Raw genomic sequence first — 144,179 nt, 5'->3', positions numbered from 1 at the left:
AATATGCCCTGTGGGAAGCTAACTGTTAGGAGTTTTCTCCTGAGAGATGGTGCAATGTGATGGGTGTAAGCACAGGTGCTGGGTGGAGACTGCCTGGTCTCAGCCCCCAGCTGTGCCGCACTGCATGAACTTTGCTGAAATTCTTTATGCTCTCTGAACCTCACTTTCCTGATGTCCTCCATGGAAATGATGGTAGTTGTTCATGCCTTTCAGTTGATGGGAGAACTTAGTACGCTATCCATGGGTGTCTTCTGACAGCCAGCACTTGGCTTGTAATAAAAACTCAAAGGCATGTTCTTCTACAGCCAGGTTGAGAGCTCGTGCCCGCAAGCTGAAGGCAGCCTGCAGACTTGCTTGTTTCCTTTCAGGGGACATTGTTAGATTTTTTAAAAAGTTAGTTGTCAGCATTGTAAATCACTAGATTTTATATTTAAAAAATTTCCTATAGAAATCAGAAGATCTGGGCTTCCCTGGTGGCTCAGTGGTTAAGAATCCACCTGCCAGTGCAGGGGACATGGGTTCAAGCCCTGGTCCGGGAAGATACCACATGCCAGGGAGCAACTAAGCCCGTGCACCACAACTACTGAGCCTGCGCTCTAGAGCCCGCGAGCCACAACTACCGAGCCCACGTGCCACAAATACTGAAGCCTGTGCGCCTAGAGCCCGTGCTCCACAACAAGAGAAGCCACCGCAATGAGAAGCCTGCACACTGCAACGAAGAGTAGCCCCTGCTCGCCACAACCAAAGAAAGCCCACACGCAGCAATGAAGACTCAATGCAGCCAAAAAAAAAAAAAAAAAAAAAAAAAAATCAGAAGATCTGGAAACACTGCCTTTCCTAGTGGTAACATTTAGTCAAATCTGCAAACCAGCAGATCTCTTTAGATGGAATGAATTCCCTCCAGTTTACCCCAGACCATCAGGTTTTGCAAATAAAAATACAGGATTCCCAGTTACATTTGAATTTCAGATAACAAAATGCTGTTTTTTAGTATAAGTATGTCTTATGCATTGTTTGGGACATACTTATCCTAAAAAAACCCCTTATTTTATTTTATCTAAAATTATGGGCCATGCTTACACTAAAAACTCTTTGGTCCTTATGTGAGACTCAAATTTAATTGGGCATTGTGTATTTTATCTAGCAACCATCCTCCACCCCTCCCGCTCCCCTACACCTGTCAGCTCACTTGCCTATGATCCTTACTTGACCTCTGTAGACATCAGCATGAATGACCTCAGGATTTGAGATAAAATTCCAAACAGCACTTGGGTGTAGTCACTGAAGTGCAGTTTTCGCTTCATGTGAAAGTTCATGTTTAATGAAATTCGTCAAGTTTTGGAGCCCTCACATGCCTACATGCATAAAGCCCGTGCAAGGAGTAAAATCATTTAACACCCTCTCAGCACTGTAGACGGGTGTGTTCTCTGAGCAAGTGCTTCTGTGCACGAGCAAAGTTAGGTGAACCTAGAGCCCCCTGTGAGCATTTTGCTTTTTCTTGCTGCTGTTGGAGTGCTTTCAGATAGAGAATCAGGTCTGATAACATCCTGCGGAAACAGCAACCATTTTTTAGGGCCAGGACCTGAAGGATGGCGATGTTGTCCTCACAGCAGGTTGAGAGACCCTGCCAAGGAGGGCAGGAGTTTTTCAGGAGAGAGCTGCTTATGCCTCTGCTTGATGCATGGGAACAGTAGATACTTCTAACAAGATTGCTGTGTGCACACACCGAAGATTCTCCTTCTGGCTTCCGTCAATGGAAACGCGCGAGTTTTCGCAGGAGAGGCTGAGAGATCAGTTAGAACAGGGCTCCTCAACCTCAGCACTTGGGGTCAGATATGGCTTCGTAGAACAAGTCTGTCCTGTGCATTGTAGAATGTATAGCAGCATCCCTGACCTCCACCTACTAGAGATGCCAGTAGCATGTCCCTCCCGCCCACCCCAGCTGTGACACCAAAAACTTGTCCGCTCATTGCTGAATGCATCCTGAGAGGCAGATTCACCTCCAGTTGAGGACCACTGTACTGGAAACATCACCATGGAGATGAATTCGGGCACAGATTCCTTAGGGCCAGGCAGTAGCGCCCAGTGAGAGTGAGGTTTAAGGTCATGGCGGTGGAATGGGGGTGCTGGGAGGGACGCCTAGAGCTAGAGTTTAGGTCCCACCTAAGCTGCTCAAATTCAACCACAAAACTTGTCAGCCATATTAAACTCCTCTGTGGGCAAAATCGGGGTGAAGAGAATCCAGTTTGCAACTCTTGAAGTGGAAAAATTAGTTTAGTCATTATTTGGTTGATGGTGCTGGTGGGTATGTGTTTCACTTCTGTTCGTGCCCAACTACACTGAAAGGATCAAGGCATCTCCTGTGTTTTGGACACATCACTCCTTTTCTACTCATCCCCACTCCCTGACCCCCACAAGTGCCCCATAGGCCACTGCTTCTCAACCAGGGCGATTTTGCACTCCCCTCTCTAGGGCACACTTAGCGGTGTCTGGGGATGTTTTTTGGTTGTCACAGCTGGGGAGGGGTGCTACTGGCACCTTGTGGGTAGAAGCCAGGGATGCAGCTAAACACCCTACGATGTGCAGAACAGCTCCCCTCCACAAAGAATTTTCCAGGCCCCAAATGTTCACAGTGCTGAGGCCAAGAAAGCCGGCTACAGTAGGTATGAATGCGTAGCCTCACCTAAACAATCCAGGAGAGCTTTTCCTCCACAGCCCAGGCACCTGGGGGTTAATTGGACTCGTCTTGAATCGTAGCTGGGAAAGTGTCAGCGTAGCAACTCTATGGAGGGACATTGCCTGTTCTTTGCATTTTGCACTTGTGCCCAGAAATAGCAACACCAGCAATTCTGTAAGGGTATAGGTTCTTACGTAACTTTTCCTTTCTTTCTTTGGGGGTTTAGATATTTTACAGAAGTTCACCTGGGTCTCAGATTCCTACCTGATCCAAATCTCTGCTGAAACACACCATCAGATAAAGAGACTCTCCTAACATATTGAGGCCATAGAGTGAAGAAGCTGAGGTCTGGGGAGAAGAGATGAGGAGGGGTAGCACGGGGAGAAAAATAGAACAACTCAGTTTCGACATACAACCTTACATCACCTCAGCATCATTATCAAAACACCATTTCCACTATTTATTGTGGTTACAAATGTGGAACAGCCTTTTATAACCTATGTTTGAGTTAAGTCGCTGAGGCAACCCCTCCCAGCTCTTTTACCTTCTGTTCCCTTTGAAGGATTGTTTGGCTCCATTTTTCCTCCTGCTACTCTCCATCTCTCCTTCTCTTCTCGTGTGTGCATGTGACCACAATTGTAGTCTCAGTAAATAAAACGGCTGCTTGATAATGTGGAACGGCCCAGCGCTTAACTCTGCCCTTGGAGATCCTTTCCATCAAACCAGTGATCAAAAAGTGGTGCAGATAAAATTTGTCATCAGGGATTTCCTACAAAAGAATTACAGTGGAGAAATGGCCTGATCGATACTATGGATTTTCACTGCAGGGGCTGGTGGTCCAATTGCCATGAGACACTCATACAGATAAAAGGGCATGGCTGCCACTCCGTCACAGACTGCTGACTCAGCCAAAGCTTGTCAGGTATTTATAGGCCACAGTGATACAGAGTTATCACCTTGCAGCGCCCGGTGCGTGTTCCTTCTGAGATCGCCTCCTTTATGGGATTGCTAAACGCAGGTGAATGGAGAAAATGATGGCTAACAGCTGTCAAAATGCAACAGAATGAAGTACTTAAATCTTTTTTTATCCATTAAAAGGGTAACAACCGTACGTATATCACGGCACAGACATTGTAATGATATTTGGGGGCTGGTAAACGAGGGGGTAATAAACAATGTATGTTCTGATCAGAACGGTAGAGGAAATAGGCTTGGGGTGAAGGCAGGTCTTCCCTGAAGCCTTATAATTACTCTAATGGTTGAACATTAGCTAACAGAAGAAAAGCAAAGTTACAAAATCACAGTGGCATCCCAATATTTGGGAGACCTGCTTTCCCCTTATGTTGGCATTTTTGAAGGCATTGAACCATTCCCTAAAACACTTAACCAGGCTTGAGGCACCCTGGAATTACTGAAGTTTACGTATGCCAGGTTAAATAAAGTGCATGTAATAGTGCTACTTCATTTGTAAGATTCTCCGGCTTTAAGGTCTGTGGTCCAGTGAGAACTTTCTCTTGTGTAATTTCCAACCTCCACGCTCTAGCTGAATTTCACATGTGCTGTGGACAGACTTCAAAGGTGGAGGAGCAGGCGTACATTTTCCCTCACACAGAATGAGATTATTCCTGGCAGAGAAATACAATCAGCCAGTCATCCCAGCTCTAGAGTTCCTTAGCCATTACTTACAAAAAGTGAGTAATTACCCTGACTCCCAATTAATGTCTCCTTAAGGAATCCTTTTGGAAAAATCTTATCAATCTATCTAAACCATCCATACAATATTTGTCTTATTAAGTGAGGGTCGGCTTCCAGAACGATTTGAAATACCACTTAGGGTTGCTCTCTAGAATCTTGGCTTGTTTGAAAAGACACTGCATTGTTTCTTGTGCTTTCCCTTCCCTGATGCATGTTACGTAAATTTTCAGTGAACAGTTTTTGGGGAAGCTATTAAAAGAAGAATGTTTTTCTTATTCTCTTCAATATTTAAAAAAGTATTGCAAAGCAATGGGGAAATGAACAAAATATATAGACTATCATCAATAACAAGGCAGGTTGACATTAATGAATTCTCCATTTCTTGAACACCTGTGGTGAGATGGGCCTTGTGCGGGATGTTGAAGAAACACAGTGAGTGAAACAGGCTTTCAAGGAAGGAGTGTATGGAAAGGAGGGCCAGGGAGAGTGTTTATTGAAGAAATACTTTGTGCCAGGCAGCTGGCATATGTTGTAATGAAATAGCAAACAGTTACAAAACGTTTGGCAGATTCCTACGTGTTACACGGACTTATGTGATCCTCACAACAGCTCTGTGAGGTAGTTTTATTATCACCCGCACTTTACAGATGAAGAAACTGATGCAACCTGGAGGCTGGGTAATTTGCCCAAGGTCACTTGGTTAGGAAGGAGAGGAGCCGGGACACAACACAGACTGTCTGACTCAAGGTTCGGGTTCCTATCGGCGGAGTCACACAGCCTCTCACAGTTTGGAAACGTTCTCCTTTTAGCCTTAAAACTGTCCCACGAAGTAAGTGTTCCTATTGACCAAATAAGAAACTTGAAGTTCATAAAGATTGAAGACTTTGCCCAGCCAGTTTGTTGTACAGCTGAGATCTGAACCCAGGCATGCCTGCCTTCAAATTCCCCGTTAGTTTACTCTCTCATTTCCACTGGGCCTACCAAGCAAGCAAGGTTCTGCAGCTTCTAAATTCAGAAAACAAAATTCAGGAAGTGCAAGCCATAACGTGGAGTCCAGGGAAAAGAATTTAATTTCAGGAAGCATGCCACCGCCTGGAAGGAACATTAACAAGACTTTTGTACCCAGATCGTCCCTGACCAACATTGGGTTGGACTTGAGAATGTAACCCACACCTTCCGGAACTGTCCACGGGGAAATCATCTTTGTGCCTGTTTGAACTGCCTTACACTGGTAGAAATCATTGCTACTATCATCACAGGATTGTTGTATGGAAGTTTACTGTCACTGGCAATGAACATAGATGAAAGGAGGGGGGGAATAAGAAAACAAAAGGGAAAAATAGAAGCAAAAAACGCACCAAAGTGAAAAAAAAAATCCATAAACGAGTTGTTTTTTTGTCTCTCTAGTTGCTCTGATGTGCACAAAGGAAATAGACAGAATAAAATCACATCTCAGGAACCCCAACATAAATTCCCTCTTGCTTTGACAAGTACGTAATTTTCTTCAGAGATGCTCTTCATGTCTGGAGAGTTATGAGGCAATTTCATTCCCATCTGACAAATTTACAAAGAAACATTAGAGAAAAGGGATTAGGAAAGCAAGAAATCTTTATAGACTTTTTCCTCGGGCTGTATTTCCCTTCCCTCTTTTGGTCCTTCCTTGAGGATCATGCATGAGTGACTCACGCAGTATGGACCCCATAACTGAGATGCTTAAGAGAGAAGCAAAACGTGAAATGTGCTTTCAATCAACTAATTGTATTTACATTATTGAGAGGTGGGAGGTGGCACTGGGGGATGAAGGGAGAAGAGTCTTATTGGCAAACATTTAGAGGAAGTCTCCAAGGTATGGATGCAAAGTGGTATTTACAAAATTAGACTTTCTGAAAGAAATGCAGAGAGAGAGGGAGAGAGGGAGGGAGGGGGAAGGAAGGGAGCAGAGAAAGAAGAAGAGAAAGAGGAGAGTGGGAGAGAGACAGATGGAGAGAATGGAGTGGTCTAAGGGGGTTTATAACGGAGATAGGCATTCCAGGATGATGACAGTAAAAAATTAATAATAGCAAAGTATACATTGTTTTCTCCTTGTAGCCTCATTGAGTCTAAGAGGAACTTGCAGTTTGGACCTTTTAAAAAAATCTCCATGGATAATTTCATTGTGCAGCTTTTAGAGTGACCAGCTATCCAGTTTGCTTGGGACTGTCTTGGTTTCAGGACTAAGAATCTCACATCCTGGGAATCCTCCCATCCTGCATAAATTGGAATATTTGGTTACTTTACAACTGATGATTGTGATTCCCACATAAGTTACTTGAGTTTTTGGCAGTTGTTAATTCTCTTAAGTATTTGCAACCTTCAATTGTGCACTTTTTGGCTCTATTAACTTGCAAAGTTGGTGTGTATGCACACAGACGCACACATACATATATGTATGTATTTTGATCATTTCGAGATTCTGGTAAGAATCTTCAATTAGGGTCACCGTGAGGGCTTAGAATCTTGATGGAGAAATCATAATAATGCTCAGAAGTTCAAGAAACGTATTCCTTTCCTGGAGTGGAGATTAAACATAATATAATGCAGGTGCTGTCAGATACAGAGCCCAGATGACAAATGTTTTATAACTGGGACTTAGGGAATGAAGAAAAGTAAGAGATACATAGCTTCCAAGGCTTTTGTTGAGAGCCACAAAGCACTCATAATACTGTGTGTATAATTTGGCAGAAGAAAAGTGAGATATTTGTGTGCATATTAGTATTGTATATTTTTCAGAGTCCAACTGGATTTGTGACAGCCTTGTTTATGATTCACTGGCCTTATCAAAAGAGTGAAATGGAACCTCATTTGTGTAATTAATTTCAGATTTCTGTTCTTAAAGTTTTCCCACTGTGGTCACTATTCAAGTCATTGACATTGTAAAAAATTCTATTTTTGGCAACATGTATTATTTTTATTATTTATTTATTTGATTTTGGCCACACCGCGCGGCTTGTGGGATCTTAGTTCCCCGACCAGTGATTGAACCTGGGCTCCGGTAGTGAAAGTGCCGAGTCCTAACCACTGGACTGCCAGGGAATTCCCTTATTTTTCTTCTTTAAAGTCACAAGAAAATCTTTATGGTTTACCTTTGTAAGAAATGGTGATTCATATTGGAATGGGATGTTCCAAACCTTCAGTGTGGAATAGAGACCAACCATTTCTTTTGCCTGAAAAATTCACAGAAAAGTATTGCATTTGGGGGCTTAAGTTTAACATCCCAAACCCAAATGTTGAAGTTTAATGTGGATTTGAACTCTCCTGAAGCTCTTACAATCAAACTCTCCCTTTGGTCTGTCTGCTGAACATAAAAAATGGGGATTCTTTGAACTGCAAGTAATTCCTTTTGCCCAAACTTAGAGAGATAAACAATGATAAGGGATGTTCATATATATAAAGTCTTGTTTCAGAAGAATATGAAAGTTGTGAGGTATCTGAACTGTCTGACCTCTGTAAAACCTGCCCCATACTAGATGGGGCATAGTTTATCCTAATATGATCGATGGAAGGTGCAGATGGCTTTTGCTTACAAGCAAGCTTAAGTACAGTGTTGCCAAGAAATGAGATTGATCATGATGAGAGATATAAAAATTTTAAATATCCCCTGGTGGGGAAAATTTTTCCTTTTTATTTCTGCATTTGAATCTTTTAAATACTGTAACTTTGGGGGGAAAGTTATTGAGACATAAAAGGAATATTTGAACTGCTTTGGAGTTTATGATAACCACTGTATAATACATTATCTTGAAAGCCTTTATAGTATGCAGTTACAAACTTCCAGGAAATCTATTAAAATGCAGCATTAATTAACATAAACTTTTTATAGTGTTACTAATATTCTGCAAACAACGAAGAGTTTAAAAGCCCTTTTTTACAGGCATTTCTTGCTGCCTATATACCACAATCAGAGTGAATTATAGGAAACACTAAAGGGAAAGAAATGAATTGTCACTGATTGTCCTGGATGGGAAGTTGGCCTCAATATCTGCCTTTAAATGGAACAAGTATAAAGATGATATCCTTGTCAGTTTGCTTAGCATCTTCTTTGTAAGCTCATACAATTTACCAAAAGCAAAACACTGATGTTTCTATATGCATTCTTCCAGAGGAGGAGAAATAACATCTTTGAAATAACTTTAGAAATCACAGCAGCTTCCTTGAATTCTGTGAGATGGAGTTTGGCTGTGTCCTCTCACTAAATGTTTACCATCTCACCGGTGGGTTAGTCCATGCTGCAGATTACATTTAGACACTTACAGATGTGTCAAGCAGTTACAGAAATTGAAGCAGTATTTTAATTTTTTGATGTCTGGTTCCAGGTTGCACTGGCAAATCTCCCAAACTTGAGTCGTGACCTTTGTTAGAGGGATGTTTTTCATTTCTGTTTTGAATCCCAAAGGGGAGGAGGCATTTCAGTCTCTATGCCCAAAGGGCAAAACTGTCACCACTCAGCAGTGGAGTGAAGATGAGCTGGCCCTGAATTATCCAGTCATAATTACTTCCCAACTATTCACGTTTAAATGTGTCTGCTCAAACATGAATCAGGCAGGGGTTCTTAGCTTCCTCTTTGCAGTGCCTGTCCTCTGTTTGTAAATACTGGAATTTTGATTCTGGCCAAAGGTCCCTTGCTTTCCTAGGTCTTTGGTGTCATTTGGGTAAGACTGATGACTTTTCTATTTTAGTACCTAATTCAAACCATGCTCTCGCTTTACTCTGTCTTTTTAAAAATAAAATATTTTCCAGGCCTCTTGCCTTTGGATGCAGAATCCTTCAAAAATTTCTCATTGTTCTGTTCTTTCTTCTTCCTATGTCATCACCTGATTCTCAATCCATATGGGACTGAGATTCTCCCACAATGATCGTAAAAACATATTATTATGCATATACGTTTATTTTGCGTGTGCGTTTCCTCCCTTAAGCCTTTTGTTTATCTATTCAACAGATATTTGTTAAGTGTGTATTATGTGCCAGGTATTGCAGAAGTGCTGGTGGACATGTCAGATGAAATTTCTCCTCCTGGAGTTTATCTTCTAGTGGGAATAAGCAGAGGACAAGCAAACACATGAATAACAAGGTGATAAGTCTATGGAGGAGATAAACTGATGATGTGATGGAGTGTGACTGATGGGGTACTTGAGGCAGGGTGGCCAGGGATGCCTTCTGTGAGGAGGTCCCATCGTAGCTGCATCTTGAGTGATAAGAAGATGCAGAGAGCTGGGGCCCAGTGTTCCAGGCAAATGGCAGGTGTAAAGGTCATGTGCAAACTCTCTTGGTATGTTTTAGCAAGAGCGCTCAGGCCAATGTGGCTGGAGCAGGGTGAAGAAAGACATCAGAGAGCTGGGAGATAGACAGTATCTATGATAATAACAGCTATGTTTTATCCATGTGAGCACTGAAAATGCATTACCTCTATACCTTGCAAAAACTGTGAAGGGAGGAGATTAGTATCATATTTATCCGGTGGTTAAATAGAAGGTCAGAGAGGTCATGTAACCTGTCCAGGTCACAGCTAGTAAGTGTCAGAGCTGGAATTCAAATGTATGTAGATTTGTCTGATTCCAATATTTATTTGTTCAAGAAAGATATACTGAGTACTTACTATGTGCCTGGCACTTTGTAGGAACTGAGGATAAAGTGGTGAACGAAATAAAAATACTTATCCTCATGATACTTACCTCCAGTAGAGGGAATCAGAAAAGAACTAACTTCTTTTCTTTTCTTTTTTTTTTTTTTAATTGAAGTATAGTTGCTTTACAATGTTGTATAAGTTTTTGGTATACAGCAAAGTGATTTAGTTATATATATTCTTTTTCAAATTCTTTTTTATTATAGCTTATTACAAGATAATGAATATAGTTCCCTGTAGGACCTTGTTTTTTTTTTAATCTATTTTGTATATAGTAGTTTGTATCTACTAATCCCTTACTCTGAATTTATCCACCCCCCCCCTTCCCCTTTGGTAACCATAAGTTTGTTTTCTATGTCAGTGAGTGTAAAAACTAACTTCTTTATATATATAGTTTGCCAGATTGTGGGAAGTTCTGTGGAGAATGATGAACCAAGGTAAAGAGGATAGAAGGGAGGCACGGGGACTGGGCTCGCTCTTTTACATACAGGATATCCCTGCATTGATAAGCAGGGATGTCTGAGCACGGACCTGCCGGAAGTGAGAACAAGCCACTGGGCCCTCTCCGTGAAGAGCAAGCAGTCCAGGCAGAGGGGCAGCAAATGGAAAAACCCTGAAGTGAGCCCGTGTGCGCCACGTTGGAGGAACAGCAAAGATGTCAGTGTGCTGGGTTCAAGGGAACCAGGGAGAGAACAGGAGACCTGGTGGGCAGTTGTAAGAACTTGGCTTTTACTCTGAATAAGATGGGAGGCCTTGGAAACTGTTAAATAAAGGAGGACATGAAATAAATTTGGTTTTTAAAAAGATTCATCTGGAAACGGGGCAAAACGTAGGCTGCTGAAGGGGTAGGGCCAAGAGTAGGAAATCAGGAGGCCGTGGCAATAATTCAGGCCAGACATCCTGGCGGCTGGGATCAGGGTTGTGGCAGTGGATCTGGTGGGAAGGGGCAGGTCTGTGATCTGTCTCAACAGTAGAGCCAACAGAATTTGCTGTTGTGAGGTGTGAAAGAAAGAGAATGCAGTCAAGGTTGACTATAATGTTCTGAACGATGAGAAAGATGGAGTTACCATTTATTGAAATGGGCAAAATCAGTGCGGGTGGGCATATTTCGGGGGGAAGATAAGGAACTTGGTATTCGTCCTCTCATTTTATTCCATTTCTCTACTTACATTGTCATGGATACCTATTATTTCTTCTAAGTGGGTCAGCGGATAGGTGGATGTTTTTTGAACAGAAGAGTGTCAACATTTCTCCTGTTTAAAAAAAATCGTCAGTAAACTGTACTAGTGCATTAGTTAGCTTTGCTGCGTAAAAAACAACCCCCAAATCTCAGTGACAGTAACAGTAACAGACATGAATTTTTGTTAAACCAAAAATGTGGCTTGGTTGCAGCTCAGGTCGACTCTGCTCCATGTGCCTCTTTATTCTTGAACTTCAGCCTGGACACATCTGCTCACATCCCATTAGCCAAAGCTCATGGCCAAGCCCAACAATGATGAGGGAGGGGCCGTATACCTCCCACAAATAGCAGGGCCTTCACTAATTAAAACCTGGTTCTCATCCTGACCAGTCAAAAGCAAATAGGTCCAGGATAACCACGCAACAGCCTCCAAAAAGGATGGGAGGCCAGAGCCCCCTGAAATCCAAAGAGAAATTGTTTTTGCCTGTGTCCCTGGCACCCAAACATATCTACGCTGGAGCAGCTTAGAGTTGGCAGTGAGCCTGTTAGCTAATTTGTTTCTCCCCATGTGATCTAGAGCTCTCTGATGGCTAGCCACGTCTTTACTCACTGTTTTAACATCAGTGTTTGGTGCCGCCCTCCATATAGTAGGTCTATTTTCATATGATTGCTTCAGATGCATTGCATCTGACCTTAGAGTTTATTCTGAGGTTGGTTTCTTTTTAGAAGAGTAAGTAGAGGCGTGGAGCAAAGAAAAGGAATAAAGTTCCAAGGGAGCAAATTCACATACCTCCAGAGGCCAGGCAGATAACATACATGTGCCTCAGTCAGGTTTAAGGCATATGGGCCTGATGGGATATTTAAGCAGACTGGAGAGTGAGTACACGCCCCCAAATGGTAAAATTAAGAATATTAAAACAAAACCAAACCTGTGCTAGTCAAAAAAACCATTTCGAGGGCAGATTCTTCCTGAGCCTGGGCAGTTTGGTAATCTGGTAATAGAGCTTAGAAGATTTGGGTATATTGAAGGCAAGTTTGGTTTCTTTTTTTTTTTTTTTTTTTTGAGAACATATCTATCATATGTCAGATTTGTCTTCCGCCCTCCTTTACTAGGTAGTTCCTTGGTGAAAAAAAAATCTGTCCACTTGAACCTGGGGCAAGAACTAGCTAGAGAAAATACCTTTATGTCTTTTGCTAAAGATACATCTTGAGATTTTGTTTTTCTTTCTCTTCTATCTTCATGGACCCAAGTCTTCATACCCCAAACCATTTGCAACTTCTGGAAAGCAGACAGGGCACAACCTTCACACCGTTTGGGTTGTGGTAGGGGGTGGATAGAGAGGAGGAAAAGGAGAGACATTTATACAAAACCCAGAGTGAGTCCTGCTTCCACGTGTGAGGTGTGTGGAGGGAGCTCGCGCAAATGTCTCCAAGGCGAGTGTGGAAGCCCAGGCCTCGTGCCAGAGCGTGGTTCTTCCACGCCACCCGAGACACCCGAGGCCAGCGCTGCGGCGTCTCTGCTCAGCACAGCATTCCTGAAGGACCGGCCGTGGCCAGCCACTCTCTCACTAGTACCCACAATGGTGTCTGCTCTTGAATGGGACTCACCTCCGGGGCTCCCGTGGGGCTGAACAGCCAGAATGTTCTCCCGCCACGATGCTTGGGAGCTGGGAACAACTAGGACACAGGTTAAGATTTGTGGTCCCCAGTAAATTCAGCCTCAGATGTATTTTGTTTGGCCTGCACAGCAATGATAAAATTATGTACATTCAAAAAATTAATTACGTGTGCGTCAATATTTAAAACACGGGAGATTTTACTTGAAAATGAGAATTTCTGGCTTCTTCTGAACTTTGGAAGCTCTGTCCATATGGGGCCGCACCTTCCCGGCCACAGCTGGCTGAGAAACATCTGCCCATTTCATTAAGAGCCTGGTCTCTGTATTCCCTTCCCTCTCTACTCAACCCCCTCCACTCAATTATTTCACCCGTCTGGCTATTCTAGACAGTTTGGAGAGGACTCCTGACCTATATATTTACGTATAATATTGGTGGCTATAACATATATTGCTGTAAATGCCTCAGATATCATCTCTAATTTAAAGAGCAGCCTGCCCTTTAGATAATCAACTTCAGCTTTTTGAAACCAGAATTGTTAATTATCCTGGCAGTATTTTCTTTGCTTTAGACCTGATTAAGTCACTGTTAAGGCATGTGATTGTTTGGTGGGTTCATCTAGAAGGTATCCTTTCTCTCCTTTCCCCCCCCTTATGCTATTTTCTCTTTACCCCCACCCTGCCTGCCAACCAATCCAACATGCAAGAAACCCTTCAGGTGTTTAAAGGAGTTGGAAAATATTCCAGGAAATGCTGAAAGTTTGCCGCATTGTCAGAGGATAAAAGCACAGTGTTCAGTCCAAAAGCTTTGTGTAGCGTTTTGTTTTTTTTTTTCAGTGCAGGTTCCAAGTTAAATTTTTGGATGCTTATATACTCTACATTTTAATGAGAAGCTTTTGCTAAGGATTTTTTTTTAAAACAAAGGCACAAAAGTTTAAACCCTTTGCACAATAGCAGTGAGTACTGAAGCAACATGCTGTTTTTATAATTTGAAAAACACCAATGCTCAATCAGCAGGAGCAGGAATATTGGACAAGTAAATATGGACTGTTATGCTCACAAGTAGTAACTGTGTCTATTAAACATGCAAATCATGCAGCATCATATGGATTTTTTCATCACATCATTTTATAGGTATATGTGTGTGTAAGACTGGGTATATAGTAAACTTTTATGAGTTAAATCATTTTTTCCCATTAGTTTTTGTTGTAATTACCAAGATGTTTATTGTAATTTCTGATTGATTGTCAATTGGCAGTGCTTCATAACACTTGATCATGTAACTTCTCTGCCTGTAGGCCTCTTAGTTATGTAGTGAATGATTTATCTATAAACCTTCAACATAGTCAAGAGTTCAGTATTAAAGGGGACCCGTTTGTAAAGTGAAGAATGCTTCTATAAAGCAAATAACATTGTGGTCATTTTTGCGTTTAGGAAAATTAGTCACATTGACCCAGGGGAGAGGAATTTGTCCCCCTTCATAGCAATTCTACTATGTGTAGTTATATATTAATTTCTCAGTTTCTTTCATGTCTATCTTCCCACTAGGATGTCATTTCTATGAAAGCAGGCATCATGCCTTTGTGGGGTTTTTTTCTTTAGAAATTTTTTAAAAATTATGGTAAAATATCCGTAACATAAAGTTTACCATTTTAACCATTTTAAAACATTTAAAATATCTGTAACATAAAATTTACCATTTTAACCATTTTAACATAAAATTCACCATTTTAACAGTTCGGTGGCATCAAGTGCATTCACATTGTTGTGCAACCGTCACCACCATCCATCTCCAGAATGTCTATCATCTTCTGAGACTGAGACTCTATACCTATTAAACAGTAATTCTTCATCCCCCCTCCGCCAGCCACTGGCAGCCACCACTCTACTCTCTGTCTCTATGAATTTGACTAGTCTAGGGACCTCATATAAGTGGAATCTTACAGTATTTGTCCTTTTGTGACTGGCTTATTTCACTTGGCATGTCTTCAAGGTACATCCTCATTGTAGCCTGTGTCAGAATGTGCCTTTGATTTTTTAGAACCACACACCTGGACTCGAGCTCAGTGCCTGGATATAGTGAGTGATAGCAGACAATGATACGTATTTGTTGAATGAATACATGAAAGAATGAATCCATCTGCTATATTATATTCCTCAGAACCAGACACCCAGTAGGTCCTCAGTAACGCTTTGAGGAATAAAAGAACTACTTGCCTTCCTGACAGCTGAGGAGGATCCCAAGAACAATCTAGATATTTTTTGAAACATGAAAGATTTACCATTTCCCTTTGCGTGTGTTGATGAAATCCAATGTACAACAAGCAACTCTGTGGCACGTTTTCTTGGGCTTGTAATTTGGGTTGCTTTGTGCTGCTAATTAACCAGTTGGTGATGTGCTGTTTGTCTTTTCGTCTGCCTCTGAGCTTGTCAGGAGTCAGTGACAAGCCCAGCAAAACTGGGGAGCACTCTGATAATTAAGGTTTGGAGGGCTTCTTACCAACCCCATCATGTACCAATCGCTTTCTTGGCCTTGACTGATGGGTAGCTGACATCTGACAAAACAGTGGCCTTCTCTCATCTACACAAGCAGCAGGGCACTTTCCCACCTTTTAATGGCTGAGCAAATTTCATCCCAAGCAACTCTGACAAAATGAAAGTGTACTGTCAAAGTTGTTTGTGAAGTTGACTGTGTTTAGAAGAGAAGAAAAGTCTTGATACATTCAGAATTGCCAGACACAGACACACAGAGTCTGTATTCTTTGCATCTAAATAGTAAAGCATGTAAAAAGTAAACTGTACAAAAAAAAAAAAAGTAAACTGTACAAAGTTTTATTTGACTATGTCAATGGTGTGAGGAGAAATGGTTTGGTGTTCTCTGTTCTTGTCTTTGACAGTATTTACACTTATAGGGCAGTTGAACCTGTGTCTCATCCTTAAAGGAACAAGGGTGATAGCAGGACGTTGAAGGAGTTTCTCTGAAACTGGTAATATCTTAATGTGCGGGGTCTGAATCTGTAATGTAAACCCATCAGGTAATGTGAGTCGTGTGATGGTGGGCTCTGCGTTTCCCTGTTTATGTGTATCTTATGCTTCCTTGATCTTCTAAACCTAGGGTGGTGTGGCACCAGAAACACCCGAGACCTGCTGAATTAGCCTGCATTTTAATCTGAGCCCCATGTGACTCATATACCTGGAAAGTTTGAGAAGTCTTGGTGTAAGTTACCTAGCCCTTTGGTTCTCTGCTTGTACTTTATTCTCATTCAGTTGAATTTCACTGGGGCCCGGGCATGGCTAAAACAAACCAAAACACAAAAAAATTCCTAGATGGGTCTCATGAGTGATTAAGATTGAGAACCAGTGACCTTAGGCCAATAAATGCCATCAGCACCTTGAGGGCAGAGACCTTGTCTGTTTTGTCCTTGCCTAGGAAGGTGCTTGGAACACAGTGGGGGATTATTTATTTGCTGAATGGAGTGTTATACCAAACCCAAGGCTTAGATAATATAGTCATCATATATCCACATATTCATTCATTCATGTAATGCGCATCTCTACTGGTAAAGTTGGTGACACAGGTTGCAGATGTGGGTGCCGAGGTAGAGTTTAGTGTTTAAGATGGTTATTCGGAAGAGTGAGGGCGGAGTGAGGCGGCAAGACTGAGCAGAGACAGAAGAGAGGAGTTGTGATGCAGGCATATGAAGTCTTGGCCAACCCCAGAGTAATGGCTGGCATGTGTATTGCCCCTCTGAGCGTCCTGTGTTGGGCCCAAATGGCAGGACTTTATGCCCATGCCTTGCTTGGTCACCCCTGTAGGCTGCCCTGTGCAGGGCATGGCCTTGGGAAGGATTTCTGCATGTGTAGACCCTGCAGGAGCAGATATCTGGCTGTCAGCTGACCGTACATCCGAAGCTGAGCAGCAAATCCTTCCTTGAAGGGAGATCTGGTCGACACAGCTCTGTGTCCATCATTTATGTCAAGAGGCAAAAGGAGAAGAATGTTTAAAGATGTAGGCTCTGGAGTTTGACTTCCTAGCTTTGATTTCTGGACCAGCCACTCCCTGGCTGAGTGACTCTGGCCAGCTGTCTGTCCTCTCTGTGGGTCAGTCTTCTTATCCATAGTGTGGTGGTTACTTGACCTACCTGACAAGGTGGTTTGAGAATATGATGCAAAAATCGGATTGAGGGCACATAGTGGGCATTTAATAAAGGTTGGGTATTATCCTCCCTATTATAATAATATTTTATATAATATGTAATTAAAAGTATGGAGTCTTCTGTTGCTTATATGTAGGAGCACAGAGGGACGATAAAATCTTAGAGAAAGGGCAGTTCTATACATACTAATGATAATGTATATAAAATTTTTATTCCTCTGGGTTTGGGGACCATCTTTGCCCTCCTCACACACTAGGCAAGTACATTTGTTTGGGGCCTGTGTGTATTTTTCTTTCTTTTCAGAGCAGCAAGGATCTTGACTCTTGCTTTTAAATGAAATAAGTGGGGAGATAATAGGATGATCAGACTTGTAACGTGTCTCCTCTCTATTCCTGTGGGCTCTTGGGCTCCAGTCCAGCTGCAGCGGCTCCGTTTAAACTCAGAGACTTGGTGTCTTCTTTCAGATCTCAGAAGGGCTCAAGGAACACCACCCCCAAGTTTAGTAGTGAAGACGTAATGCCAAGATTAAGCAAGGCTGGTCCCATTAGTAAATGAAAAAGGCTCAAAGCTTTGTTTGATCAAGCTGATGCAATAGATCTTAGGTGGGATAGAACTCTAGCAGAACTGTGAAATGTCTATGAAAACAACTTCACACCAGTGACTGTTAAAGTTCTAGGATTAACAATGCTACTGTATGCCGACTGCAAAGGTCATCATTAGTTATTATCATTCCACTCTCCACGTGCGCTTGTGATGATAAAACTCAAACTCTGTATAAGTTAGGGTTAGGGTCTGCTTTGCACAGGGCCTCCCACAATGATGACTTAAAAACAGTAGGATTTTATTTCAGTCTCACAGAAACAAAAGTCCAATCTGATGGGACGATCCTGCTTTGAAAATCTGTTAGGAAGCCTGGGTCTTTCTATCCCATTGCTTTCTATTATTATGCCGCCTTTATTGTCCTCATGACCCACGATTTCTATCATTAGGGTTGCATTGCAGCTGCGGTTGGGAGAAAGGGGACAGCATCACCACCACCACCCCATTTTTTTAAGGGCAGAAGATACAAGTTGTATATCATTACTTCTGTTCGCACATCATTCAACCACGTGGCTACACCCAGCTGCAAGCAAGACTGGGGAATATGGACATCATGTGGCCATGTGTTCAGCTAGAAATTCTGTTGCTACATAAAGGAGGATGGAGCTTCTTTTTTTACAAACCCTATCAGCCTCCCTTTGAGGGAACCTCCTTCCGCCCTCTCTCAGAGTTTGTAGCCACATTTTTTTTTTTTTTTTTTTTTTTTTTTTTTTTTTTGCTGTACGCGGGCCTCTCACTGCCGTGGCCTCTCCGGTTGCGGAGCACAGGCTCGCGCAGGCTCAGCGGCCATGGCTCACGGGCCCAGCCGCTCCGCGGCACGTGGGATCCTCCCGGACCGGGGCACGAACCCGCGCCCCCTGCATCGGCAGGCGGACTCGCAACCACTGCGCCACCGGGGAAGCCCCTCTCTCAGAGTTTGTGATGGGCGTAGTGCTCCTCCCACTGCTGCTACCTTCATCCCTTTCTCTTCCTTTTAGACCCTTTCTTCTTGCGCTGAAACATTTGCATTCACCCTGCCTTTCTGTCTTCATCAAAGAGTGCCTGTATTATGAAGATCGAGAAACTTGAGATTCGTTGGATAATCATGCCAATTAGATATGAAAGAAGTCAATTCTTCTGATTTTTTTAAGATGACATCTCTATAATCACTTGACTATCTTATCTCCAGTGGGTTCTGCACCGCAAAGGCATGAATATCTTTATATTTTAACTTGCATTTACGCTTAAAATTTAGAAAAAGTAGTTCTTATCTCCTCCATGTTCGCCAAATGGCCTTCTGCTAATGATGCAATTAGTGAAACTGCAAGACAAAGGGGGAGATCTTTCAGTTTTACAAAGTCAATGAAGTGGCAAAATTTGCCACATTTGCTGTATGTGCAAAATATTTCGCAGAACTCTACTATAGTAATGTTTTTTGAGCAGCTACCGTAATTGCTGAAGCTAAATTATAATAATTTGATGGCTGCGTGCAAGATGTATTTACTGAAACGCTGCCTCCCCGATGGCTGTCAGATTTAGTTTCGGATGCGGAGAGGCTCTCTTTCACTTTTGGTCACACCCAGAATGTGTTCTGTGCTGGAGATTTCTTACCCAGCCTCCCTCTGATACCTTCTCTTCAGAATGCCCCCGGATGTTTTTTTTCTTCCAGAATTCTGATTCCTAGTAAACAAACTCTATGAAATCTTTATCAGCTTTAAAAAATGCTTGCTTTCTTTCTCATGTCAGTTGAATTCCTGAGGTCACCCCTTTAGTCAAGGGAAGGTGTTAATCTCTGCCTCCTCTGTGTCCTTCTGGGTTGGGAAGTTGGGTTGTGGGATCTCACTCACTGATGCATCTTTCAGATGACTTTTCCTACACCCTCGTGGAAAAATCTCTGTTCATTTGAGTTTCATACCTTTTGCCTGTGTCAACCTCTACCCATCCCAGTGGTTTGCTAGAGCTAGAACCTGTACTGGCTCTGAAGAGCTGGTTGAACACGTATCTTTCCACCATCTGTATTCAATGATATCGTGTTTGTAGCTTGACATTGGCCATGGTGAGAGTAGGTACACCATGGAGGTTGGCAGATGCTATGAATCAGAGCCAGTTATTACACACTTCAGCCCACCACTGAGCACCCCTTTGTGGTTACCTATCTTCCTCCCTCTTCATTTGTTGAAAACTTGCCTCATGGATCACAACCTTCTTCTTCCCTCCATGTCGGACAGCACTCTCAGGGATTACAATGTCTGTGTTGAATTAGTGAGTGAGGGCCAGAGTTGCTCAACATCCTGCCCTGTGAGGGAGAGTCCAGCACAGTGAAGAATTGTTCCACATCCTGCGTGACTTTCTCGTGTTGTGTCAGACAGTTGGGGAGTTGAAAAACCTGACTATAATTATCGGGACCTAGAACCAAATTCCATTTTATATATAGCATAAAGTATTCTTGTACAGTTTTAATACATGCTGAATAAACAGAAGGAGACTTGTACTCTGTTTTGTTTGAAAATTCACCAAGAGTTATTCACCATTTCAAAAATCATGTCCCTGTTGGCAATACCACCCTGGTATTTGAGTCTCCTATTCAACACACCTTATCAGTTTGTATTTGATTTACTTTTCACCAATTTACTTTTCTCCATAGCAGTTATAACCATCTGACATATTTACTGCCGCCATGAATGAGAAAAGAGCTTGCTTCGTTTTGGGTTTTTTTTGCTTTTTCAGTTCCAGTACTGGAATAGAATGGATCAGGGCCAAGTAGTAAATATTTTAGGCTTTGTGGGTCACATGGCTTTGTCTACTCTACTGACCTCTGACAGTGTAAATATGAAAATGGCCATGAACAACATGTAAACAAATGGGTGTGGTGGTGTTCCAATAAAACTTTATTTAGACACTGAAATTTGAAATTCATGTAAATTCACATGTCAGGATATATTATTGTTCTTTTGATTTAAAAAGTGTAAAAATATGAAAATGGCCATGAACAACAGTGTAAACATGACAGTGTAAATATGAAAATGGCCATGAACAACATGTAAACAAATGGGTGTGGTGGTGTTCCAATAAAACTTTATTTAGACACTGAAATTTGAAATTCATGTAAATTCACATGTCAGGATATATTATTGTTCTTTTGATTTAAAAAGTGTAAAAAACATTCATTCTTAGTTTATGGGCTATAAAAAACCAGGCAGAGGGCTAAATTGTGTCTGCAGACTATAGTTTGCCAACTCCTGTACTAGGTACTTAAAAATAATTGTTTCGGGCTTCCCTGGTGGTGCAGTGGTTGAGAGTCCGCCTGCCGATTCAGGGAACATGGGTTCATGCCCCGGTCCGGGAAGATCCCACGTGCTGCGGAGCGGCTAGGCCCATGAGCCATGGCCACTGAGCCTGTGCTCCGCAACCGGAGAGGCCACAACAGTGAGAGGCCTGCGTACCGCAAAAAAAAAAAAAAAAAAAAAAAAAAAAAAATTTGTTTTATGAATGAATGAATGATTCTGTAAGTCTATGTATATATTAATAAATATTTCAGGCACATATAATAACTTATTTTTAAGCCTACATATTTGAACAGATATAGAGCAGGATCAAAAGTACCTTTTGAATATACATGTCTTACTAATTTTAACATCATAACCATCCCTCAATAGACAGGAGGATTAATGTTGTGAAGTTCAGAAACAGGATCTGGTTTAGCAAATGTCTAATAACAGTAATGTAGCCCATAGACCACAACACGGATCGTCTCCAGTTTATTATATATATATTTTAATAAACAGAAGAGGGGTGGAAAGACCCTGTGCATTTTCAACTTGAATGGACGGACATCTGCTGCTTTCTCCTTGGATTTTTAGAGTTTATCTTAATTGCACTTTTAGCACTGCCATCATCTTTCTCCACAAACTGTTTGGAAAAATAGATCTTAAGACCAACCCCAGTAAGAACACTTAGACTCCTCAGAACAAATAACTTAAACATAACAAATTGAAGCTTACAGAAGTCGGAATTGTAAAACTAATAGGGCTGTGAAAATCAGCTTTCCTGAAAATTATGAATTGGTTGGCCTGTTTCTTATAATGGCAAATAGTGAATCTTGATCATTCATCAGTGCACGTGTCATAAATTAGGTGCTGAGAGAGGCTGCAAAATTCTTTATAGCATCACAGAAAGCTACTGTGCTGCCTTCGTATCACATTGTTAGATTCCGGTGGTGCCAGCACAGATCCGGCAATGAAAGTTTTAAAATTGTAACAAGTTGTCAAATGTTTATCAACAGGATTTTATGAAGGACTAAAAAGTTATGTACGATACTGCACAGGCCATTAAGGGAATAATAATAGTAATAAAGAGACTTTATTCTCATCAAGACTTATGTGGCAGCTAGTTTTTCTCCCCAAACTTGGTTAATGGACGTTGGGAGAAGCAAATAATTCAATGCTAGAAGGAGAACAGCTAGAAGCATTAGATGGAATATCTGTATTATGTGTTGAATAGAATATAATGGATATGTGGGGCTGTATCTTTATAGATATGTAGATCTCTCTGTATTTATGGAGAGAGATATTCAGGAAACACAGCCTTAACAAATGCCCTGTCAATTGTGTTTTATGGATTCTGGCACAGAGCAGAAAGAGGGTGGGCCCTGACATCAGGCTGAGCTGGGTTCAGTTCCTGCCTCTTCTCTTAATATCTCTGTGTCCTCTCTACACGGATGTTCCCTCTTGAATTAAAGGAGGAGTAGCAATCACACCTACCATATTAGGCTTCTTGTAAGGCTTTTAAAAAATAAAGCATTTAGCACGATTCCTTGCACATAGGGAGCCCAGACCAAAAATAAACATACAATTTACTACCCTCATTAGCTGTGTGACCTTGGTTGGCGACTTTATCTCTCCCCGTCTCAGTTTCTCCATTTACCCAGAGGAGACAATAATCTGTTCACTCATTTTGTGACATTGTCTGAAGATTAAGTGAGATATTGTCTGTAAAGAACCTAGTACAGAGCTGGCTACGCAGCATCATGTCTTCATGATAAGCCCCCTTTTCCTTCATTCAGGGGTATATATGTCTGTTTATATATATATATATATATATATAAAATTTATTGAAGCATAATTGACCTACAACACTATGTTAGTTCCAGGCACACAACATATTGATTCAATATTTCTATACACTGCAAAATCATCACCATGATACATCTATTTACCATCTGTCAGGGGTATATTTAAAATTTTGTTGTTGTTGTTGAAGTATAGTTGATTTACAATGTTGTATTAGTTTCAGGTCGTCAGGGGGGTGTATTCTTAAAAATGAGACAAAATACACTATATTTCCAGAGATACAATCCTATTACAATAACTGTTTCATAAGTCACCATTAAAATTCCTTCAAAAGGTTCTAGAAACTTCATGAGTATCACCAGTTTACGTGTCTACTGCTTTAGACTGTAGGAAGCAAATATAGTTATTATCTGGCTCCTCTACTGGATGGTAAGCTCCGTTGGAGCAGGGAATCTGTGTCTCATGCCCATATCTGTATCCCTAGCATGCTTATTTGGGACATAGGTGCTTCATTTGTAGATGCCCAATTAATATTTTTAAGCAGATCTATCTCCAACAGAGAAAAACAATAAATAAATCTACCAGTTCATGTTCTATTTGTTCCTGTGCACCAAGGGTGGGTGTACTCTTCATCAGGATCCCCGCAGGGAACAGAGGGCACACTCCCATTGGGTAATTTGAGGAGACTGTATGAAGAGTATTGACAGCAATGTGGGCATTGTGTGAGGAAACCACCAGGGACCAGCAGTGCCCCGGCGCTCTGGCCTCCACCCCCTGACCGTGAGGGGGGAGGGGAGGAGAGTTTACTAGATGGAGAGAGATTCTGCAAGAGAAGAAGTGGCTATGAGGAGGGGGCTTGTAGGCAGAGCTGTGAGCTTTCCTTGAGGGAGGTGCCGGCTTTGCATGTGCCCCCATAGCTGGGCTGAACTTTGCCTCCCAGAATCCCCTCGTTGGAGATGTGTGGTCAGGGAGGGCCACAGAGAGATTCTTGTGTGGGATTTGGAGGGTGATATGGAGCCACAGGCTTTTTGTGGCTCACACTCATTGTCACCACTCATCTGCCGGCTCACCTCCTTGGCCTAGGCCTGCCCTTGATCCCCTTTTCCTGGTTCCTCCTTTGGCTTCTCTGACTCTAGGGCCAGGTATGTGTTCAGCTCCATGATGAAGGGCCCTGCTGCTACAGGACACCATCTCCGCGGTCAGAGGCAACAAGAACTGACTCAGGTTTCAGTCTGACTGCATGGGCCCCCAGCCCATTCTTGTGGGTTTCAGCTTGTCTTGATTCTCCCCCACTTCACATCCCTTTTCCCTCCTGACGGCCTCCCCTTCGGACCTCAAGCTCCAGCATGTGACACGGAGAAAACAGCTGTACAGAGACGGTGTAATGTCACCTCGTGCCTCAAGGGCTTATGGTCAAATCCTTGAAACAAATACAGATGCATATATAGGCATACACACACACATACACACACAGACATACACATACACATGTATGCAAACATTTGTATATCTCCCTGTTGTTCTGCTTGTCTGTTCTTAGTCAGCTTGGGCTGCTATAAACAAAACACCACAGACAGGGTGGCTTATAAGTAACATAAATTTCTTTCTCACAGTTCCGGAGGCCAGAGTCTGAGATCAGGGTGCCAGCATGGCCATGCTCAGGTGAGAGCCCTCTTCTGAGTGGCAGACTGCCAACTTCTCCTTGTATCCTCACATGGCAGAAAAAGAGAGAGCTAGCTCTCTGGCCTCTTCTAATAATGGCACCAATTTCATTCACGAGGGCTCCACCCTCATGACCTAATCACCTCCTAAAGGCCCCACTTCCATATACCATCACACTGGGATTGGAGTGTCAACCTATGAATTTTGGAGGGACATAAACATTCAGACCATAACAAACACTGCTTGAAACAAGGAACACAGCTCTTTGTGACACCATTGAAATTGACCAGGGGTGGAGAGAATTTATACCTTGATCTTACTCTCCTCCCTCCCTGAGATAGCCTGCTGGTACATCTCATAAAGCAAACCCAGCCAGAAAGCATAATGTCAGCCCCCTGGAGCCCACGGAAGGGTGGAGGAGAGTAGAATGAGATTCTGCAGGAGCAAAGCATCTCTAGGGAGATGTCCACCCTAGAGGCCATTTGTTTAGGTAAATTTAATTTAGCTAAATTCAATTTATTCATTCAGACACGAATTCCTCAAATGTTTATTCAACACCTACGAGCCAGGCACTGTGCTAAATGCTGGGACGCACACAAAGACTAATTCTAATGTGGCAGGTGATTTATTGGGTATCACTGTGTATTTTGTTCTCTCTGATGTATTTCCCCTGCCATACGAGGAAGGGAACTGAGACTTTGAATTTGCCTGGTTGAATTTCAACAAGTCTGTTTAAATGCCTCATTTAACATTTTATAGCAGCTTATGTGTGGTAGGGCCAAAGACAAAAATTTCCCAGCTTAAAATTTGGAAAATCGAAAGCTGTTTGAAGGGTATTGTGCTGGAGGGCGTTGGGAAGAGCACTTACGGGAGGCGGAGGTGGGAACGGATGGAAGGGCGAGAGGTTACCCCCAGAGCTGGTAACGTGGATTTGCTGTCGCATTTCTGTGCGTAGATTGGGTCTGATTCCTCTTTTGCAGTTTCCCGGGAGGTGGCAGAGCCTTAGAGGGGCTATCTGTGGAGTTCTACAGACACCGCTCTTCAGGAGAAAGAGTGTGTGTGTTGTAGGGGGCACAGCATGTATCAGCAGTGGTGGCTGTCATCTAAAAATCCGAAATCGCTTTTCTGAGTGTTCTGTGCTGTGTCCGCCCCCTGGGGTTCTTGTATGATCCTAGAGAGGGTTAGAAAGTCTCCTCCCAATGGCAGAGATTGAGTTTTTCACCAGCCCAACAGAGAAGGCTTGAAGCACATTGAACTTAATCTCGAGAAATAAAGAAATGTGATGTGACATTGGTGTATTGGGTGTTGCTAAAACTTGTATATCCACCACGATCACCTTCACAGCAGCCACTTTTACAGAACACCTACTAGATGCAAGCAGCTGTGCTAGGTGCTTTCATTCCTTAATTCGTTCATCTGTTCAATGAGTATCGACTGAGTACCTATTGTGCGGTGGGCAGTGTTCTTAGAACAGGGCTTAGCACCGAGGATACGACAGTGAGCAAAACAGATGAAGCTTCTTAGGCAGCTTAAATAATTGTGGGAGTCAGAGGCCGGAATGCAGAAGGGAATCCGCGTGGGAATCAGGTGGAAGAACGCTCCGGGCTGAGGCAGCAGCGAGGGCAAAGCACTGAGGCAGGAGTGGCTGGGCGGCCGGTGTGGTTGCAAAGAGTGCGCGAGGTGGAGAGGGGTGGAGAGAAGCCCGGAAAGATGGGGTGGGGAGATGACGCTACACAGATCATGGGTGAAGGACTTTATTTTATTGGTATCAGCTCTATTCATCAATATCACTTAGTTCCTATTTCTAAGTAACTTTTGAGTTTCGCGAGGAAGGCAAATCTATAAGCTGGTAATTTTAACCAGTTTGCTAAGCGACAAAATTCTCTTCCTAAAGCTCTCTTCCAACTCTAGTGAACAGAAGGCAGGGCATAATTTGGGGTGAGGTCCAAAGAAACTTCGCAGTGGGGAATCTGGAGAGATGTATAGGAGTTTGTCAAGAACTGTGAAGGATCCGAGATTTCTACTCTATTTGCACACTAATAAGTGAGTCACAGTTCCATGGATTCTGGCAGAAGATTCTGGCCTGGGTCGTCAGAGACAAAAGACTTTATCACTCACAGCACAGCAGGTGGCATGAGCTTTGTGCCTGCATGCGTTCCGGGTGCCCCCCAAGGCTCATGGGGGGGATGTGCAGTGGCCGAGGTAGACGCTGCACATGCTGGGGGTTGATACTACAGCCTAGGAAGCTTGAGCTTAGGAAACCACAGTCTTTTATAAGGAGGCTGCTAGCAAGCCTCCCCACTCTTTGCCCCGGAGGGGGACATTATCTTTATTATCCTGGTCAGGATAATATGCTATATGAACATCCTGGAGAAGATGGTCCAGACCAAAAGTTGTGAGGGCCTCTGCTCCCAGGGCGTATGCAGCAACATGGGACACCCAGTGAGAACCGTTCCCCAGAAGAGTGCAGCTCTTAGGGTTAAACTCTTTTAACACTTTTATGAGTTAACAGTGTTCTGGAGAAGGTTAGATAACGGAGTGCCAGTTTTCCTGACTGTTTAGACTGCTACAGCCAGGCAAAAGAACTATTGCTCATCCAAGGCAAGTGAGAGAGGGATGAGGGGATAGGAAACAGGCTAAATGAGGTACTTTAGGATAGCAAGTTTTAAAATTCACTTGCTCATCATTTTTCAACAAGTATTTCTGCAGTGCCTGCTATGTGCCAAGCACCAGGAGGGGGCCGTTCGTGATGAAGAAAGGGATGAGCAGGAGAATGTCCATAGGGCAGGCTACAAAGGGATCAGTGCTAAGGGAGGCCAAGTCTGCTGTCAGCTGGATGTCTAAGGCTGGGCTTCTCTCAGGATCACCTGGGCAGACGCCAGAAGGATGACATCAAAATCTGTGGCTAGGGCCCAGGCATCTGCATCAGTTTAAAAACAACATCCCAGGCAGCCGCAGTTGAGAACGCTGCATGGACCAATAAATGTGCCAGGTGGTCCTCCTGCCCAGGCTGTTGCAATGGCCTCAGTGGTTGCTTCCATCCTGATGGGTTTTCCAACCTGAGCTGTTGCTTTCCCTGAGTTTCTTCTATGAGGACCCTGTGTCTTCCGAGATGGACCTCAGTTCTGTACTCTTGGGATAAGTTTGATCCCAATACAGGATTACTCTAGATACAAGAAGAGTGAAGCGATTTTTCTCCAGCTCCAAGGTCTAGGTTGGATGTTTTAACATGCCTTGCCTCTAGGCATTAGTACATTTTGGGTCTTTTACTGCATCCCAGGACTTGTATATTAGCAGTAACATATTTGTGCAGCCATCGGGATAGGAGTAAAAGCATAGACTTTTGAATCAGAGGAATGTGGCTTTGAAATCTGGCTCCACTCTTATTGGCTATGTGAACTTTCCAGACTTCCTAACCTCTCTGGGGCTCAGTTACCACCTTGGCAAGAAGAGGATGATTCCTCACCCTCTTAGGGTTGTTTTAAAGATTAAATGAGGGCTTCCCTGGTGGTGCAGTGGTTGAGAGTCCGCCTGCCGATGCAGGGGACACGGGTTCGTGCCCTGGTCCGGGAAGATCCCACATGCCGCGGAGCGGCTGGGCCCGTGATCCATGGCTGCTGGGCCTGCGCGTCTGGAGCCTGTGCTCCGCAACGGGAGAGGCCATGACAGTGCGAGGCCCACGTACCGCAAAAAAAAAAAAAAAAAAAAAAAAAAAAAAAAAAAAAAAAAAAATCTTCCAACAAAAGTCCAGGACCAGATGGCTTCACAGGTGAATTCTATCAAACATTTAGAGAAGAGCTGACATCCATCCTTCTCAAACTCTTCCAAAAAATTGCAGAGGGAGGAACACTCCCAAACTCATTCTATGAGGCCACCATCACCCTGATACCAAAACCAGACAAAGATACTACAAAAAAAGAAAATTACAGACCAATATCACTGATGAATAAAGATGCAAAAATCCTCAACAAAATACTAGCAAACAGAATCCAACAACACATTAAAAGGATCATACACCATGATCAAGTAGGATTTATCCCAGGGATGCAAGGATTCTTCAATATACGCAAATCAATCCATGTGACACACCATATTGACAAATTGAAGAATAAAAACCATATGATCATCTCAGTAGATGCAGAAAAAGCTTTTGACAGAATTCAACATCCATTTATGAGAAAAACTCTCCAGAAACCGGGCATAGAGGGAACCTACCTCAACATAATAAAGGCCATATATGACAAACCCACAGCAAACATCATTCTCAATGGTGAAGAACTGAAAGCATTTCCTCTAAAACCAGGAACAAGACAAGGATGTCCATTCTCACCACTATAATTTAACATAGTTTTGGAAGTCCTAGCCATGGCAATCAGAAAAGAAAAAGAAATAAAAGGAATACAGATTGGTAAAGAAGAAGTAAAACTGTCACTGTTTGCAGATGACATGATACTATACATAGAGAATCCTAAAGATGCCAACAGAAAACTACTAGAGCTAATCAATGAATGTGGTAAAATTGCAGTATACAAAATTAATGCACATAAATCTCTTGTATACCTATACAGTAATGATGAAATATCTGAAAGAGAAATTAAGGAAACACTCCCATTTACCACTGCAAGAAAACGAATAAAATACCTAGGAATGAACCTACTGAGGGAGACAAAAGACCTGTAGGCAGAAAACTATAAGACACTGATGAAAGAAATTAAAGATGATACCAGCAGATGGAGAGATATACCATGTTCTTGGATTGGAAGAATCAACATTGTGAAAATGACTCTACTGCCCAAACCAATCTACAGATTCAATGCAATTCCTATCAAATGGCACTTTTTACAGAACTAGAACAAAAAATCTTAAAATTTGTATGTAGACACAAAAGGCCTCGAATAACCAAAGCAGTCTTGAGGGAAAAAAGCAGAGCTGGAGGAAGCAGACTCCCTGACTTCAGACTATACTACAAAGCTACAGTAATCAAGACAATATGGTACTGGCACAAAAAACAGAGACATAGATCAATGGAACAAGATAGAAAGCCCAGAGATAAACCCACGCACCTATGGTCAACTAATCTATGACCAAAGAGACAAGGATATTCAATGGAGAAAAAACAGTATCTTCAACAAGTGGTGCTGGGAAAACTGGAGAGCTACATGTAAAAGAATGAAATTAGAACACTCCCTAACACCATACACAAAAATAAACTCAGAATAGATTAGAGAACTAAATGTAAGACCGGACACTATAAAACTCTTAGAGGAAAACATAGGAAGAACACTCTTTGACATAAATCACAGCAAGATCTTTTTTGCTCCACCTCCTAGAGCAATGGAAATAAAAACAAAAATAAACAAATGGCACCTAATGAAACTTCAAAGGTTTTGCACAGCAAAGGAAACTATAAACAAAACGAAAAGACAACCCTCAGAATGGGAGAAAATATTTGCAAATGAATCAATGGACAAAGGATTAATCTCCAAAATATATACACAGCTCATGCAGCTCAATATTAAAAAAACAAACAACCCAATCCAAAAATGGGCAGAAGTCCTAAATAGATATTTCTCCAAAGAAGACATACAGATGGCCAAGAAGCACATGAAAAGCTGCTCAACATCACTAATTATTAGAGAAATGCAAATCAAAACTACAATGAGGTATCACCTCACACCAGTTAATATGGGCATCATCAGAAAATCTACAAACAACAAATGCTGGAGAGGGTGTGGAGATAAGGGAACCCTCTTGCACTGTTGGTGGAAATGTAAATTGATAGAGCCACTATGGAGAACAGTATGGAGGTTCCTTAAAAAACTAAAAATAGAATTACCATATGACCCAGCAATCCCACTACTGGGCATATACCCAGAGAAAACCATAATTCAAAAAGACACATGCACCCCAATGTTCATTGCAGCACTATTTACAATAGCCAGGTCATGGAAGCAACTTAAATGCCCACTGACAGATGAATGGATAAAGATGTGGAACATATATACAATGGAATATTACTCAGCCATAAAAAGTAACGAAATTGGGTCATTTGTAGAGATGTGGATGGATCTAGAGACTGTCATACAGAGTAAAGTAAGTCAGAAAGAGAAAAACAAATATTGTATATTAACACATATATGTGGAACCTAGAAAAATGGTACAGATGAACCGGTTTTTAGGGAAGAACTTGAGACACAGATGTAGAGAACAAACATATGGACACCAAGGGGGTAAAGCAGCGGGGTGGTGGTGGTGGTGGTGGTTGTGGTGGTGGTGTGATGAATTGGGCGATTGGGATTGACCTGTATACACTGATGTGTATAAAATTGATGACTAATAAGAACCTGCTGTATAAAAAAATAAATTAAATAAAATTCAAAAATTCAAAAAAAAATTCTGGGTAAACTATGGATGAGCAAAGGGAGCAGGAGAGGGTAATTTTCAAGAGGGGACAAATTATGTGCAAACCTGAGAAGGCAAGAGAACTATTTGCAGAACTAACTATGTTAATATACATAGTAATTTAAGTTTATTGGTTTTGCTGGACTTTAATAAGGTAAGTATTTTCTCATTTTCATGACAGTTTTCTCGCAAAGAAACTTAATTAACAAACCTTTTCATTTCTTGGACGTCTTCTCTCCAATAGCCCCACATCTCTTTTGCTGAGCACCACACTAGGGTGTATTTGGATGTGGATGTTCTATCTAACTTATGCAGAAAGTGAAGCTCTGAGAGTCAGGCAGGGATGAGTGTTCTCTTGATCAAGGGTGGGACAATATGTCAAGTTCCAGGAACTTGGACTGTCCCTGGGATGTGCAATTTGGGATAGATTCCACTGAGAGCTGAGAATTAAGGGGGCAAGCTAGGCCAAGAGTTGAAAACAAATGCCTCACCCCCATTCTTATTGAAGTCTGTTCTGTTTTGTGTTGTTTTCATCAGAGGGGGCTCTCCGGTAAAATATTAAAAATTAGTGGCCAAGATTTTAAAAATGGGATCACAAAAAATGAAATTTCCTACTTTTCTTGAGAAGTTAGAAGATTGGTGTATCCCTTGGGGGTATTTTTGTCTGCAAGTAACGAATAAAACCTTACTTAGTCTGGCTGGGTTTAAACCATAAGATAATTTATCTCATACAAAACAAATTTCAGAGGTTGGTTCCAGGTGTGATGTGTCTGAGATCTGCTCCAGGTGTCCTGGGCTCTGTGTGGCAAGATGGTGACAGCCGCTTCTGGCATTTCAGAGAGACACAAATCTGTTCAAAGGAAGAAAGGCCATCTCTTCTTTTTTCTTTCTTTGGAAGTTCAGGCATCAAAGTGGCCTTTCCTCATGTGTTATTGGCTAAAATTGGGTCATATGCCCATTCCTATATAAATCACTGAGAAGGAAAATTGGCTTAGACCAATATGGTGCCAGCCCTGGAGAATACAATGGGAATAGGATCAACATTCTCTGGGTCACATAAGGGGAGGGGATTGCATGGACAAAGAAGTGGAGAATGGGTATTGGGAGGCAATCAACAAAGTCCATTACAATCTGACATTACTGGTTCCATATTCCCTCTTGGCAGAAATTGGCTGGAGCTGGGTTTATGTTGCCCGCTTTAAAGGTAGATGGAGTCTTCAGTTTGCCACTGTACCACCCATATTATCTGATGTCCTATTTGCCTCAATATTTATGTTACCTGCTTAGCTCCTACAGGCATTTAAGTTTGGGACTCTATTTCTATACACTTCAGGTTTGCCATACTTTTCTTAAGCGGTGTTTCCCATCGATATTATCCAGCATGCTTGGATAATCGATTAGAGTGATTGTTTAATTGCTCCTCTCTCCCTTTGCCCATTAGATGCTGCTTGCCAACCTTCCAAATGATTGATATTTTCTTTCCTCTTGGGGCCAATTTTCCCCCTCATTTCTTACTTGTGGTGATGTACTGATCCTGTGGGCCACCAGGAAAATCCCAGCAAAACTCCTTCATCCCGTTCATGCCTCTGTGAAAGGTCTTCAAGAATTTGAGTCTTCAAAATGCTGCCTCCATAATGAACTAGTCGTAGTGAAGAGAGAAAACATACAGTGTCAATCTTGGCTAGCGACAGGGTGCAATTAACCCAGGATCAAACTGCAGCAAGATGGATTGGGCCAGATGGTCCTGTTATCCTAACAAAGGGATTATACAGTAAGTGCCCTTCAGAAGGGAGACATTATTCTATGCAGAACTCTAGAATGAAATGAGACAAGGTTGAACTCTTCACAATTTCCAAACAGATATTATAGAGTAGGGAAACTAGTAAATGATGTTTTAAATAATCATTCCGTTTCTTAACTGATGACTGGTAAGGCATACATACACTGTCAATTTTGATAGTTCTTGCAGCTGTAGCTACTAGAAAATTCTAGGTTGAAAATATCTTAACCTCTATTAGGTTAAGACCTCTATTAGGAAATTCAGAATCTTAAATACTTTGGGGAAAATAATGTAAAGAGAGTGTATGGAATTAATTCCTTCTTTCAAAAAGAATTTTTAAAGTTCTTACGCACGCACTTCTGAGTGTTAGGGATATGGCAAGGAGCAATTTGGATAATATCTTTACTCTCTTTAGATTATATCTGGAAGAGAGTTAATAAAAAAGTAACACATGGAAAAGATGATTTCAGAGTGATGGGTGCTATGAAGAAAATGAGAAAAAGCATGTTTTTTCTCATTTTCTTCATAGCACCCATCACTCTGAAATAGAAATAGGCAGAAGTAGGGAATAGAAGTAGGCAGCTGCGTGCTGGTAAGTGTTCAAGAGCTGGTTCTCTGCGGGGGAGGGGGAAAGCCCTGATTTGTAGTGTTTGCCAATTTCTTTAGTGTAAATACTCTCATCACGGCTGATTTCAAGCCACCAACATGACCAGGAGTTGGGAACAGATGCCCACAGCATACGCCAGCTCCAGAATACCTCTGGGAGTATGCTACGTTGCTTTCAGAAAGGGCTGTGAGGCAAGACCTCTTTGATAAAGTGACGTTTGAGCCAAGATGTGGATGATAAGGAGGAGCTGGCCATGAGAAGGAAGATCCAGGGCAAGAGCTTTCCAGGCAGAGGGGGTATATTGTAAAGGCAAAGGTTCTGAAGTAGAAACAAACTTAGTATATGCTCCAGAGGAAGCAAGGATGGTGAGGGAGTAGAGTTTAGAAACAGAAGGCATTCGGAAGTGAGAGAGATATGTGTGGGCTAAATCATGCAGGGGCCTTGAAGATCATGTTAATAAATTTAGATTCCATTATAAGTATTATGGGAAATCTTGCGAGGTTTAAGCAGGTGATCAACCGTATCTACTTAGCAAGAGCCTGTATTTAAGTTTCCATGAAAAGAATTCAGTATATAGTTGTCCTGTAGCAGGAGAAGGTGGAGAAAGAGAAATAGTAGACTTTGTTGGATTTTACAGTCTATGTTTGGATTATGCTTCCATTCTCTCAAAGAAAAAGCTGTATGGGAACCAATTAGCACAATGTCTGACACACTGCAAGCACTGCATAAATGTTAATTATTGTTGGTACTGTATGGGATTAACTTGGAAGTGGGTTTCAGGGGTGCTCAGTGACGTACTGATAGCACTGGATGTATATCAGAGCTAGAACATCACAGAGTAGGGGGTGCAGTGAAACTCAAACAAGTTGCCGAAGATTGGTTACAACAAGCACTATCTCCAGATTTTGAAACTTCGTTCAGGTTAGATAGATATCAGGTTGACACTTATTCCCCAGGGCTGAGAGTTGGCCAGATTATAAACCATGGTTAGGTCTTAAATTGTAGTGCATTTATTCATTTATTCATTTGCTCCGATCAAGGACTCTCATTCAGCCACCAAAGTGGACACCATCTGGCACCTTCACAGAGGACATTTTAATGCAAGGGTATGAAAAAATGGTTTCTCATGGGTTTTTCCTTTTTGCAACTGTTGTTTTCTTTCCCTCCTTCCTTTATTAACTAGTAAATGAGCATCCTTTATTTATTTGTTTTTTTAAAAAATTGAAGTATAGTTGATTTACGTTATGTTACTTTCTGCTGTATAAAACTGTTTTCCTTTTGTATGTTTGTTTGTTTGTTTTTGGCCATGTGGCTTGCAGGATCTTAGTTCCCTGCCCCGGGACTGTACCTGGGCCACGGCAGTAAAAGGCTGGAATCCTAACCGCCAGGCCACCAGGGAACTCCCAATGAGTATCCTTTAAAAGAGGAATGTAGGAACATTATTATCCCTTTTAACAGGCATAAAAACATTGATGATATCAGTAGGTAGAATTTACTGAGTGCTCACCAAATATTTGTTCAGTGCACCAAATGCCTTATACGCTTACATAAGCTTCCTAAACGTCCTAAGAGATGGGGACATTGTTATCTTTATTATACAGATGAAGAAGCTGATGCTTAGGAAGGTTGAGTCGTTGTCCGAGGGTGAGATAATGGTGGAGCCAGGATTCACACTAGTTTCTGCAGACCCTCCAGAGCCTCTGGCCCCAAGCCTACACAGATAATGCACAGCTTTTTAGATTTTTGTCCTGTGTCTTCTGAACTCTGCTCTTTGCATTGCCCCTTCTGTTTTCTTGCTGCTACTCTTTATGTTCAAGATCCCAGGGTTTACACAACAGTTCCTAATGGGATCTCTACACTTGCAGTCTCTCCCATTCAATGCCATCTTATGAACAGCACTAAATTGTACTCTTAGAAGGGCAGCTCTGGCCGTGTTATGCTCTGATTGAGAAACCTCAATGTCTCCCCATTGAATGAAGAGCAGATCTCTCAACCGCATTCTGAGCGCTGGAAAAGAGCTTGTACTTCAACCAGACAAAGGACTGAGCCCTGGCATTTTGTAACATGGTGGAGTGCTGGCTGCTTTCTGCGCCCTCAGTCTCATGGTGGTCTGTGCTGCTCCCTTCTCCTAAAATTCACGTTAGAGTTTGTGTTTCTGGAAGGCAGGGACTTTGCTAGACATCTCTGTGTAAACTGTATGAATTCGCACCATGACTATGAACAATGTCACATGCCTTTTTCTTTTGCATCAAATCCAGTGTGTTTATTCCAAGGTCATACCCCAGAGTTGGTGAGTAATCTAACTGTCTCCATATAATTTTTTCAAGAATCCTAGCTCTTTATAGGACAGCAAAAAAGCTGCAGGATTTTATGAGTATCCCCCAAAGCAGTCTTTCAGTCTGGAGTCACTTTCTTTGGTGCTGGGTGCCCCTGGCCCATGTGGCCATTTGAAGGGTGCAGGACTGTTCCTTCAATACTAAGCTTAGGCAAAGGGCTGGGTCATGAACAGTTGAGATACAGTAGTGGCTAAGAACGCAAGCTCTGGCTTTAAATTTCCCTCACCAGTTGTAGTCATGTGTTCATGGACAAACCACCCTTGTGCCGCCGTCTTCGCCCCCCGCCTCCGCCACCCCATAAAGCGGAATATCAATACTGTCTCCTCATGCACTTATTATGAGGATAAAGGAAATATAGGACTTAGAACAATGCCTGGCAGGTAGGAAGTGCTTAATGAATGTTAGGAAGTATTTTTTTCCCCATTCAGGGCCCTTACCCTCACTAGAGATGTTGCAGGGTGTACGAGAGCAGAACCTGTGACAAAGGCTTCAATATTCCCCTGGGGTAGGGCTCTCCATTTTCTGCTGCCCTTGTGAACACCTCTCTCTAGGTACCATGGGGTTAGGTGATTCTTGGCTGCTCAACTTGTCACAGTGTCAGTTTCCTCATCTGTAAACTGGGAGCACAATGTGACTTGCAAGGTGTTGGAAAGGGCTTTCATACATTTAACATAGATCTTAGCACATTATGAATGTTGGGATCAAATCAAGCAAGGGATCTAATGTGCTTAGCACAGTATCTACCAGGTAGAAAGCGTTCAGTTTATGTCAACTGTCACTGTTGTCACCATTATCATCACCATTATCACCATCATCATTATCATCATCCTCATCCTCATATCTGACCTCACAGAGCACACCGCTTGAACACTGCAATGACTGATACATTTTGGTTAACTTGTGCAATTAATTTGAAAAACACCAGTTCAAAGACAATACTTTACTAGGAGTTTTATGTATATTCAATTCTTTTCTAAAAACCGTTTCTTAATAGTTGATTCCTATGGTTTTGCAGTTAATGGTACCTAAATATATTAAAAATGTGCCTCACAGGGGCTGTCTGAATGATATAGGATTTTGATCAACCTTACTTGTGCTGGGAATGAATTGATTTAGTTTAAATACTTTGTCTAAAAGTTATTTTGTCCTGGAAAATACCAGTCTAATTCCCTTACAAGTAAGAAAATTATAAAGAGAGAGATCTAAGCACTGAGTAGAATATAGGCTCAGAAAATGTGTATCAGCATACCTTAATGAAAGTGGAATAAATCTTGGAACTTTAATATCCCCTTTCTTGGACCTAAATAGGCCCTTTTGGAAAACTATTTTATTGTTTCTCATTAAATTAGAATTGTGCTGAGGTGCCACTATCTACTGTTTCCTATTATTATTAATGTAAAAAACAATCACTGCATATTCAGCATGTCCCCAGTAAAAGCCAACAGAAAACCCTCCCCACACTTATGCTTAACTCTGGCTCATTTTTAAACAAAGTTCCTTTTTTGTTGTTTACATCTTCATTTAAAGATAGCAGTCCTTTCTGGTGACAAATAAGGAAATTTAATACATTGGTTTACTTCCGCTCTGTTAAATTAACAGCTCTTGCAGAAGAAGCATGGAAAGAGTTACAGAGGCCAGAACTGTCTCGTTAACTTTGGGAGGATGCAGTAATCGCTGGGCAGCAGAAAGTAGGAAGCATCATTTTTCAGAACACGGGTACTTTGATAGTATGTTAGAGAGGAGTACTCAAATTTTGGATCCATCGATGAGATGGAGGGTGTCTTCGTTAATTCGAGCTGTTATAACATGGACTGGGAAACTTATAAACAGCAGAAATTTATTTCTCACAGTTCTGGAGTATAGAAGTCCAAGATCAAGGTGCCGGCAGATTTGATTCAGATGAGAGTCCACTTCTGGATTTTATAGATGACTATCTCCTTATTATATCCTCACGTGGCGGACAGCACGGACTTTTCTCACTAGGGTATTAGTCCTATTCATGAGGGCTCCACCCTCATGAACTAATCACCTCCACATACCATCACACCGGGGATTAGAGTTCAACACGGGAATTTCGAGGGGACACAAACGTTCAGTTCTAGAATATGGTTGCGTTCACAATAGTTCTCAAAAATGCTACCCTGTAGTGTCTTATCTTCCTGATGCATTCATGAAACAGACACTGATTGACAACAGATGCTGTACATTGGTGGCCTACCACCAGCTGGCCCAGAGATGTGTGATGTTTGGGCCTCGGGAACATACTCCATATGGCGGCAGTTATTGGAGCCTCACTGAGACCAGCCATCCCTCTTTCATATTTCCAGTAGCTTCTTGGCTCCTTAGAGTTTTCAACCCCTGCATAAAAAACACTGAGCATGTGTGACAGCTCAGATACTATGTTAGGGCATAGCTTACAAGTTAATGTCCAAGTCCTCATAAAGGCTGTCAAGCCCCTACGTGGTACCCTTCTTCCCCAGCCCTTATCATCTTGTCTACTACTTTCTTCTCTGCCGACTCCAACCTGACCACATGGACCCCTCTTCCTACCAGCATCTACACCACCCCTCACCTCTTTCTGGTTTTTGCTCAAATGCCATGTTGTCACGGTGACCTTCCCTGTTCCTCCACTTTTAACTTACAAGTATTTTCTCCCTTCCAGAACTCACTAATCCCTTTTCCTTTGTTTTTCTACCAAAGCCTTTATCACGATCTGACATAGAGAATATTTAATTCATTCATTCATTGTCTATAAGCTTCATGAGGGCAGCAATTCTGTCTTACTGCTGTCTTTCTAACACCTACAACAGTGCAGGTACCTGATAAACAAGATGAACAATGAATGCATGAGCATGGTGTATGCTAAAAGAGACCCAGGATGCTATGGGAGCCACAAGTCACTCAGTGAGGCTGGAGCATGGGATTTGAGGTCGGAGTAGGGAGAGATGAGGGTGGAGCGGTGAGGGCTGTGGACTTGGACAGGAGGACAAGAGGGAGCCATGGAAAGATGAGTGACGAGAAAGCAGAAGAAGGATAAGATTACTAGGAATGTTTTTACTCTGCTGTTTTGCAAACCAAAATAGCATCTATAGCTACTAATTTCCATGAATCTGAGAATAGGACCTTACTAACGATTTAGAAAATGCTAATGAGTCTGTTTACATAGAATTTTACCAAGCCCTTAAGCATGCAGTTTACCTTGGATTGCCCCCTAAGATACTGGCTTGATTTCAAGCAGCTTCAGCCTCAGAGAGTTTATTAGAGAAGAAAGTAAAAGGCAATAAGGTAGATCCAGCTTGAACAATAGGGTCATCCAGATTAGATCCAAATTCCAGCTTTGCTGATTGTTAGCTATGTGAACTTAGAAAACTTACTTAACCTCTCTGAACCTTTTTTCTCATCTGCAAAATGGGATCAAATATGCCTACTATTCCAAGCTGTCCTGAGCATTAAATTAAAAGAAAATCAGTGTGTCTCATGCCTTCTATAGTTGTAGGTAGTGAAGATACAGAAGCCATATTTATGAAAGCGATCATGCCTTTTATTAATGATTATGCAAATTAATGCATCTTATTTTTAAGAATGTTAAAGGTTGACTTAATTTTTACAAAAAAATATAATTGGATATATAATATTGTGGCTTTTCCTTTTTTCTTTTTTTTTTTCTTTTTTGCTTTTTATGTTTTTTAGAACATATAGAACCTATCTATTTGCTGCATCTTATATACTTCCCTAATATTGGTGTAAGTTGCCACCTTGGTAAAGCATATTCTTGAGTTGTAGACCTATGCTATAAATGTCTCCCTCTTTTGGGGAGTCAGGTAGACTCTGTTTTGAGACCATGGGAAGGGTACCTCATCATTTTTTGAATCCTATGAGTACTATGGATTACACTTTAATATATACAGCATGTAAATAAGTTTCAGAGGCATAAAAGCTTCAAAACTAAATGAAAAGGAAAATTTAATAACCGGCTGATTTTTAGATTGTGCACTAAATAATCTGTTTTTCATCTTAAGAAAGGGGAGGAGAAAGGCAGAGTTTAATAGACATATAGGAACAAAGTAACGTCCAGTATCTAGGGGGTGCAAATCACATTCCATGAACCAAACAATGTAGCTTTCATCAGATCGCCTTCAGCTGCTCTGCCTGGGCACTTGAGTATAACTCAACCAACTGTAACACAGGAAGAAACTCCTGACAAAGGGCAGAAGACAGCACAGAGCCCACAGATCTTGGCCAAATTCTGCCCGTTTGAGCTATGTATATAATAACATGTCTGTCAAGTGATGTGTTTGGAACTATCCTTCTAGGGCAGAGGTTAAAAGAAGAGGAGAATTAACTAATAAGGACCTACCGTATAGCACAAGGAACTCTACTTAATACTCTGTAATGGCCTATATGGGAAAAGGATCTAAAAAAGAGTGAATATATGTATTTATACAACAGATTCCCTTTGCTGTACCCCTGAAACTAACACAACATTGTAAATCAATTATACCCCAATACAAATTTTTAAAAAGGATATAAGAAGCATTAAATGTACAGGAAAAAAAAAAAGAGAGAAGAATGTAAAAAGAAATAAGACATTTGCACAACTGTGACAATCTCGGGATTGAAGGGATAGAACTGGATCTGGGATATACAGAGCAGAGGTTTAACTGGGTGTGATTTCAGCCCCCGGGGGACATACGACAATGTCTGGAGACACTTATGGTTGTCACACTGGGCAGGTGCTGTTGGCGTCTAGGGAGAAGAGTCCAGGGCTGCTGCTAAACATCCTACAATACACAGGACAGCCCCTACCCCTGCCCCAGTAAGGCATTTTCCAGCCCCCAAATGTCAGCAGTGTTGAGCTGGAGAAACACTTTGTGTAGAGATTTCAACTCGAACTGTTGGTAAGTTTGAGATTTTATTACATGATTTAGCCATCTGAAGTCCTTGGGATTATAAACAGCTATTTCTTTTAGAAAGTTCGAAACTCCACTGTCACTGTGAAGGTTCAGTCCCAGCTTTATCTTCCTCAGGAAATGAGGCAACTGATGCATTGTGTTCTCACCTGTTCTGGGTTCTTTCTTGGTGTTTGGTGAGAGGGCATTGAATTGGCACAGGTCTCTGAGCAGTTGGTTGTGATCTGTTCAATGAAAGGACCTCAGTGTGAGAAAACCATGGTCTTTCCCTCACGTGGGTAAGAACTTACCTCCTTATGAAGCCAGCCTGTGAAATGACCACGCCTGAACACAAGCATGAACCACAGTTCTCCTTTCTTCCCTACGAGTGTCTCTTCTGTAAGTCTGAGGAGCAGTGATGGAAAAGCAGGGAAGATTTTCATTGCCTCTGTCTCTCCTTCACCCGGACTGTGGTTAAATAGAAGACTTCAGTCTCTATTTAAGGGCTGTCAATCTACCCCTTTTTAATAGCATCAAATTTGTTTTAAAAAATTCATGCTGTGGGTTTTGAGGTAGTAACTGTAGCTCCAGAAATGTTTGTTAAGGATTACACTAGATAGACACTTTTTAACGGACAGTGTCTGTTCCTGGGCATTTATACTTTATAACAGTATATCTGGGGAAGGAAAAACAATATGGGAGCTAGAGGGTTTTCAGCAAATTTCACTAAACTATTGCTGCCTTTGTCCAAATGTCTCTGAAAATTTGATGGGAGGAAGAATTTTGTCTTTATTATGCTTGACTGAATAATCTGCTAAATTATATTTTAAATCAGCATTTCCTAAAATTGAAGAACAACTAATACTAAAGCATATCATGGATGATTGTACATGAAATTTGCATGAAAGTTAAAAAAAAAGTCAGTACTTCAGTAGTATCAGGTCGCTGCCTACAAAGATTGCACAAAACCAATGGCTAAGATGAATATTGTTAGTGTTCAGACCTTCTGTTTCCTACTTATAAAAAAAGCATAGCATGGCCACCAGTTGAGTGGGCTCATAATCAAATCATAACCATTTGGAATAAAATGGAAGCTTAACGTGAAACTGCTGATACAGCAAGTTTAATTAAAGCTCTTCTGTATTTTGAGAGTAAAGTTCTAAATTTCTGTATTTCAATGATTTCCAGACTGTTCTCTGGATGCACGTGGTAGGTCCAGGTCCTGTGGGGATTCAGGGTCATAGGAACTGCTTTGTGGATGTCCAGGCCAGCCACGCTCACCAGCCCTTCACCCCAGGCTTCATCCAAAGCAGCCGCGGGTCACCTGTCATATTTATTGGATTTCTGCAGTTTTTGTGTGAAGACAGGAATCTACGGCTAAAAAAAGCTGGAACACTGTTGGAGTAGTGGTTAAAAGTTCCCAGGTGGAAGAGCTATTTTTTTAGGTACATAAAATAATGCAAATGAAGAAATAGTGAAATGAAAATGCAAGAGCAAAAGAAAAGATTTTAAGCTAGATGAAAGGAGAAGGGCAGTATGTACTGTACCTCCTCTCTTGCCTGGAGTCTGTTAAATTTAATTAGCTCTTAACTGGAACCTACACACAGTTTATAATTCTCTCTCTCTTTTCCTTCTTTTGCTTCCTTCCCTTCCCTTCTTTCCCCTTCCTCCCTCCCTCCCTCCCTTCTTTCCTCCTTCCTTTTTTTTTCTTCTCTCCCTTCCAACACGTGTTTACTAGTGACAAAAAACAAACCCAAAACAAAACAAAAACACCCAACAAAAAACAAATACATAAGATAATTTAAGACAGTGATAAATACTATGAAGGAAATTAAACGGAAAGTGCCTGGGCTGAAGAAGGTTGAGACTATTTTGGATAGTTATTTTGGACAAGAAAGTGGTGTGCTCTGTAAGATGAGAAGCTCTTGTGCATTTCACTCCCCACCTCAAGGTATAGTTTTGGTTTGGGGAGAAAAAAAAGGGGCTTATATTTGGTGAGTTATATTATCTACCGTTTTCCTTCTTATAAGACAGGTGTGGCATTAACCGATTTCTGGCATAAAGTCCAAGAATCATCTCTGGATAAAGCATGCTAAGTAGTTATACTTTAGGAGATTAAATTTTCATTTGGGTTACAATTGAATGCATGTATAACAGAGGGCTACCCAACCACTATTCTTGATTTAACTAAAGGAAATAAATGTGATTTGTTGTGAACTATGTCTTTTCAAGAGCAATATTTCACCTGGAAGCTAAAAGATGAGAAAGAGGCAACTATGCAGAGCTGTAGATAATAAATAGATAGGCAAAGATTTAGATATTCTGCTCAGAGGGAACAATGACTGCAAAGGCTTGGTGAGTAAAAGCTCACCATGTCAGGAGGCCAGAAATTGACATTAAGGATGGCTCTGGGATCCCAGATTCAGGTCCCTCTGACACCACTCCCCTGACTGGGTCACGTCCATTCTATCCCGTAAGGAGCTTCTCTGAAGTGTTCTTGCTGTCTTCTGGGTTGTCCCTCAGTAGGACATGTTGATGGATTTAATGCCTCACTGATAACGAAAACTTACAAGTGTGAGAGGCCACTGCAAACAAAAACGTCAGCAGCAACAACACCAGAAAATAACTGTGTGAAATCCTATGGCTGATTCATGCTTGCTGTTTCCTGTGATGGTAGGTCCAATGCAATGGCAAAATGAGTGCAAAGTTTATAAGGCATTTTAGCCACAGTTTAAAATCATCGTCATCATACTTCTCAAGTTAAAATTTAAAAGTTACCCCAAATTAACTATTGTTAGTATTATTGAATATATCTTTTCAGAATGTTTTTTGGGGGGTATATATTAGGTAAATATATACCAAATATGTGAAAAATAAAAATAGGTTTTAATTCTGTATGTCTCTCTCTCTCTCTCTCTTTCTCTCTCTCTCTCTCTCTCTCTCTCTCTATATATATATATATACACACACATATATATATTTTTGGAAACTCTACCTCACTCTTTTTATAAATTCATTTATTTTTGGCTGCATTAGGTCTTCGTTGCTGTGTGCGGGCTTTCTCTATTTGTGGCGAGCAGGGGCTACTCTTCGTTGCAGTGCGCTGGCTTCTCTCATTCTCTTCTCTCGTTGTGGAGCACAGGCTCTAGGTGCGTGGGTTTCAGTAGCTGTGGCACGCAGGCTCAATAGTTGTGGCTCTCAGGCTCTAGGGTGCAGGCTCAGTAGTTGTGGCATGTGGGCCTAGTTGCTCCGAGGCATGTGAGATCTTCCTGGACTAAGGCTTGAACCCGCATCCCCTGCAATGGCAGACAGATTCTTAACCACGGGGCCACCAGGGAAGCCCCGAACCTCACTCTTTTTAATGCTAATTAATATTCCATTCTTTGGACATACCATTATTTATTAACAAGGCATTGGAATCCTCACTTTGCCATTTACTAGCTGTCTGCCTTTAAGAAATTTATTTAGTTAGGTCAGGAGAAGAGGAAGTAACATTCTAGGTAGAAGGAATGTGTGTGAAGGATATTAAGGTAAGAAATGGGGAATTCCCTGGCCTGGTTAGGACTCATCACTTTCACTGCTGGGGCCCTCGTTCAATCCCTGGTTGGGGAAACTAAGATCCTGCAAGCTGCAAGTCGTGACCAAAAAAAAAAGTAAGAAATGTATGTGTAAAGGTATTGGTTCATTGAAGGCTAGAACAAAGATTAGCACATTGGGACTTAGTGCATGAGGACATGGATAGTAGATGAGATGAGAGGGAGTCAGAGCTGGGTCACGTGGGGCCATCAAGAAGCTTTTAACCAAGGGTGTAACACGGTGACATTTGAGTGTTCAAAATTTATGTGAAGAATGGCCTATTTATATACAAAAGTGGGCAGGGGTAGGAGAATAATTTTTTACCTTAGTTATCTTTCATTTATTTGTTCTTTATGGGAAACTCCTCTAGAGCCAAGACTAATGTTACAAATATTTGCTTTTTATCTTGATACCTGTGAAGACTTTGCTTATTTCTGGATGACTTGTTGAAAGAAATCACCAAAACTGAAAGGCACATGGATGTATAAACACCCAATGAAGTGACTTCTCCAAAGAAAGAAAAGAATAGGCTCTTTAAAAGGGAATTTGAAGGCAGACCTTACCAGACCTTCTTAGCATAAGATCATTAGCACATTTCCTCTTTCAAAGCTTTTTATTTAGAAATAATTTGACTTTAAACATTGGAAAAGTAGCACACAGATTTCCCAGGGTATATCTCTACCCAGATTCTCCAAATGTTAACATCTTACATGAACATAATATAATGATCTAAACAAAAATTAAAATGGATTCAGTACTAACCTACAGATCTTATTAGAAATTCCAAACTGCCCTAGTAATGCTCTCTTTCTGGTTCAAGATACAATCCAAGCTGTCTCATTGAATTTAGTTGTCCTGTCTCTTTAGATTCCTCCAGTCTGGGTCAGTTTTTCAGTCCTTTTGTCTTTCATGATCTTAATATTTTTGAAGAGTAGCAGACCGTTGTTTTGTAGAATGCCCCTCAGTTTGGGTTTGTCTGAAGTTTTCTCTTGTTTAGACGAGTGTTGTGCATTATTGGGGAGGATTCCACAGAACTGTGTCCTTCTAACTGCATCATTTCAGAAGGTACGTGATGTTAAAATGTCTTATTATAATAAGACATTATAATATTGGTGATGTTAACTTTGATCACTCAGTTAAAGTGGTGTCTGCCAAGTCTCTCCACCATAATGTTCCTATTTTTCCTTTTGTAATTAACAAGTATCTTCTACACAGGTACTGTGAAACTGCATGAATATTCTCTATTAATTTCCTATTGCTGGTGTAACAAATTACCACAAGTTTAGTGGCTTTAAACAACCTGGATTTATGGTCTCACTGTTCTATAGGTTAGAGTGTGAAATGTGTTTTACTGGGATAAAATCAAGGTGTTGGCAGGGCAGTGTTCCTTTCTGGAGGCTCTAGGGGAGAATCTGTTTTTCCTGGCTTTTCGAGTTTCTAGAGTCTGCTCATATTTCTTGGCTTGTGGCTTCTTCAATTTTCAAAGTCAGCAACGGCCAATTAAGTTTTCCTTACACTGCATCACTTTGTCTGTCCTGTCCCCCTCTTCCACTTTTAAGTAACCTTGTGATTATATTGGGCCCTACCAGGTAATCCAGCATAATAGCCCTATTTTAAAGCCAGGTGCTTAGTAATCTTAATTCCATCTGCAACTTAAATTCTCCCTTGCTAATTAGCACAACATATTCACAGGTCTCTGGGATTAGGACATGGATATCTTTGGGACCATTTTTCTGCTTACCACAATTCCATTCTTCGTCAAAATTTTAACTTATGTATTTATTTTTTATCATTATGGAATCATAGTTTTCGATTTTACTCAACAGATTTCTTTTTAGTCTGTTAATATTACTATTTATTTTGATGCTGAAATTGTTTCAGATGGGGCACATGGAGTCCCTTCAAGATAAGTCCTGTGTCTTTTTGATATGTACCGAACATCATGTTGGGATTATCTTTCACTTTACCTGCCGCAGCTCTGGAATCAGCCATTTCTCTATGGGATCCTCCTTTCTTTTATTGGAAAATGGCATTTAGAAACCAAGATTGGGCACTAAGTGTGCTTATTTCCACTGAGGCACTTTGCTTCTTGGTCCTTTCAATGGACAGTTAGGAATATATGCACAGAGCTCTTTTCTTTCTTTCAAAGCCTTCAGCAAAATAGGTTTATCTATTTATTTTTTATATTGTTGTTTCATCCGTTTAGCTCTTTATTTTATGAGGTAGGGGATTTGTCGCTATACAGTAAAATCACCTCTTAGGTGTATGTTGCTGAAGTTAATCTGTAAGGCGAAAGTTGCTTACAGTAAAACTTAAATTACTTCTAGTGACAACTGAAAATTCCTCAAATCTCCCGTATATTTCAGACTTTTATCAAGCTTCAGTAAGTCCAGAGCAGCCAGTTTTACCTCTGGCATTTAAACCAATTGCTATTTCATTATTTGAGCCACAGATATGTATCTTTAATCAATAGAAAGTAAGATTGCTCATACCAAGAGAAAAATAGAAACCTCCTTTCCCCCAATAAACAGCAGGTTCATCTCCTTTCTTTTCTTTTCTTTCATTTTTTTTTTTTTTTTTTTTTTTTTGGCGGTACGCAGGCCTCTCACTGTTGTGGTCTCTCCCGTGGCGGAGCACAAGCTCCGGACGTGCAGGCTCAGCGGCCATGGCTCACGGGCCCAGACGCTCCACGGCATGTGGGATCTTCCCGGACCGGGGCATGAACCCATGTTCCCTGCATCGGCAGGCAGAAACTCAACCACTGCGCCACCAGGGAAGCACTCATTGTAGTTTTGATTTGCATTTCTCTAATGATTAATGATGTTGAGCATTCTTTCATGTGTTTGTTGGCAATCTGTATATCTTCTTTGGAGAAATGTCTATTTAGGTCTTCTGCCCATTTTTGGATTGGGTTGTTTGTTTTTTTGATATTGAGCTGCATGAGCTGCTTGTAAATTTTGGAGATTAATCCTTCGTCAGTTGTTTCATCTGCAAATATTTTCTCCCATTCGGAGGGTTGTCTTTTCGTCTCGTTTATGGTATCCTTTGCTGTGCAAAAGCTTTGAAGTTTCATTAGGTCCCATTTGTTTATTTTTGTTTTTATTTCCATTTCTCTAGGAAGTGGGTCAAAAAGGATCTTGCTGTGATTTATGTCATAGAGTGTTCTGCCTATGTTTTCCTCTAAGAGTTTGATAGTGACTGGCCTTACATTTAGGTCTTTAACCGATTTTGAGTTTATTTTTGTGTATGGTGTTAGGGAGTGTTCTAATTGCATTCTTTTACACATAGCTATCCAGTTTTCCCAGCACCACTTATTGAAGAGACTGTCTTTTCTCCATTGTATAACCTTGCCTCCTTTGTCATAGATCAGTTGACCACAGGTGCAAGGGTTTATCTCTGGGCTTTCTATCTTGTTCCATTGATCTATATTTCTGTTTTTGTGCCAGTACCGTACTGTCTTGATTACTGTTGCTTTGTAGTATAGTCTGAAGTCAGGGAGCCTGATTCCTCCAGCTCCGTTTTTCTTTCTAAAGATTGCTTTGGCTATTCAGGGTCTTTTGTGTTTCCATACAAATTGTGAAATTTTTTGTTCTAGTTCTGTGAAAAATGCCAGTGGTAGTTTGACAGGGATTGCATTGAATCTGTAGATTGGTTTGGGTAGTATAGTCATTTTCACAATGTTGATTCTTCCAATCCAAGAACATGGAATAGCTCTCCATCTGTTTGTATCATCTTTAATTTCTTTCAAAATCAGTGTCTTATAGTTTTCTGCATACAGGTTTTTTGTCTCCTTAGGTAGGTTTATTCCTAGGTATTTTATTCCTTTTGTTGCAGTGGTAAGTGGGAGTGTTTTCTTAATTTCACTTTCAGATTTTTCATCATTAGTGTATAGCAATGCAAGAGATTTCTGTGCATTAATTTTGTATCCTGCTACTTTACCAAATTCATTGATTAGCTCTAGTAGTTTTCTGTTGGCATCTTTAGGATTTTCTATGTGTAGTATCATGTCATTATCATGTCATTTGCAAACAGTGACAGCTTTACTTCTGCTTTTCTGATTTGGATTCCTTTTATTTCTTTTTCTTCTCTGATTGCTGTGGCTAAAACTTCCAAAACTATGTTGAACAATAGTGGTGAGAGTGGGCAACTTTGTGTTGTTCCTGATCTTAGTGGAAATGGTTTCAGTTTTTCACCATTGAGGATGATGTTGGCTGTGGGTCTGTCATATATGACCTTTATTATATTGAGGTAAGTTCCCTCTATACCTACTTTCTGGAGGGTTTTTATCATAAATGAGTGTTGAATTTTGTTGAAAGCTTTCTCTGCATCTGTTGAGGTGATCATATGGTTTTTCTCCTTCAATTTGTTAATATGGTGTATCACATTGATTGATTTGCCTATATTGAAGAATCCTTGCATTCCTGGGATAAACCCCACTTGATCATGTGTATGATCCTTTTAATGTGCTCTTGGATTCTGTTTGCTAGTATTTTGTTGAGGATTTTTGCATCTGTGTTCATCAGTGATATTGGCCTGTAGTTTTCTTTCTCTATGACATCTTTGTCTGGTTTTGGTAACAGGGTGATGGTGGCCTTGTAGAATGAGTTTGGGAGTGTTCTCCCTCTGCTATATTTTGGAAATAGTTTGAGAAGGATGGATGTCAGCTCTTCTCTAAATGTTTGCTAGAATTCGCCTGTGAAGCCATCTGGTCCTGGACTTTTGTTTGTTGGAAGATTTTTAATCACAGTTTCAATTTCAGTGCTTGTGATTGGTCTGTTCATATTTTCTATTTCTTCCTGGTTCAGTCTCAGAAGCTTGTGCATTTCTAAGAATTTGTCCATTTCTTCCAGGTTGTCCATTTTATTGGCATATAGTTGCTTGTAGTAATCTCTCATGATCCTTTGTATTTCTGCAGTCTCAGTTGTTACTTCTTTTTCGTTTCTAATTCTATTGATTTGAGTTTTCTCCCTTTTTTTCTTGATGAATCTGGCTAATGGTTTGTCAGATTTGTTTATCTTCTCAGAACCAGCTTTTAATTTTATTGATCTTTGCTATCATTTCCTTCATTTCTTTTTCATTTATTTCTGATCCGATCTTTATGATTTCTTTCCTTCTGCTAAATTTGGGATTTTTTTGTTTTTCTTTCTCTAATTGCTTTAGGTGTAAGGTTAGTTTGTTTATTTGAGATGTTTCTTGTTTCTTAAGGTAGGATTGTGTTGCTATAAACTTCCCTGTTAGAACTGCTTTTGCTGCATCCCATAGGTTTTGGGTCATTGTGTTTTCATTGTCATTTTTTTCTAGGTATTTTTTGATTTCCTCTTTGATTTCTTCAGTGATCTCTTGGTTATTAAGTGGTGAATTGTTTAGCCTCCATGTGTTTGTATTTTTAACAGATTTTTTTCCTGTAATTGATATCTAGTCTCATAACATTGTTGTCAGGAAAGATACTTGATACGATTTCAATTTTCTTAAATTTACCAAGGCTTGACTTGTGACCCAGGATATGATCTATCCTGGAGAATGTTCCATGGGCACTTGAGAAGAAAATGTATTCTGTTGTTTTTGGATGGAATGTCCTATAAATATCAATTAAGTACATCTTGTTTAATGTATCATTTAAAGCTTGTGTTTCCTTATTTATTTTCATTTTGGATGATCTGTCCATTGGTGAAAGTGGGGTATTAAAGTCGGCTACTATGATTGTGTTACTGTTGATTTCCCCTTTTATGGCTGTTAGTATTTGCCTTATGTACTGAGGTGCTCCTATGTTGGGTGCATAAATATTTACAATTGTTATATATTCTTCTTAGATTGACCCCTTGATCATTATGTACTGTCCTTCTTTGTCTCTTGTAATAATCTTTGTTTTAAAGTCTATTTTGTCTGATATGAGAATTGCTACTCCAGCTTTCTTTTGGTTTCCATTTGCATGGAATATCTTTTTTCCATCCCCACACTTTCAGTCTGTATGTGTCCGTAGGTCTGAAGTGGTTCTCTTGTAGACAGCATATATATGGGTCTTGTTTTGATATCCATTCAGCAAGCCTGTGTCTTTTGGTTGGAGCATTTAATCCATTCACGTTTAAGGTAATTATCGATATGTATGTTCCTATTACCATTTTCTTAATCATTTTGGGTTTGTTTCTGTAGGTCCTTTTCTTCTCTTGTGTTTCCCACTTAGAGAAGTTCCTTTAGCATTTGTTGTGGAGCTGGTTTGGTGGTGCTGAATTCTCTTAGCTTTTGCTTGTCTGTAAAGGTTTTAATTTCTCTGTCAAATCTGAATGAGATCCTTGCTGGGTAGAGTAATCTTGGTTGTAGGTTTTTCTCTTTCATCACTTTAAATATGTCCTGCCACTCCCTTCTGGCTTGCAGAGTTTCTGCTGAAAGATCAGCTGTTAACCTTATGGGGATTCCCTTGTATGTTATTTGTTGTTTTTCCCTTGCTGCTTTTAATATTTTTTCTTTGTATTTAATTTTTGATAGTTTGATTAATATGTTTCTTGGCATGTTTCTCCTTGGATGTATCCTGTATGGGACGCTATGCTTCCTGGACTTGATTCACTATTTCCTTTCCCATATTAGGGAAGTTTTCAACTGTAATCTCTTCAAATATTTTCTCAATCCCTTTCTTTTTCTCTTCTCCTTCTGGGACCCCTATAATTCAAATGTTGTTGCATTTTATGTTGTCCCAGAGGTGTCTGATACTTTCCTCAATTCTTTTCATTCTTTTTTGCTTATTCTGCTCTGCAGAAGTTATTACCACTATTTTATCTTCCAGGTCACTTATCTGTTCTTCTGCCTCAGTTATTCTGCTATTGATTCCTTCTAGAGAATTTTAAATTTCATTTATTGTGTTGTTCATCTCTGTTTGTTTGCTCTTTAGTTCTTCTAGGTCCTTGTTAAACGTTTCTTGTATTTTCTCCATTCTATTTCCATGATTTTGTATCATCTTTACTATCATTATTCTGAATTCTTTTTCAGGTAGACTGCCTATTTCCTCTTCATTTGTTAGGTCTGGTGGGTTTTTACCTTGCTCTTTCATCTGCTGTGTGTTTCTCTGTCTTCTCACTTTGCCTAACTTACTGTGTTGGGGTCTCCTTTCGCAGGCTGTAGGTTCGTAGTTCCCATTATTTTTGGTATCTGCCCCCAGTGGCTAAGGTTGGTTCAGTGGGTTGTGTAGGTTTCCTGGTAGAGGGGACTAGTGCATGTGTTCTGGTGGATGAGGCTGGATCTTGTCTTTCTGGCGGGCAGGTCCACGTCTGGTGGTATGTTTTGGGGTTTCTGTGACCTTATTATGATTTTACGCAGCCTCTCTGCTAATGGGTGGGGTTGTGTTCCTGTCTTCCTCGTTGTTTGGCATAGGGTGTCCAGCACTGTAGCTTGCTGGTCGTTGAGTGGATCTGGGTCTTGGTGTTGAGATGGAGATCTCTGGGACATTTTTGCTGTTTGATATTATGTGGAGCTGGGAGGTCTCTGGTGGACCAATGTCCTGAACTTGGCTCGTCCACCTCAGAGGCACAGCCCTGATGCTTGGCCAGAGCACCAAGAGCCTGTCATCACATGGCTCAGAATAAAAGCAAGAATGCAAGCAAGCAAGCAAGCAAGCAAGAAAGAAAAAGATACAATAAAATAAAATAAAGTGAAATAAAATAAAATAGTTATTAAAATAAAAAAAATTATTAAAAAAATTTAAAAAGTAATTAAAAAAAGAAAGAAAGAAAGAAGCGAGCAACCAATCCAAAAAACAAATCCACCAATGATAACAAGCGCTAAAAAGTATACTAAAAGAAAAGAAGAAAAAAAAAAAAACGGACAGACAGAACCCTAGAACGAATGGTAAAAGCAGAGCTATACAGAAATAATCACACACAGAAGCATACACATACACACAAAACGAGAAAAAGGGAAGAAATATATATGTATATCGTTGCTCCCAAAGTCCACCTCCTCAATTTTGGGATGATTCATTGTCTATTCAGGTATTCCATAGATGCAGGGCACATCAAGATAATTGTGGATATTTAATCTGGTGCTCCTGAGGCTGCAGGGAGATATTTCCCTTTCTCTTTGTTTGCACAGCTCCCGGGGTTCAGCTTTGGATCCGGCCCCACGTGTGCGTGTAGGTCACCTGAGGGCGTCTGTTCCCCACCCAGACAGGAAGGGGTTAAAGGAGCCGCTGATTCCCGGGTTCTGGCTCACTCAGGCCCAGTGGGGAGGGGGGTATGGAGGTGGGGCGAACCTGCGGCAGCAGAGGCCAGCGTGACGTTGCACCAGCCTGAGGCGTGCTGTGCGTTCTCCCGGAGAAGTTGTCCCTGGATCATGGGACCCTGGCAGTGGTGGGCTGCACAGGCTCCCGGGAGGGGAGGTGGGGAGAGTGACCTGGGCTCGCACACAGGCTTCTTGGTGGCGGCAGCAGCAGCCTTAATGTCTCATGCCCGTCTCTGGGGTTAGCGCAGCTCGCACCCGTCTCTGCTCTGGAGCTCCTTTAAGCGGCACTCTGAATCCCCTCTCCTTGCGCACCAGGAAACAAAGAGGCAAGAAAAAGTCTCTTGCCTTTTCGGCAGCTCCAGACTTTTTCCCGGACTCCCTCCCGGCTAGCCGTGGCGCACTAGCCCCCTTCGGGCTGTGTTCACACCGCCAACCCCAGTCCTCTCCCTGGGATCCAACCTCCGAAGTCCAAGCCTCAGGTCCTAGCCCCCGCCCGCCCCGGCGGGTGAGCAGACGAGCCTCTCGGGCTGGTGAGTGCCGGTCGGCACCGATCCTCTGTGGGATTCTCTCCGCTTTGCCCTCCGTACCCTGTGGCTGCGCTCTCCTCCGCGGCTCCAAAGCTCCCCCCATCTGCCACCCGCAGTCTCCACCCGCGAAGGGGCTTCCAGTGTGTGGAAGCCTTTCCTCCTTCACAGCTCCTTCCCGCAGGTGCAGGTCCCGTCCCTATTATTTTGTCTCTGTTTTTTCTTTTTTCTTTTGCCCTACGCAGGTATGTGGGGAGTTTCTTGCCTTTTGGGAGGTCTGAGGTCTTCTGCCAGCGTTCAGTAGGTGTTGTTCCACATGTAGATGTATTCCTGATGTATTTGTGGGGAGGAAGGTGATCTCCATGTCTTACTCTTCTGCCATCTTGAAGCTCCTCTTCAGAATTCAGATTTTAAATTAACTCATAAGGTGTAAGTTGGATGTAGTTAATGTTGTCATTGGAGAACCCTCATATCACCCATAAAATAGAGTACTCGTTTTTTAGGTATACAATTATACAGTATAGGTGTTTGTTAATGTAAAATAATGCACATAATAAAGTACACTGTATAAAGTAGCACATATGCAAAATATAATTTTATAGTATATTAGATATGCCATTAGATTGCTATTTTTATTTCTTGCTCTTTTTTTTGTTTTTTGTGTTTGCCCACTTCACATGGTTGAATTCACATCTAATGCAACTCCAGTTTATCTATCTCATGGAGTTGTTTTGAGGAATAAAAGAAGTTACATATGATTGGCAAATTGCTAATTCTGTATAAATGATACAAGAGATGATGCTGAAGAAGAAGGTAATGATGATGGAAATGATGATGAAAATGGTAATAAAGTAGAAGAAAATGATGATGAAGGTGATGAAGATATAAAGATGATGATGATTTGAAGATTTTAACCATATTCAGTTTCCTTAGACTAATCTTTATTATTGTAGGATTCTCCACATTGACAAAGAGGGGGAAAATTTCAGGCATAAGATGGTATTGTTTCCAGTATTATTAATCAACAAAGTTAATATAATATAAATGTACAGACCCTAATACTTAGTACATAGAAACCTGTGGCTCCTTCTTTAATTTCATTCTGTTGGACAGCCTCACAAGTCCAATGCACTCTCACCAGAATAGCCTGACTTGGATAGAATTACATCTTAACAGTATACACCAAAGTACTTTGGTCTCCACTGATGAGAAAGATCAACTAGAACAATGTTATTTTGTGGTTATAAGACATCAAACCACAGTGAACTTCAGTTCCCTAAATGACTCTTTTAAATATTTAATATCATGTTAAAAAAATGTACAAACATAAGAGCAGAGAGCGGGTTGGAGGGTGGGAGGAGAGAACATTGTAGGTCAAGGACAAACAATGGGTTCTTTGTAGAACGCTGCACTAGGTCTCCCTTTCCTGAGAAAGCAAAACACGTGGTTGGTTATTTGGGCCATATCTTCAGATAATAAACATTATTCTGCAACAATAAAAATATGCATAGTTACAGTCAGATGAGATTTAAAAGGAAAAAGAGTTAATCTAGCCTTTTGAAATTCCCTGTTTAAATATAACTTTTTATTATGGAAATTATCAAACACATACTGAAGTAAGGTGAAAAGTATAATGATCTCCTTTGTACCTCATCACCCAGCTTCAACAATTATCAACATTTTGCCACTTGTATTTCATCTTTGCCTCACTAATCCCCATCTGCTTTTTTTGGGTGGATTTTAAGACAAATACCAGGCATTGTATATTTTTATTGTAAATTATTCAGTGTATACTTTCATAGAGTAAGCCTTTGGAAAAAAATGACCATAAATTAAGAATAATTTATTTTTAATTTTATTTTTATTTTGTTTTGAAGTATAGTTGATTTACAATGCTGTGTTAGTTTCTGGTGTACAGCAAAGTGATTCAGTTATATATGTGTATATATGCATATATATTCTTTTTCATTATGGTTTATGACAGGATATTGAATATAGTTTTCTGTGCTATACAGTCAGACCTTGTTGTGTATCTATTTTATATATAGTTGTTTGTATCTGCTAGTCCCAAATTCTTAATTTATCCATCCCCCCGTTTCCCCTTTGGTAACCGTAAGTTTGTTTTTTATGTCTTTGAGTCTGTTTTGTAAATAAGTTCATTTGTATCATGTTTTAGATTCCACATATAACTAATATATATTTGTCTTTCTCGTTCTGACTTACTTCACTTAGTATGATAATCTCTAGGTCCACCCATGTTGCTGCAAATGACATTATTTCAAAGAATAATTTCTTAATAACACACACACACACAAATTAAAAACCAGCTACAAGACCCTTTTAAATGGTAGAGGTATCTAAAACTATCAGAAAACCTTGCTTTTGGTAACCCGTTTCGATGAATTATTTTACTGGCACTTCATATTAAGCCCCCTGTTCCACCCTGATTTTGGCACTGCATGCTCTGGAGCTGTCATATTACAAGTGGTATAACTCAGGATTGGCAAGCTTTTTCTGTAAAGGGCTAGATAATAGATACTTTCGGTTTTGCCATCCATATTGTCTCTGTTATGACCACTTAACTCTGTCATTATAGGCAAACGCAGCCACAGATAATACATAAATGAATGGGCATGCCTGTGTTCCAGTAAAACTTTATTTATAACAAAAGGCAAGGGACTGGATTTGGCCCTTGGGCCATAGTTTGCTGACCCTGGCTACAGATAAAGTAATCCATCTCCTTGGAGAGTTGAGTGTGTTGTGGTTGAAGAGCAGTGCCTTAGGAATCAGAACACCCAAATTCCAGGCCTGCGCCAGCATTTGGAAGATCTTGCACATGCCACTTTTGGACTCATGGTTTCTCATTTATTAGATGAAGACAGAGGCCCCTGCCCTCCTTGCTTAAAGAGGTTATTGCAGGACCAAATGAGATCACGAATGTGGAAGTGCTTCACGTATTGCTGCAATACAAGGTACGATTGTTCACTTTACCTTGAAATTCTCGATGGTTCTCTGTTGATGATTCTTCATTAGATTTTATCCCTCACCGTCCATTTTCCTGGGCGTCAGACACATATCAACAAAAAGCAAATTTACATTCACTGAGCACTTTTATATGTATGCCAGGGACACTTCTATGGGGGTTTATGTGCATAATCCTGTTTGATTAATCAAGTATTATTATCTCAATTTTAATGGCAAAGGAACTGAGACTGAGAAAGCTTAAGAAAAGTCCTAACCTCGGTTGGGAGTGAGTGGTAGAGTCAGGGCTTGAACTGTCTGACTCCACAGCCTTTCGTCTATACCTCTAGTGACATTTAGGATATACTGTCACTTTCCTCCTCTCTGCAATGTCACCAACTAGCCCTTTTATAGTTTATATGGTGCTTTTCTACCTACATGAGCTCATTTAATCTTCCTGGCAAAGACACTAGGTAATTCACTCAAGTCACCAACCTGAATAACTCCTGCTTATCCTTAAAGATCTAGTTTCACGGTCATTTCCCAAGAGAGGCCTTCTCTTATCCCGCAGACTGGGTCAGGTCCCCGTGTTAAATGTGTTCACTGTTACAGCCTATATTTGCTTTGCCATGTACATGTCACTCCTGTAACTAAAGAGTCATCGTGGAGAAAATGCCATGAGAGCAGAAATTAGGTAGTTCTTGTTCACCACCCTATCACCACCCATGGCCTGTGGGTGCTCAATAAATGTTGAATAAATGTCTTTCTAAAAACAATGGGATCGGAAGTTGTATGTTTTCAAGTGAAGTTTGCATCATAATGATATTTATTGCACTGTGAGTTGAGTTGGATATGTGAACCTTCTAGCAGGGAGCTTGTTAGGAATTCCAATGCAGTGACTCTATGGCTGGGAGTGTGGTCTCCTAGGTGTCAGATCTATCACTAACTCACTAACCAGATGGGGAAGTGGTGGAGGGGGTGAGGGGAGGGCTTATGCTGTAGTGCTCCTGCCTGGGGAGGGGAGAGGCTGTCCCTCTCCTGTCTGGGAATGTCAGAAGTGTGTGTGTGTGTGTGTGTGTGTGTGTGTGTGTGTGAGAGAGAGAGAGAGAGAGAGAGAGAGAGAGTGTGTGAGTGTGTGTGTGTGTGTGTGTGAGAGAGAGAGAGTGTGAGTGTGTGTGTGTGTGTGAGAGTGTGAGTGTGTGTGTGTGTGTGTGTGTGTGTGTGTGTGTGTGTGTGTTGGAGGGAAGTAAAGTTCACCTCCTAAAACTACATATGAAATCACCATGGGAAAACAATCTGAAAGGAAGGGAAAGAGATATTGTAAACTGAACTGTCTTCAAAGGCCAAATGGGCACCATAAACAAGCTGAGTATAAGAGAGGGCATGATGAAATCTTTAGTGATCTGGACTCTGCATTTAGCCTAAAGTTACTCAAATTGAACATGTTAAAAAAATCACTGTGTAGACAAACTGGATACTGGCAGGCGTGTGGCGCCCATGGACTTCAACTTTGCAATTCCCCAGCAGATGGAGACAGGGAGGGAGTGAAGACGACAGAGAGGAGAGGATGTAGCAGAAGAGAAATGATTCCTGGGTAGATGGAGAATCTTGTGTGATGCAGATTAACTTCTTCGTTCCTTAAATTAGTACAGACACCCTTCTGGGTTTGAGACAGAGGTATGCAGACGTCTGTCACCAGTACGGTGTTATTTGGTAGTAGTTGCATCATAAACATGATGGTTCTCATGCACAATGAGACGAGCCCAGTGAAACAAAAGCATTTTCTCTTTCTTATTTTGGCCTCCTATGATATTTCTGAATGAAGGTGGGCAAGTTTGGGTTTAGCCAATTCTAAACAGAGAAGCAGAGCAATTTCAATTTAACTGGGTGCTTCTGTTCACAGCTTGTCTTCTTCCCCATATTAATTCCTGATTTGGCTTCCCGGGTAGGTACAGGCCATTCTGCTCCTATTATCTTTAATTAAGGTCTTAGCCATTTTTCATCAGCAGGGTCTGGGCAGGTGTGCCAAAGTGCCTGAGGGCTCAGGGTGGGCACCTAGGTTAATGTCGAGCCATGCTAGAGTCATAAATTGTGTGAGAGTCACTTATTGAACCGGGCCTCCATTTTACCTTTAATTATCTTAAATATTGCAAGTTCAGCTCTTCCGTTTGTAATGGTCTGTCAGGTAGAGAGACTGTTGATGGAGTTTCCTTTAAGTCCCTCCAAAGAGCCAAAGGTTAAACCCTTATGAGGCTACTAAAGACAAAGGGCCTTGGAGTAGGACTTAGATTATAGAACTGGACAGAACTACCATCTAATCCAGCGCTTACTTTTGTGAACACATCTGGAGGTGGAATATTAATTGAACTCACTGCTCAGAAACATGGATATTTAGCAGGCGTGAAACCAAAGGACACTTACGCTTGAAATCTTAGAATTGGTTTCTTGCTCTGTGTGTGTAGGGATGGGTAAAGGAAGGAACAAATGAATACAGAAGCCTCCTTGGGAAGGATATATATGGCCTAGAATAATAAAATACGGGCTGGAACGCACCATTTCCTGTTCTCTAAACACGTCCCCCGCAGTTAAAAGCAATGAGGAGGAAGGAAGTCTTTCACCAGGAAGAAAGGAATTGGGGAGTGGAGACATTGGAGCTTCACGTGGCACTGCTCCTGATTACTGACACCTGCACGCTCATAACAGCCCACAGAGCTACAGCCACCAACTCCAGTATTTGTCACTGTCACTTGCCAAGTGCTTGGCATTGTTCAGGAAATTGTATGTGTAAAGCAGAGCTGCCTGCGTCCAACTTCGACAAGGGAGCAGCCGTGCAAGTGTGCTTGAAACTGAAACAGGCTTATGTGTCCCATTATGTGCCTCAGCAAGAGTCATAAATAATTGTGACAAGTTTTTTTTCCCATCCCATGTGACAGTCCTTGACTCTGCCTCCTGTCTCCTCTCCCCTCTGCCTCATAGACTAGACCTGCCAGGCTGTGTGATGATAGATGTTACCGGGCAGCAAATGACAGCTGGATAGATTTTTTAGTTGGTGCTTTAGAGGGAATCAGATATGCTGTATAAAGCAATAAAAAAAGCACACTTACAAGGTGGATTAAAAATAGCTAGCACAGCAGTAACCCACTTTGTTGTTTATCAAAAGTTAAATCTCACATGGTAAGTCCTAGTGATGTGTTAATTTTTCAGACTCCTGTCAGAGTGACGCTGAGGACAGCCACTAAGAAAAAGAAAGAAAAAGAAAAGAGAAGGGATAAAAGCAATTGACCATTTCCTTATAGTATATTTTTGTTTGTCTAATGAAACAAAAATCTTTTCTTCTGTGAATGCTATCTAAGAAGAGAAATGGGCTCTGGTGCTGGGCTGTACGGTTGCAGTTTTTTTATTCTTCTCAATCTTGAATTTTAAACATAAAACTGGAGATGTCATAAGGTATGGAATTATTCCACTCTTGTTCAATTATTATTTTTTAAAAATGTTGCTCATCTCCCTCCAGTCGCTCTATTGATCTAGATCCTGTGTAACAAATGGTCTGGTTTTCGAACCACCTCGGAAATGTCATGTAGGCATCAACAAAACTACTTAGTGGATGTTTTATAAAGAATTACAGCCTCCTCTGAATTACTCAGACTTTCGTCTCGGTCAAGCTGGCTTGGTTACCTCGTGTCTCGATGGATGTGCAGAGGTGCTGGAACATGATTCAGTGACCTGCCCCGCTCCCCAGTTCACGGACGTGACAGGCTGCGATGCAGTCGGTCACTGCATTTCTGTCTCCCCTGCGCTGTGCGGGAAGTGGCTGCCATGGAATTTGAGTGCTCAGTATATCAGATCACAACTATTTTCCCCCTTGATTTTTTCTGATGAATCACGTTCGGAAGGCTGTAGCTTTCACGTGGTAGCATGAGGCATGAGAAGGCAAGGTAGCACAAAATGTTTATTAAAGAAATATGTCTTTTGGGCTGGGTACCAGGCAAAAGGGATAATTTGAGCTTTACCTCTGTAATTCAAATCCGAGGACAATTAAATACCAGTACAGTTACATTCCCTGCAGTATCAGGTCGCGTACATGTGCTATTGGGTGGTGTTTATTATTCTGATTGTTGTAACGTCATCTCCATAAAACAGTTTTCATAATAGAGCCTATTTTCTATAGCTTAGTCACTCAATTTTAGCAGAGACATATAAGTGGTAGGACGTATCATGACATGGTCAAAAGGGCAGGTTTGAGGATCCTGCTGCCTGGATTCAAATCCCATGTCCTTTTCTTACCCTGGGTGACCTTAGGCAAATCATTCAGCCTCTCTGTGCCTCAGTATCTTCACTTGGAGAATGAGGGTGATAATTATCTGCACAGAATAGGATTGTTTTGAGGGCTGAGTGAAATGAATGGGCTTAGCACAATCCTGGTAATAGGTGTTAAATAAATTTTATTATTTTAGTTATAATAATTATTATTGTTTTCTATTTATTATAATTATTACAGGGATAGTTTTACACAGGCCACTTGCATGTCCTTAATCCAAATCTTTCTGGATTTGTTGACCATGTGTTGGATGTCTGAATGGAAAGTTATTTTTGGAACGAAGCCCTCTTTGAGGTTAAACCAACAGTAATATTTTACACGGCTCGATTCAGTGTTAGTGGTCTTTGATAAACCCTCTAAGTATAAGGGAGCATATTCTGTGGATCACTGATATGTCTTTTTGGCAACTTTCATCTCTTCCTCATTGTAAAAGAACCTTCAATGAGATGCTTTATGTGGACATACTTGGTAGGGTACCTGAATTGGTTTATCAGTCTCTTGTCTTTCTGCTCTTTTTTGCTCACCATCTGGCTACCCTAGGTAATGTCACTATAAACATCTTTGAGTTGTAAGCATAAGACATAGACATGTTCTAACTTGCTTCTAGAATCACCGAAAAAAAAGGGTTTTTGCCAGTTATTCACAGTAAGGAATATAATTATTGTGGCTCAGGCTGTGCACACATATGTAATATACATACATTTTGTTGATGCAAATGTTCTATCAAACACTTGTTATCCTTCCCACATGTGATGTACTCTGGTATTTTCTTTTCTTTCCTATTTCATTTTTAAAAAGTGCTGCTGTAGCTCAGGGGTTTGTAAAAGGCCAGATAACGAATATTTTTGGCTTTGAAGGCCAACTCAAAACTACTCAACTCTGCCACTGTAATGTGAAGGCAGCATAGACAGCGTATCAACAAGTGGGCAAGGCTGTGCTCCCAAACCACTTTACTTACGGACACTGAAATTTGAATTCCATGTAATTTTCTTTTATCACAAAGTCTAATTCTTCTTTTGATGTTTTAGACTCGTTAAAAATATAAAAACCATTTTTAGCTTGTAGGCCATACAAAAACAGGCAGTAATCTGGATTTGACCCAGGGGCTGTAGTTTGCAGTCTCTGCTCTATCGAATCCATGAAATTGATTTTACGACCTGTAGTTTGCGAAACATTTCCCAAACTGACTTCGGACGGGTACTTGTTTGGCAACGGTGCAAAGAGTTGTTAATGGAAAGAAAGCATCTCTCTTCAAATGGATTTGTGAGACCCCATGGTGAACAAAGATGTCTACCTATCAGCAGAAATTCTGGGATTCTTTATTATACTCTCAATCTTCCTGACTTTGAGAGAGGGGTACCGTAAGGCTCCCACCACCCATTGTTTGACCACAGATTCCTATTTTGCAAAACATCTCTGAGACTGGGGTTCTGAGGAGTACACCTGTGGGAACCCTATTTCAGAGCATGAATCTGGGGACACCACCGTCTTTCAGGGGTGGCAAGCATTATGCATAGGGACCCACAGCATTTGCCAGTGAGAAATATCTTTGGCAATTATTAGTCTTCCAGTTAAGGGTCACATTTTGGAGCCTACTGTGTGCACAATATTACACTAAGCACACAGAAGAAATGACAAACCTAATTCTGTATTCTCAGGAGGTTTATAGTTGAATTTGAACTTGGTTACAGGCAGCATGTCAACAAGCATAAAATAACATGGTCTCATTTGGACTGAAGCCCCAGGTGTTGATGGTATTGCAGTAGGGGATAATAATGATAAGACCCACATGCATTTTATAATTTTCCCATTGTTTGTTTCTTCATAAGTCATTTCATTTGATTCTAACAACAGCTGTGTGAAATGGAGGGACCAGGGGTCACAAATCCATTTTATAGGCAGGGAAATGGAAAACTCGGCTGAGGTTACACCTTCAGTGAAGTGCTGGGTTGAGGATGCAGGTCTTCCTTAAAATTCTTACAGTTTCCCCCAAAAGTAGTGGAAATGCTTTGCAAAAGAGGAAAATCTGGATCAGGGTCTGGAAACGGCTCATGGACATAGACTGTCGAGAGAAACTGGAGGGATGCACAGAGGGGTGTGTGTGTGTGTGTGTGTGTGTGTGTGTGTGTGTGTGTGTTCATACAGGTAGGGTTGATTTTGGAAAAGACAGAGAAGTACAAATAGTAAGTGCTGTGTAAGAGGCAGCAAAGCTCTTTAAAAAAAATGACCAAGAGCTGCTCAATTAAAACTGTTAATTTTTACAGTTACCGACCCACCCAGGTTGGTCCCCGACAAGGGCTTTCTGCCCTGTGTTGTTTGAGCCAAGAGAACAAGTCCCAGTTTGGTTCTGAAGCAAAGGAAAGCTTCATCAAAGAACGGAGAGGCGGGAGCCCCTCTCTAGGGCACACACTCTGCCCCCACCCACTCACAGGCCGTGGGCGGGGCTGCTTTCTAGGGCTTGGAACAGCGGCAGGGGAGGGAGCAGAGCCCTGGCGGGGCTGGCGGGGCTGTACAGCCGGGGACTGCAGAGCCCCGCGCCGGCGTCTCTGCGCACGGCCCGCCGCCGCCATCTTGGACTGAGTGTTGTGTGCAGCACTTCTGCACACGGCCCCCCAGCTGAGGTGCGGGCGCAGCCATTTTGTACCAGGAACTCTGGTCTGGAGGGCGGTGGGTGAGCACGCTGTGAGCCGGGAAAACCAGATGAAGCACAAAGGAAAAAAAAGGTTAGACTTTGTTACCCAGATTCTATTTTTATTTCCTGGGAATTGTTAATGGACTTTGCCGGTGACAAATCTCTCCCCTGTCTTTTGTCCTGCTTCTCGTTCTTGAGGGGCGCTGAGGGGCGCCGAGGGGTGCAGGTCTGTCTTCTGTGGCTACCCCTGCTGAGCGTGGGCGCTTTTATAGCCCGGGTAGAGGAGCAGAACTTCTCCTCCGCCGCCTTTACGTCTGTTTGGTTCTAACCAGGCCTCGGCCCTGACTGTTTGTCTGCCTGAGACCAGTGTCTTCGCCATTTGTCTAACCTTTTGGAGACAAAAGACACCAGAAAATGTAAGATATGAGGCCCAAATGTTAGCAAGAGAATTATGGTCACACGTCAACTTGTTTTCCTAAAAGTGCAGGCTTCTCGGTCTGTGGCCTGTAGGTGAGTGTTCCCTGACGTTGAAGCTTGCTGCTGGGGCCCGAGGATCCCCTGGTCACATTTCTGTTGTTTTTCGGGACCAGCTCAGGTCAGAGGGAGGCTCACACGAGTTGTCGGGGGCGGGGGGGGGGGGCGGTGGTTGCCCCAGGCTGTCTCTCTGGAGCTCCTCTTCCCTCGAGTGCGATGTCCCCACCGAGTGACCGCCTGTGACTTCAGGGCAGATTGGGTAGCTAGGGTCACCGAGTGGGGTCCATCCACTTAGGAGGGAGCTAGTCTCGCAGGCCGTCGGTTTTCCCGGGTTTTAGGTGCACCTGGTCTTCTGTCTGGAAGGGGTGCTGGGCCAGGTCGGTGGGTGCAGGGCCAGGTCGGTGGGTGCAGGCGGCAGCTGGTCAGGTGCTGTGAGGACTTTTCCCGGTTTCTCCTACCTGGAGGGCAGCCTTGAGCTGCTCCATTTCAAGGGCACCAAGGTGTCCCTTCTCTCAAGCCGGAATGGGTCTGCCATCCATGAGTTCAACTGCACTTAACTTTACCTTATCCCTTGTAGCTAATGGTTCATGGAGCGGGGCGATTGAAAAAGCAACTTAATCCAATTTTCTTGAGTTTCCTGACATAGCTTGGCTAAGGATGGGATCGAGGTATGATTGGGTCGCTCTACTTTCCCTGACCACTGGGGTCTCCAGGCCGAGTGCAAGATCCATTTCATGCCCAGAGCACTTGTTGCCCCCTTCGTCGCCTAAGACATGGATGCTGGACCATTATCACTTTGTAGGGGGGCTGGGAGGCCAAGCCTGGGGCTTTTAGTAATGCCGTAGCGACTTCAGCGGCCGTTTCAGTTCTAGCAGGGGACACTTCGGTCCACTCAGAACATGTGTCCGCTATCACCAAAAGATACCTGAAATTGCCCAGTGCTCCTGGCAGGACAGTGAAACCAATCTGCCAGCCTTCTCTGGGAATGCCCTTCTGGTCTGAATGGCCCTTAATCTGGAGGCCTCCGGTGGGTCCCATGTCGGGGTTGTTCACTGTGCAGATGGGGCAGGTCTCAGCTATTGGACTGATTATCCTTTTCATGCCAGGGGTTACTGTGACCTTAACTAACCAGTCATATAGGGCTTCCCTCCCCGTGGTGAGGTCCTTGAGGAGCCTCCACGATGGCTGGCCAAGCTGCGCTTTGGGGAAAGAAGTATCGCGCATGTTTATTAACCAGCCGCCCATGGCCTCCTAGATCTCTGTTGAAGCCCCATTTCGGGGCTTTGTCTAATTCTTCCTTTGTGCAAATTGGGGAATAATTGTATGGATCTGGCCTTCGAGGGCCCCGATGAGGCCCCTGATGAGAGGTAGTTGCCAAGTTAATGGTTCTAGGGCTGCCCTTTTGGTGGTTGCATCAGCCTTGTTTCCCTTTATTACCTCTGCACTCCCCTTTTGGTGACCCCTACAACGAATCACTGCCACGCTTTTTGGAAACTGTACTGCTTCTAAGAGCTTCAGTATGCTTAAGCCATGTTTCACCTGTTCATTCTCTGCAGTAAGTATAACTCTTTCCTTCTGCATAGCCCTGTGTGCATGTAGGATGGCACATGCATACTGGAAATGTGTGTAAACATTTAAGATCTTCCCTGTCTCTAGTTCTGAGGCTCAGATGAAGGGTATCGGCTCAGCCTTTTGGGCAGAGGTCCCTGGGGAGAGGCTTCTTGCTTCTGTGACTTGGATCTGGGAGGTTACTGCATATCCCACTAGCCTTTTCCCTCTCTCATAAAACTGCTCCTGTCTGTGAACCATTCCTCTTCGGCATTTGGGAGAGGCTCACTTCCTAAGTTGGGGCAACTGGAATAGATGGTGTCTATGGTTTCTATACAGTCGTGCTCCAGGGGCCCTGTTTCTCTGGGTAGCAGGGTGGCAGGATTTACCTTGTGACAGTTTTTTATGGTAGCCTTGGGTTGTCTAAAAGCATAGCCTGAACTTGAATCGACCTTCCAGGGGATAGCCGTCGTGTTCCCTTAGAACTTACTAAAGCCTGAACCTGGTGTGGGGTTCATAGAGTGATTGGCTGACCACAGGTTAACTTCTTAGCCTCCTTTAGCAGGGCTGTAGTAGCTGCTACTGCCCGTGGGCAAGTAGGCCATCCCTTAGTCATTTGATCTAATTGTTTAGAGAAATAAGCAACCACCTGAATAAGGGGTCCCAGTGTTTGAGCTAATACCCCAAAGGCGATTCCCCTTGTCTCAGGAATGTAAAGGTAAAAGGGTTTAGCTACATCTGCCAGAGCCAGGGCAGGGACCAGAGAATGAGGCCTAGGTAGGTCACCCTAGTTTGTGATATTTGACCCTTTTTCTTAGACACATTATACCCTTGATCGGCTAGGTGGTTCGGGGTGGTAACAGTATTTTTGTCAGGGGCCTCCTTAGTAGGGCTGGTGATCAGAATGTGGTCTGCATATTGGAAGAGGGTTGCTTCGTTTGGATGTAGATCTTTTAGGTCTTTAGCTAAAGTTTCCCCAAAGATGGTGGGGGAATTTTTGAACCCTTGGGGCAGGACTGCCCAGCAGTATTGCTGTGTTTGTTGTGTGTTTGAGTCCTGCCACCCAAAAGCAAAACTTTCTTGTGGTGTTGGGGTTAATGGAATACATAAGAAGTCATCTTTTAAATCTAATGCAGAATACCGGGTCCTGCTGGACAGAAGAGTGGCCAGCAGGGTGTAGGGATTAGGGACCATGGGATCTATATCCTTGGTGACTTCACTGGCTGCCCTGAGGTCCTGTACCATTCCCCATTGGATTTCTTCATGGGGAGGATGGGGGATTACAGGCTGACTGGCAGAGTCCAGTAAGGCCCTGGTCAATTAAGCCCTGTATCACAGGGCGTTGCCAACAAGGCTTCCCGCCAGAGAGGGTGTTGTTTTCTGTTGAGCCAAGTATGTCCGGGTTTTGGATGGACTATCAGAGGATCGGCTCCTACAGCTCATCCCACCCATCCCTGGGCCTAGACCTTGGGATTTACTTTGGGGAGATAGACTTGCTCTGTCCAGGGAGGTTTGTCCTCTGCCATTAGCATTGTCATCCTGTGCCCATCGTCTAAGGGGATGACAATCTCCAATTTGCCTCCCATTGGGTGGATAGTAGCTCCCAGTTTATGTAAGATACTCTTCCTAGTATAGGCGTATAGGACACTTAGGGACGTACAGGAAGGAATGGGTGGGCATGTTCATCTAGTTTACGTTCTAATGGCTCTATGAATGCTCGTTCCTGGGCCTTCCCTGATAATCCTATAGTGTTACAACTCTTGTGACCCCGTTTGCCTGATGTGGTGTTTGGAACCGAGTGAACCACTGTTGACTAAGAATTCAACAGGCTGCTGCCCTACGTCCAGTGTCAGCTGGGGCTTCTCCGGGGGTCAATTGGAGTGCCAGCTTAGGAGCCCCTCCCCCCCACCGCCTCATCATTCTTCATCTGTTTGGACCATCTGTCTGCCTTTGAGGGTAGTGGCCAGGATCTGCTGTTGCCGTCCCCCTTTGGGGGTGGCGAGGGCATTCTCTCTTCTAGTGTCCCTCTTGTTTACAGATGGCACACTGATTGAGTCCTAGTTTCTGCCCTTCCCCAGGTGTCCGGAACCTCGGGAATGCCAGCCAGAGGCACTGGGCAGACACACGTTAGTTTCAGTCTCCCATCTCCAGTGACACCATAGTGTGATCCCCTCTGCACAGGGGGCGCAGCCCAGATGACTCTGGGGGCTTTGTTGTGTGTGCACCATACCCAGGTACCATGTTGCTGGGCAGAGTCGCCCTGAATTTGGCAGAAAGGTGTCGCCATTCTACCCCATCAGAGTGTCCTCAAAGTTCAGAGTCAGTCATCCTCAAGTCAACCTCCCAAAACCTCCACTGTCCTCCCGCTGGGGCTGGGGTGAGCCCAGAGCATGGTGGATGCGTACAGGCAAAAGGCCAGAAGGCACAAAACTTTGTTACCGATCCTCCCAAGTTGGTCTCCAACAAGGGTTCTTCTGTCCCATGTTGTTCAAGCCGATAGAATGAGACCAAGTTCGGTTCATAAGCAGAGGAAAGCTTTATTCTTTGATCAAAGAAATGAAAGGTGCGAGCTCGGGCTCCAGAGCACCTGCTCTTCCGACAGGCTGTGGGCAGGGCTGCTTTACAGGGTCTCATCAGCGGGGAGAGGAGGGCAGAATTCTTGCAGGGTGGGCGCAGCTCCGCTGCCCGGGCTCCAGATCGCAGTGCGGGTTCAGTGTGTCTGTGCACGGCCCGCCCGCTGGCCAGCTCGGGGCCGCGGCCGCGTCACACCGGAAACGCTGGTCTGAAGGGCCGGGTGCGAGGCCTCTGCACTGGGCCCCCCGTGAGCCCGTGAAACCAGACTAAGCACAGAGGGAAAAAAACGTTAGACTTTACTACCTGGATTCTATTTTTATTTCCTGGGAATTGTTAATGGGCTTTGCCGGTGACGCAACCAACCAACCAATCGACAAAATAACCCTTTAAGCCCTAACGCTACTAAAGGCTATTCCAAGCTAGAGATCTTGAGTTAAATTTCACCGCCTAATAACCAACCTGTCACCAGCTTCCGGTGTCACTGCTATTGGAAGGCCCACTACCAAACCATGTGAGGAAAATAAAAAGTGCCTTCAAATCCTTTGGCATTGGGTTTGAAATTAGCCCACATATTTTGAGAAGAGCAGAAATATTGTTCACCTTTGGCCTGTCCCCTAAAAGACAATTAAGCCTTGCGTCCCTTTATGATTGTCTGTTTTCCCCAAGAGAATCTTTGTGAAGGTAATTTTGTTTCTCTTGAAAAAAATATTTTAGCAGCTGTGAAAAATAAGGTTAATGCTAATTCAATAGGATGTAAATAAAAGAGGCCCAGTCAGCTCCAGTTTCTAATTTGAGAGCGTACCATTATTTAGGCTCCATGAGTATTGAAACGAGAAGAGAAATGACCTAAGGTTATGGCACTATTTCCAATTAAAAAAAAAACCAACTTGCTTTCAACCACAGTGCTGCACATTTAAAACTCCTATCTCCTAGTGACTGAGGATTAGGTGTCCCCAGCACAGCACCTGGAAATCTGTAATATTAATAGGTATGCTTATTCTCACTAGCCTAGTTTATCTTGTACAGTTTTGATAACGGTGTTGGGTGAGTCAAAGGCTTTGTTTTCTGGCGCTTTGTAGTGTAACTTTAGGAACTAATAATTAGGTGTAAATGCAGCTGACTTACAGAATTAGTGGTACAGTCAGAGATGCTGAGGGGAAACAATGGACTGTAGGGGAATGATGGACTTTGTCATTCAGGTCTCAGAGAGGGCCCTCCCGACAGCTCTGTCTAAAGTAACCGCCCTCACTCAGTCACTCTTTACCATCCTGTTTTGTTTCCTTCATATCACTTAGAGTAACCTGATGTCATCTTGTTTCATTCTTTTACATTTTTCCTGTGTCCCTTCCATAGTGTCAGGCCCATGACAGCACAACCCCTGCCGGTATACCCGGGGTCAGGAAACCTGGGCGGAGGGACATATCCAGTCCGATGCATGTCTTTGTGTGGCCCATAAGCTACGAATGGTTTTTACTTTTTGTTTTGTTATTATTTGTTTTTTTCCTGCTTTTTAATTGAGGTAGAGTTGTTTTACAATATTGTCTTAGTTTCAGTTAAATATATATGTTTTTTCAGATTCGTTTCCATTACAGGTTATTACAAGATATTGAATATAGTTCCCTGCGCTGTACAGTAAATCCTTGTTGTTTATTTTATATATAGTGGTGTGTATCTGTTAATCCATCCCATGCTCCTGATTTCTCCCTTCCCTCTCCCTTTCCCCTTTGGTAACTAAAATAGGTTGAAATATTGCTATATGCAGCAACATGGATGGACCTACAGATTATCATACTGAGTGAAGTAAGTCAGAAAGACAAATATTATAAGATATTACTTACATGCAGAATCTAAAAAATAATACAAATGAATTTATTTACAAAACAGAAACAGACTCACAGCCAAACATTTTCGTATTTTTAAATGGTTGAAAAAAAATCAAAAGAATGATATTTCGTGACATGTGAAAATTATGTGAAACTCAAGTTTTGGTGTCCATATGGAAAGCTTTATTGGCACACTGCCACACCCATTCATTTATGCAATGTCTGTGGCTGCTACAACCCACAAGAGCACAGTTGAGGAGTTGCGAAGACTGTATGACCTGCCCATAGATCCTAAAATATTTACTAGCTGGTGCTTTACAGAAAGAGTGTGTAGACCCCAGCTGTATGCCCAGAACAGTGCCTGGTAATTCATAAGTGCTCAATCCATGTTGTGGATGAATTAATAAAGAGCAGAGTTCGGTGAGAGTTATTTCCAAATGTCCTTTCTCTGCCACTAATAAACAAGAAGGAGGAACAGATGAATCAAAATTAAATATTGACTCCAGGCTCTGGAACAATCACAAAATCAAAGGAGGAACATAAAAGGCAGGGTGGAGGCTGCTCGGAAGCTTTGCTTAACATTTCTTTCCAAGAGACGACAAAGTACCATTCAGGAATGTCATGGGCTCTCAGGTTCTAATTTCTAGAAACTGGATACTTTCAGCTTTCTCTTGGTCTAATGTGTTTTTCTCTAACCCAGCCTTTTTCACTCCTGCTTTTTATCTGCAGTTTGACTAAAAATTGAACTCTGGTTTTTATGGCCCCGAATTCAGCGAACTTCCCTTCCAAAAAATGTCAGCCTCTTAATCCTCTTAATAAAAAGGCCCATGTAACTGAAAGAATACACTCGAAATAGTCCACGGTACAAAAAGACGGTCTGAAAATAACAAGGGGAAAAAATGTACTAAACGCATCTGCGCGCACACAAAGTTGCTAGGGAAACATGGCAGTTCTTTGCAAACTGCCAGCACAATCACATTTATAAAGAATTGACAACTGACCTTTGTCTCTCCTTTTCCTGCCTGCTTTTTACCAGGCACAGAAGAGCCTTGTGGCTTGAATGATGCTTTTGATAGGCAGGGTTTTGGATTCTGTGCTGTCTGCCGGATGAGGGGGTCCCTATTTACGGCTCTGCTAAGACCTAGAAAATCTTTTATGAGTGTCACCTCTATTATGACCCAGTCTATGCAATTGAAAGGTGCATTTTCACATTGGGATTTGGCTTCTATAGTCCTGAGGCGAGTAATGACATATTTTGTTGCATTATTTAAATATTCCTGCTGAACACCAAATTAAAAATATCCATTAAAGGTTTATTTGATATCTTCCTAATTATTGCTCATTGCGCATTTGACAAATTATTTACACATTTTAATAATTGTGACTTTCTTTGGAAGTGACACAAAAACAATTACTTTTTCGGAATTCCACTGTGTATATGCTTTTGAAACTACATAGCCATTAAAAACAGTCTGTCGAATTAAAGGTTGGGCAATTAATTAAGTGCAAATTCTGTAAAACTGGACCAAGGGGAAAATTCATCAAACCTATGAAATATGACCTATCTTGTCCAAAAGACAAATATGTTTAAACAAAAGATGAAAATTGATGACAAAATTACGGGTAGCAAAATGCACACAGAGCAAATATAAGACAGCTGTACTTGGTTTCACCGTATTGGGTTTACCCTTACAGAATTCATGATTCATTACCTTCACCGTCTTGTAAAACTTTTCACAGTTAATCTCCAAAGTACTGTATCTGGAATAATAAAAAAATTCTCAATAAGAAGATCTTGGAAGGCCATTATATTAATGATTTGGAGCCCAATTAAATGCAACCCAAGTTGGGGATGGCAGCCCGAGAGTAGGTCTCCCTAGGACAATAGCAACCCAGGTTGCATGCCTAGTCATTTCCTTTAGTTTCTCTCATTTTGGATTTTCTGACCTGGTCTACCTTTCTTCCTCACTCACACTAGTTTTTTAGTATCAAAAGCCCCCACTACACTTTCATCTAGAAAGGACTCTGCCAGTGATAAAACTTGGGCTCTTATCTTGTGCGACAACTGCTGTGTGTGTTCAGAGTGTACATCGGGGGCCACCAGAAGGCAGAACAGTGGTTTACGTGGGCTGTGTCTGTAATGGACCCTGAACCTGCGTGATACAAGTTCTGGATGTTACACTCAGGTGTTCAGGTTCAGAAATCAACATCAACGCTGGGGCGAGGTGGGCGGAAGAGGGAGGTGGATATGGGGGTTGTTAAGGGTACAAGGCTGTTATTTCCATATTAAAATGCAATGGTCTCAGTAAAGTTAAAACCACTGTTAAACTTGATTGAGTAAATTAGTTAATTAACCATAGCATCCAGTGCATGCCTCCAGGGCATACCTTTCTCAAGATGCAGAACAAATGCAGGCTCAGCTTGGAGGATCTTATCCAGGGTAGTATGATAACACTCATCTTAGACTGACTTATTGCACAATCCGTTAAAAAAAAAAATAACAGAAGCTAGAAGGTGAGGGTGTTACTTGGTGTTAAAGGAAGATAGAAATAGCTTCCGATGAAAGATGTATTTTATTTCTAAGCTAAACTCTCAAGATTTTCTTGATTTAAAAAAGAAAAAAAACACCTGATAAGCAGTTTGTGGATGACTGTTTTAGCTAGCAGAATAAAGGGCTTTCTTTCTCGTACATATTCTGCCTTACTTGCCTTGCTTTTGCTTGAGTATCCGAAGATATCACCATGGGGTTGTACGGAACTTTTCAAAAGCTTTTTTTGGGGTGTGTTGGGTAGGTGACTTTATTTTATTTTATTTTTAAAATTAATTTATTTATTTTTGGCTGTGTTGGGTCATCGTTGCTGCATGCAGGCTTTCTCAAGTTGTGGCGAGCGGTGCCTACTCTTTCGTTGCTGTGTGCGGGCTTCTCATTGTAGTGGCTTCTCTAGTTGTGGAGCACGGGCTCTAGGCACCTGGGCTTCAGTAGTTGTGGCACGTGGGCTCAGTAGTTGTGGCTCACGGGCTCTAGAGTGCAGGCTCAGTAGTTGCGGTGCGCGGGCTTAGTTGCTGCGTGGCGTGTGGGATCTTCCCAGACCAGGATCGAACCTGTGTCCCCCGCACTGGCAGGCAGATTCTTAACCACTGTGCCACCAGGGAAGCCCTAGGTAAATGACTTTAAATCAGGGTTGTAGTTATTGGATGAGTGGGTAGATGTGGGAACGTTTAGGAAACCTCAAATTTGATGTCCCAAATCTGGTCTTGAAATGTTGGTTTTCATTGGGTTAAGTATCCATGATGCAAATGGCCCAACAGAACCATTTGAAAGAAGTTCTTGAAATTTGATGGAAGTCAGCCCAATTCCTGGTATACCTTAGTCTCCACAAATATGAAATGAGAATGATAATAATAAACAGCTATCTCCTAGGGTTGTTGTAAGGGTTAAATGTGTGAATATATGCAAAGTGCTTAGAATAGCATCAGGCATACGGTAAGTTCTCAGTAAACAATGACTCATTATTACTGGGCATAGAGAGAGGAGGGTTTGGACAGGGATGGAGAATAGTCCAGAGGTAACGCAGCCAGAACATTTGCCAGCATATCACCTCTAAGACAGGCTTTTTCTTGGGTGCTGTGTCTACTTAAGGGGCCAGGGGCTCTCTGGATACTGAGTAGCCAGGAAATATGGGTTTTATTTGACTTGTCTTTTTATCTGCCTTCCTTTAACCCAGCGTTTTGCCTACCTGAAGCCTGGAGTAGAGACTGTGCTGGGTAGAATTCTGCTGATGCTTGTAGAAAGACAAGTCTTGTAAAACCCATCTGCAGAGGGATCAGAGGTCAACAATAAACCCGGCCTGGACCTGACTGCACTAATTTTCTTATCTCATATATACATATTTTATCAATATATTTTTATATTTTATAGTTGCTTGGGTTCCCATAAAAAGGGCAGCTTGAAGGATTTGGGGAAAAAAAGAGATCTTTTATTTTGGAAGTTTGGGCAAGAAACAGCGAAAGACTGAGAAAGTGACATGGAAAAGGGAAGAATGCCTATGCGTATATATCTTTAAAAATATGTAATCATATAAAATGCTTCCCCAAAAGTAATCCAGGTCAGACAAATTATTTTCTAAAATTATAGGTTTTAGATATCAAGATACCTCCTGAGTTGACACTCAGCCAAACGTGTAAAAAAGAAAAGACAACATTTATGAGGCACCATAACCATGCGATGAAAGTGCAACAATTATCTCCATTGTATAAATGATGAATCCGAGGCACAGAGAAGTTAAAAGGTTACCAAGCTAGTGAGTGGCAGTGTTATTTGAAATGATACGGTCTGACTTAGGTGCACATATTCTTATTACTGTGCCAGGCTGCCTCTGTCTGTTTCAATTCCACTCTCTAAAAGTAGCAAAGCCCTTTTACATCAGTGTGCTTTGCTTACGAATATGGCTCAGGAGTCATATGGCCTTGGGTTTTAGTTCCAGCTCTTTAATGATTATTACGTGTGATCTTGGAAAGGCTTATTTATCCTCTCTGAGCTTTCATATCCCCATAAAATGGGGATAATACTAGTTCCTTTCTGTAGGTAGATGGTGGCTGCCTTGTCTCCATGGCTCACTTGGGAAGTGCTCTGCTATTCAGAGGACAGTTCCCATAACTGCTAATAGCTGCTTACTTCAAGCACCAGCATCTCTCTGTTGGAAGACTTTCTCTGCACTGCTGGGAGTGCTGGAGATGATACCCCCAGGTTCGACCTCCCAACAGTGAGGATGGAAGGGTGGATAAACATCTCAGCGTCTTCACCCACCCTCCCCCGCAGGGGGACATCACTAAGTATGCCCCACACATCTCTCTAAGGGTCCTGAGTTATACTGAGTTCCAGATACCTGCAGTGATAACCAGCTTTTTATAGCATCCTTTATTAGCTTTCATTTCTTTCCCAAGTTCCTCTCCCAGTCTTTCACTATGTTCCTGCCCTAACTTCTCAAACAGATGACTCCTTTTCTCCTTTGGGGGGAACTCAAACAAAGTCACTAACTCTTAGGGTGCTTGTGAGAATTCAGTGAAATGATGTGTAAATAGTGCATGTCTGGTATGTAGTAAATACCCAAATAACTGTCAGTTATGTTCTCTATTATGATTATATCAATGTATGAAAATCTGACTTAATAGGAAAGCTGTAATAGTCTGACTCCATTTGTTTTTTGATGTTTGACTGCTGACAACATTGAGGCTTCATTCATCCTTCTCCATATGCCCCACATCTAGGCAAGCTGATAAGAAAGTCTAGGTAATTCCAACTTTGTTGCTGGCAGGATGTTTAAGCCACACATGGAAACCCTCACGTGGGCCCACCATTTAACTACCATAAAAACGCCACATCAGTCTTCTTTCCCTGCTCTCAAGGCATCTAGACCTCCTTGGGAGCCTTCCCCACTCCCCATGTTGCAATCAGTAAACCTCTTCATCCCCTCTTGGTATGTGTGTAGTGTCATGAGTCTTGACATTCGAACCACATCTCGGATGAAAGTCCGTCCTGTTTCTAGGGAGTGGTCACAATAGAAGCAAATCTAGTCTTTACCACAAAATGCACCATAGCATCCCCTAAGATAACAGAAGCATCTGGGAGTTTAAAAAGTTGGTGTTATTTATTTAAGAAAGGGTCTATGAGGCAGTGGTGAGGGTCCAGGGCAGGCGTCTGAAACTCAAGGGCAGATATTGAAGGGATGAGTCATGAAGGGCTGCTGAAGGTTGAGGCATCGACCCAGAGAGACTGAGCTCACCTTTCCCTTCTCACCAGCAAGAATAAAAAGATCTGGGATTTCTGCACAGCTTTTGCTTAAAGGAAAGCATACCTTTTTGAACTTTTCAAACACTTTGGACACTGGCATGGACTGGGATTTTAATGAGGAGGATTAGTATTCCAGTGCACCATATACATAAAAACTTGCAGGGAAAAATTTTTATTTGGGGCTTAGGCCAATGAATAGGCTAAGAAATAGAGATGCTCAAAAATTTCACAAAACTTAAGTGTTCTAAATCCATATTCTGTTGTTTGTATGAAAAGGGGTCTTCATTTTGGTTTTCATAATTTCAGAATAGGCTGCCCAAATCCAGGGTATTGAATCAGAATTATATAACTCATCTCCTAACTTCTGCAGTCCTCTATTTATAGCACTCAAGTGTTGGCATATATGTGAAAATTTAAAGGAAAGTCTGCTTGCCTCATCATCTTGTGATCTTTCACTTTTACCTTTAACGAACATTTCCTCGTGATAACCTCTTAATGGACAATAAGGGAGAATTCTTTTCAAGATTGTAAAATCTTGATTTTAGTCTATAGATTTGTTCTAACTAATGAAAAATTCTGCTTAGTATAAACATTTAAATGTGAATGATGTTAACCGTCAAGAATACTGTGCAACTGGTTGCTGGAAACAACTTTATACAGATTTATAGATTTAGTATACATATTTATATACATTTAAAAGATGAGTGAAATTAGAATGTATACATAGACTTTTTTATTTCAAAAGTTTCTGTAAAACCAAAGCACTCATTCATTCAAAGATTACAAAGGTTGTGCATGAGAGACACAGGCGACATAGTTTAGGCTCACTGTTAAATTACAATCATAAAGAAAGCAATATTTTGCAAAGGAAAAAAAAATCAGAATCCCAAGATGTTCAAATTCTAATGTCCCTGCTATAATTGACAATGCTCACTGGTTAGGTGAAATTAGAGTAAAAGTCTTTTTAGTGGAAAGAAAATGGGCACAGATTGAAATAAAAGTGACAGAACACCATTCCCTTCTGTGACGATGGATGTCAGTGTGGCACCCATGTTCCCTCAGTACACACCCATCTCATACATGCCTGTGGCTTCCTATGGCAAAGCCTGCGGATCTCAGCCTGAGGGATTTCTCTCACCATAGGAGTATTGGCCTGTGCTTGTGGGTGGAGTTGGTGGATAAATATTCCAGCCTCCTTGCTTCTTACATAGGAGACGTATGAGTTGTGCTCTATGCTGACTCCCAGAAATCCTCAGCTCAATCCTCAGGGTTGAGCTCCAGGTACCCACAGCAGTCACCTGCTCATTCATTCACCCTTCGTGGGAGGGCTTTTGCCCCTTGGTCACTGTCGTGTCTCCCTTCATCATGCTCCTGAGATCACCTTCCATTCAGACCCTTGTCTTGGGGTCTCCTTCTGGGGGAAACCAACCTAACACACCTTCCGGGAATGAATTTGTTTGGTGTCCATTTCTTGCATCTATCCTTTTTTTCCTCTTTCTCCCTCCACCCCTCTCTCCCTCATATATTTAATACCAGGTGTGTACACACACATTGGTAGATGTTAGGAAGGTTCCAGTCAAGTGGACCCTAGCGAGGGAGACAGATGTTATAGTAGATACTGGGTTTAGCCTCTGTGAATTCAGCTGTACACAAAGAATGAAAAATACGAGGGAGAAGTAATTATTTCAATGGCCAGGGTTGTTGTTCTGCTCACTAAATGTAGACCCCAGCCAGAATGTGAGGTGGGGATAGGAAACTGGGGTTTGCTCAGTGATCCACTCGTGGGATATCTTCTTAGGCTGAGGATGATTCTGGCAGTTAAGATTCAGCATCGTTCTATTTTTCATGCAATGTGGTCTTTAAAAGCAAGCCAACCACTTTATGGGGTGCTTAACCGAAGGCACAGTGATTTCTTCCAACGCTGGAGGAAAAACTAGCTGTGATGGACTCATTGAGAAGATGTATGTCCATCTGTATCATGGGACCTTTTTAAGGGGTTTTGAAGGATAATTTTTCCTTTCATAATCTTGGCTCCAGGCTCTGACTTTTCAACCCGATTCTCATAAGGTATGACTCTACTCTCATTGCAATGTAATGTGGTAAATTCTTTCAGGAAAGGAAGGGCTGGGGCATTGTGGGGATGCAGAGACAGATAGGACCAGTGCCGGTTAGACTGGGGAAGATTTCTCAGAGCAGGTAATGTTTGAGCTGGGTCTTAACACATAAGTGAACATTTGCTTAATGCTTGACAGAAGAATATAAGCACAGCTCTTAAACTTCTACCACAAATGTCAGCTTTGTCTTCCCTAATCCCTATACACAGATCTTGGCGGCTTTTACTTTAGTCAACAATATAGGCTATCTGTACTGTGTCTGCTTTGGGGAAGATTAGACTGAGATTCACGCTCTGTGAGATTTATTTGAGACAGCTGATGCTTGGACAAAACAAGTTAGTGGAACATCTTCCTGCCAGTTCATTTTGTCTTCAAAAGATGCTGTCAGGAAGGTCAACTGTCAGGAAAGTCAACAGGCAAGTTGAGGTTACCTGAGAAGCTCAAGACATACAAGAGCCTGTTAGGAAAATGAGGAGGGCCCTGGAGAGATGCTGGGAGGGCCCCCAGACTGTGATGTGGGTCTGATCCTTGTGAAGGAGAGATGTGGGATGGAAGGAAGCCTCTCAAAGTGCAGTGCAGTTCTAAGGATGTTTGACAAAGCTGATGAGCCAAAGTGACCTGTCAGAGGACAGCTCAGTCTCCAGGACAACCATGCATTCCCTGCCTTAGTCCCCAGTCATTGGCTGGAAGCAGCCTGGGGGAAGTGCGGTCTCTGTGAGAAGGAAATGGTGATGGATTTCAGAGCACGACACCGGGGTTTGTCGGTCATGTGCCTCCCCACTGTCAGGAATCTGAGAGGCTCATGTTCATGGCCACAACAATAGGATTTCCCTAAGTGTGGGATACATACCACAAAGAGTACTTGAGGTGATTTTAGGTAGAGCATTGAATTGTTTAGTCTTAAAATTATTCTCTTTATAATTCTCTTTAATTCTGGCTAGTGAAGGAGAAAGACTCAGGTTGACGCTATCATTTTGTAATTCTCCCTTTATCCACAGGCAAGCCTCAGGCTTATAAACTTTAGCAAGTTATACTCCAGATAAAATGGAATAATTTTATTCATTGTTCTAGTTTCGTATGTATTTATCGTTATGAGGGTTTTCAATTTATATTTATGACTAGTGGTACTATTGTTTAGTTTACACTATTCGAATCCGTTTTTTCTTTTAAAATATATCCAATTAAGTAAATAAATGGAAATCAATTGAAAGAAAATAGTAAGTAAGTAAAGTATAGCGAGCAGGTGGCCAGGAGAAAGACTTGTGAAAATGTTTTGCAAAGCCTGGGTAACACTGCCTGAGGTCAGATAGTAGCTTGCTTGGTCCATGCTGTCTCAGCTTTTCATGAAAAATGCCTTCACTGCCTCACCATTTTAAGTTATGCTTTTTTTCTTCTCAGTGGGTTCACTGAAAGGACTCTCCAGTTTTACAATGTTTCGGTGATTTTGTGGGGTGGGAGATGTTGTTCACTCTGCTTCTTATCCTTTAAACAAATCCCCAGAGGACAAATCCAGCTTGAATTTAGTTCTACGGGGATAAAAAGTATTGTCTCTGAATGAAGGTATATACTTTTTCCTGTCAGAAAAAGACAAGTATACCTGTCATGATGCTTGCCTTACCTTCCAGAATCCTTAGGGCTGAATTTACTGCTTTTACATTCTCATCTGTTCCAATCTGGCATACGAAAGCACACTCTCTTCCGAGTTCCTTCAGACGACTCTGTTATTTAAAAAGACCTTTAAAAATCCCTGGGTCGTACAGTTTTCCTAGGATATCCACATAGACTGGCTCAATCTGCTTGTATCAGCCAGGATAAGCTAGGTTGTGCTGCAGTAATAAACCACCCCCAATTTTAGTGGCTTATTTCCAACAAAGGTTGATTTCTTGCTTGTGTTCTATGTCTATTTCAAGTTAGCTGGGGGGCTCCTCTGCTCTCTGTGAGGGCTGGCTGACAGAGCCTTTACCACCTGCATGGTGGTTGATTGCCGTGGCAGAGGAACATAAGAACATGGTGGTTTATTCACTTTCTTCGAAATGTGTCCCCATGAAAGTGACATATTCCACTTCCGTTCATATTCCATAGGCTAAAGCCCATCTTAGGACTATGCTGAACTTGAAGGAGGCAGCGGCATGCAACTTCACCATTTTCCTGAAAGGGGAGGCACTGAAACATTGGTGAATAGCCTTAAATATTACCACACTGCCATACTTCATGATGTAGGTCTACTAACACCTCTTTTGTACCTCTAAGGCTTCCTGAGTCAGCCTTTGCTCCGGTCTGTTTGTCTGACAGGACCTATTTTTAGCCCTTACACTTCTTCCTGTGATTGTCATCTAATCTTGCTGGTGCTGATTCAACTCACATTGGACAACCTCTTTGTCCTTTATCCCGATGCACCCTTAAAACAATGCTTTTGTTTGTAGCAGAATTCTGTTGTTCGTTTGGGGTGCAGTGAAGGGAAATTACAACACAGCACAGAAAACAACCTCAAATTGTTGAGAATATCCTCCAGGTAGTGTGTTATTTTATTGACTGACACGTATCCCTCCTGCCTAGAGCATAGCATGGCAACAGAGTAAAGGCTCGATAATTATTTGGTGAATGAAAGCTTTTCAATGTACATCATCATGGATTCTAGACATTTTTAGGTCCTTTACTGCCACGTGGAATTTCCTGCAGCCTGACATCCTCTGAAGGCCTCGTATATTTCTCAGGATCTTCTTCCTTTTATATCATATCTTTTCTTTTCTCTGTTAGACTCCTCACCTCACAGCCTCTAGAATTGCCAACAAAGGGCCATCATTGTCCCTTTTTTTCTTATATGAAAGTATTTAGCACGTTCTATATTTAACTCTTGACTTCCATACTATGATCTAAAAGTCCTCAGTTTCACGCTCAAAGGACCCTACTGAGGAGGTTTCCTAGGTTAAAAAAGGGAAACTTCTTTAGGATAAATAATTATGTAACAACCCTTGAAAACTGAAGAGATTGCAGTCAGTGCTTATTTTCAATAATACTTATTGTCTTTCTACTAAAGTATATTTTCTTTGAAGCCTTTGTGTCAAGATGCTTTTTCAGAGCAGGTGCATTTATCAATAAATAGTTTATTCCTTTTTATTGTTCAGTGATATTCCATTGTAATACCACATTTTGTTTATCCATTCACCAGTTGATGTGCGTTTGGGTTGTTTTCATTTTTTTTTTACTATAATAAATAATATAGCCATATGTTTTCATTTGTTCCTCAGAATGGAATTGCTGGATTGTATGATAAGTGTATATATTTTAAACATTTTGAGAAACTGCAGATCTGTTTTCCAAAGTGACTGTATCATTTTACATTTGTACCAGCAATATCTGAGGGCTCCAGGTATTCTACATTCTCCCCAGCTCTTGGTATTATCAATCATTTTTATTTTAGCTGTTTTGGTAGATTTAAAGGGGTATCTCATGATTTTAATTTGCATTTTTCTAATGACCAATGATGTTACATATCTTTTCATGTACTTGTTGGTCATTTGTGTGTGTGTGTGTATTTTATGAAGGCTCTGCTCAAATATTTCACCTTTTTAATTATTTTTAAAGTTTTTTAAAATTATTTTTTTATTGGAGTATAGTTGATTTACAGTTTTGTGTTAGTTTCAGGTGTACAGCAAAGTGAATCAGTTATACATATACAGATATCCACTCTTTTTTAGATTCTATTCCCATATAGGTCATTATAGAATATTGAATAGAGTTCCCTGTGCTATACAGTAGGTTCTTATTAGTTACCTATCTTATATATAGTAGTGGGTATATGTCAGTCCCAGTCTCCCAATTTAATCCTCCCCCCCTTGCCCCTTGGTAACCATAAGTTTCTTTTCTACATCTGTGACTCAATTTTCTTTTCTGTAAATAGGTTCATGTGTACCATTGTTTTAGATTCCACATATAAACAATATCATATGATATTTGTCTTTCTCTGTCTGACTTACTTCACTCGATATCACAAACTCTAAGTCCATCCATGTCGCTGCAAATGGCATTATTTCATTCTTTCTTATGTCTGAGTAATATTCCATTGTATATATGTACCACTTATTCTTTATCCATTCCTCCATCTATGGACATCTAGGTTGCTTCCATATCTTGGCTGTTGTAAATAGTGCTTCAGTGAACATGGGGGTGCATGTATCCTTTTTCGTTATGGTTTTCTCCAGATATGTGCCCAGGAGTGGGGTTGCTGGATCATATCGTAGCTCTATTTTTAGTTTTTTAAGGAATCTCCATACTGTTCTCCCTAGTCATAGCCATCATTAATATTACTCCTGTTTATAGAGAAAGAAACTGAGGGTAGAGGAGGTTAAGTGATTTTTCCAATTGACACAACTCCTAACTTGTGGAACTGGGAGTTGTTAACTAGTCTAGGCTTTTTCTCTGAGAAACACAGTAATATTTTGAAGCTTGTCAAGAATCCACACAATAAAAGATCATCTAAGTTCAAGGCTGCATTATGACTTTCTTGGGCTATGGACACTTTGCTTTTTCATGGGTTCTTTTGACCATAGGAAAAAAATAAATCCAGGTGAGATTCATTATGATATATGCATTACTACTATATTCACTTTTTCTTCCTATTTTAAAGGAAATTAAAATGAGAACATTTCCATGGATCTCTAAATATATCATGGACCCTAGGCACTGTACTCACTGTGCCTAATGGTTAAATCAACCCTAAGTTAGAAAAAAACTGCTTCATACGGAGACAAACAATAAAAATAATGGATCTTACTATCCTGATGTTTGGTCTTGCAATTCAGAGTGTTCTAGTGAGGCCTTAAAGCTGCCCCCACAGAGCCTCACAAAATATGCTATAGTTGGCTTCTGAACCAAGTTAGATAAAACTGGGACATTGGCCAAATCCTATTCCTTCACTCTCTATGAGTGACGGACAGGATTATACAAATTTAAAAGATCATGATAAAGAAATTAATATTTTAAAATGTAAAATACAATTCTTCCATGTGAGATAATATAATCTTTTTTTAAAAATTAAGAACTATTTATTTTTTGGCTGCATTGGTTTTTGTTGCAGTGTGCAGGCTTCTCACTGAGGTGGCTGCTCTTGCTGTGGAGCACGGGCTCTAGGTACGCAGGCTTCAGTAGTTGTGGCACGTGGGCTCAGGAGTTGTGTCTCACGGGTTCTAGAGCTCAGGCTCAGTAGTTGTGGCGCACGGGGTTAGTTGCTTCGCGGCATGTGGTATCTTCCCGAACTAGGGCTTGAACCTGTGTGCTCTGCTTTGGCAGGCAGATTCTTTTTTTTTCCTTCAATTTTTGTTTTTATTTTATTTATTTTTTTCTACAGCAGGTTCTTATTCGTTATCCATTTTATACATATTAGTGTATATATGTCAATCCCAATCTCCCAATTCATCACACTACCACCCTACCTGCCACTTTCCCCCCTTGGTGTCCATATGTTTGTTCTCTACATCTGTGTCTCTATTTCTGCCCTGCAAACTGGTTCATCTGTACCATTTTTCTAGGTTCCACATATATGCATTAAAATATTGTATTTGTTTTTCTCTTTCTGACTTACTTCAATCTGTATGACAGTCTCTTGATCCATCCACATCTCTACAAATGACCCAATTTCGTCCCTTTATATGGCTGAGTACGATTCCATTGTATGTATGTACCACTTCTTCTTTATCCATTCGTCTGTCGATGGGCATTTAGGTTGCTTCCATGACCTGGCTATTGTAAATAGTGCTGCAGTGAACATTGGGGTGCATGTGTCTTTTTGAATTATGGTTTTCTCTGGGTATATGCCCAGTAGTGGGATTTCTGGGTCATATGGTAATTCTATTTTTAGTTTTTTAAGGAACCTCCATACTGTTCTCCATAGTGGCTGTATCAATTTACATTCCCACCAACAGTGCAAGTGGGTTCCCTTTTCTCCACACCCTCTCCAGCATTTGTTGTTTGTAGATTTTCTGATGATGCCCATTCTAACTGGTGTGAGGCGATACCTCATTGTAGTTTTGATTTGCGTTTCTCTAATAATTAGTGGTGTTGAGCAGCTTTTCCTGTGCTTCTTGGGCATCTGTAGGTCTTTGGAGAAATGTCTGTTTAGGTCTTCTACCCATCTTTTTTTTTTTTTTTTTTTGTGGTACGCGGGCCTCTCACTGTTGTGGCCTCTCCCGTTGCGGAGCGCAGGCTCCGGACGCGCAGGCTCAGCGGCCATGGCTCACGGGCCCAGCCGCTCTGAGGCATGTGGGATCTTCCCGGACCGGGGCACGAACCCGTGTCCCCTGCGTCGGCAGGCGGATTCTCAACCACTGCGCCACCAGGGAAGCCCTTTCTTGTTTCTTGAGGTAGGCTTGTATAGCTATAAACTTCCCTGTTAGAACTGCTTTTGCTGCATCCCATAGATTTTGGATCGTCGCGTTTTCACTGTCATTTGTCTCTAGGTTTTTGTTGATTTCCTCTTTGATTTCTTCAGTGATCTCTTGGTCATTTAGTAATGTATTGTTTAGCCTCCATGTGTTTGTGTTTTTTATGTTTTTTCCCCTGTAATTCATTTTTAATCTCATAGCGTTGTGATCAGAAAGGATGCTTGATATGATTTCAATTTTCTTAAATTTACTGAGGCTTGGTTTGTGACCCAAGATGTGATCTATCCTGGAGAATGTTCCATGCGCACTTGAGAAGAAAGTGTAATTTGCTGTTTTTGGATGGAATGTCCTATAAATATCAATTAAATCTATTTGGTCTATTGTGTCATTTAGAGCTTCTGTTTCCTTATTTATTTTCACTTTGTATGATCTGACCATTGGTGTAAGTGAGGAGTTAAAGTCCCCCACTATTATTGTGTTACTGTCGATTTTCTCTTTTAGAGCTGTTAGCAGTTGCCTTATGTATTGAGGTGCTCCTATGTTGGGTGCATATATATTTGTGATTGTTATATCTTCTTCTTGGATTGCTCCCTTGATCATTATGTAGTGTCCTTCCTTGTCTCTTGTAACATTCTTTATTTTAAAGTCTGTTTTATCTGATATGAGTATTGCTACTCCAGCTTTCTTTTGATTTCTATTTTCATGGAATACATTTTTCCATCCCCTCACTTTCAGTGTGTATGTGTCCCTAGGTCTGAAGTGGGTCTCTTGTAGACAGCATATATATGGGTCTTGTTTTCATATCCATTCAGTGAGCCCTTGTGTTTTGGTTGGAGGATTTAATTCATTCACGTTTAAGGTAATTATCGATATGTATGTTCCTGTAACCATTTTCTTAATTGTTATGGGTTTGTTTTTATAGGTCCGTTTCGTCTCTTGTGTTTCCTACTTAGAGAAGTTCCTTTAGCATTTGTTGTAGCACTGGTTTGGTGATGCTGAACTCTCTTAGCTTTTGCTTGTCTGTAAAGCTTTTGATTTCTCTGTCGACTGTGAATGAGATCCTTGCTGGGTAGAGTAATCTTGGTTGTATCTTCTTCCCTTTCATCACTTTAAATATGTCATGCCACTCCCTTCTGGCTTGTAGAGTTTCTGCTGAGAAATCAGCTGTTAAGATTATGGAAGTTCCCTTGTATGTTGTTTTCCCTTGTTGCTTTCAGTAATTTTCCTTGTTTTTAATTTTTGTCAGTTTGATTACTATGTGTCTCAGCATGTTTCTCCTTGGGTTTATCCTGCCTGGGACTCTCTGCACTTCTGGACTTGGATGGCTATTTGTTTTCCCATGTTAGGGAAGTTTTCGATTATAATCTCTTCAAATATTTTCTTGGATTCTTTCTCTCTCTTCTCCTTCTGGGACTCCTATAATGTGAATGTTGTGGCGTTTAATGTTGTCCCAGAGGTCTCTTAGGTTGTCGTCATTTCTTTTCATTCTTTATTCTGTTCTATGGCAGTGAATTCCACCATTCTGTCTTCCAGGTCACTTATCCGTTCTTCTGCCTCAGTTATTCTGCTATTGATTTCTTCTAGTGTATCTTTCATTCCAGGTATTGTATTGTTCATCTCTGTTTGTTTGTTCTTTAATTCTTCTAGGTGTTTGTTCTTTAACTCTTCTAGGTCTTCATTAAACATGTCTTGCATCTTCTCGATCTTTGCCTCCATTCTTTTTCCGAGGTCCTGGATCATCTCCACTAACATTATTATGAGTTCTTTTTCTGGAAGGTTGCCTATCTCCACTTCATTTAGTTGTTTCTCTGGGGTTTTATCTTGTTCCTTCATCTGGTACATAGCCCTCTGCCTTTTCATCTGTCTGTCTTTCTGTGAATGTGGCTTTTGTTCCACAGGCTGCAGGACTGTAGTTCTTCTTGCTTCTGCTGTCTGCCCTCTGGTGGATGAGGCTATCTAAAAGGCTTGTGCAAGCTTCCTGATTGGAGGGACTACTGATGGGTAGAGCTGGGTGTTGCTCTGGTGGGCAGAACTCAGTAAAACTTTAATCTGATTGTCTGCTGATGGGTGGGGCTGGATTCCCTCCCTGTTGGTTGTTTGGCCTGAGGCGACCCAACACTGGAGCCTTCCCAGCTCTTTGGTGGTGCTAATGGCAGACTCTCGGAGAGCTCACACCAAGGAGTACTTCCCAGAACTTCTGCTAACAGTGTCCTTGTCCTCACGGTGAGCCACAGCCCCCACCACCCACCTCTGCAGGAGACCCTCCAACACTAGCAGGTAAGTCTGGTTCAGTCTCCTATGGGGTCATTGTTCCTTCCCCTGGGTCCCAGTGTGCACACTACTTTGTGTGCTCTCCAAGAGTGGAGTCTCAGTTTCCTCCAGTCCTGTCAAAGTCCTGCAGTCATATCCCGCTAGCCTTCAAAGTCTGATTCTCTAGGAATTCCTACTCCCATTGCTGGACCCCCAGATTGGGAAGCCTGATATGGGGCTCAGAACCTTCACTCCAGTGGGTGGACTTCTGTGGTATAAATGTTCTCTAGTTTGTGAGTCACCCACCCAGTAGTTATGAGATTTGATTTTATTGTGATTGTGCTCCTCCTACCGTCTCATTGTGGCTTCTCCTTTGTCTTTGGATGTGGGGTATCTGTTTTGGTGAGTTCCAGTGTCTTTCTGTTGATGATTGTTCAGCAGTTTGTTGTGATTCCAGTGCTCTCAAAAGAGGGAGTGAGCGCACGTCCTTCTACTCTGCTGTCTTGGACCTATTTCACCTTTTTTTAAACGGTCTGTTTATTTTCTTATTGAGATGTTGTGTATATATTCTTGATACAAGTGTTTTGCAAGATATATATTTTGCAAGTATTTTTTTATGATACTTTATTACTTTCTTTCTTTTACTTTCTTGGAGTTTAATTTTCTCTTCTTTTACTAGCTTCTTAAGGTGAAAGTTTAGATCATTGATTTTAGACCTTTTTTTTGATGTCAGCATGTATGGCCATAAATTTCCCTCTAAGCTCTGCTTTAGCAACATTCCACAAATTTTAATATGTTGAGATTGCAAAGTTAATTTTGTTATGGACAATTTTTTGTGTGAGTTTAGTTCTTTTAAATGTATGGGGACTTTAAAAAAATAGGCTTTATTTTTTAGAGCAGTTTTAGGTTTACAGAAAAATTAAGATAGTACAGAGAGTTCTTATATACCCTACACCAGTTTCCCCTATTATTAACATCGTATATTAGAATGGCATAATCATTACACTTAATGAGCAAATATTCATACATTAGTTTAAACCAAAATCCATAGTTTTTTCACCTCCTTTAGTTTTTAATCAATATTTCTTTTTCTGTTCCAAGATTCCATTTAAGATTCCACATTACATTTAGTCATCATGTCTCCTAGGCTCCTCCTCTTGACTGTGTTAGTTTCTTGGACTTTTTAAAGTTTTATTGGCCTTGAAAATTTGGAGGGGTATTGGTGAAGCATTTTGTAGGATGTTCCTTTATTGGAGTTTGTCATGTGTTTTCCTCATTATAAGACTGGAATTATGGGTTATTGGGGAAAGAGGACGGTGATAAAGTGCAATTTTCACATTATATCAAGGGTATATAATGTGCACATGGTTTATGACTTGATGTTGACCTTGATTACCTGGCTGAGGTAGTGTTTGTCTTCATTAAAAAGTTACTCTTTTCCCCCATTCCATACTGTACTCTTTGGAAATAAGTCATTATATACAGCCCACATGTAAGGAGTGGGAGCTGATTTTGCTGGATATAGAATTCTTGGTTAACTGATTTTTTTTCCCCTTTCAACATTTCAGATATGCCATTCCAATATCTTCTGGCTTCCATTATTTCTGCTGGGAAATTAGTAGTCAGTCTCATCTTTGTCCTCTTTGTAACATGTTTTTCTTTTGCTGCTTTCAAGAGTTTCTTGTGGTTTTTGGTGAGCTGTTTTGGTTAAGTAGGAAAATTGTTTAATTTCTTCCAGAATTTTGAGTTCTTGTCCACTAGGTAAGGAGTGATGATGATGACAGTGAAAATGGCATAGACTATATAAGTCACATCTAGAAGTATCACTAAGACATAACATTCACTAAATGACATTGTGGTTTAATTTGGTCACTTACTGAGGTAGTTGAGTTATTTAAACATCTAGCAGAAAAATAGATGAAATTGCTACTGGCAGTTCTGGGTTCCTGTACCTCCAGGATCCATCCTTTCTTCCTCCACTTCCTGACTAATTCTGTTAGCATTTTTCAGAAGCTTGTTTGAAGTTTTATTTCAGTGTCTGGTTTTTGGGCTCTTCTTACAAGCTGTTATAACCTTGACATCTCTAGAAGGCATCACCATCATGTAAAAACTATTCTATGGGGAAAAAGGCTTTCTTATTTTGATGAAACAGTTTTGAGAATAACCCGGTTGCTAATTCAAACCCATTGTTGTGATTTTCTTGTTGTGTACTACACTGTTGGCTGTATTGGATCCCTTCATCCCTAAAGACATCATGAACAGCATTTTGTTTAGATGGGAATAGAATTGGATTGCAAGAGAATTCTGTTAGCATTCAATCTCTGATGTCAGTTAAGGTATAAAAAAATTCATATTGATTGAGCACCTGTCATCTGTCAGGTGTCATGGTAGACACTTTACGTATTTTGTTTCTTTTTTAATCCTTTTAACAACCCTGTAAGGTAGGTATTAATATACCCATTTTACCCTTGATACTATTCTCAAAGAACTTAATTCCCCCCCCCTTTTTTCCCTATGCAACTGATTCTTGCCTCTTAATTAAGGATATGTTTGGTAATGCAGAGAGTTACCTTATGATTGGAACCCTAAGTTTCAATTATTCCTCTGACCACAGTTTTGTTCACTATGACCACATGACCTAATTTGATCACATGAGAATTAGACCCAGGGCTTTTGTCCTAATTATTGGAGGAAGAGAAATTTTATTTTCCTGCTGGGTTTGAACATGGGAGAATACAGCCATGTGGCTGCTGGCAGTCATCTTGCTGCCACACAAATCCCAACGTGAATAAGGAAACCTGACTGAGAGCACAGGGAAGTGGGAAGTGTAAGGTCTGGGTGAAATTGTTTACCTCTTGGATCACGCATACCTGAAGCCAGGTATATCTCTACTTTTTAGTTAAATGAGCCAAAAAATTCTTCTTTTGCTTAAGTCAGTATGAGTAGATTTTCTGCCTCTTGCAAATGAAATAACCCTGACTGATATAACCTTTTTTCTCTTTCCTTCATTGAGCAAATCTGTTCAAAGCCTTCTTTAGAAAGGGAATTAGACTGAGATAAAAGCAATACTCTTTGATGTTTTGATCCTGCAGTTTGGGGACTAAGTGTCCTTGGACTAGTCCTGTCTTTTCTCTAGGCTTTGATTTTTTCTTTTAAGTAATAAATTTATTTCTCTATACATGGATTAAACTATATCTCTAATGGTCCCTCTTCGTCTAAAAATTCTTTGGTTCTAGGAAGTCCTTATTTCAAACTAAAATGTTAGTGACTCTAAGATTTAATTGAAGTTATGATCTTAAGTTTTGAAATCAAACACATGTACATTTGAAACCTGGTTCTGCCAGGTTCTTACTAGTTATATAACCAAAAGTAAGTTTCCTGACCTGTTTTAATATTCCCCATTATAAAGGGGGTATCATTCATAGGGTGGTTGCAAGGATTAAATTAAATAATGCATATAATCACATAGTGTAAGAACTCAATAAATTATTATTATTATTTATTACTCCTTCTGAATGGTATCCTTAACTTAAAATAGCATTTCCCAAGATGTGGTTGGTGGAAAACAGTCCTGCAAATGCTCTCACAAAAGGATTTTATAGTCAAATATGTTTAGGAAATGCTTATGCTCTGCCTTCCTCTATTTTCAAGGCACATCAACACATTAAAAGCTCTAAAAAGTTCTTCAATAAATAAATTTGCTTAAATTTGTTGATCCAGCGTCCCAAACATATTTGACTGTACATTTTTTTCTTTCACAGGTGCATACCTATTAACATGTATTAACATGTATTAACAAGAAAAGAGTTGAAACCTTCCAGGTGTGATTTCAGGCATCTATCAATGGGTAAAAGCAGTGGAAAGGAGAATTTGGGGGGATTCCAGGCATTCCCCAATGTGAGTTTTTTTTTAACTCCTTACTAGAAAATAAGGCTTTATCCAAAAACTTTAGCCTGCATCAGAAGTTGATAAACTTCTGTGAGCCTGCCACCTGTTTTTTTATAAATAAAGCTTTATTAGAACATAATCATGTTCATCCATTTATGCATTATCTATAGCTGCTTCAATATTACAGGGACAGAGTTGAGTGGTTGTGACAGAGACTGAATGGCCTGCAAAGCCTAAGATACTTACTATCTGGCCCTTAAAAAAACATTTATCTTAGCTCTGGCTTGATGGCAAGATTACATCTCTAAGAACTCTGATTAGATTTTTAATCCATCTTAGTAAATTCTTGTTGTTTCTAGTTCATAAGGTGAGATGCTATGTCTTTATATAAATAATCCTAACTATAGAAAAGATACCAGAAGAACCCAACAACTCTTTTACTCAAAGGGAACAGAAGAAGAGGGAAACTGTCTGAAAAGATAGGAATTTATAGCTTGCAGGAACTTTATTTCCCTTCAGCTATGTGGGCCTTAACTCTGAACACAGAGTAGTTCTCTGTGGAATTGCACAGTTGTACAATTTTCTTATGAAATTTTCTCATGTTCTCTTCATGTAGCACTAAGTTATATTTTAGAATAAATGATATCCTTTGAGATATTACTATATCTTTTGTTATGTTTAGTAAGTTACACAGTAATTGTTGTTGAATTACTTTTGGAGTAGCAGTGCCACTGAGGGGGAGAATCAACAGGAGAGTTTCTTTACTGAAATGGTTAAGAAGAGCCTACTTTAGGTCCTGTGGGTTTGGATTCATGGCTGGTACCACATCAGTAGCTATCAGGGAAATGAATGGACTTCTGATTAGAGGCTCCCAGCTTCCGAATTTGTATCATATCATAAGCAGCTTGTATAAATATCTGGCTAAGATTTCTCTTTTCCAATTTTTAGAGGATGGAAAGAAACTGTGCCTTATCATATAAACTAGGAATCCTTGGTCTCACAGGAGATTTACTTTATGGTTGCAGAAATTAATTTTGAGCTCTGAGTTTTAAGTCTCTGTCTATCCACTCATTCAACAAGTCACTTGGAACTGATTCCATACCATATGTTGAGTATGTAGAGGGGTGAGCAGATTAGATAACATCCTTGCCCTCAAGAAGATCAAAAGTTTAATGGGAGAGACATACAACAAAAAAGTACTGAGATAACTGTGTAACTGTCACCGGTGATGTATGCTCTACAGTGGTAGGTAACAGGAGGGATCATTAGCTAGATAGGGTGGTCGACGATATCATGTCTGAGTACTTCTCCTGAACGCTGAAGGATGTTATGGAACCAGGACTACCTGGAGAACAGAAAGACATCCCAGGTAGTGGGAGCAGCATGAGGGGAAGACTTTCTTAAATATGGTGGTTACGTTTTGGAAAAAAGATCTCAGATCCTAGATATTGATCTTGGTATATTCTTTTTTTAAAAAATTTATTTTTGGTTGCATTGGTTCTTCATTGCTGCGCTTGAGCTTTCTGTAGTTGCAGTGAGGAGGGGGGCTACTCTTAATTGTGGTGCACAGGCTTCTCATTGCGGTGATTTCTCTTGTGCAGCACAGGCTCTAGGTGTGCGGGCTTCAGTAGTTGTGGCACACGGGCTCAGTAGTTGTTGCATGCAGGCTATAGAGTGCAGGCTCAGTACTTGTGGTTAAGTACAAGCTTAGTTGCTCCGCGGCATGTGGGATCTTCCTGGACCAGGGCTTGAACCCAAGTCCCTTGCATTGGCAGGCAGATTCTTAACCACTGCACCACCAGGGAAACCCTCTTGGTATATTCTTGAATTGGTTTATTTTCAAGTAACTTCACTGTTCTTGGCCTCAATCTTCCCATCTCTTATATAGCAATAATAGCTTCAACATGAGTGCTTTATAGAAAACCATGGGAAATCTTGCTAGTAGTTTGTTCAGAATTAATGGGAAAAAAATAGCTTCTATGTTAATGTCATCTCATTTGTTGAAATCTCAGATAACGATGCCAGGCTGAATCTCAGTGGTCACTCAAGCTTCCTCATATTTGTATAGGGGTAGAGTGTGACAGAATCTGAATTAGAATTCCATTTCATGATTTTTGTAATTTGAATCAAATACACCAAATCTGAGATGATATTACTTATAAATTGCTGATTGGAAGAAAAATTCCCAGTGATATTTATGTAATTTATTGTGAGTTAAAAATGAAAATAAAGTAAAATGAAATAAAATTCTTTATTAAGCAGTTTGCCCCAAACTATACTACGTAAGTCTATATGGATAAAAATACCCATAAATAGTCATGTTTTATCAAAGTCAAATGCAGGGCAAATACTCTTGTTCATGGACTAATAAACCTGAGTTATTAAATAAAATCAGTGTTGTACTCTTTAGCTTAAGATACCATCCATTAATAAATGTTTAATAAAAATGTAAAGATGGATTATTGTTTAAAGAAGAAATACATCCCCAGTACTTCCAGTTGAATCCAGCTCAGTGAAATGCAAATTTTATAAATTCCAATCCATCAAATAGAAATTTTACTATAAAAGGTTTTCATGGAAATAATAGCTGTCAACTATCAATTAATGCACACGGTCCCATTTTCCTTAAGTACGGTATTGAACTTTAATGAAAGGTTACTTATTCTATCAAATTGCTTTATACTTCATAAGATTAAACTTAACCAAAAATTAACATCGATATTCCATGAAGAGAGCATGCAAACAAAATTCACCTAAATGACAGGGGAGCCTAAATGTTTTTGTTGCACACCAAGAAATACGCTTCCAACACACATTTTAAAACTGCAAAGAATTCATTGTTTAAACCAATGCTAACAGAAAATTTAACCCGTTCTCAACTGCGTGTCTCTTCTTTATTTTTTTGCCTCCTTACTTTGAGCCACATAAGACACAGGAGCATTTTTTATGTGTATGTCAGTAGGGGGAAAAAAACCCCATAACTCAACAGCGGCCAGTGTGGGATGCGCTAGCAAGGCAAGGGATTTGAACCCAATATACTTGGTTTCAAATTCCAGCTCTGTCATTCACAAGCTGTGTAATCCTGATCTAGGTGTTCAGTCCTGAACTTAAAATTCTTCATCTGTAAAGTGAGAACAGTAGACTTATCTTTGAAGATTCCACTGAATATTAAGGAGAAAAGTGCACAGACAGTTTGGAACACAGCAAGTGTCTAATAAATGGTAGCTGTACTTATTATTTCAGAACTGGCACAAGGTTAGATAAGGGTGTCAATATCCTAATGTAGAAAGTCACTGCCTGCCCAAGTTAGAGGTGCCCCTAGGTAGGAAGGTCTTAATGGATTTTTGCAATTTTGCAAAATAACACATTCAAATCTCCAGAAGTAACAACATACTTATGATATAATGAAGAGTGACTGATAATAATGCTAATGACCCAGGCATGGCTCTACCGCCTTTGAAAACTGCCTAAACACCTGATGAACATTTCTCTTACAAAAAAACGTGTGCAAAGACATGTATGCAGAAAATTATAAGACACTGATGAAACAAATTAAAGATGATACAAACAGATGGAGAGATATACCATGTTCTTGGATTGGAAGAATCAACATTGTGAAAATGACTCTACTACCCAAACCAATCTACAGATTCAATGCAATCCCTATCAAATTACTACTGGCATTTTTCACAGACCTAGAACAAAAAATTTCACAATTTGTATGGAAACACAAAAGACCTCGAATAGCCAAAGCAATCTTGAGAAAGAAAAACGGAGCTGGAGGAATCAGGCTCCTTGACTTTATACTACAAAGCTACAGTAATCAAGACAGTATGGTACTGGCACAAAAACAGAAATATAGATCAATGGAACTGGATAGAAAGCCCAGAGATAAACCCATGCACATATGGTCACCTTATCTTTGATAAAGGAGACAAGAATATACAGTGGAGAAAAGACAGCCGCTTCAATAAGCGGTGCTGGGAAGAGTGGACAGCTGCATGTAAAAGAATGCAATTAGAACACTCCCTAACACCATACACGAAAATAAACTCAAAATGGATTAAAGACCTAAATGTAAGGCCAGACACTATCAAACTGTTAGAGGAAAACATAGGAAGAACACTCTTTGACATAAATCACAGCAAGATCTTTTTTGATCCACCTCCTAGAGTAATGGAAACAAAAACAAACAAATGGGACCTAATGAAACTTCAAAGCTTTTGCACAGCAAAGGAAACCATAAACAAGATGAAAAGACAACCCTCAGAATGGGAGAAGATATTTGCAAATGAAGCAACTGACAAAGGATTAATCTCCAAAACCTACAAGCAACTCATGCAGCTCAATATCAAAAAAACAAACAACCTAATCCAAAAATGGGCAGAAGACCTAAATAGACAGTTCTCCAAAGAAGATATACAGATTGCCAACAAACACATGAAAGAATGCTCAACATTAATCATCAGAGAAATGCAAATCAAAACTACAATGAGATATCATCTCACACAAGTCAGAATGGCCATTATCAAAAAATCTACAAACAATAAATGCTGGAGAGGGTGTGGAGATAAGGGAACCCTCTTGCACTGTTGGTGGGAATGTAAATTGATACAGCCACTATGGAGAACAGTATGGACGTTCCTTAAAAATCTAAAAATAGAACTACCATAGGACTCAGCAATCCCACTATGGGGCATATACCCTGAGAAAACCGTAATTCAAAAAGAGTCATGTACCACAATGTTCATTGCAGCTCTATTTACAATAGCCAGGACATGGAAGCAACCTAAGTGTCCATCGACAGATGAATGGATAAAGATGTGGCACATATATACAATGGAATATTACTCAGCCATAAAAAGGAATGAAACTGAGTTATTTGTAGTGAGGTGGATGGACATAGAGACTGCCATACAGAGTGAAGTAAGTCAGAAAGAGAAAAACGAATACTGTATGCTAACACATATATATATGGAATCTAAAAAAATAAAAAGGTCATGAAGAACCTAGGGGTAAGATGGGAATAAAGACGCAGACCTGCTAGAGAATGGACTTGAGGACACGGGGAGGAGGAAGGGTAAGCTGGGACAAAGTGAGAGAGTGGCATGGACATATATACACTACCACATGTAAAATAGATAGCTAGTGGGAAGCAGCCACATAGCACAGGGAGATCAGCTCGGTGCTTTGTGACCACCTAGAGGGGTGGGATAGCGAGGCTGGGAGGGAGCGAGACGCAAGAGGGAAGAGATATGGGAACATATGTGTATGTATAGCTGATTCACTTTGTTATAAAGCAGAAACTGACACGCCATTGTAAAGCAATTATACTGTAAAAAAAAAAAACCCCAAACCATGTGCATATCAGTATGGAATGGCACTGAGTGATGCTAAGTAAATAAACAATAAAATAGAATCAAGAGATGTGGGTTCTTTTCCCAGCTCTAATGCTAACTGAATGCATGTCCTTGGACAGTCCTCCCTTTCTAGACATCAGTTTCCCCTCCTGTTAGGTGAGCAATGGGCAGGTGTGCGTGGGAAAGTATAAATAGCAAGGAGAGGTGGGGCTCTGGCTAAATGGCAAGCGTGCGTGTCCCCCGCAGGGACAGCCTCCACTCAGCTCCAGCTGACTGTTGCCTTGTGAGAACCTGGACACAGTATTGCTAGATCTGCAAGGAAAGTCAGAAATTCAGACTTGGCAAATAATTAAAAACGATTATTTTAAAACCCTGTGCTAGTCAAGGAAAACACATTTACAGGAGTATTTCATGCTTTTGGGCTGCCCATTTATAACGCCAGGGTGGATGTTTTCTGAAAGCTCTGTCCAGGTCTGCAGATTTCTAATTTTAGGAAAGTTTCCTTTTTGTCGGGTTCTCTACACTATAATCGTGAAAAAGTGACTTACAAAACCCAAATAGATTTTGGCATGAACTAAGCTTAAATTGACTGCCTTCTATCATGAATTACTATTAACCAGAGCTTGTCAGATACTAAATATTTGTTTTAGGAATACACACAGCCTCGGCTTTCATCTGGGTTAAGCTCTAATCTTTGGCCTGTCAGTTCCAGGATATAGCACTGGATAAATCATGCTCTCTTGAACAGATAGATGCCAGGGTGGTTGTATACAAATGGAATAATGTGTCAATGAACACCCGAGTTTGGGTTACATCTACTATAAACATCGACATTCTTTTGCAATGAGCCCATTTGCTGCTTAAGCACTTAAATCTTTGGAAGGTTTGATGCTTCTGTGCTCAATCAGGTTCTAATGATTTCAGACGTTTGCAATTAATGAACCATTAGATTAATTGGTGGAGTACCATTAGAAGGGTTTCAGAATTGGGTCAGAACCACAGACAAGCTATTACCTGGCAGTCACCAGAGGCAAAATGGTGAGAAGTTGAACTAATTTTATTCACTACTCCTATCCCTCCCTGCATATGCACTTTTCTTCTTGGTAAAAGATTAGCCCTGACCAGTGTCTAAGTTCAGCAAAACAGAAAGGGAGGAGAGGGTTGAAAAAAAAAAGGAAAGAAAAATGATCGTTTCATATACCTCCAGTTAAGACTTGATCTTCTGAAGACTTTCAGTGGTACCAAAAATTGACACCATTTCTCAGTGTTTGTCTGAATCGCTCGCTCTCTCTGGGCTTTTTTCCTAAGCTCCTATGTTTTATTAATTATGTAACACATTGGCCATCTTAGAAAAATGATTAATGGGACTCCAGAAACATGGAAATAAATAAGCCAAGCTTCAATATATGATTGTGTAAGCTTGATATAAATCCCAGGGTAGCCATCTTTTAAGAAGTGCACCTAAGGAGTTGAACACAGCCCGTCGCTACAGTACTTAAAGCCTGGCAGCACCATGAGTTATCACCTGGTGGTGGATGGTGCTTTAGATGAATTTGTAACTTGAAAAGTTAAATTAATCCTGAAATATATTGTTTGTCTGGTTCCCACTCAGGAAAGAGATCTTCACATAAACAGATTCTTACTGGCTGGTGTGAAGAGTCATTCCAAGGTAAGCTAAGCTCAGATACGTGCTAAATTGATGGTGGCTGTTATTTTTTTATAGCAAAGAAAGTCAGTTTTTGGAAAAGGACACCACCGCTGCAAAAACGTATTTTCAAAGAAAATGTTGTTGCTTTCTTCATAGTTTATGTGGTTGCCTGATACTTTGTCATGCGTTTATTTGCCTATTTGTCCATTTTGGGTCTCCCCACTAGAATATAAACTCCAAGAGGTCAGGGTCTTGATTATTTAGTTCAGGGCTCTATCTCACTGACTATAAGAATTCTGATACACAGCAGATACTCAATAAATATTTGTTGAGTGAATGGAGAAATAAGTATTTGTTGTCAATTGAAAATGACTTTGGAATTTGTGTGGTCCTGGAAGAATATTGATTGGCCCAGGCAGTGATATTACTGCTCTGTGGGCAGGCTCATTTATTCGTTTATTCAAACAATCTTTATTGAGGACCTACTATATCCTAGACCCTGTTCTAAACACTGCAGATATGGCAGTTCACAGTGCACAGTTCCTCCTCCTCATGGACCTTACCTTCTCATGGGGAAAACAAATCAAACATGTAATTACACAAGGGGTATATTTAATGAAAAGTTGGGTAATAATTTTGAAGAAAAAAATACAGGGGCCATGAGAACATGTTGAAATGGAAGCCTAGTCTAGCTTGGAAAGACAAGGAACTCTTCCCTAGGGAAGTAATATTTAACCTGAGACTTTAAGGATAAATAGGACTTGGAGAGTGTTTGGAGCAGAGGGAAAGCATGAGCAAAGGTCCTGAGGTGGGAGCAGCTTCACTTTTGAAATGTAGCAAGCAAATCAGTGTGGCTATAGTAGAGAAGGGAGCAGAGGGCAGAGCGTGGAAAGAAAGCAAGCTTGTGTGAAATGACTGGGTCTGTGAAAGCCATACTGAAGGATTCTGCCTTTATCCTGAAAGCAATGTCATTGAAGTGTTCCAAGTAAGGTAGTAAAGTGATGAAATTTTAATTTTAAAAAAGTTATTCAAGTAAATTAGAAATAAAATGATTTTTAAATGGCGAGAAGAATCCATTTTTAGTTTTCCTTGGGTTCTCTTACAAGAAGGAAATAACAGATACTTTTAAAGTAAAATAATAAAGAGCTAATGGTTGGCAAAAAGACCTTATCTCCAATTATCCATGTATTAATTAAGTTCTACTCCAGAAACATCTTCATCTGAGCCTACTTCTGAAAGTGACACAAACTTCAGAGATTTAATGAGATTTATTGGTTTTGTTTTGAATTAAATAAGAAATTGCTAAGGTGGTAGGTGTTCAAAATGTTTTCCCCATTTGCTAAACTTGCATAGATACTGTCAATTCATGAAATTATTTGATCAATTGTTCTTTAATTTGTACAACAAATATATTAGAAGAACCTTGTATATGTCATGCCTTAGTTGCCAGGGCTAGAAATGAATGTAAAAATATTCTCTGTGAGCCATGTAAATGGTGTTCAACAAGTGTTTGACAAATGGCTGAATGATAAATAGGGTGTTTCCAATCAGGAATGGACACAGATCATACAATGTGGCCCCCTTTTTTTTTTTTCGTGATACGCGGGCCTCTCACTGTTGTGGCCTCTCCCGTTGTGGAGCACCGGCTCCGGACGCGCAGGCTCAGTGGCCATGGGTCACGGGCCTAGCTGCTCTGCGGCATGTGGGATCTTCCCGGACCGGGGCACGAGCCCGTGTCCCCTGCATTGGCAGGCGGACTCTCAACCACTGCGCCACCAGGGAAGCCCCCAATGTGGCCCTTTTTATAAGATATGTAAGAAAAAGAAAGTGCTCTGGGAGAAACCAATCTTACATGAGCATAAAAATAGGAGGATATCAGGGAAGACTCCAGTGAGCAGGTAACATTTAATTTGGCTTTGGAGAATCAATAGGAGTTCCTAAGCAAAGAACATAGCAAAAACAATAACCAACAGGCAGAATTGCCTAAATATTAGTCATTTTGTGGTTTAACCTCTCATATACCACATTCTTAATTTTTGCCATGATCTTTTCCTTTCTATACTCTTGTTTATTTTAAAATTTTTATTTTTTCTAGCCATTATCTATTTTTATTACAATCACAGATTAAAGTTGGAATATGAGTGGTGGGAAAGTACTTTCACCTCCTGGGTTAAATATATTCCTAGGTATTTTATTCTTTTTGATTCAATAGTAAAAGGGATTGTTTTCTTGATTTCTCTTTCTGATACTTCATTGTTAGGGTATAGAAATGCAGTGTATTTACATATATTAATTTTGTATCCTGCAACTTTAGTGAATTCATTTATTAGTTCTAATAGTTTTTTGGTGGAGTCTTTAGAGTTTTCTTTATATGGTGTCATGTCATCTGCAAATAATGACAGTTTTACTTCTTCCCTTCCAATTTGGATGCCTTTTATTTCTTTTTCTTCTCATTGCTATGGCTAGGACTTCCAATACTATGTTGAATAAAAGTGGTGAGAGTGGCCATCCTTGTCTTGTTCTTGATCTTAGGGGAACAAGCTTTCAGCTTTCTCTGTTGAGTATGATGTTAGATGTGGGTTTGTCATAAATGGACTTTATTATGTTAATATAGAGGTATGTTACCTCTATACTAACTTTGTTAAGAGTTTTTATCATGAATGGATGTTGAATTTTGTTAAATGCTTTTTCTGCATCTATTGAGATGATCATGTGATTTTTATCCTTTGTTTTGTTAGTTTTGTGTATCACATTGACCGGTTTACAGATATTGAACTATCCTTGTATCCCTGGAATAAATCCCACTTGATTGTAGTGTATGGTCCTTTTAATGTATTGTTTAATTTGGTCTGCTAATATTTTGTTGAGGATTATACTCGTGTTTAATATTTTTATTTAAATAGACTTAAAAGTTTAGTCTTATCCTAGGTACTAAGAGCTATAAAAGCATGGTTCAATGTGTTGATTTTAGTTTTCCTTAATACTTATTTGAAGAAGTAAACATGCTAAAGATTGGTTATCCTATGTCCATTTTCCCTGTTCCCTTATTCTAACAGAACCCCAATGTGTTGGGTTATCCATCCACCTTTCATGCAATAACATGCCACATTCTCAGTTCAGGAAGATAGAACCTAATTAGTCCAGTTATCACTTATCAAAATCTCATTCCCCTCTCCTGTGATTGGTTCAGGGGCAGTCATATGTCCCAGTTCTGGCCAATGAGAGGTAATAGAGGTCTGCAAGGGGATTTCTGGGAAAGACTTTCTTATTCTGAAGAAGACATCTGAAGAGGATATTTCTGCAACTCTGGAGCTGCAGAAACTCATCTTGTGACCATCAAAGAAGCCAGCCTGCAGGTAAGGCTCACATGTTAAGTGGCAGAGAGGAAACATGGAAAGAATCTTGGTGTTGATGAATCATAGAACAGCTCTCTTAACCAGCTGAGAGTTGCTCTAGTTCTGGATCTCTTACTGTATAAAAGAATAGTAAAGGTCTAGATAGTAAATATTTTAGACTTTATAGACCAAAGGCAGTGATCAGGGATATTATATAAGTATTTATATAACAAGAGACAAAACAAATTTCTACCAATTACTTCTTCATGAAATTCAAAATATAAAAATAATAGAGTATAATTTTTTATAGTAGAGATTTACTAAGGAGAAGAATGGATTTATGTGTGTGTGTGTGTGTGTGTGTGTATGTGTGTATGTGTGCGTGTGCTGTCTTATCACCAAGTGGTTTGCACATATTTATCTGTAAAAACCATTCTTGGTTTGCAGATCATGCAAAAGCATGCAAAGGTTCAGATTTGACTGGTGGGCTATAGCTTGCCAACCCCTGTTTTAAGGCAGTTTTTCTTTAACAATTTGTATTGGTTGAAAATTATTCACAAATAATCTCTACTATTCATAACCAAGGGCATTCTAATTGACACACATTAAACATCAGAATAAAAATTTCTCTGTGAATCACCCCAGACCATCTTACATTCACCATGGGATGATTAACCAACTTTAGGAAATAGTAGTTTACATTTATTAAACACTTACTATGTGCCTCGTATTGGATTCTAAATATTTTATTTGTGTGAATGAATTTAATCCTTACAAAAACCCATCAGGTAGGCATTATTATCATTGTCATTTTGAATATGAGAAAATTATGTCACTGAGCAGTTAAATAGTTCTGCTAAAGGGAGGTGGTTAGTAATGTTAGTAATTCTCTGCCACTGTGATGTTCACTATGGTCTTTCATCCCGATATATGTGCAGATGAGCCATTTACATAAATTTGCTTTTGATTTGAACTTCCCAAACTAACTGGAACATTTCAGGGAAGTCAGATATGGAAACAGATGATGCAGCTTTAAAAAAAATTATCATTACATTTCTTTATGGTTAAAGAGCATCTGGAGCAATTTAAGAAGTTAGAAAGGGAATAAGATGTTTTACAACGTAATGTGCCCCAGGATTGCCATACAAGTGGGAAACGTGTTAGTTGAATAATGGCTCTGTGCCTTCCTTTTTCGGTACACTTTATGCAGATTTTGAGAACATTACTGTAGTGAGGTTAGATGTTTATTTAGTTAGTTGTTTTTTTTTTTTCTTTTTTGCTGTACGCGGGCCTCTCACTGTTGTGGCCTCTCCCGTTGTGGAGCACAGGCTCCGGATGCACAGACTCAGCGGCCGTGGCTCACGGGTCCAGCTGCTCCGGGGCATGTGGGATCTTCCCGGACTGGGGCACGAACCCATGTCCCCTGCATCGGCAGGCGGACTCTCAACCACTGCACCACCAGGGAAGTCCTGTTTATTTAGTTTTGAAGAATTTTCTTTAATTCTAACATTCCAGGGAATAACGTAGCACTCCAAATAATAATTCATACTAAAAATGGAAAAAATGGAGAAATTGTACCCTGCACAGGGTAGAGAACAAAGAATAAAAATGTGAATCATTAAACAGCAAAAAAGAAAGACTGTAAATAAACCCCTATAATTATGTATCACAAAAGGAAAGCCACTCCAAATGGGTCAGCAACCTCATCACCAGCCTCACTAATAATCATTGCAATCTCAGTCTCTCCCTTAAGATAATGAGCAGTACACATTGAAAAAAAAAAGTGTAAACATGAGCAACAATTTCTCATCTAAAAACAAAACAAAATTCAGTGGCTCACCTTAAGGTTTGCTACTGAGCCCTAGTGCAGAGAATTTTAATTTACAATCTGTCCCTTCCTTTAAAAGGTCAACCAAGGGGGAGATACAACAGAATTATGAAGGTTGCCTTACTAACTAGACGATACATTTCTCCCTGACCTCCCCCAATGGTGGTCCCATCTGAAAAGAACGCAGAGAATTAATGCTTCAATAATTAACCAAATTTAAAGACAATAATTAGTAAACAATGTTGTCACCCTTAAAACTGTACTGCTGCCATTAACATTTCTATAGTTCTGCAATTACATTATAAATCAAAAGTAATACAAAAAGACAGTGTAATAATGAGAATGCAAAGGCTGCATCAAAAATTCAGATGTCAGCTTCTCTTCTCTGTCATCCTTCTGTTAATTTATTTTATTTTCTCAAGCAGTGTAGCCACAAACGCATCATCACAATAAATGCCCCTTTTACCTCAGAAAATGATACTTATTAGTAGAGCTAAGAAACAATATAGAATATAGGGTTTATTATTGTTTCTTCTCCACACCTGCCCTTTCTTCTCTAGAATTTATTTTGAAAGACAAAAAAGTAAAAATCCTTGTGAACAGGGAAGAAAGAAAGGACTGAAGAAGCATTATGCAAAACAGATGTAAAACAGTCCATAATATTGCATGTTACTATTGATACTTTATTTCTGTCTTTTTTTTTGCCTGTCAAGGTAATCAATAGAGTTCTTCTCCAGACTCATCTTTATGTTTCCTCTCAATTACTCTTGTTCCACAAAAAATTGGATCATCTCAAACATACCTAGTAAGATAGAAGGAAAGATAAGTCAGTTTTTTTGGTTTTTTTTTTTTAAGATGATGTTTTATCTGTTGGAGTGGGTTAAATTGCTGTACTTTTTGAGCACATTCTATTTTCCTGCTCCTTCAAGAAGTCATTTGTGGCTCTGCTGTAATGTAGGCTATTTTATCAAAAAAAGAGTAGCTCTCAGTTTTGTTGCATATACATGGGCTTCTGGAGTGCTTGTGTGTTTGAATATCATATATTGAATTCAAGGGCTCCCTTTGACTTTTTGCATTGGGCAGAGCAAACTCATTCAAATGTCCCATCCCCAGCTACCCAGATGCTTATGCAAGGATGTCGTTTAGGCATGGGTAAGGTCGATCATGAAGGTTTTAAAGTCTGCTTAAATTTTTCAGGAATGTTTTGCATCCCAGTCACATATACCCCAGTATAAGAGGTCTTAGCCATTTGTAACTTGTCACCTGCTGGATTTCCATAAATGAAACTAGAACATTCTTTAACACCATACACAAAAATAAACTCAAAATGAATTAAAGACCTAAATATAAGACTGGATACTATAAAACCCTTAGAGGAAAACATAGGCAGAACACTCTTTGACATAAATTGCAGCAGTATCTTTTTTGATCCATCTCCTAGAGTAATGGAAATAAAAACAAAAATAAACAAATGGGACCTAATTAAACTCAAAAGCTTTTGCACAGCAAAGGAAACCACAAACAAAATGAAAAGACAACCCACAGAATGGGAGAAAATATTTGCGAATGATGCGACTGAGAAGGGACTAGTCTCCAAAATCGTGGCTCAATATCCAAAAAACAAACAACCCAATCAAAAAATGGGCAGAAGAAAACATACGGATGGCCAGGAAGCACATGAAAAGATGCTCAACGTTGCTAATCATTAGAGAAATGCAAATCAAATGAGGTATCACCTCACACCAGTCAGAACGGCCATCATCAAAAAATCTATAAACAATCCTGGAGAGGGTGTGGAGAAAAGGGAACCCTCCTATGCTATTGGTGGGAATACAGCCACTGTGGAGAACAGTGTGGAGGTTCCTTAAAAAACTAAAAATAGAATTATCATATGATCCTGCAATCCCACTCCTGGGCATATATCTGGAGAAAAACATGGTTCAAAAGGATAGGTACACCCCAATGTTCATTGCAGCACTGTTTACAATAGCCAGACATGGAAGCAACCTAAATGTCCATCCACAGATGAATGGATAAAGAAGACGTGGTACATATATACAATGGAGTATTACTCAGCCATTAAACAGAATGAAGTAATGCCATTTGCAGCAACGTGGATGGACCTGGAGATTATCATACTAAGTGAAGTAAGTCAGACAGAGAAAGACAAATATCATATAATATCACTTATATGAAGAATATAAAAAAACGGATAAAAATGAACTTATTTACAAAATGGAAATAGACTCACAGACTTAGAGAACGAACTTAGGGTTACCAGGGGGAAGGGTGGGGGGGAGGCATAGATTGGGAGTTTGGGATTGACGTGTACACGCTACTATATTTAAAATAGATACCAACAAGGACCTACTATAAAAAAATAAACAAAAAATAAAAATAAAAATAAAAATACAGAGGTGTAAAGCTGATGGCGGAGTAGCCCCTGTTTTCCCAAGGTTTCTGAAACATCTGTGAGAGAGGCGCAGAATTCACTGCCACGTAGTTTAGATTTCCTGATAGGAATTCATTGTCTCGTGTGCCAGCCTGCATACTGGCAGCAGTGTGGTTCCTGGGAGAAACCTGGCATTTGTGTTGTTAAGTCCACACTGGAGCAAGGACAGATCCCACTCAGAAGATTAGTGCACTTAGAGAAGCAGATGGGCTGTGTTTTATGAAAACTCCAAGTACATACATTTTAGCTTGAATAAACCATACACATTTGGAAGGGGAGTGATTATGTTATAAATGGATTGTTCACTTTTAGGGCGTTTACACAGAAGCATTCTTTTAGTTAGGCAAATTTTAACACATATGAAAGAGGATTTGACTTTGAAATCACTTGAACAGAATCTGTTGTATGTACAGTTGACTCTTGAACAACATGGGTTTGAACTGCCTGGAGCCACTTAAATGAGAATTTTTTTTTTTTTCCAGTAAATGCTACAGTATACATGATCCGAGGTTGAATCCATGGACGTGGAACCACAGATACAGAGGGCCAACTATAGGATCTGAGTGTCTGGATTTTGGTATCTGTGACAGGTCCTGTAACCAATCCCTTGCGGATACCCAGACACAACTATACTTCAAATACACTACTTGGGGTGGGAGTACTGATTGGTCACAAATATTTTCTCTGTGACTAAAATGGAAATTAAAATTTTATGTTTTTATCTTTCCATCTAGTTTCTATCTAATGCCCAAATTATCTTAAAACAATGATAAAAGTTGTAATCAGAAGTTCATCCAAATCAGTTGTTCTAGTTTGATATTGTGACTTCATTTAAAAGTTGAGCCAAGTCTAATTACAAGGGTTGAAGAAAACGTTGCTTCTTGATCTTTCCATGCATCTCTTCTGTTCATCCATACACACCTGAGCAGAATTATTCTAAGCACACTGAATCTATGTATTCTCTTTGAGTTTCAGTTTATTATAGTGAGGGTCAGGAAAAAAATTATAAAAGAAATATTTTAAAAAAAGAAAAGAAGGGAAAAGCAAAAACTTCTACTTATTAAGAAACTCCTTTTAGCCAGTGGGGCTCTGAACGAATCCAGGGGCATCAATAGTTCCTGAACTGCAAAAATATTTCCTAGTCCTGTGAATTATAAAAACCTCTGAAGTTCAATATGAATCCCAAGTACACTGATAGGATTAGAAATATCATTTTTAAATAAAAATGTCCTACTCTGTTGAGTAGGACATAAAATAATGTATTTCTGTTTGAAACCATGAAAGTGCACCGTATTTGTCTGGAAATGTGTATGTGAAATTTAAACAATCCCTGAAGACATGCATCTAGTTTTTTTTTTTTTTTTTTTTTAGTTCTCAATTGAAATTCCACTTTCAAAGTTTGTGCTGCCAGCTCCCAACTTCACACTCTCCCTTGCTCCCGTTTCCCTCAATTTCCTTCTGTTTATGACCCTTTTCAGTTGCGCCCCTTGATTTATGGTCATTTGTATGATTGCTCAGCTTTACTTTATGGCAGTTTATGTCATACTGGTCTCGTCATAAATGACTACCACAAATTGAGGTAAAATATCATAAAACATTAGTGAGTCCCCGATACTCAAGTTTCTTTAGAATAAGCCCTGACAGTTACCAACCATAGAAAAACAGCTTTGGACATTTGAAGGGTGCAGCATTTGTAAAAGTAGTAGTAATAATAATAATAAATAATAGTCACTAAGTTTTACTGAACTTTCTGTGTCCCAATCACTACGTTAAACTCATTTCATACATTAGCACATTCAGTTGTTTTTCTGTGTCTGTAGGTGACTGATTCCAAGATCCCTGTGGATACTAAAATCCACAGATGCTCAAGTCCCTGATATAAAATGGCATTGTACATTTGGCCTGCTGGGTCCGTGGATTCTGCAACTGCGGATTCAACCCACTACATTTCGGGATCCAGACGCAGATCTTGCAGCTGTAGAGGACCAACTGTATAATTCTTGTTACTTCTCTATGTGGAAGAAACTATTATCACTCCTATTGTGCAGACTGGGAAACTGAGGCACGGAGAGGTTCAGCGCAGCCAATAAGTGGTGGAACTTCAAAAAAATCCATACTCTTATTCCAGAGCCCATGTTCTTAACCCATTATGCGTTCAGGTGCTACAACTAACCCTGAATGCAGATGAGGGGTTGAGTTGATTGAAATGTGGAATTTCGCGTTTGGTAGACAGTTTACACTCTCTATAAGCCCTTGTTACCTTCAGACCTCTCCCACTCTCCTCCCCTTCCCAGCTCACAAGCCCTTCCAACACAGTGTGACGAAGCCCTGCTGTACTACATGTATTTTCTGACCTTGCCACATATTCTAGCTCCCAGATATTTGCAGCACCATTTCCTTTCCAGTTCACCCAGCTCACTCCTGAACGTGTCCTTCAACGTCTCAGCTTTGCCAGCACTTCTTAAGCCAGAAACCTGAAGAAGTCCCTTTGATTCCTCCTCTTCCCAGCCTACAGGTCCTGTCTTTGCTACCTGGAAGATGCATCTCACACCCATCTGCATTTCTTTTTTCCACCTTTCACAAGCTGGGTACTGCAAGCTGCTATCACGTTTTTCCTGAACTGGTGGAGAACCAGTTTCCACAAGCACTCCTCATGCCCTCTCCTCTGTGTTCTACATGGGAGCAAAAGCATTCATAAAACACACGCTGTGATTGTGGAGCTGTTAGCCCCACTTATCACTGTCATTGGCTTCCTTTTGTACTCCATCTGACTCCTGCCTCTCTCATGACCTTGTCTCATGCCCCGTCCCTGTCTCATGGGCCTCGCTCTGAACTAAGAGAATTCTTTTCTAACTTGGAAACTTCACACAGCTTTTCTCTCTGTCTTGGATGCCCAGCCCCTAACCCTTACCTGCCTTTGTCTTTATATGGTAAATCTGTTCTTCATTGTTTCCTCCTCAAATTCACCTTCCACCTGTCTTTAATTCTCTACCACAGCAACCGTTTCCTTCATAGGTCTGATCATATTGTTCAGTGATTTGTTTACTTATTGATGACCTGTCTCCTCATCTAGATTGTAAGCTCCATGAGGACAGGCCCACAGCAGTGTTCCTAGCATTTGTTCCAAGGTCTAGCACAGTAGCATAATAAATATTTGTTAAGTGGATATACACAGTCTTATAGGAATGTCTTGATTTCTCAGCTGGGTTGTGAGGGCCGGAAGGACAGAAGTGTGTCTTCTGTTTCTGTTAAATATGTTATAGCATGAGCATTCATATCCTTGGCATAACATGGATGTTAATTTAATACATAGTGGTTGGCTGAATTATAACAACCCTTATAAAACCTTGGCTCACAGGATTAAGACAGTGTGTGGCGCTGGATTGGGATGGAAGGGGTATAAAACGTGGGGAATGGATCATAAAACAGATTAGGACAACGGTTTCTATGATCCATTCAATTCACTAAAATAAGTGTCTGAGCATTTGATTAAAGAAGAAAAAGGAACAGAGAGATTAAAGAAGAAAAAGGAAAAGAGAAGAAGAAAAATAGGAACCAGGAGGAAAAATAGAATCAGTGTATTTTTTTCTTTCTTTCTCTCTTTTTTTTTTTTTTTTTTACCCCCTCATCTGCTGTCTTTTCCAAAAATCTTTCTAGGTTTCTTCTGTCACATCCATAGTGAAGTGTAAATTTTAGTTTCCAATATAGATGGCCATTTCCAGTGAATTTTAGCAAGGAACAAAATTTCATCTGAGACTGAAATTTGGCATCCTTTTGCCTCTTCGTGCTGGGAACTATTTTTTGTCTTTGCAAAATGCAGTGAGATATAAATCCCATTGGTTTTATTTCTAAGTGGTACTACACCAAGCCGGAAATGGACTGGGAAAAAAGGAGTGCCTCCAAGCTAGGGCCAGCCATTGCAATCCTGATTTATAGTACATGCCGTATTACACGGGAGAACTCAAATCAGGGTCCTATAAAAATGGGAGGCTATTTTAAATTGTACTCACTTCCAATCCCCTTCCTCTCTTTGCAAATTTCTTTTCACCCCGGCACTCCTAGCTAACGAGATTGCCACCCACAGAAAAGCGTGCTACACCCAACAGCTAACATTTGATGTGACACCATTTGGAAGGCTGGCAATTCACAGAGCATATGGAAGACTTCAGATGGGGCTTGAGGAACATTTGGCTCAGGGTTTCTCACGATGTGGAGCACTATTTGGCCCATGGGACAGGCCATTTCTTTACTGAGTGGGACTGTCCTGTGCATGGCAAGATGTTTAGCGTTCCTGGACCCCTGACATTACATGCCAATGGATGCCTCCAAGTCACGGTGACAAAGTAGCCCCTCTTCCCTAAACATCACCCTGGAGCGACCCTGTCTGCTTTGGCCAAGAACCACCAAGAGGATTTTAAAACTTTCCCCAGCCATCTCAAGATGGTCACATTTGTGACCATGAAAAAAATCAAGAGCCAATTCTTTGGTGTTCTTAAATTGTAGTAAGAGTAACAGTAATAATTATTATCTTTTAAGTATTTATTATGCATTATGTACCTTCAAAGTATTTTGTATGCATTTCCTCATTTGGTCTTCCATGAAGTAATTATCAGTGTTGTAGTGAGATCTGTTTAATAGTAAGACCGAAATGTGTCCAAAGACCCACTCAGGGTTGCCCCTTGTGACCCTGATGACCAGCCGTCACTGATATCATGGCTGGAGGAGTCTGTGTTGTCCCCTCCATCTCTGCTGCTTCTATTGCTTTCCCTTTTCCTTCTTATCCTTCTTTCCTTGCAATATTAAAAAAAAAAATTTGTTCTTTTTCAGTGGCCTCTTGCTCCTCTTCCCAAATAATTTAATCTATAAAAAAATTAATAGAATTTTATATTTTCTGGTTACAGCATTAAATAACAATAGCTAGACGGATTATCGCCAAATTTCGAGGGTATAGTTTGGGATATTCAGACTTGTAGTGTCTGTCGAGTTTGTGAGAGTCACTGTGTGGTGGTGACCAGGGTAGCCAAAATAGGTTCAACAAGAGGCCCACGTGACTAGAGGAGAGATGGTTCATGTCAAGATGATGTGGTTAGGGTAACAAACAAAAACAAGTGCTTTCAGTGTGAGCTCCAGCCAAAGGTCACAAAGGCAGATGTTGGGAATCCAGGAGTTGATCTGATCTGTAATTGAGTTGCTGCTTTATGGGAAACTCCATGTGGCATCCTCGGGTGAGGTCAGCAGGAGTTTCTTTATTTTTATTTCTTTATTTAATTTTTTTATTCGGAGTTTCTTTATTTACTGATGTTTAATGACGTGTGCAAATGTGTACTGAGGGTTTGCTCTGTGCTGGGGGATGGTGCGGAAGGGTGAGTAAGCTGTGACTCCAGCTCTCCAGGAGTTCACAGCCTGGTAGAGCAAACTGAAACGTAGGTAGCATCATGCGCATTAAAAGAGAGCAAGAGGGCTTCCCTGGTGGCGCAGTGGCTGCGAGTCCGCCTGCCGATGCAGGGGACACGGGTTCATGCCCCGGTCCGGGAAGATCCCACATGCCACGGAGCGGCTGGGCCCGTGAGCCATGGCCGCTGAGCCTGCGCGTCTGGAGCCTGTGCTCCTCAGTGAGAGAGGCCACAACAGTGAGAGGCCCGCGTACCGGAAAAAAAAAAAAAAAAAAAAAGTTAAAAAGAGAGCAAGAATTCTCAGCATCAGCACTACTAACGTTTGTGGTGGGATAAATTTTTGTTCAGTCAGGGCTGTCCTGTGCATTGTAGGACCTCCTGTGCCTCCTGAGACATAAAGTTTAGCTCTATCTGATCCACTGTGGCTACCCACACCCTAAGTCAAAGCAGTTTCTTAAATAAAGGTAATTACGTCCTTAAGAATATTTCTGGTTTTGGCTGGTAGGATGTTAGAGTTTCAAAACCTGTATGTTTTGTACATATAACGTGCTTTAAAAAATAAATATACTTTAAACAGTACTATCAAATGATTGTATTGTATTGTGTTAGCATGTTTTCTAGTCAAGCTCTTGTAGCTACAAAACCAAGAGGTACACTGAACTTGAATTAATGACTAAATGTGTACAGAGAGAAGGGAGTGAGAGGTGCCGTGAGGTCAGGGAGGCCCAGAATTGACGGCTAAAAGGGTAGACAGTGCACAGTAGGTCCACAGAGGCTGAGAGTAGCTGAGGCATCACACTGCCAGGGCACAGGGTAGAGCATGGGGTTTGTCAGCTTCGGCGGGCACCAGCTCCCAGAGCCATCACTGCACCCCAGGGCTCCTGCTGGATGCCATTGCACGTCCCAGGGGTCTGGGTGTTAGGCAAGTCCTGTATCCCTTAGTTCCCTTTGTATTCTTTTTTCTATTTTAAAGATTTATTTTTATTTATTTATTTTGGCTGCACTCGGTCTTAGTTGTGGTACACAGGATCTTTTTTTTTTTTTTTTTTTTTTTTTGTGGTACACGGGCCTCTCCTTGTTGTGGCCTCTCCCGTTGAGGTGCACAGGCTCCGGACGCGCAGGCTCAGCGGCCATGGCTCACGGGCCAAGCCGCTCCGCGGCACGTGGGATCCTCCTGGACCGGGGCACGAACCCGTGTCCCCTGCATCGGCAGGCGGACTCCCAACCACTGTGCCACCAGGGAAGCCCGGCACGCAGGATCTTGGTTGCAGCATGCAGACTCTTACAGGACCTGGTTCCCTGACTAGGGAATCAAACCTGGGCCCTCTGCATTGGGAGCCTGGAGTCTTAGCCACTGGACCACCAGGGAAGTCCCATCCCTTTGTTTTCTTACAGTAAGCTAGCTCTACCACCTGAGGTAACATGAACACAAGCCTGTACCTCCCAACTAGGAAAATAAATACCTTGATGATGTCAGTTTGTATTATATAATTGTGCGGGCAGGGAGAAGGGAAAGAAGAAACTAGCTCACCTTTGGGCAAATCCTTGCTTTGTTGAGGTTGATGAAACATTTGAAAGTTAATCTGTTGAAGGAACTGGAATTCTCTGGGCAGATGCCAACCTGCAGCAGAGAAGTGGTCTAGAATTGTTGAGAAAATAAAATGGTTCAGAGGAAAAGGTTTGCTTCTATGTCAGTAAGTGGGTGTTTCATGGGCAGATAATCAAAATTTAGCCCAGACAATAAGAAAAGCATTTGAGCATTGAGAAGGACCCATTTTAGATATCACCTACTCAGGGAAGACTGCTCTGACATCCTTCCTCCCCAAAGGAGACTGACTTTTGTCCCCTGCTGCCAAGATCCCCAGTCACCCTCTACATACGTCTATCGTCTTCATACTGCATTGGATTATAATGATCTGTTTACTTGTCTGTCTCAGCTGGGCTCTGGGATCCCCAGAGGCAGGGCCTGTGTCTAATTCATCTTCATATCCCCAGCCTCTAACCGATAGCCTCCCTGTAATAGGTGATCAATAAATTTTTAAATGAGTGATTGAACAAATTCACTCCTAAGGCTGCCCTCATGTACATGTTTTAGGAGGGGAAAAGAATTCATTTTAACTTGAATATAGGTTTTCTTTCCCAAAGAACCTATTGGTAAAGGACAGCTATGGATATCTTCTGAGAGAGAAAAATGATAGAACAGTCTTCCATGCTATATTTCAAACTTATGTCAACTTTTCTTTAAAAAAAAGTCTGTCCACCAGCACTAGTATCATTTTTCAAATTTCATGTCATCCTTTTTCAGATGCTACCCATACATCATTTTAGGCAGAGAGTATCCATCATGATTGAAGCTAAATAATTTTCAAAGCCGTCAGGGAGGGGACACCAAAAAGGTCCCCATTTCATCTGAGCAGAGTTATCCAGGACTGCTGGGGAGGATCCTGCTGGGAAAGGAGAGATGGCATCCTGGGAGTGCCTCTTAAATTGATTTCAAATGGAACTAAGAAAAAAATTCATTCTAGAAGTTAGACCTTAATTCTCTTCATAAAATGTCACATGTACACCCATCAATCTCATAGTTAGGTAAGAGTTTATTTTCAGAGCAAGATTTTAGGTTAAAAAGAAAGTCCATTTTTCTATTCACTCTGTTTTCCTTAAAAATATTTATATATATAGTTTTTTTTTCTAATTTTAGAAGTAAATCATGTTTATTTACAAAATATAAAAAAATGTAAGCAAGAAAATAAAATTCATGAACTATCTCAGCATACAGATATACCCACTATAAATATTATTTTTGTTGCAATTTTCTCTCAGGCAAGTGCACACACACACGATGTGTATATAAACACTTATACGTATATATATATGTGTGTGTGTGTGTGTCTATATACTATAATTTTTTTTTTTACAAATTTGGTGTTATATTCTCTATGGAGTTTTACATCCTGCTTTTCTCACTAAATTATATCTTAAACGTTTTCCTGTGTCATTAAATATTCTTTGAAAACATGATTTTTCAAGGCTACATTATATTTGAATTTGTTTATCTCTTGTTAGACATGCTGGGTGTCTTGGCTTTTTGCAATATGGTATTTTATTTATTGCATTTTCCCTGTCTTTCACCTTTTCTGTGTTTATCATCTATATAATTCTCAAGAATCATAATCTTATCTTTTTATTAGAATGTCAAAGATAGGTAAATGGATTTTGTTTTTATAACTCACAAAGATTTAACCTATAGGAAGCTTTTTGGTTGTCTCTTAAATCAGTAAGAGCTATTATATATTCATTCACTTTTATAAAGTGAACAATATATGATATAGATTAAATTCTGTCAATTAAATGAGTGTGCTTGTATTTCTTTCCCGTTTACCGATTTGTTGTGAGTTGATGTACAAGTCCTTGTTTTAGATCTGAAGAGGCTACAAATATATCCAGAATGGGTACCTAGAAGGTTTCTTTAGGGGAGAAAATAAAATGATGGCACAACTCTCGCTAGTTTAGAATCTTAGCTGTGCCATTTGCTTGCTTGGGTAACCTTGAGCATCTTGTTTTTGGCCTGTAAGAGCCTCAACTTCTTTATCTATAAATTTGTGGGAGACAAAAGCATCTAAGACTTTACAAGTTAGATGTGAGGATTACATGGGACAAAGTATATAAAGTATACTTATTGTGGGGTGCCAGACACAGGGGATACCTGCCCATCACAGAGAATGTTGTTATTATTTATACTAGTTTCTAAGTTAAAGCAAGTTAAAATGTTAGATGTTTCTTCTTGGGATAAGGATAGAGAAGTGGCAGAGGCCTTGCCTTATTTGTTTTCTTTTTAAAATTTTATTTAATTTTGGCTGCACTGGGTCTTCTTGCTGCATGTGGGCTTTCTCTAGTTGCGGTGAGCAGGGGCTACTTTTCGTTGTAGTGTGCGGGCTTCTCATTGCGGTGGCTTCTCTTGTTACGCAGCATGGGCTCTAGGTGCGCAGGCTTCAGTATTTGTGGCCCGTGGGCTCAGTAGTTGTGGCTCGTGGGCTCTAGAGTGCAGGCTCAGTAGCTGTGGCACACAGGTTTAGTTGCTCCACGGCATGTGACATCTTCCCGGACCAGGGCTCAAACCCATCTCCCCTGCATTGACAGGCAGATTCTTAACCACTGCGCCACCAGGGAAGCCTGCCTTGCCTTATTTGACCAGGCAGTCAGAAACAAATCCTTTTTGAGTAGGCTGGTGTCTGGCTTTTCTTTTTAATTTTTCACAGCTTTACTGAGGTATAATTTACATACCACAAAATTCACCTATTTAAATGTACAACTCATTGATTTTTAGTAAATTTATAGAGTTGTTCAATTATCATCACAATCCAAATGTTGAGTAGACTCTGAGATACAAGATAAAGGGATTCTTTCCCAACAAAAATGTAAGCAATTCCTTTGTTTAGTTAGAAGAGCTTAAATGGTCATGAGTTAGACCCTAGAAGGGTCACCCAGAATGTATGACCAGTCATCTATGATGAATACATGTACTGCAAGTTAAAAAGGGAATGAGGTAAGGCTGAGAATCTTTATAAAGAAATTATTTTGAATAATTTCTGACTTAAAGAAGAGAAGCAAGAATAGTATAGAGTATCTCCAGGTCAGGGTTACAGGGATTTCCCAAATATTCGTATTTTACTACATTTTCTTTTTTCCTTTCATTCTCTCTCTTTTTCTTCCTATCTATCTATCTATCTAATTTTTTTAATAGTAAATTGCAGACATGATACCCCTTTACCCCAAAATACTTTGGTGTGTATTTACTAAAAACACATTCTCTTATTCTCTTGTAATTATCAAATTAGAAAACTAAAATTGATATAATACCGCCATTTAATTACACATAGACTTCTCTCATATTTTTCCAATTTTCTCAATAATTCCCTTTTTAGCCAAATAAAATCTAAAATTGTGTGTTCCTTTACAGTAAAATAAAATATAAGATTAAATATAAGGTCGATGTCTTGATAGGCTCAGTTCCCTCACTGTACCTGAAAAATGGACCAAAGGGCATGTCAGCTCTTGGTTATATTTACCAAATCCCATGGAACCCATTTTAAAACCTTTCATGGCCATACCAGATTTAAACCTACAACTCTTTGTTTGGTATATGTTTGTTAAGCAACCAAACCTAGAAAGAAAGCAAATTTAAAAGTAGTTTCTGCATCACCTAAGAATAAAGGTACTTAAGCCCAATTCATCTGAGGACTGTTTTTTTTTTAATTGAAAATTTGGGACTTAAGATGTATAAAAATGTCTTTCTTTTACTTGGGTGCCATAGGGTGAATTGTGATGTTATTAACTGTAATCATTACAATAATCTCCATAATCACAGCAGCTCCAACGTACTGATGACAATGAAGTGATTTTTCTCTTTATCAGAACCATTCCTTCTACTAGAATCTGAAAATGATCTTTATATTTAAACTGAGGACACTTTTGAAAACTGCAGCTGCTAAGACAAAGATTTGAGTGCAAGGAGTTTGCAGGGAAGGTTATCTCAAGAAGCATTGGTAGGAGAGTAGCAAGATGAGATAGGAAAAGGCAGACACAAATAAAGGGTGAATTATCTAACAAGTCATGATTGTGGGCCAATGGGGCTCAGCCCCATTGGACAACATAGAGATAGTGTGGCACAGAGTTCTGCAGAGTTATTCCAACAGAGGGGCAATGGAACTGGGCTATTTAGCCACCAAATCCCTTCAGTTATTGGTTGAGAGCTGCTCTCAAGAGGTTTTAACTCCCCAGCATGTCCATCCCCACCCCATATGAGAGGCTAATAGGCTCTGGCTGCCTTCAAAAACCCTTTTTCAAGGAGTCCCAAGTGCTTGTAGTTGGAATCTGTTGTGTGAGTGCACATGGGCATGGTGCCTGCCTGGGGATATAGATGGACCGCTTTTAGCTTTGGTTCCATTTTTATGATTTGGAACCAGGTGTAAGGAAAGGAGAAACATTTTCAAAATTAGGTATTTGTTGTTTAAGAAAATATGATCAGTTAAGAGTCAAGCTATTCTTCCTTTCTTCTTTCTTTTTTTTTTTCTTTTTTGAATGAAGTGGACAAGTAAAAATCCTTCTATGGCTAAGCGATTCCAGCTTCCAGTAGCAAGGGGTATGAAGATAATTTCATTATGCCTAACTAGTACTGGAAAGAGTGAAGCTAACTCCAGTCGCTTGAGGGAAGGAGTAAATTAAATGCTGATGACATTGACCCGGTCGCAAACTACATTCATTGATTATTTTAATTTTCTCTCTTCTGCACTCAAACACCCAGAGCAGTGGATTTCAAGGTAACTAAAAGGTTGTTTAGCACATTTTAAAAAGAGTCATGAATAAGTAGAACAAAAAGATCCCTATCAAACCAAAAAAAGAATAGTTGAGCTGATGTGTGTACTATTGCATGTAGGTGTACACAAATAATCATTTACTTCTGTATAGGTGTGTATGTTCATCAGAAGTGGTACATGTGTGTTCCAATAGAAGAGAAAAAGGAGAAAATTAGCAACTAGAACATTTAAATGAAAAGTGAGAAATAACCTATCCTAGCTGATTCTAGCTTGTCTGAAATTTTAAAACAATGACGCTATGTGGTAGGAGATATTTGAAACTTTAGGAGAGGATGATAAAACAAAAGTGTGAAAGTTTGTTTCTGTACTTTCAGCTTCTTAAATTTCCACTGGCTTTATCTGGGGAAAAAAAAAATTTCAACCTTTTTGGAAATTTAGACTTTATAAGCAAAACCAAATGATTGAAAGATATTTTCAAAATGACTAGTTGAGTTTTCATGGGGAATATACCAAATCAGAAATAATAAGCAGTTAAAAATTAATAAGGAAATGATTTGGGTTGTGGAGAGGGGTCTTTTCAAGAGAGAATAAATCTAACCAGATGCCACTTAAATATACTTTTCTGGGCTTCCCTGGTGGCGCAGTGGTTGAGAATCCGCCTGCCGATGCAGGAGACACGGGTTCGTGCCCTGGTCCGGGAAGATCCCACATGGCGCGGAGCAACTAAGCCCGTGAGCCATGGCCGCTAGGCCTGTGCGTCCGGAGCCTGTGCTCCGCAACGGGAGAGCCCACAACAGTGAGAGGCCCGCATACCGCAAAAAAAAAAAAAAAAAAAAAAAACCTTTTCTGTTTTCACTAACAATATGCAGGGATTAATTTGTTGAAGTACTAAGCTTATAATGTAAAAAGTAGTTATTGGAACACAAAAGTTTATGCTTCCAAAGAACAGTGGAGAAGAATTGGTTGGACTATTATTCTCATTCCTAACTTTAAGAAGTAGGAGAAATGTCTAAATGAACCTCTAGCACTAAAGGATTCAGATTAGAAAAATATGTGACAGGAGTTAACAGTGAAAAATGTTAATGTACTTGTACCAGCATTAAGCACTTTCATCCCTCTATGAAAAGTGCAAACAAATTCCAAGAGTTCATCCTAGTTCTCTTTCGGCATCCATTTCTTAAATCCTCTAAACATTTTGGTGAGGTGGAGACAGCATATTTTAAAATATGGGGCTTTCTCCATCCCCACAAGTAAGATAAGCCTTGATTGACTTTCCCGTAAATCCACCAGACTTAGGGCTGCTAAATCTCAAAATTCCATGTTGCCTTTGACTTGAGCACGTGTCCCATGCAGAAGAAAGTGACTAGAGTGAGGAGTGCTGGAGACCGGGCACGAACAGCAGCACGTGCTGGTGACTTCAGAATATAACAGGGGGAGGGCTGCAGTGCGTGCGGTTTCCGGTCTGTCCCAGAGTTCACGGAAACTTGGCAGGTAAAAGTGCAGACCACTCTGCTCTGACCATGCCTGGGTCTCCGTGGAAGCCAGTGTCAGCATTTATTGTGTACTCTGTGTCAAGCTTGGGCTTGTACATTTTATTTTTGCCAGTGATTCCTTGATTTTTAAATTATTATTATTTCATACACTATTAGAACAAAAATCGTGTATGTACTAACTTGGACTGTCATGTAAGATCCTTAAACACACACACACAAACACACATACACTCACACATCCCTACCATCCAACATGACTATAATTTCATTTAGAAGTCTTTTTACCATAGTGAAAAACTAGGAAAAATAGCTCATTTAAAAAGCCATTCTGAAAAAACAAAATTCTGGCAAGAATGTGAGGAAAAAAAGTCCATTCCTCAAATGCACCATACTAATACAAGATGTAAATAATAGGGAGCTGTATTCATGGGGAGAGAAGAATATTTGCCAATCAGTTTTTCTGTCAACCTAAAACTGGCCTAAAAAATAAAGCCTATTAATTTAAAAAATTCTGTAAAATGGTGCAGCTGCTATTAAAAAAACAGTTAGGCAGGTCTTCAAAATGTTGAAAATAGAATTACCACATGACCCAGCAGTTCCACTCCTGGGTATATACAAAAAAGTTGGACACAGGTCTTCAAATGCATACTTGTTTGTAAATGTTCTTTCCAGCATTATTCACAATAACCAAAAGGCAGAAAACACCCAAATGTCTATTGACAGATGAATGGATAAACAAAATGTGTGCTATACATGCAATGGCATATTATTCAGCCATAAAAAGAATGAAGGACTGATAACATGCTACATTATGGTTGAACCTTGAAATTATGCTAACATGCAGAGTCACATATTACGTGATTCTGTTGATATGAAATATCCAGAATAGGCAAATCCATAGAGATAGAGAGTAGATTAGTGGTTGCCAGGGCCTAGGAGAGGGAGGAATGGGGAGTGACTTGCTAATGGGTACTGGGTTTGCTTTGAGGATGATGAAAATGTTTTGGAATAGATAGAAGTGATGGTTGCATAATTCTGTGAATGTACTAAATGCCCCTAAATTGTACACTTTATAATGGTTAATTTTATGTTATGTGAATGTTCTATCAAAAATAAATAGAGAGGCAGAGCCAACAAAACAGTTCACCAGTATTCATGCATATTGTCCGAGTCATCAATAACAGGGCAGGACTGGGGCTCTGTCACAGCCAAGGGGATCCTAAGGAGATATTATAACTAACAATAATATGGAATCTTACACGGGATTCTGGAACACAGAGTGCATTAGGTAAAAATTAAGGAAATTTGGGCTTCCCTGGTGGCGCAGTGGTGAGAGTCCGCCTGCCGATGCGGGGGACGCGGGTTCGTGCCCCGGTCCGGGAGGATCCCACATGCCGCGGAGCGGCTGGGCCCGTGAGCCACGGCCGCTGAGCCTGCGCGTCCGGAGCCTGTGCTCTGCAACGGGAGAGGCCTCAGTGGTGAGAGGCCCGCGTACCGCAAAAAAAAAAAAAAAAAGGAAATTTGAATTAAGTGTAGACTTCAGTTTATAATAATGTATCAATATTGGTTCATTAATTATAACAGATGTAACATAACAAATACAACATGTAAGATGTTAATAAGGGAAAACTGGATGCAGGGTATATGAGAATTTTCTGTAATGTTTCCATTTTACTGTAAATCTAAACTATTTTAAAATATAGAAAGTTTATAAAGGGGTGATGGCAAGTGCCTTTTGCACTCTGCCGCTCCCCGCTTTTCCTCCCTATTTTGTAAACTCAAGGCCTGGTGGAGGTGCAGTCAAGGACAAATATCGGGTTAGTGATGGGGGAGCAGAGGGGGCTTCCAGATCAGTCATCAACTGCCTGTGTCCACACTTGTTACTAACATAAGGATGAGAAAATAAAATCAACATTTAAACAGGGCCACTTTTAAATTTTGTTCAATTAAAGACCATTGTTATCAAATGTATTATTTTCCTATGTTTGTCATAACAAAGTACCACAAACTGGATGGCTTAAAACAACAGAAATTTATTGTCTTACAGTTCTGGAGCCCAGAGTGTGAAATCAAGGTGACAGGGCCCTACTCCTTCTGAAGCTCTGGATAGAATCCTTCCTTGCGCTTCCATTGATCCTTGGCTTACAGCTGCATCACTCCAGCCCCTGCCTCAGCCTCACGTGGTGTTTCTCTTCCTGTTTCTATCTTCAGGTGGCTTTTTCCTCTTCTTATGACACCATCTCAGATTAGGGCCCATCCTAATGAGGTCATCTTAACTTGGTTACATCTTCAAGGATCTCGTTTCGGAATAAGGTCACATTCATAGATACAAGTGGTTAGGACTTCAACATACACTTTTTTGTTGTTGTTGGGAGGGGAGGTCCGGGGGGGACATTACAACCCATAACACATAACACAGTATTTTTCTCATTCTTTGATGGACCTATGAAAACATTTTCAGAGACCATCATAGGCCTATGGACTGGCATTTAGGATGAATGACGTGTGTGTGTTGTTTTTTTAATCTTCACATCTTTATGAGGTAGGACCCTAGTCATGCTCCTGACCTTCTCTCCCATTTTTCAGCTGATGAAATTGAGGCATAGCAAATTTTAGTCAGTTTTTCCTAGGAAATGATGGATCCAGAATTTAAACCTAATCTATGTTAACATTTTTTGCTCTTTCCACTAATAACACTATGCTTCATCAGATTGTTCCCAGGCTAGATGAGTTTTTAATGAATCAAATCAGGAAGCTGCAAGATAATGGGTTGCTGGAGGTGATTTCCTGGAACATTCTCACACCCTCCGTATTGGTTTAGTCTTTCCCTCTTCTGTTTTTCCTGCCACTGTCCTCCCTGAACTGAAGGCTTGCCTCACTGCCTGGTCTGGAAGCCTCGCTCCCTCCACCATTCTGGCCTTCGAGTTTGATTTAATGATACCTACTTGTCTAAATGATAAAATCGTGAAAGCTTTTACCAAGTAAGTTTATCATAGAAATGTAACTATTACATGCGTTGTGCAAAATGGTTCTTTTAAAAAAAAATCCAGGCAAATACATTGGAGTCATAATTTGAATATTAAGTACAAGGTTCTGTTTAAAAATCCACAAGACGAATAACAAATCATAATTCTGGCAAGGCAAAGGCATTCTTCAGAGCCATCGTTTTTGTAATCCATTGACGATACTACTATAGAAGCTTGTTGAGGGCTGATTTAGAATCTAGCGCACGTGCCATTACCTTTCTGGGGGATATATTTCATGCATTCTCGCATTACAAGCAGCTCCTGATGACGAAATGGATTGGGTAACAGAAATTCATCTGAAGTATATTTTTTGGAATTCAGAATGTAAGCATATCTGTGTGAAGTGCCTACTGTGTGCCTACCCTGTGCTTGGAAATAAAGCAGTAAAAAAAAAGCAGAGAGGTCCTTGCTTTCAGCGAGCTTAAATTTGAGGGATATGGTTGATTGAATTACTGCTTTAGGCTCTGCGCGCGTTTCTCATATCCGGGCCCTCCCACCCAGACAGAACGTACTTTCCCTTTTATTGGCCATGAAGCTGGTCATGTGGCTTGTTTTTGGCCAGTGGGATGTGAGCAGATGCTGCCTGCTTGAGTTTGAAAAGCTGGGCTTCCTTGTGTTTTCTCCTCTTTCTCTGTGAGGAGAGCTTCCTTGGGGGTAGGAATTCACACATGGGCCCCTCCCACCAGTTGCTCCAAGGACCTGTAGCGTGATTACAGCCACCCAGTCAGCCTACAGAAGCCTGGGAAAATATATCTTTGTTTCCAAAGTCACTGAGTTTTGAGGTTGCACAGAATTTTTATGACAATAGTTAAATGATGGCGGGAGGGGGAACTCCTGCATTACATTAATAGTCCCCCAAATATCTCTAATTACCGTGGCACGGTATGGGACATGGAGAAGCTGATGTGATGAGCGCCTTGCTTGTTTCCCCTCAGCAGTCAGCCTTGTAGCCCCTGCCCCAGAGTTCTCCCACACACCTGTGTAGCTCTCTCCCGGGAGCCTTCTCATGCAAGAGGCCCTCTGGAAATGATCGGGCATTAATGCCCCTAAAAACAGCTTCTCAGCCAATGATGGTGTGAGTTGGAGGATAAATACTCGAGCTTCCTTGCTCCTGGAGCAGTGAAAGAGAATAAATCTGAGGCGCTGCTCTACCCTGTCCTGCGGTTCCCCTGCAGGATTGATCCCCAGTCGTCCTCACCGTTAGCAGGCTAGATAATACACTGTCACAGCTGCCTCCCTGTCCATGTCTTAAGTGCTTGTCCCACTACCAGTGCTTCCTGGGTGCACATCCCAAATACGTTACTTGCACTTATATATCTCCGTCTTAGGGCTTGCTTTTGGGAGAACCCAACCCAAGACAGATACCACATTAGATCCTGGTTGTATGTTTCCATTGGAAGTGACAGAAATCCCAACTTAAACTGGCTCAAGCAGGAAAAGAATTTATTGGCTCATGTTAATTGACAGTCCAGGCTAACAGCTCTAGCTTCAGGCACCATTCAATCTATTTCTTTAAACGAAGTTACCAGCACTTGATTTCTTTCTTTCCATCTCTCTGTTCTGCTTTCCTCTGCACTGACTTTTTTCTCAGGCAGGTGATCTTTCCAATAGTTTACATCATCTCAGGTTTAAGTCCAGTGGAAAAAGAGAGCATCTCCCTGTAGATAATGCTGGGAAAGTCCTGAGACTAGGTCTGATTGGCTCTGACTCAGTCATGTGTCCATCTTTGAACAAATCACTGGGCCCAGAGAGCTATATGGCGAGACTTGGATCCCAAGGCCAGGAGGGAAGCTGCAGCCAGTCACAAGGAGTGAAAGTGGGTGGCGATGGTTCTCCAAGGAAAACTCCTGCCCTTGAATCAGAAGAAGGGAGATCAATGCTATACAGATTCACACCCATACCTTCTGACTCTTTATGCTTTTCTCTGACAAAAAGTGCTATCTGCCAAGAAAATACAATCTCCTAGTTTCAGTTAATTTCAAGAAAAATATGTCATGAATATCTCTCTATTACTGGGTATGCTGAGATACAGAAAAGGAGTAAGAACAACAAGAATTGTTTTACAAGGCATTAATCATCCCATATTAAGTTTTTATTTCTTTTTTCTAATAGGATTATGTGAGATGACAGGAAAGCACATGAGCAAAGATTCAAAGGATAGAAAAAAAGTCTAAGAGGACCATGTTTACTTGTTGAGGGGTGTGGAGCTAGGAGGGGCTGGAGTGGAGGCCCTTTCAGCCAGTTGATTTGGTGGTTTGGTTGAGTTTTCACATAACAGAAAACTTTAGAAGCTAAAATAGTCGTATTTCATTTCTGCCCTTAAAACAGTTAGTGTACCACTTAACATGTCTTTATTTGCACGCTGTAGAAAAGCAACATGTAACTGCTTAACTCACTTAGCTCACTGTTTCTGTAAATGGACAGAGAATAAATATTTTAGGCTTCCTGGGCCAAGAGGCAAAATAGAGGATATTGTGTGGGCGCTTATGTAACAAGAGAGAAAACAAATTTCCACAAAATTTTTTATTGAAGAAATTGAAAATACAATAATAATAATTAAGTTTAATGTTTTGTAATTCAGGTCTACTAATGAGAAAAATAGAATTCTTATTTTGAGGGGGAAAACATTTTCCATAATTGGGATTCAGAGTTAGTGTTCACTGTCATCAAATTGATTTCAGTTGTTCACTTTTAAAAATCATTCTCAGCTCAGAGCCTGGGCAGAAATTTGTAGGTGGCCTGACTTTGACCCACTGGCTGTAGTTTGCTGACCCCTGGCTTAAACAAGAAGGGGATTTATTGAGCCACATAGTTAAAATAATGTAGCAGTAGTACAATCTTCAAGCCGAGCTAATTCAGAACTCCAGTTTTATTTCTTTGAGATTATATACGTCCTGCCCTCCTACCTGGCTTGACTTTATCCTGAGCCTGGATTTCTTCAAGGCTGCCCTTAGAAACTGGAACTGCCCGTTTTCTTGTTCACATCCAGTGAGGGAGAGAGAATCACTTCTCAGAACAAATGTCCTGGGCTTCACTCTGATAGGAGCAACCTAGAGCCAATCATGTGGCAAGGGGGGTGGAACCAGTAAGATAACTGCCCTGGATCCACATTGCATAGCTGCTCTGCAGTGAGACTGACAGGGAGTGGTCGTGGTGGCGGTGGAAGGGTGGGTAGGCCACAGAGTGTCCACCACAAAGTCCACCACAAATAAACTCTGAAGAATTAGAAAACCGGGAGCTGATGGATGATTTTTATGAAATGAATGTTCTGGAACCTTATCTCTAGTTTCTATACGTTAGGGAGGTCTTGCTACTCTGGGATATTTGTATTATTATGCTGCATTTTCTCAGAAAGAACAGTAAAAATTATTTTGAAAAGGGTTAAGCATTATTTTACAAAGGCCCTGCCCTCAGCATCTATAGTCTTGCCATTTGAATTGATTTCTCATGAACAAACCTTAACAAATGTTCTCTTGAGTGATTCTGCTAGTCCTGCATCCTCTAGCTCTTAACCAATATCTTGTATTACTTCTTTCCTCCTCAAAAGGGATCCTTGAGAATATGCATTCAGCATCCTTGAAAGAATGGTTGAGTCATGGATCTTTTTTTTTTTTTAGAGTATAAGCATTATTTCTTTTTATCTATGCCTATCCTAATACTTCTGATGATATGGAGGGCTCATAGAAGTGTTTTGTGGTTTATGGATCCCCTTGTGCAGTTATTAAATTCATACAACACAAGTCCATGTGTGGACCAAAATTTGCCTTAGGCTATATAGGTAGTTTGCACATTATATATGACTGTTATCAAATGTAGGTAGAAGCCTTCACAAGTCATAAAATACAAATTTATTTAATAAAAGTATCCCCAGTTTTAGAGTAGCTTTTTGTTATTATTTATTTTCTCACTCGACAGATATTTAAAAGCAAAACCACTGTTGTATGAAGGGCTGTTAATATTTTTTATGTTAAAAAGGAGCTCTCATGATAAAAACATTGGGAAGCCCTCTGCCATGTACTGGAACCATGGAAATTACAAGATGAATATGTCTGAGCCTCAGTTCTTAGGAAACTCACAATATAGTAGGAATAAAGAAATGTATTAGATACAAATCTTTCGGCTGCAAGTGACAGAAATTCAATTCAAACTGACTTCAAGGGAAAACAAGAAATACACTGGGTTATTTGACCCAAAATTTCAGAAATAAATACTTATTTAGGTCATCCACACATGCCTAGATCCAGAGTCTAAACTGTAACATCAAGATTTAGTTTCTCCCCATTTCCTGGTTTTCCTTTCCTCTGTGTTGCATTCACTCTCTTACATCTCCCCCACCTCCCCAGTACAAACAAATACCGCCCAGGATTACATTATGAAAGCTTTAAACACCTACTAATGCTAGTGGGAAGAGACATTCACCTCTCCCATAGTTCCTTTGAATTAACTCTCAGTGGTTCAATTTTTCATGTGAATCAATTGGTATGACAAGAGGGATGGAAAATACTGATGAGACAGATTTGACACATGTGTCTCTATGCATCTGGGTAGAGTTTAGCACCAATCCAACCATATGGACTGATGATGGAGCCTATGGGAACTTTAAGGGGAAATGGGGATGCTATTATGAGAAGAAGGGGGAATAACTGCTGGAAAGACAAAAAGACCTGGAACTTGAAACAAATAAAATCAACACTCGCAAACAAGAAAATAATGGATGACATCAGAAAGACTCATTTATTCATTCAATTTTTTTTTAATAGGTAGTTACTGAAATGTATCATTTTAGCAGAGATTGTTGATTGCCAATGTCTACTCTCTACCTTCCATTCCTTCTTCCTAATGGAGTTGTTGACTTTGTCCGACTATCCACCCCCTTTAAGTGGCCATGTGTTTGAGAGGAGGTTGCTCCATCTCCAAACCCAGGGGCAGGTCTTGACTGTCTATGCCAGTTATGTTCATCCCATTCCTTAAGTGGTGCATTTGTTTCAGGCATGAGCATAAGCAACATTTTGGGCAATGAAATATGAACTGAAGTCTCTGGGAAGCTTCTAGAAAAGCTGTTCTTGCTCTTAAAAAGAAATACAATTAGGAGACATCTTGAGACCTCAAAGGAAGCTAGCCCACATGAAAGAAATGTTGAAATGGCATGGATTCTTGCATGCTGTTGTTGAGGAAATTAATGAATCCAGAAGTGACCACACCTCTAGATTTCTAGCTATGTAAGAACATGGTTTTCCTTATTTCAAGTAACAGTGGGGTTTATGTTGCTTGCAGTGAATGCAGCTCCTATCGCAGTGGGTCCCGGACCAGGTATTTAGGATAAGAAATGATTGGGATTTATGCCCTCTGCTCATGTCGTGCTTCTAGGTTACTGGGGTAGAAGTTGTTATTTTTTTCAGTTTACTCAACTTCTTCCTCTCTATAAATTTAATCTAGATACCTAAGGGAAATGGACCAAGAAAAGCATGAGGGCAAACTCAACATGTTGCACTCAGAGCGGTCCATCCCTAATCAAATGCTATGACTCTGCCAAGATAATCAGGCGTCCTTGGAGAAAATATCTCTTTCCTTCTGGAAACAAAATTTAAAGTTCACGGTCCTCCACTGGCGGGTCAGGACTGCCATCTTCACAGACAAAAGAAAACACATACTTCTCTGTTCCCACTTTTAAAACCCCAATTACAGGAACAATGAGGATCTGTGGAACCCCACCAGCACTGACAAAAATAAAGCACTTAGTTCATGCAGTCTTTCCTCTTTATTGTCCATATCACTTACAATGTAAGCTTTTTACAAAATCAGATCCTTTCTCACCAATGATAGGATTTTCCCTGAAAAGGCTTTGAAGTATCCTGCCGTTATCACTGCTGTACACAAACATTAGCAGAAGTCCTGCTAAGCAGGAGGACAAAAATAAATGTTCAGCCTTCATTTTAACTTAACCTTTTGCAAATTCCTACTTTAAAAAAGTTCCCCTTGACTTCCTGCCATCATATTGAGATAATTTATGAGGCAGTCCATTCTTGTTAAGACAGCGGATCTCCATGAATCTTTTCCCCCATGAAAGACTGTCCTGGACCCTTCACCCCTCTTAATTTAGGCATCTCGCTCTCTTTCTTAACCATTTGCATGGGTCTCTTTGTTACCTTAACACTCTTGTCTAATGGTTTCTGTACAATTAAGGCATTATGGAGGTGAACGTTAATATGTCTCTGAAAATTTACGGAGGCAATATATCTTGATGTTGCAAAAAGATGTGCCAGAAATTGGCTAGGAATGCAGATGCACTGCTCTTTCAGCTGATATGAGAAACAGAGTTCATGATCTGTCGTATGGGTTGTGGGACTAAGCAGAGAATGTTGTCAGGAAGGTGTGAAAAGGGAAAGGGTAGCTAGTCTGATGTAAATCAGGAGGGAAATACAGGTTTAAGCTGTTTTAGCATCAGCTCTGGTAGTAGAGTGGTTAAAAATATGGGATCCGTATTCAGATTGCCCTGTTTTCAGATTCTTGCTCAAGCGTTTACTAGCCATTTAATTTACTAGACATATAATTTTGCATGCTAACCTCTCTAATCTTCAGTTTCTTCATTTGGAGGTGCATTTAGAACACAGCCCTAACTTCTTCCTATGGCTTACCAGTTTCTGCTTAGTCTGGTCCCTGCCTGGGTCTCAGCTCTATCTCACCCTGCACACTGTGATTCTGCCATATTGCCTCCTTTTAGATGTTCTGATGTAAAAGCTGCTTCTTCCTTCAGGGCCTTTGGCCAAGCTGTTGCTTCCTCTTCCATGAAATACTTTTTCTCCTAGACGCTCACAGGGAGGACCTGTTTATGTTCCTTCATGGATCAGGTTACATTTTTACCTTCTCACAGTAGGGTCCTGATCTTAACATAGGTTCTCCAAAGGCAGACCTGGGTAGTTTATTTGGGAGGTGACCCCAGGAATCGAAGGAGTAGGGGAAGGTGATAGTAATGAGACATTTACTACTGTAGACAACTGGAACTCAGTCCTGCTGGGGAGTCTCTAGGAGATTGTGTAAGACCCTCTTCAGAGCTGCCCACTAATGGGAAAGGAGGCTGAGATGGTTATCCATCAGTTCTTATATCTCATTGTTTGAGGGTCACCCCTGGTGATGTTAATTATTTGGCACTTCTGCCTTTGCGTTCATGGGCTGAGAATGATTCTGCATCAGGGAGATCCATAGAGTAGAGAGGGGCAGTTACTAAGGTAGGAAGCCTTTGATGTGTGACGGAACTGCCCACCAGGCTGCATCATGGGTAGGCCAAGGGACTATGGATGGGGTTCTGACTGGCCCCTACAGTCCTCCGTTTTTCCTTATTCCTCCGTCCTGTCTGCTGTGAACTGAATGTTTGTGTCTCCTGAAAGTGCATATGAAGTCTTAATCCCTAAAGCGATGATCTTTGGAGGTGGGGCCTTTGGGGATGATTAAGTTCAGACGATATCATGAGGGTAGAGGCTTTATGATAAGCTTAGTGCCTTTATAAGAAAAGGAAGACACCATAGCCCTCTCTTTATCCACCATGTTTGGACATAGCAAGAAGGGGGCCATCTGCAATCCAGGAAGAAGGTTTTCACCAGGACCTGGCCACGCCGGCATCCTGATCTTGGACTTCCAGCCTCCAGAACTGTGAGAAATAAATGTCTCTTGTTTAAGCCACCCAGTCTATGGTATTTTGTTACAGCAGACCAAGCAGACTAACTGTCCATTGCTTTGAATGCACTTATCATATTTGTTAATCATATCCTTATCTGTTTGCATGTTTATTAAATTAATATGTTATAGGGTCCAAGACCATAGGACATATGTTTGTTTGTTCTTGAATATTTCTTTAGTGATCAGCAAAAAGGGTGATATTCAACGTATTTAAAAACCAGTATGGCAGGGATGGTGATCACTTAAAAGTTTGCCCACGTCATTTTAGAGTAAATTTCTAGCAGTGGAATAGCTTTGTGTCTAAGACATGAGGTGTTTAAAAGTAGGTCAGGCCATTGTTAGTAAAATTTTTGAGATTCTTCATAAACCAGTGAAGTACAGCTTCAAAATATATAATGGGGGCAAATTAAATCCTGAGGGTCTCAAGTATAAGTGTCTTGGTAATGACGATGAAAGATCTTTTTTAAAAAACAGTATAAGCAAGATGATTTGGAATATTTTAAAAATTAGTATGTGTGTGTGTGTGTGTGTGTGTGTGTGTGTGGTGTGTGTGTGTTTTGGGTTCTACCAAAAGCCCATTTAAAACCTACTTGAGTGCTTTTTCATTTGGTTTATAAGTGTTCTAAACAGCAGGATAAAACTTCAACTTTTGGCAAGCCTCTACCCTCTCAAGCCAGGAGGTCTGACAAAAAATGGAAAGAGGAAAAACTTCACTTTGACAGATATAACACCTGCATTGGGAATATGCAGATGAGTTTCTCCCTAAAAGGTTAACTAGAGACAATAATTTCTTTCTCCAGACATCACCCAAGTGACTTGCTGCTGTCTTGATTTCATTGCTGTTTGATGATGTACATTTCTTGCCACTTATAAATGAAACAAATGAGGTTAGATGGCAAAGATTATGAAAGGAATTAGCAATAATGAGCCTGGCAACAAAAAACATTATTATAGAAAATTGAGTTGACCTTACTTTCATAATTATTCACCTTAATTGTTTTTTGTAGTGTAATTTGAATGAAATTAAATAATACTAATATTCCTCCTGCCACTGACTAGGAATTTTGTGTAAAGATTAATAACTTTCAGAACTAAAGATTTGGCTGCCATCTTTCTAGAGGTCACTCTTGCTATTCCAGGAAGCTGTATGTTTCAACATGACACAGGCCACCTATGTCAAGACCATAATTTAGTCCTCAAATACCTTGGGTCATGTGGCCCTGTGTACAGGAATCAGGGCATCTACTTCCAAACTTCATGGGATTCACTGCTCTTCTGATCCTGAGCCTCATACATTTTTTTTTTTTTTTTCCAATTTCCCCACCAGAGGGTTGGGCTTGGTGAATCAGCCATGGTCAACAGTTATGTGTAAAGGAACCAGACTTTTCCAGTTAATTGCAAGAGCATAATTTGAATCTGAAATTTAAAATTTTCTCAGGGCATCCCATGCACAAAATTGGCATTCGAAAGTGGGTAAATACGGCATTTTCTACCTTTTCAAAATTTTGGACAATAGTAACACTAAGAAGTTTTGAACATTTGCCACATACTAGGCACTGAGTTGGGTCATTCACATGCATTATGTCACTTATTCCTTTCTATAGCCTGGGCCAAAAGGTTCATTCGGTTTTTTCTGTAAGATGGCTCTAGTAGCACTTAGTTGTCTTTAACTTCATTTGAAACAATTTTGTTAGGTTGTATGTGACAGCTGTCATATCAGTGTGCATTTAAAAAAAAGACTTATCAGGGCTTCCCTGGTGGCGCAGTGGTTGCGGGTCCACCTGCAGGTACAGGGGGCGCGGGTTCGTGCCCCGGACTGGGGGGATCCCACATGCCGCGGAGCGGCTGGGCCCGTGAGCCGTGGCCACTGGGCCTGCGTGTCCGGAGCCTGTGCTCCGCGGCGGGAGAGGCCACAACAGTGAGAGGCCCGCGTACTGCAAAAAAAAAAAAAAAGACTTATCAAAATTGGTGAAGTTTTGTATTTTGAATTTTAATGTAGAAGATGGAAGAAAAGAAGCAACGTTTTCGGCATATTATGCTTTATTATTTCAAGAAAGGTAAAAACGCAACTGAAACGCACAAAAAGATGTGTGCAGTGTACGGAGAAGGTGCTGTGACTGATCGAATGTGTCAAAAGTGGTTTGCGAAGTTTTGTGCTGGAGATTTCTCGCTGCCTGACGCTCCACGGTCGGGTAGACCAGTTGAAGTTGATAGCTATCAAATCAAAACAATAATTGAGAACACTCAACTTTATACCATGCAGGAGATAGCCGACAATACTCAAAATATCTAAATCAAGCGCTGAAAATCATTTGCACCAGCTTGGTTATGTGAATTGCTTTGATGTTTGGGTTCCACATAAGTTAAGCAAAAAAAACCTTCTTGACCATATTTCCTCATGCGATTCTGTACTGAAATGTAATGAAAACGTTTCATTTTTAAAACAAATTGTGACGGACGATGAAAAGTGGATACTGTACAATAATGTGGAACAGAAGAGATTGAGGGGCAAACGAAATGAACCACCACCAACCACACCAAAGGCCGGTCTTCATCCAAAGAAGGTGATGTTGTGTGTATGGTGGTATTGGAAGGGAGTCCTCTATTATGAGCTCCTTCCGGAAAACCAAACGATAAATTCCAGCAAGTACTGCTCCCAATTAGACCAACTGAAAGCAGCACTTGATGAAAACCATCCAGAATTAGTCAACAGAAAATGCATAATCTTTCATCAGGATATGCAAGACCATATGATTCTTTGATGACCAGGCAAAAACTGTTACAGCTTGGCTGGGTAGTTCTGATTCATCCACCATACTCACCAGACGTTGCACCTTCAGATTTCCATTAATTTCTGTCTTTACAAAATTCTCTTAATGGACAAAATTTCAATTCCCTGGAAGACTCTGAAAGGCACCTGGAATAGTTTTTTGCGTGAAAAGATAGAAAGTTTTGGGAAGATGGAATTATGAAGTTGCCTGAAAAACTGCAGAAGGCAGTGGAACAAAAGGGTGAATACATTGTTCAATAAAGTTCTTGGTGAAAATGAAAACTGTGTCTTTTATTTTTACTTAGAAAACCAAAGGCACTCTTTGGCCCACCCAGTATAACTTTATGATGGAGGTACAATTGTCATTTCTATTTTGCAGGTAAGGAAACTGAAATTTAAAAGGTGAAATAAGTTGCCAAGGTCTAACCCTTACATCTGACCCCTGAGCTCTTAACTAGTAGGATAGAATCAAAGAGGCCCAATGGGCAAAATATCAGTTTGGCATTGGGTAGCTTGTGGTCCATCTCAGCTCTGTCATTTAATCTCTTTGCGTGTAACTACCTTCTCTCAATTCCAGTTTACATGCACAAAATAGGAATAACACCTAACTCACTGTGGTGCAGTGAATATTAAGAGGAGAACATAGGGAAGTACCTTGAACATTGATGAATGATAGGGGTACTCAGTAAATGGTCACTTTTCCCCATGACTTACGGGCATTTTCTCCCTGCGGTCTGAAAAGCATTTAGCATGATGACTGGCCCATTGAAACCAATTAATAATATTATTAGCTAACATTTACTGAGCGCCTACTGTATGCTGGGCTCCACACTCCCCACTTTGCAGGTGACATCTCTCTAATCCTCACAACTGTCTTATGCCATAGATACTGTTTTCATCCCCATTTTAGAGAGAGTGGCTGGATAATTTTCACCTTGTAAATGGAGCTTGGCTTGAGGCTCAGAGTCCAACTCTGAGTCAGTCTAATAATGTGTCAGCTACTGAAGTCAATTAGTATTATTTTAAAATCTGTGAGTCTGTGATTGGCTTGTAATGTCTCCTTTTCATCACATGTGAAGTGATCTCTCTCACTTTTGAACTCTGGTGGCCTTTACTATCTGTCTAATTAGCAGGCAATAATTCATACCTTTGAGTATGATAATGGCCTCCTATGCTTTTCTGAATTGTGTACATCACCGTTGCCTTCGTTCATTCATTGAGTTGGTCACTCAGTCACTCAGAAAACATCACTGTGTGTCTAATATATTCCAGGCACTGTGGGAGGTGCTGAAGGGACAGAAGAGAACAGAAAGGACATAGTGTCCATTAGGGGAGAGCTGGATTTCATGGGAACCAAAACTTTCATTTAGGAGGTCCCTCTTTTGGAAAAGGACATTAGATTACATACACAAAATTAAATTACAGACCTCAGAACAGGCCTGTGCAAGCGATGGGTCTTGAAACTTAAACCCATTGGCTTAGTAGTAAATGCACTACTGGTACCTTTTGTAGTGGACTTGAGAATTCTAGATTTTGGTGAAATCCAGATATAACAGGGAGGCCTTAAAGTCTTGGTCACCATCAGTAGATCAAATCCAAATGAAACAGAACATAAATATGACTGCAGACCTTGAGGAATTATGAAAATCCTTACTGCACGTTTCCTGGAAGAGGCTAAGGTAATAGCTGAATTTACTGAATTTGCCACACATAAAGGTTCCTAAAAGTCCTTTTCCCTAAATTGTCCCAATTAGTAAAAATGTCATTATCTCTTGCTCTGAGACCTCCCGCCTCCGCTCATCCCCTTCCTCTCCCTGCCTAATATTGCCAAACCCTGGAAACCCTCCCTGACCACCACATACAGACCCTGCGCAATGTAAGCTGTTTTCTACTCTGGGCACTTCCATGGGGAGAAAGGACTAGAACTCACCACACAGACACGCACACTCCTGGTGAATTCAGTTCTGCACTTAGCTGCCGTTACCCAAAATTTCACACTTCTAGGTATTCATTTCCCAAACTAGAGCATAAGCTACTAATTTATACTTTTGCAGTTTCTGGCACAATTAAGACCCACCTCCCTACCCACCTGCCCCTCCCCACCAAATTTAGAAATTGAGGTAGTAATTTTAAAGTAACAATTATAATGAAGAATAATTGGTAATTGTATTTTAAAAAACTTATTAGCAAGGCTTAAGATTCCATATTTGGTTTCGGTCTTAAATTTAGATGAAGACTCGGGAATTAATGGAGATGGGGGATGCAGAGAAATGAGATTTAAAAGTAAGTAGTATATGGGAGAAAGTTGTATTAACATTAATGTAAACCATTTGGAAGCTAGGACTAGAGTAATGATTCTTCATGCAGGAGACACATGACAATCTCTGGAGACATTTTTGGTTGTCAGGACTAGGGGTGGGTGGAGTGCTACTGGCACTGAGTGGGTTGAGGCCTAGGGGGGCTGCTAAACACCCTGCAGTGCACAGGACACCCCACAGCAGAGTTATCCAGCCCAAAATGTAAAGCTTGCTGAGATTTTTAGACCTTGAACCAGAGGACATAGAGAAACAAATCTTACAATAAGTAACTAATTAGCCAGTTACCTAAATAACTAATCAGTTTACTAACCAACTGACTAATGCTGTGGACCTGTTTTGACTGAAACGACTCAGACTTTTTCTTCCAGTTAATAACTGGTCAGTTTGTGGGTGGGAAAAGCCTATGAATTTGGTTATTTTATAGGCCTGTTTATTCAGTTAAACTGGCAATGACAGTGTGTGCATGTGTGCATTTATATGTTTGTGTGCATATGTGTGTGTACAGTGATATTACATGGCTAAGTAATAACTTTTTTTCTTGACCTGAAACTCCCTGTGTGGTTATATATCAGGCACAGATTATCTGGCTTAATCCTCACTACAACACTATGAATGTGATTAACCCCATTCAGAGATGAGAACCTGTGACTTGTCCAAGATTCTAAGAGCCCTGGTGGGGGACAGGAGCAGATTTCAGTCCAGGCTGCTTCAGCCCAAAGCCCTGGCTCTTCTCTAGGATCTCTGAAATGTCAGTCACCCCACACCCTCTTCAGTGATTTTTTGCTCTATCCATGGGACACCTGCATTATTATTTTCCTGATTAAAAAAAATTTAAAATAAACGTAACCTCACCCCTTGCAGTGCTATCCTGGAATCATGGGTTCAATGCACAAGTGTATGTTATTTTCTACTAAATTTTGAGGAATCACTGCTTTAAAACCACAATGTGGAGCTACCTTTTGGCAATATCAAGATGAATTTTTAATGATCAAGCACTATATAGGTGGAAATTATTGTAATCATTGATTAATCCAGGTGAAGGCCACAGAGCACCCTCTTGAAGAGGGCTGAGTGACAAAATTAAGGTAAGATCATCAAAATAAAGAGTGACGGTAAAGAAAAAGATGAAAGGAACATGCTTTTAAGGGGCTCCTGTGATTAAGTGCAATGAAAGGAGATCTAACAGGTTAACTCATTTCTACCCAGCACAGTTACATAATGTTCAATTTGATAAAGGACCCGGCAGTAACTTTCAAGCAGAGAAATGGGAATTAGTGACATTGCCTCTCCAATTACTAATTATACAGAAACGCAAACAGCTCAGCAAAGGGATGTATCGTCTGTTCCAAGGCTTTCTGTGAACAAATACATTTGATAGTTGAGATGACACCCTGAGTGAAATAGGCCCTGATTTTCAATGTACCCTGGAGTTCTTTTATTTTGTTGTCAGTAGATTTAATAATTGATTGGAGGGGAAAACACAATAGGGTAAGAACAATACCAGGGTTATCTCAAGAGTTCTAGAGGAATGATTTGTGTCAAATCAGGTGAGGTTGTTTTTTTTTAAATTTATATACAGTGCTGTTCACAAGCTAAATTCTCATTGATTTAGGCTTTCTCCTCCCCCCTCCATTTAGCTGGGATAAACCCTTGTGGCAAATCTTCTATGCATAAAATTGTCAACCTCTCCTAGGAATGACTCAATCTATGTGTTTGTAGGCTTCAGATACGAGTGTGGCTGGCATGGCGTAAGGAACATAACTGCCAGAATAAAAGAGAAGGAGATGGATTCCTCCACTCCATCATGATTAATACACTTTTGCAATGTTTCTTGGCCAGGATTTGTAAATAGTGACTGTTATGGCTAATTGAAGTATTTGCTGTAATTCCCTCTATATGTTCAGCTTATATCATGCCGACGTAAAGCAATGCTTTGGCAGAATAGATGCGGAGTAATCTCATCTTTACAGTCCTCATCACATTGATCTCCCAGTAGCCTTGTGAAGTAGGAAAGAGGTTTGTCTTCGATTCCCACAGTTTATTTGAGATCTTCCTTATGGCCCTTACTGCATTCTACTGAAATTTATTATTCATTTTCTTCCTTCCCAACTGCACTGTGGCCTTGTGCAAAGTGACCTTCCATTGGGCTTTAATCACAGTAGGTACCCAATCCGAATTCACTAAATAAACATATTGTTCTCTCTCTAAACTCTTTCTTTAGAACAGTGGTTTTCAACAGAGGGCAATGTTGCCCTTCAGGGGGACATCTAGCAATATCTGGAGACATTTTGGGTATCCCGATTGGGGTGAGGATGGGGTATTACTGGCACTGTGTGAGTAGAGGCCAGGGCTCTGGCCTCTACTCTGTAGGCTAAAAAATCCTACAGTGCACAGGACAGCTCCCTACAATTGAAGGATTATACAGCTGCAAATGTCAGTAGTGCCAAAGTAGAGAAGCCCTGCTCTGGAGGAATCTCATACAAACCTAGAATGGGAGATAAATTTTCTGTGAAGCTGATAAAGCTAAGGCTCTCATTCACTATACTATACCACGGCAGTATAGTCACATGCCGTGTATTTTTGTCCAAATGTAGGTGGCTTCTGGCAGCTTTTGGATATGGCTAAGGGAAGGACCAGGGAATTCATGTAATTTGGGTTTAGTGGAATATACACGTTGTAGGTCACCATGTGTATAGTTAAGTTACTGCTCATCATACTGGTGTAGGAATGGCTTCCAGAATATTCCTAATGCTCTCTTTACCATCTCCCCAGCATGATGATGCAAAGGAATAGGCTACAGGCTCTATAGGGATATGAATATTTCCTTGTACCCAGCACTTGATGTGGGTAGTGGAGGAGGTTTAAAAAAATCTATGGAGCCAGAAGCTAGTCCATGGATAATTTTTCCAGTCATCAAATGTATAAACTGAAGCAGAGGATTAATTTCTTATTGATGCCAAGACAAAGTAAATTCCTTTCTCTGACAGTACAGTGTATACAATTATAAAAGTACCATACATTTTTATTATTTTTTAAAAGGGATGTCAAATAAAATTTATTGGAATTCTTGAATTGTAGGGCATGAACCTGTAGCAGTAGTATGAAGGCAAATACATCTGTGTATGGAGTTACATATTTTATGATCCCAGTGATCAGTAATATGAAACTAATTTCAACCGTGTTTGAGAAATTATTTTTTTAAAAAATAAATTTTTTTATTTTTAGCTGCATTGGGTCTTCGTTACTGTGCGTGGGCTTTCTCTAGTTGTGGCGAGCAGGGGCTACTCTTCGTTGCAGGGTGTGGGCTTCTCTCATTGTGGTGGCTTCTCTTGTTGTGGAGCACGGGCTCTATGTGTGCGGGCTTCAGTAGTTGTGGCTCATCGGCTCTAGAGCGCAGGCTCAGTAGTTGTGGCGCACGGGCTTAGTTCCTCCGCGGCATGTGGGATCTTCCCGAACCAGGGTTTGAACCCATGTCCCCTGCATGGGCAGGTGGATTCTTAACCACTGTGTCACCAGAGAAGTCCCTATGTTACTTTTTAATGAAAAAAGCTATATTATTATAAGAAAAGGCTATCAAGTTGCATACAGACTAAAATGTGCAAAAGAGATTTTTTATAGGGGGCAGCAGGCAGTTAATTAATAAAGCTATTATGTTATTTTTCGGGATCTTGTGATGCTTGTGGTATTTTAAGCTTTTTAAAATTTGTAATTTGTTGTGGTTTCTTATTTCATAAATATTTACTTCCGTACCCGATTTTATATTCTTGTATTATTGTTCTTAGAGTCCCCAAATTGTGTAAACTCCGGGCCCTACGTAACCAGGATCCTCCTGTGCCTACAGCTTCATCACTCCCTAAATTCAGATGACGCACACATTTATGTGTCTAAACTAGACCTTTCCTGTGAGCTCTTCTGAGTGCTAGATTCACATAAATCACATTGGCGTCAGCTTTGGGATACCTAGAATATCAGAGGCATCTTCAAACTCAGTAAGTCTCTAGTCAATCTCATAGCACAACTCCCCCTACCCTATGCCTCCAACCTAGTGTTCTTTCAGTGTTCTCTTACAGTGAATGGGAAATTACCTATCAGGAAACCTGGAAGTCTAGGGCTCGTCCTTGATGCCTGTCTCTCCCTGACCCCCATGGTGTGCTGTCAATGTTTTGCTTTAAATGTCTCCTAAATCCATTTATTCTTTCCTCTCTACCATCAGTACCACTTCTCTAATTCAAGTCACCGTCATTGTTCTCTTGGACTCTGAGAGATTCCAGGCATCTGTTGGTTGCACTCTTGGTCCCCCTTTCAAACCATTCTCCAGAGAGAGTCCAGAGCTTTTGCAGAGCATAAATCGTTTTGCCAGCTCCTGAATGCAAAACCTTCAAAGCCTCCTTAGTGCCCTTGAGGTTATAAAACAATCAAAGACTGTTAAAATGACTTCTCTCTCCAGCTTCATCTTCTGTCTCCCATGGTACTCTCCCTTCTCCTCTCTCTGCTTTCCCCTGGTGTAAGATCTTTGCACATAATCTACCTCTGTTGTCTCTACATGGTGCGCATTCCTGTTTATTCTTCAGGTTTCTGCACACGTATCATTTCATATAGGAATTCTTTCTTGACTTCCTGAGTGGTTCAAATTCCCGTTTTTAACAGATTCTCACTGCGGAGGATCCATTCAGAGCAAGTGTCACAGTTGCAGTCTTACATGGGCATTTGCTACTCTTTAATGAATGTCTCTTTCCTCCCTATAGATGGTTAAGTCCATGAGGGCAGGGACAAAGTCCGGTTTTGCTTACCATTGTAACCTTAGCACTTACATAATTTTGCACATAGTTGGTGGTCTATAAATATCTGCCGAATGAGTGAATAATAAATGGTATGGGGGATGTCAACACTCACAGAAGATTATTTCCAAGACAGTTATGGCAAAGGCCTTTCATCTTGTGGCAACTTTGATGGATTGGGTGGCCCTGAGAGCACAGTGTGGAGCGTGTTCCTGAAGCTGCATTTAGGTTCAGCTGAACATGATACCAGCCTTGATTAGAAGATTTGCAGCGGTGGATCTTAGGCCCACCCCCTTTGCAGATCAATCCTGAAGAGGAGGTTCTCTCATATCAGATAAGACCCCAGTGTGGCTCAGACACTGGGGCTGGAGTTTTTGTGGGAAGAGCAAGTGATGGAAAAAGGCATTTAAAAAATATGTTTTGTCCTTTCAGGGCTCACACTCCTAGGGTTACGTTTCATTGACTTCCTTCCACTGTTTCTCCTGCTCAGAATGCCACATGACTATTATGCATGGATGGACTTGGGGATGCCTACCTTTTATAAAGGAGTTTTCTACCTTTGCAAAACCTAGAGGACCATAGTAGGGTTCAAGGGAAAAGTGATGCAACATCTGCACCTGGAGTTAGAAAGTGTGGTGGGCTGAATGGTGGCCCCAAAGATATCAGGTTCACATTCCTGGAACCTGTAAACATTACCTTATTTGGAAAAAAATGATCTTTGCAGAGATGATTAAGTTAAGGATCTTGAGATGAGATAATGCTGGATTATCCACTTGTGGGCTCTCACAAGTGTCCTTGTAAGAGAGAGATAGAAAGAATTTGACACGCGTGTGCATGTACACACACACACACACAAAACACACACAGAAGAAGGTGTTGTGAAGATGGAGGACAGACTGAAGTTATGTGGCCACAAGCCACAGAATTGCCGGCAGCTACCAGAAGCTGGCAGAGGTAAGAAATGGATTCTCACTTAGGGCCTCTGGAGGGACTGTGGCCCTGCTGACACCTTGATTGCAGACTTTTGGCCTCTAGAACAGTGAGAGCATAAATTTCTGTGGTCCAAAGCCATCACGTTTGTGGTAATCTGTTATAACTGTCACAGGAAAGTAATACAGAAAGAATTATGATTTTTTTCATTGCATTCATTTTTCTGTGACTTTTCTCATGCTTAGGGTAGTAAGAACTTAATAGCCAAGTTCAGGATTGGCCATTGAGAAAAGGTGCCAAGGGAGAGGCTATGGGCTTATTCCTTCTCTGGGGTTTTAGGTCTAAAGTCCTGGCTGGTAGTAAAGATTACAGTTGCTTAGAGCACTGTGATGTTAGTAGACACATCTTAGGAATCTAATGAAATTTAGGGTAGGTGGATTCAGGGCTCTATGTATCTTTAATTTTTCCTACATCAGTGAGACCTCATATATATAGGCGATCAGTTATTGAACAACTTGAAATCTTAGGATCTTAGGTGACAAATCAGATAGAGTGGTTAGCCATCACCCGGTGGGCGATATTTGGGCAGAGAACTGAATAAGGTGGGAATGCAAAGCCCAGAGGAAGTTCTAGGCAGAGGGCACGGTAGCCACAAAAGCCATGAATTAGGAATTACTTTGTCCTGTTTAAAGAATAGCTAGAAAGTCAGAAAATCTGGGACTCAGTGAAGTTGTTATATTATTTGGTGCACATAGGTTTATGATTATTGCATTTTCTTTGGAAAAGATATCGTATATCATTATATTATCTTCCTTTTTATCCTGCTGTTACTTTAAGCTTAAATTTCACCTTGTCTGGTATTAACATTGACATTCCTGGTTGATTTATCTTCCCATCCCTTTATTTTCAATTAAAAAATCACTTTGTTTAAATTGTGCTTTTTGTAAGTAACAGATATCTAGGAAAAATTATGTCCCATATCTCCTATTTAGGAAGGCAGGGAAACGTGAATTCCATTTAGAAATATTTCCATCGAAATTTCTAATATGAAAATGTCTTGGTACTAAGGAGACACTTCCATTATCTGAACATGATTTACATATACAAAATAACTCATTTCCTTATGAGTTTAAGTAATTGAGGTATTACTGCACATGTCATTCAACAGCTCGAAATTTTAGCATCTCTCAATATATATGAGTTTTTGTAAATAAAATCACAGTTCCATTGATCCATAAAGAGTGCAGTTAAAACTTACAGAATGTAGGCAAAAATTGTTAATTTATTCAGCTAATCACAATGTTGGTCTTCATTTATGTTTATAGTCACTCTGTCACTACAGCTTGTGTTCTGAGTTGATCCAACAGTGTGGATGGAGTTACTGTGATTCAGCAAGACTTTTTCAACTGCCTTTATGACCAATATGGCACTCATGGGAGGGGACCAGCTGTGGTGCAGTCCACAGCCTGTGACTCTGGGAAGGAAGCATCAAGTTTCAACCCATGAGGGAATTGAACCCCTGACCTTGGCCTCATTAGCACCATGTTCTAGCCAACTGTGCTAATTGGCCACACATGGCAAAAAATTTGGAGACATGGGAAAGATGTCAGAGCATAGGATTCTTGGTTTTAATGTGTTTGTTTTGATCTGATGGAGAAAACCTTAGACTGGAGTTGATGGAGCTTGATTTGAGACTTATTAGCTCCTTCTCTTGATGGCAGGGTTAATCTGGTTTGCTCTCTGAACAATGCAGATAATAATGCCAACTTGGAAAATTTTTTTTAATGTTAGTGTAAGTAAAATAATTTACATGGGAATACATGGCGTGGAGTGCAGCACATAGGCAATAAATATTCTATGGATTGGTTTCCATCATAGTAGGGTGAGCTGATAATCTAGATAACCACAGCACTTTTCCCCCTTGCTGGGATTTTCTCTTCAGAGGTACAATTAACATGTTTAGGGCACCATTCAATTGCAACGTGAAATATTAATGCGATAAAAATAAATGCTTGACAGAGCAGAGCCACATTATTCAAGTATTATTAGTCTATTAAGCCCTTAGTTTTGAGCACATTGAGTGAAGGTGAAGTTAGCATCCCACCCCTCCCTACGTGCCCTCAAGAGAGTACAGTACAGGAGCCACGAGAACAAGTGTTAGAGATGGGCCACTGGGCATTAAATCCTTGCTTACAAGCTGTGCAGCCTTGGAGAGTTGAACCTTTCCAAACCTTGGCTTCCTCATCTGTAAAGTGGGATCAAAATTGCTGCTATCTCAAAAGGTTGCTGTTGGGATAAAGTGGCATAAGACAAGTGAAAAATTTAACCCAACATATGGAAAGGGCTCAGAAGAGCTCAGTAGATTCATATCACCAACATCAACATTGAAAGGACAACTGAGTTTCTGCTGCCACCACCCAAGGGAAGGAGCACACGTCTCATTCACAGATGACGCACCTTTTGATCAGGGCTGATGTTTAACTTCTCTGAGCTGCTCTTTTTTTGCAGAGAGACTTTGAGCCCCCATAAGCTTATTTTCTCAGAATGTAAAACAACTTTACAACAATATGTGGACTACCTATACACAAGATATGAATTTTATTTGTTTCAGGAATGAGTATGCCGTGTTAGTCTCTTAAAAGGCTGATACTCAGGGTCTAAGCCCACCATCAGCCTTGGTTCTGTTCCAAGGATTTTTTAACCCTGGGCTCTACCCTTTAATTCCATATCAGATTGTCCTGTCTTATCCTGAATCAGTGGTGTTGACCTCTTGTGGAATCCATAGAACAATTTTCCTCATTTCCTTTCTGTTTTTCATATTCAGTCTCTGTTGACTCCTTCCAGGTGTTATAAAGGTTGTATATTCTCCAGGCTGAGCTACTTTTTTTCCTCTTAAGAGTTTCCAGTTTATTCCTCCCATTGCCAAAATTTATTTTCCTCTCTGTCTTTCACGGCCCTGTGTCTCTCATTAGGCACCCTCACCCGTGTATGTGTACTGAGCTTTGTGATTCCCATCCTCTTTCACACTGTCACTCCCTCTTCCTCACTTTGAGCCCTTCTCCACTTTGAGTACCAATTTCCTGGCCTCATTGTATTTTCATCAGCAATGGTAACATTTTAAATAGTATGATTACTGTTGTTTCTGTCATTAAAAAAATCTCAATGTATCCATATAATCAGCATTGAGCAATGATTCTCAGTCAGGGGTGATTTTGCCCATCAGGGGAACATGTGTAAATGTTTGGACACATATTTGGTCGTCGCAGCTGTGGGGTGTTTCTGGCATCTAGTGGGTAGAGTCCGGAGACACTGCTAAACACCCTTCAACGTGCAGGACATCCCCTGCGACACAGTTGTCTGGCTCCAAGTGTCAATATGGCTGAAGTTAAAAAACTCGGCATAGATCCTAAAGTATACTTATCTTCAAAAGCTTTAACGCAATAAAAGACAAAGCAGCCACAGGGTAGTTAATAGTAAAATAATAACTAACATCCATTGGTCTTTTGTCACGGGGCAGGCACTGTGCCAACAGCTTTCCCTGCCTTGTCTCATTTGATTGTCATAATTACCTAGTGAGGTAAGAACTATTATGATTCCATTACAAATGATGACATCCAGGCCCAGAGAAGTTAACTAATATAATCAAGCTCACACAGCTGGTTAAAGATCAAGCTGAGGTATAAACCCAGGCAGCCGACCGGATGAGCTTCTTTACTTTGAACCACTGTGTTGAGCGTTCATGCATCACACATAGCAGAGCAAAAGGCTGGTTAATCTGGTTAATCTCTTGGAGAGGATTCAGGAGGTCTGTGAACCTCTTGGAAATATGTATAATATTTTCAAGAACGTGCTTTTTTTTTTTTTCTGGGATAAGGGGATACAGCTCAAATGGTTGAATTCTCTCAAAGGAAATTGTGGCAAGTAATTCACGGGAAATCCATGAGCGTCTTGTTCTTGACTTTGAGGGAAAGAAGAGGGTTTGGGCCCTGTATAAGGCTGCCTTCCTGGAAAAGGTATGATTCTTTGCCGATGGGATCAAAAACTCTGACTCAGCCTATGGCCTGGTATTGGTTGACCTTAAATTGTTGGGCAGCATGGGATTTCCAAAGACTGCTGAACGAAGGGCTCAGTACAAGTTTGCTGAAATCTTAAGGAAAGGGGTGACCTCAGCTAAATTAGTTATATGTGATTAGGAAATGTGATGGCTTCAGGTACAAACTGGTTTCACAGAAATGACGTCTTTAACAGTTATATCAGATATCTGTGTTGTAAGGTAGGGTTTGCTTGGGCTTCACTGATACTGTCCTCTGTGATTCTCATTGTCTCTGAATTCATGGCTTACCTAGTCCCCTAAGTATCCACGTGGTTGCTTATCTGTGTTAATACCTTCACTCTGGTTATCTCCAGCTTTGCAAACTTAGGAATCACACTGACACTTCCTTAAGTTTTCTCATTGCTTATTTCTAGTGTCTAGGACATTTTATATGTCCATCTGATGTCTAGCAACTTGGATACACTTTTTTCTTAGTTGTAATCATATATCAATTTTATTTACTGATGATACTGTTGGCTGCAAATGATGATGATAATCGTTTCCTTTCTAACCCCATTGCTCCTATTTGCTTGCCTTTTCTGAATGCGTTGGCTAGGACCTTCAGAACAGTGTTTACAACAGTGTTGGGGCATGCTTTAATTGTATTGCTAGCTTTGATAACAATTCTTCTAAATTTTCAACATTAAGAATGATGTTTGCTATTGGTGTTTACCTTGTTAAAGAATTTCCTTCATACTGCTATTTTACCAAGTGCCTCGTATTTTAAAAAACATGAAGAATTGTTGAATTTTATCCATTTTGCATCTATTAAGGACATCAAATGGCTTTCAAAATTACATTTCTAAGTTGACTGCATTTCACTGCTTTGATCTATGATGTTCTAGTTTCCCAGTCTAACTCTCAGAGAACAATCATATTTACAGGCTTTTGAGGTGGGAGGTGTTCACTGTCACCACCCATGTGCGTCCTACAGCTGCATTTAACATGCTCTTGAAAATACATTGGATGAAATGTAATAGGTACTCAAAATTGCCAACATGACCTACTTAGACATAAGGTAGGGGAGAAAAAATATTTATCATTTTCCATAAATATATATGTCTCCAGATGTACCTATTCACAGGGAGTCTGAACAAAATAGCATTACAACATGTTCTGTGAGGTCTCCAGGGTCATAAATCAATGGAGCTCAGCCAGCAGTGTATCTTTTTCGGTAGTCTATCTTTAGTCCTTGAGTCTGCCTGTGACCAAAAAAGGGAGCATGGGATCGTTTTCTTTTATAATAAAGTTAATTTTTCCAATATTGAAGTACCAGCAGTCCTTGCTTTGCATGGTTCTGCTACACATTAATTCCAGTTACCATGTTTTAGTTAAATAACACCAGTTCCCCCCAAACATGATTCAATTTTGAATAACATGGTATATTAACTGAATAACT

The sequence above is a fragment of the Kogia breviceps genome, chromosome 14 (genome assembly GCF_026419965.1).
Source record: "Kogia breviceps isolate mKogBre1 chromosome 14, mKogBre1 haplotype 1, whole genome shotgun sequence".
Taxonomy (NCBI): Eukaryota; Metazoa; Chordata; class Mammalia; order Artiodactyla; family Physeteridae; genus Kogia; species Kogia breviceps.
This window is presented reverse-complemented; position numbering follows the sequence as displayed.